We start from the raw sequence: 144,179 nt of genomic DNA, 5'->3' as shown, positions 1-144,179 counted from the left end.
GGCTGACAACCTACACAGACATTAGATTGCTAGGGAACCTTAAAGGGTAACTAAACTTTTTTAAAAACCTATCACATGTCATAGTATTATGTCAGAAGTTTTGATCAGTGGGGGTCTGAGCAATGAGACCTCCACCAATCGCTAAAACGAAGCAACAACTGCGCTCGTGTGAGCACTATGCCGCTTCGTTTCTGATCGGCTTTTCTCAGAAAGCTTAGTGAGCTATGTGCAATCTCAATAGAAATTCTATGAACTCATACACCACTTGCTCTTCTTTACGAGGAAAGCCAATCAGAAACAAAGCGGCACTTCGTTTTAGCGATCAATGGGGGGGTCTTAATGCTCGGACCCCCACCACCCTAAACTTCTAACATGTCACTATGACATGTCAAATGTTTTTCTGAAAGTTTAGATACCCTTTAACAAAATCTTCAGTATTCACTTCAAAATATTTAGACAGGGATACATTTCTATTAAGTATCTCTGTACAAGTTAACTTTGTTTGACACAAATGATAAAAGCAAGTATTCCAATTATTGCCTAGGTGTCTCAATGGAGCAATGTTTTTTAGTTTTTATCAACTTTATAACTCAAAACCACCACGCTAACAAGCAAACACTTCACGTCTTACATCTAGCAGGCATTTACAGCAAGTCGTTTCTTCCCAGTAGGTAATGCTGTGGTACCGTGATGGGGCATTGATTTATTCTACCAGGCGTGACTCATAGTCGCTGTACAGGAACATTTCTAAAATGTGTTTTTTCCATCACTAAAATAATAAAGTATATTGATTCGGAGTACATGGATATTTTTTGCAATGTACTGCAGGGGTTTATCAGTAGATTGCTTTAGTTTAGAGTTCCAGCGATTTGTGGCACAGAATGTGAGAAAATCAAAGCGGAGTGCACAAGGGGTATGCTCAAGAAAATGTACTTTTGCTACGCAGGTGTTTTTGAATTCCAGCTTGGTGCTTGTTTATTTTAAAGACTGTTTTTTTCCTGCCTCAACCTGAAATATTGTCTACACGATTCATGAATACACTAGATTGGAACTAGGCTGCCCTCTGGTGATGACATGTGTTGTTTTGTGCCAGTAAATGTAAACTGGGCATCAAAATAAAAATATATAAAAACAACATGCAGGCAAATCCCAACTTACTAAAAAAAAATAAAAAAAAATTCAATGGCAATAAATATTATTTCCTAAAAAAAATATAAAATATATGTGTGTCCTTTAGTTGTGCTTTTCTGTCAAGTTGATACAAATAATTTAGTTTATTGCATCTGTTTCAGGGAAATCTAGGCAATAATCATGATGCCCTAAATTATAGCTCCCACGGTGGGTTGTAAAATAGATCATGGGTATGCCAGACAAGACCACCTGGTGTATCACTGCATAACTTGCCAGGTTTGCCATTCCGGATTCTGGGAAGCTGAGGGAAAACTCCTATAAAACCGCAGCGTATCCGACCTGGAACCCGCAGCATATTCCGTCCGAAAAAATATTTCCGTGGTGAGCAGCGTAGAAATATGAAAATAACCACCCATACTTACCTAGGCCGTTTTCATGGTGACTATTTCAGTAGGTGGAACCAGCATTCATCTGCTATTTGTAACAAAGTAAAAGCATCAATACAAAAAACAATGAGCACCTACAAAGAATTAATACAATTGACGCTTTTCTGACTCCAACGTGTCCTTAGTCGTAACACCAGGAATACACTAGGCGGATACATTTTCCGCAACGGATTTGATTGCGGAAAATCCGCATCATAAGAGTATGTTGATGCAGGGAGGATACGCTGTGTAAAAGCACCAAATTGTGGTGCAGTTTTCCGGCAGTGACTGGCTGCAGCATTCACATGGGATGAAAAGTCATCCCAATGGGCCGGCCTGGAGGAAGAAACACAGACTTCTGGGTAAGTATCATTTTACATTTTTTCTGAGTTGCATTTTTTGCGGCGGAATCGCTGCAGTTCTGCCGCAAAAACGCAAAGGAGATCTATTTGTTGCAGGTTTTACTTCCCCATTGAATTCAATGGGGAAATCCCGCAAAAAATAAGCAGAATGTGCGCTCACCTATTATTACCCCTGCATTTTAGTATGTATAGGAAGCTGAATTATTGTATTTCTTTTTCCTTCTTTTTTTTTTAAAGTAATGCTCCTTTCTATTGTGCTTACTCAGACTTCTGTTGTATTTTGCGCTTCTCATGGGTTTGGATGTTCACCCTCCTGTTTGGGCTGTGTCCTTATTTGTCATGTTCTTTTTACTATGGGGACACCTCTTCTCCAACTGTGTTTGTACTTGTTTATATTGAAACCAATACAAATTTTGAATAAGAAAAATAATAATAAGCAGAATACAATTGACATGCTGCGGAATAAAACTCTGTACCGCATGTCAGTTTTGGAACGTTTTTTTCCACTCACTATTTACGCAGCGGGTGGATGAGATTTGTTCAAATCTCATCCACTCTGCTGCTGCTGTAATATGCTGCGGATTTTCCGTAACGAAGTCAGTTGCGGAAAATCCGCAGTGTATACGCTATGTGTGAACTGACCCTAATACAGTAGTAGCAGTGTAAGTGAGATTTGAACAAATCTCATCCACACAGCGGAAAAAAACAGTCGAAAAAAACGTACATACTTTCACCTGTGGTGTGGTTTTTTAAGCCACAGAATGTCAACTAAGGCCTTATTTACACGAACGTGTTTTACGTCTGTGATACTCGCGTGAAAATCACGCGTGTCGCACGGACCTATATAAGTCAATGGGGCCATTCAGACATTCCGTGTTTTTCATGCAGCGTTTATACGCTGGGTGAAACTCACTGCATGTCCTATACTTTAGCGTATTTTGCGCATCACGCACCCATTGAAGTCAATGGGTGCGTGAAAATCACGCGCAGCACACGGACGCACTTCCGTGTGCTGCACGTGATTCGCGCAACAGTTGTTCAAGAAATGAAGGGAAAAATAAAACCACCTCCTTCATTTCATTTTCTAAACATCAAAACCGCGTGTCATAAGGATGCCATATGCACGAAAATCACGCAGCCACGCACTAAACACTCATGACACATGAAACTGCAAAGCGCAAAAAACGCCACAGTTTTTCCCCATTGAATTCGATGGGGAGGTAAAACCCGCAACAAGTAGCTATGTCTTGCGGCTTTTGTGACGGAAACCCTGCAATTCCACTGCAAAAATGTGAAGAAGTAAAAAAAAGTGAAAACATTTTTTTTTTTCAATTTAAAATTCATATAAAAGCTCATACTTATCCCCTGCAATAGTCCTAGCAATGTGATCCTCTCTTCTGAATGCAGGCCGGTCTCCTGGGATGACGTTTCATCCCATGTGACTGCTGCAGCAAATGAAAGGAGGCCAGACTACGCTCAGAAAAGAGGGGCACTTCGCCAGTGGCGTAACTACCGCTGTAGCGAAAGCTACGGGGCCCGCAGCATGAGGAGACCCATGCCGTCTGCTAACACTCCCCCCATATGCCTGGTGGTGCCGCTAGCAGCCGTTATGGCTACTACAGTGGTATCGACTCTACTACGTGGCCAGCGCCGCCGAGCCTCTAACGGTACCATCCCTCTCATGCCCGGGGGTATCGCTTTCACTGGAGGGGGCCTCGATGCTAGCGACAGCCAACCCATCTTGCTGTAATTGTACATGCGTCTATAACACGCAGGTACAAATACATACATTAGCGCTGAATGGCCAGGCACGTTACGTGCCCAACCATTCAGCACCTTACAATGACGCTGATTGGCGGGGCAAAATGACTTGCCCCGCCAATCAGCACCTTTCAACGACGCTAGCGCACCGCCATCGTGCCGCTTCCGCGGTTCAAATGCGCTGATTGGCGGGGCAAGTCATTCTGCCCTGCCAGTCAGCGCCTTTCAATGACGTGCCGCTTGCGTCGTTCAACTCCAGCTGACCTGCTGAGATGAGGGCAGATCTGCATTGCCACTGGACGGCGCGGGAACGGGATCAGGGTGAGTAAGAAAAGTTTTGGTTTTTTTTCTACTAAAATTGAGTGGCATTATCTACATTTGGGTCTCTATCTACAGGGGGGTCTATATGTGGGGATGTGGAGCACTATATACAGGGGGAGCTACACAATGTTCCAAATTATTATGCACATTGGATTTAATTGTCATAAACATTGAATTATTAGTTTTCCAATTGAACTCATGGATGGTATTGTGTCTTAGGGCTCTTTGGATCATTGTAATCAATCTCAGACCCCTGTGATAATTAGTTTGCCAGGTGTGCCCAATCAAAGAAAAACTACTTAAAGAGGCTCTGTCACCAGATTTTGCAACCCCTATCTGCTATTGCAGCAGATCGGCGCTGCAATGTAGATTACAGTAACGTTTTTATTTTTAAAAAACGAGCATTTTTGGGCAAGTTATGACCATTTTTGTATTTATGCAAATGAGGCTTGCAAAAGTACAACTGGGCGTGTTGAAAAGTAAAAGTACAACTGGGCGTGTATTATGTGCGTACATCGGGGCGTTTTTACTTCTTTTACTAGCTGGGCGTTCTGACGAGAAGTATCATCCACTTCTCTTCAGAACGCCCAGCTTCTTGCAGTGCAGACAGCGTGTTCTCGAGAGATCACGCTGTGACGTCACTCACAGGTCCTGCATCGTGTCGGACGAGCGAGGACACATCGGCACCAGAGGCTACAGATGATTCGGCAGCAGCATCGGCGTTTGCAGGTAAGTCGATGTAGCTACTTACCTGCAAACGCTGATGCTGCTGCAGAATCAACTGTAGCCTCTGGTGCCGATGTGTCCTCGCTCGTCTGACACGATGCAGGACCTGGGGAAGTGATGTCACAGCGTGATCTGCCAGAAGCTGGGCGTTCTGAAGAGAAGTGGATGATACTTCTCGTCAGAACGCCCAGCTAGTAAAAGAAGTAAAAACGCCCCGATGTACGCACATAATACACGCCCAGTTGTACTTTTACTTTTCAACACGCCCAGTTGTACTTTTGCAAGCCTCATTTGCATAAATACAAAAATGGTCATAACTTGGCCAAAAATGCTCGTTTTTTAAAAATAAAAACGTTACTGTAATCTACATTGCAGCGCCGATCTGCTGCAATAGCAGATAGGGGTTGCAAAATTTGGTGACAGAGCCTCTTTAAGAAGGATGTTCCACATTATTAAGCAGGCCACAGGTTTCAAGCAATATGGGAAAGAAAAAGGATCTCTGCTGCCGAAAAGCGTGAAATAGTGCAATACCTTGGACAAGGTATGAAAACATTGGATATTTCAAGAAAACTTAGGCGTGATCATTGTACTGTCAAAAGATTTGTGGCTGATTCCAAGCACAGACGGGTTCGATCAGATAAAGGCATAATGAGGAAGGTTTCTGCCAGACAAATTATTAGGATTAGGAGAGCAGCTGCTAAAATGCCATTGCAAAGCAGCAAACAGGTATTTGAAGCCGCTGGTGCCTCTGGAGTCCCGCGAACCTCAAGGTGTAGGATCCTCCAGACGTTTGCAAGTGTGCATAAAGCTATTATTCGGACACGCCCTAAACAATGCTCACAAGCAGAAACGGTTGCAGTGGGCTCAGAAATACATAAAGGCTAATTTTAAAACCGTGTTGTTTACTAATGAGTGCTGTGCAACCCTGGATGGTCCAGATGGATGGAGTAGTGGATGGTTGGTGAATGGCCACCATGTCCCAACAAGGCTGCGACGTCAGCAAGGAGGTGGTGGAGTCATGTTTTGGGCTGGAATCATGGGGAAAGAGCTGGTAGGCCCCTTTAGGGTCCCTGACGGTGGGAAAATGACCTCTGCAAAGTACATAGAGTTTATGACTGACCACTTTCTTCCGTGGTACAAAAAGAAGAACCGTGCCTTCCGTAGCAAAATTGTCTTCATGCATGACAATGCACCATCTCATTCTGCAAAGAATACCTCTGTGTCATTGGCTGCTATGGGCATAAAAGGCGAGAAACTCATGGTGTGGCCCCCATGTTCCCCTGACCTCAACCCTATTGAGAACCTTTGCAGCATCCTCAAGCAAAATATCTGAGGGTGGGAGGCAGTTCACATAAAAACAGAAGCTCTGGGAGGCTATTCTGACATCCTGCAAAGATATTCAAGCAGAGACTGTCCAAATACTCACAAATTCAATGGATGCAAGAATTGTGAAGGTGATATCAAAGAAGGGGTCCTATGTTAACATGTAACTTGGCCTGCTAAGTTTTTTTTTTTGATTGAAAGAGCTTTTGATTTCTGTAAATATGACCTCCTGATGCTGCCAATTCAACAAATTACCATTTTAGTTCTCTTTACAACCTTTAAAATGTTTTGATATCTGTTGTGCATAATAATTTGAAACAGTGCATTTTGAGTTTTTTACTTCTAAAAAAAAATCTGTTATCATTAGGAAATTTGTTCATTAAAATTCGCATGATACTCCAACGGTTGATGGCATCAAGATTATACTGACTGTCATTTGCATCGACTATCTAGGAAAATCAGCGAAAAATAACATTTGCATAATAATTTGGAATGCGGTGTATATGTAGGGCACTATCTACAGGGGTGGGCTATATGTGGGACACTATTTACATGGGTGGGTTACTTGTGGGGCATTATCTACAGGGGGGCTATATGTAGGACACTGTCTACAGTGGTGGGCTATGTGTGAGGCCAGGGGCGTAGCTAAAGGCTCATGGGCCCCGATGCAAAAGTTCTTATTGGGCCCCCCCCCGCAAACTCCTCATGGCTGACGGTCCGCAGCTTTCAGCTGCATTGCTGGGTCTCCTAAGTGACCCAACAATGCAGCACTAGCAGCCGGGGGCGTCACTAAGGCTGGGTTCACACACCCTATTTACGGACGTAATTCGGGCGTTTTAGCATTGAATTACGTCCGAAAATGCGGCTCAAAAGCGTTGGCAAACATCTGCCCATTCATTAGAATGGGTCTTACGATGTTCTGTGCCGACGATCATTTTTCTTACGCGCCGCTGTCAAAAGGCGGCGCGTAAAAAAAAAAGTGCCTGTCAGTTCTTCAGACGTAAATGGAGCCGTTTTCCATGGACTCCATGGAAAAACAACTCCAATTACGTCCGTAATGGACGCAGCGAAAAACGCCTGCACATGCCATTTCGTCTGAAATTACCGAGCTGTTTTCTCCTGAAAACAGCACCGTAATTTCAGCCGTAATGGACGCTGCCGTGTGAACATACCCTCAGGGCTTAAAATGTCTGGGGAAATAGCCCCAATACATATGTGTCCGCCCCAAAAAAAATGTGTGTATAGGAGACAGCATAGCATATCTATAGCACTACGACCCTATAAACTATGGATATGATTAGATACATTGGCTCAGCAGACAGTATCACACATGATAGGATTAGATACAGTGGCTGAGCAGACAGTATCACACATGATAAGATTAGATACAGTGGCTGAGCAGACAGTATCACACATGATAGGATTAGATGCAGTGGCCCAGCAGACAGTATCACACATGATAGGATTAGATACAATGACTCAGCAGACAGTATCACACATGATAGGATTAGATACAGTGGCTCAGCAGACAGTATCACACATGATAGGATTAGATACAGTGGCTCAGCAGACAGTATCACACATGATAGGATTAGATACAGTGGCTGAGCAGACGGTATCACACATGATCGGATTAGATACAGTGGCTCGGAAGGCAGTATCACACATGATAGGATTAGAGATAGGGCCCAGCAGACAGTATCACACATGATTGGATTAGATATAGGGCCCAGCAGACAGTATCACACATGATAGGATTAGATATAGGGCCCAGCAGACAGTATCACACATGATACGATTAGATACAGGGCCCAGCAGACAGTATCACACATGATTGTATTAGATATAGGGCCCAGCTCGCTGACATTGCGGCTCCAGCGCTGGACCCAGGAAAGGTAAGAATAATAATTTTGCTTCTTTATGTGTTACTAATTATTTTTGTGTGTTTGTGTTTTTTTTACAGGTTCGGTTGTTGGACTTCGGATTCGAGGACTTCAATGACGGCGTTTTTTTTATTCTCAATAAAATTTTCTATGTGCTTGTATCTTTTTAAACTTTATTATCACCGCCTTAGTAATGGCCGCTGGCTGATTGACAACCTCCATTACTAAGGCGAGGCTTAATGTTAGCCGGTGCAAAGGCCAACACTAACCCCCATTATTACCCCGGTACCCACCGCCACCAGGGGTGCTGGGAAGAGCCGGGTACGAACCAGTACCCGTCCATCTGTAGTGACGGCCAGGCACCGGGGTGTCCGCAGGCTGGTAGTATTAGGCTTGGGAAGGCCAAAAACAGTGGCCCCTACCACCCTGGTAATGCTGCCTGCTGCTGCTGTGTTGTATCTGGCTGGTTATGAAAATGGGGGGGGGGGACCCGACATCGTTCTTTCCAATTATTATTATTATTTTTTTTTTAAATGACGTGGGGTCCCCCCATTTTTCATAACCAGCCAGATACAATAAAGCAGCAGCAGCCTAGCATTACCAGGGTGGGAAGGGCCACTGTATCTGGCCTTTCCCCTCCTGATAATACCAGCCTGCGGCCACCCCAGTGGCTGACCATCACTACAGATGGTCAAGTACTGGATGGTACCCGGCTCTTCCCAGCACCCCTGGTGGTGGTGGGTACCGGGGTAATAAAGGGGGTTAGTGTTCGCCTCTGCACCGGCTAACACTAAGCCCCGCCTTAGCAATGGATGCTGTCAATCAGCCGGCGGCCATTAATAAGGCGGTAGTAATATAGTTAAAAAAAAAAACACAAAGACATAGAAAAAATATTTTATTGAAATAAAAAAAAAAACACACAACCCTCATTAACCATTTTATTGATAATAAAAAAAAAGCTTTCATCAAAGTAGTCCTGGAATCCGACGTAGTCCAACGACCGAACCTGTAAGAAAACACAAAAAAAAACGATTAGTAACACATGTGTTAGGCTTAGATACAGGGCCCATGTGTGATACTGTCTGTGGGACCCTGTATCTAAGCCTACCACAAGGTAGGCTTAGACACAGGGTCCAGCAGACAGTAATCTTATACAGTATAAGATTACTGTGTGCTGGGGCCCTGTATCTAAACCTACAGTGTGGTAGGCTGAGATACAGGGCCCACCAGACAGGATCACACATGGGCCATGTATCTAAGCCTACCATGTGATTGGCTTAGATACAGGGCCCAGCAGACAGCATCATACAATCTGTGATCCTGTCTGTTGGGCCCTCTAAGCCTGCTACATCGTAGGCTTAGGGGTTGTGCAGTCCCTAAACATTGATGGCCTATCCACAGGATAGGCCATCAATAGCTGATGTGTGTCCTGGGACCCGCAAATCAGCTGTTTTGAAGGGGCCGCAGCACTCGTACGAGAGCTGCTTCCCCCTTCATTTCACTACTCGCTCACACTGTGAATCGCCGACACCGATTCACAGTGTGACTGGAATGAAGTGACCGGAATGAAGGTGAAGCAGCTCTCGTATGAGTGCTGCGGCCCCTTCAAAACAGCTGATTGGTGGGTCCCGGGAGTCGGACCCCGCCAGTCAGGGCTAATCTTACCTTCCTCTTCAGCCGCGGCGGTAGTTCTCTTGTCTCGATGCTGTGCGCGGTGCATAGCGCTGTGATGTCATGCGCTGCGCACAGCGCTTGACATCAGGACCTCCGCTGCGATCCGGAACCAGGAAGGTAAGTAAAGTCTGTTACTATAGTAACAGGGGCCCGCGGCCCGAATTACTATAGTAACTTTTTATTGATGTGGTGCGGGGGGCTGTGGGCCCCCCTGGCTTCGGGGCCCGGTCGCAATTGCGACTGCTGCGACCCCTATAGCTACGCCAGTGTGTGAGGCACTATCTATAGAGGTGGGCTATATGTGGAGCACTACTTATAGGGGAAGCTATATGTAGGGCAGTACGGTGGCTCAGTGGTTAGCACTATTGCCTTGCAGCTCTGGAGTCCATATGTGGGCACTGTCTACAGAGTTCTGTATGTGGGGCACTAACTACAGGGGCTTCTATGTAGGGCACTATCTACAGAGGCTCTATGGGGGTCACTATCTACAGGGGGCTATGGGGGCACTATCTACAGGGGGCATGGTGTGTGTGTGTGTGGGGGGGGGGACACAGTGTATGGTACTATTATAATAAGGGATGGTGCTATTATATTTAGAGGTGTTCAGAATTTTATCTTTGATTATAGGTGCAGAAATGTTTTCAAAGTGAGAAGCTGAAGACATCTGAGCGGAAAACTGCAGAAATGGGCTGTGGCCGGGAGGAATCCATCATAGAAGTCTGGACTGGAGGGAGAAGAAAAGAGAAAAAGAACTAGAATCTGAGACGTCACCAGTGAGTCACTTAATGTAAATGTTTATTCTGCCTCTACTCAGTAATGTAGTTACTGTATGATCTGCAGCGAGATGATGGTGGTATGATTTTTTTTTGTGAAACAGCATCTCCCAGCATATCCTTACCATTGTTCGGGTCATGCTGAGAGCTGTAGTTTTACGCCGTACAAACCTATAAGACAGGGGTTGCACTAAATTGAGCTGTATTTGTTCTGGTGTTGTATTTATGTACTGAGCTTGGTTCTGGTGTTGTATTAATGTACTGAGCTTGGTTCTGGGGCTGTATATATGTACTGAGCTTTGTTAAGGTGCTGTATATATGTACTGATCTTGGTTCTGATGCTGTATTTAAGTACTGCGCTTTGTTCTGGTGCTGTATACATGTATGAGCTTGGTTCTGGGGCTGTATATATGTACTGAGCTTAGTTCTGAGGATGTATATATGTACTGAGCTTTGTTCTGGCTATGTATTTATGTACTGAGCTTCGTTCTGGGGATGTATATATGTACCGATCTTGGTTCTGGTAGTGTATATATGTACTGACCTTGGTTCTGGTATTGTATATATGAACTGAGCTTGGTTCTAGTGCTGTATTTATGCACTGAGGTTGGTTCTGGTGCTGTATGTATGTCAGGGCTTGGTTCTAGTGCTGTATTTATGCACTGAGGTTGGTTGTGGTACTGTATACATGTCAGAGCTTGGTTCTAGTGCTGTATTTATGTACTGAGCTTGGTTGTGGTACTGTATATATGTGTATGAGCTTGGTTTTGGGGCTGTAATTATATAGGATATATTTATAATAACCAAATTGCAGGGAAGATGGAATTGTTTTCAATGCATTGTATATTTAATGGGAACCTGTCTGGTAGTTTTAACCACGTGAACCACCACCATGTGGTAATACATGACCTGACAATATTTCCAAATGTATGTTTTTTTCAGATGCAGCAAAATCTATAAAATCAACTTTTAAAATGGCGCACACTATATGCTAATTATTTATTAAAGTGTCATGGGGCGGTGCCGCTATGCTGAAGAGTCACATAGTCCTGCCATCAAACCCACCTTTCCATGTTTGATTAACATCCCCCTGGCTGATACAACTTTCTCGAATGCGCCATTGCGTTGTACTACTTAGGGGCTGTGTGGCACTATTTTGGCTTGCTAAACAAGTGGTTTTTATATCAAGTGGAGTTACAAAACCGGATTGACTTGCTGTGTTCTTGTGTGACATACAGTGTGGGATATTGTGTGTGATATATGAATTGAGTGCTTGCGAAAAGAAGTTTGCAAAACTGACACAATTTAAAACCCTTTTTTCCTTCTTAGCTTCTGTCCTGCTGTGCAGCTGACTAGGGGGAGGAGTTAACTGCTCCCAGGTGGTACAAATTAGCCCTCAGTACTGTGTAGAGCCTGCTCTGTTTTGGCTTGCTAAACAAGTGGTTTGTATATCAAGTGGAGTTACAATACCGTTAAAAAGAGGAGTTAAAGCCCCTGTAAGTACTCTTCTTTTCTTTTACTTTAAAGGAACAGTGTCATCACAAATTATTTTTTTATATGTTAAAGATGTTAGTGCTTTATTAAAAACGTTTATATTCATTTGTGTGTTTGTGTTTTACTTTTTCTTATTTTTACACTTTTTCTTCCCTATGGGGGCTGCCATTTTTTGTTCCATTTCTGTATGTGTCGATTAACGACACATACAGACATGGAATACGGCAGCCACAGTCCCATAGGGACTGCGAACGGCTCCCGTCCCATTGACTTCAGTGTACGGCGTCTGTGTGGGAACTGCGCATGCGCCGCTCCCACACAGTCCAATTCGAAATTGGCGCCGTCCGGCGCCATTTTCCTGTGGACCGGAAGTCGCGGCCGGACAGTAATATTACTACTTCCGGTCGCGGCTTCCGGATTTGTGCACTTGGACCAGCGGCAGCAAACGGAGCGGACGGGCCGGAGGGAGCCGCGGCGGCAGGAGCAGGTAAGAGATTTCAATGTATGTTCGTGTTTGTGTGTGTTTACTACTGTATGTAAACCTACTACACTGTGTGTTAGCTCAAAAAATGGCGACACACAGTGTAGGAGGTTACACCGTTCAAACCCCTCGTTTATCCCGGCACTAGCCAGGATAAAGGAGGGGGGGAAGCTGAGAGCTCACTAGAGCGAGGGCTTTTTACCCAATTTTGCAAAGCTGCAATTTTGGGAATAGCTCTATCTAGTGACCAAAAATGGGTAGTATTATAAATTAGAATTAATTTATAATATTTCCTGACTCGTGAAAAAAATAAAAAAAATTTGAACAATGTTTAATCACCCACACACTAAATGTTTAATTTTAAAAAAAACAACATGTTTTTCTGGCAACACATTGCCTTTAACAATTGTTCCCTATTTTTTTGTAACTGGGATAATGGACAGCAAGATTGGAGGTTTTCTTCAGTGCACTGTCTGCCATATGTATGCACGACTGGAGCCGGAGTTCCAGGGTGAATACCTCTGTGGCAGATGTGAGCATGTTGTTTGCATGGAAGCTCGCATTAGAGATCTAGAGGAGCAAAATGCAACACTGACGGAGATAGACAATCTTGAGCAGAGCATGCTGCTGACTGAGCAAGCAGTTAGTGGGGTAGATCTGAAGGGTGAAGACATGGGTCAGCATGATCAGGCAAGTAACTGGGTTAATGTAGTTAGGGGAAGTAGGAAGGGGTCAAAGAAAAGGAAGGCCAATCCTGTTTCTGATATTCCAAGCAAAATTGCCAAGTTGGGGGATGATGCGAGGGTGTCGGTCTCAGAAATGGCAGCCCTAGTGCATACTGATCTCCCTAACAGCCGGGAGAATAGCCCAGCTAGTAGTCGGCGGGATGGAAATGCAGGTAAGGCAAGACAATTGGTAGTTGTAGGGGATTCTATAATGAGGAAGACTGATAGAATAATTTGTCGCCAAGACCGCCTAAACCGAATGGTTTGCTATCTTCCTGGTGCCAGGGTTCGGCATGTGGTGGAACAAGTGAATAAATTACTGGGAGGGGCTGGGGATGATCCAGATGTCGTGATCCATGTGTGTACCAACGAAAGAATAAATGGTAGGTGGAGGAGCCTTAAAGAGGCTCTGTCACCAGATTTTGCAACCCCTATATCCTATTGCAGCAGATCGGCGCTGCAATGTAGATAAGAGTAACGTCTTTTTTTTTTTTTTAAACGAGCATTTTTGGCCAAGTTATGACCATTTTTATATTTATGCAAATGAGGTTTTCTAAAGTACAACTGGGCGTGTTTAAAGTTAAAGTACAACTTGGCGTGTATTGTGTATGTACATCTGGGCGTTTTTACTTCTTTTACTAGCTGGGCGTTGTTAATAGAAGTTTATGATGCTGACGAATCAGCATCATCCACTTCTCTTCACAACGCCCAGCTTCTGGCAGTGCACAGACACACAGCGTGTTCTCCAGAGATCACGCTGTGACGTCACTCACTTCCTGCCCCAGGTCCTGCATCGTGTCGGACGAGCGAGGACACATCGGCACCAGAGGCTACATTTGATTCTGCAGCAGCATCGGCGTTTGCAGGTAAGTCGATGTAGCTACTTACCTGCAAACGCTGATGCTGCTGCAGAATCAACTGTAGCCTTTGGTGCCGATGTGTCCTCGCTCGTCCGACACGATGCAGGACCTGGGGCAGGAAGTGACGTCACAGCGTGATCTCTCGAGAACACGCTGTGTGTCTGTGCACTGCCAGAATCTGGGTGTTAACGAAGAGAAGTGGATGATGCTGATTCAGTTGTACTTTAGAAAGCCTCATTTGCATAAATATAAAAATGGTCATAACTTGGTCAAAAATGCTCGTTTAAAAAAAAACAAAACATTACTCTTATCTACATTGCAGCGCCGATCTGCTGCAATAGGAGATAGGGGTTGCAAAATCTGGTGACAGAGCCTCTTTAAGAATAATTTTAAAGAACTAGGCTACAAGCTGAAGGGAAGGACTTCCAAGGTTGTATTCTCAGGAATACTGCCTGTGCCATGCGCATCACAGGAAAGACAGCGGGAGCTCAGGGAGTTAAATGCATGGCTTAAGTCTTGGTGTAGAGGAGAAGGCTTTGGGTTCCTATAGCACTGGGCTGACTTTTCATTGGGGTGCAAACTGTGTTCTGCAGAGGATTTGCACCTAAATGGAAGGGGAACCGCTGTGCTGGGGGAGAGAATTCTAGCTGGGGTGGCGGAGTATTTAAACTAGGGCTGAGGAGGGAGGTCAATGTAGAAAAAAAAGGGGTAGTCAGGTTAGAGAGGGCTCAGACTATATTGGTGGGGGGAGAAACAGACTGTGGGTCGAGGACTAAACAACTGGATAAGGAGTTCCCTTTGTTACAAAACAGCAATGAAAATGAAAATAAAAATGCCCAAATAATGTCAAATAATGACATTTCTAATAATGAAAGTGAAAAACTGAAAGGCAAGTTAAAGTGTATGTTCACAAATGCCAGAAGACTAGCAAGCAAAATGGGGGAGCTGGAGGCCTTGGTACTGGAAGAAAATATAGATATATTCGGAAAGACAGAACAAATAGGAAAGGTGGTGGAGTATGTCTGTATGTGAGAAGTGATATGAAGGCGAGTGTGAAAGAGACAATAGTGGGTGAAGATTGTGAGGAGGTTGAAACCTTGTGGGTGGAATTAGAAAGGAAGGTAAACACTGAAAAAATTACTTTTGGTTTGGGTTAGACTCCCCCAATATAACTGAGGAGATGGATGATCAGCTATATAAACAGATGGAGCGGGCTGCACAGGCCGGTACTTTAGTGATAATGGGAGATTTTAATTACCGGGATATTAATTGGCGTCATGGTTCGGCTTTAACTGCAAAGGGGAGACATTTCCTCAACCTGTTGTAGGAAAATTTTATGTGCCAGTTTGTGGAAGACCCGACTAGAGGTGAAGCTCTATTGGATCTGGTAATTTCTAATAATGCAGAGCTTGTTGGGAATGTCATTGTTCGTGAAAACCTCGGTAACAATGATCACAATATAGTTATATTTTGCCTGTACTGTAAAAAACAAACACAGGCTGGGAGGACAAAAAACACTTAATTTTAAGAAGGCCAATTTCCCCAGGATGAGGGCTGCAATTCAGGATATAGACTGGGAAGAAATAATGTCAAATAACGGTACAAATGATAAATGGGAAATTTTCAAATCTACTTTGGGTAATTATAGTGCAAAATGTATTCCTATAGGTAACAAGGAAACAAGGTATAAACGACTAAAATTAAACCCCACATGGCTTTAACCTTCTGTAAAAAGGGCAATACATGACAAAAAAAGGGCATTTGAAAAATACAAATCTGAGGGTACATCTGTAGCCTTTTAAAATTATAAAGAGCGTAATAAAATCTGTAAAATGGTAATAAAATTAGCAAAAATACTAAATGAAAGGCAGGTGGCCAAGGATAGTAAAACAAATCCCCAAAAATTCTTCAAGTATATAAATGCAAAAAAGCCAAGGTCTGAACATGTAGGACCCTTAGATAGTGTTAATGGGGAGTTGGTCACAGGGGATCAAGAGAAGGCAGAGTTACTAAATGGGTTACTAAATTAGCTCCGTATATACAACATAACAAAGAGCAGCTGATGTAGCCGGTGCCAGTGCTGTTAATATATCAGTTGATATACTGAATTGGATGAATGTAGATATGGTCCAAGCTAAATTAAATAAAATAAATGTGCACAAGGCCCTGGGACCAGATGGGTTGCACACTAGAGTTATTTCTGTCCCCCTTTTCATAATATTCAGAAATTCTCTAGTGACTGGTATAATGCCAAGGGACTGGCGCAGGGCAAATGTGGTGCCTATTTTCAAAAAGGGCTCTAGGTCTTCCCCGGGTAATTATAGACCAGTAAGCTTAACATCCATCGTGGGGAAAATGTTTGAGGAGCTATTGAGGGACTATATACAGAATTATGTGACAATAAATAGTATTATAAGTGACAGCCAGCACGGTTTCACTAAGAACAGAAGTTGTCAAACCAACCTTATTTGTTTTTATGAAGAGGTGAGCAGAAGCCTAGACAGAGGGGCCGCTGTGGATATAGTGTTTTTGGACTTTGCAAAGGCATTTGACACTGTCCCTCATAGACGTCTAATGGGTAAATTAAGGACTATAGGTTTAGATAGTATAGTTTGTAATTGGATTGAGAATTGGCTCAAGGGCCGTATCCAGAGAGTTGTGGTCAATGATTCCTACTCTGAATGGTCCCCGGTTATAAGTGGTGTACCCCAGGATTCAGTGCTGGGGCCACTATTATTCAACCTATTTATTAATGATATAGAGGATGGGATTAATAGCACGATTTCTATTTTTGCAGATGACACCAAGCTATGTAGTAATGTTCAGTCTATGGAAGATGTTTGTGAATTGCAAGCGGATTTAAACAAACTAAGTGTTTGGGCATCCAGTTGGCAAATGAAGTTTAATGTAGATAAATGTAAAGTTATGCATCTGGGTACCAACAACCTGCATGCATCATATGTCCTAGGGGGAGCTACACTGGGGGAGTCACTTGTTGAGAAGGATTTGGGTGTACTTGTTAATCATAAACTAAATAACAGCATGCAATGTCAATCAGCTGCTTCAAAGGCCAGCAGGATATTGTCGTGTATTAAAAGAGGCATGGACTCGCGGGACAGGGATGTAATATTACCACTTTACAAAGCATTAGTGAGGTCTCATGTAGAATATGCAGTTCAGTTCTGGGCTCAAGTTCATAGAAAGGATGCCCTGGAGTTGGAAAAAATACAAAGAAGAGCAACAAAGCTAATAAGGGGCATGGGGAATCTAAGTTATGAGGAAAGATTAAAATAATTAAACCTATATAGCCTTGAAAAAAGATGACTAAGGGGGGGCATGATTAACTTATATAAATATATGAATGGCACATACAAAAAATATGGTGAAATCCTGTTCCATGTAAAACCCCCTCAAAAAACAAGGGGGCACTCCCTCCGTCTGGAAAAAAAAATGTTCAATCTCCAGAGCCTTCTTTACTGTGAGAACTGTGAATTTATGGAATAGCCTACCGCAGGAGCTGGTCACAGCAGGGACAGTAGACGGCTTTAAAAAAGGCTTCGATAATTTTCAAGAACAAAAAAATATTAGCTCCTATGTGTAGAAATGTTTCCCTTCCCTTTTCCCATCCCTTGGTTGAACTTGTTGGACATGTGTCTTTTTTCAACCGTACGAACTATGTAACTAAGTAACATATTATTTATACCGCACAGTGCATGGTGCAAAAAAAAAAATAACTGTGGCAGATTTTTCAGTAAATTGGATGCATTCCAAAATGGTGTACATAAAAACTATAATCCATCCCACAAAACCACAAGCCCACATAATGCTTCAACTATGGGGGGAAAAATGTTATGGCTCTCAGACTGCAGCAACATAAAACATTTATTTTTTCCATAAACACGCTTTTAGACTAAGTTCCCATTGTGCCGTTTTGTTGCGTTTTCAAACACAGCCTAAAGTGATGCCTCTAAAAAAAAATGTTTTAAAAATATGCGTCTTTTAACCTCTTTACGCCGCAGCCATTTTTCAGATTTTCATTTTTTCTTCACAACATTCTAAGGACTTATTCAGACGAGCATGTCCGTTTTGAGTCCGCAAAAAAACAGACTGTATTTCATGCATTTCTGTTCCATGTGGTATCACTGTGTGGCACCTTGCTCCTGATTTTTTTTTCCTCATCATTTCTTTAGCAATTGGTGCATGAAAAACACGGAGAGCACACAGATGTCATCCGTGTGCTGTCCTTGTTTTTCCACGCACCCATTGACTTTATTTGGTGATGTGGTCTGCAAAACCGGACCAAAATAGGACATGCAGTGAGTTTCACACAATGGACTTATGCTGCGTGAAAAACCATAGACGTGTGAATAGCCCCATTGAATTGCATAGGTTCGTATGCTGTCCGTTTTTTTAACACCATAACTTTTGTTTTTTTCTGTCGATATAGCCCTGTGAGGGATTGATTTTTGCTGGACAAGTTTTAGTTTTTTCTGGCACCATTTATTATACCATATAATCTACCAGGAATCGGGAAAAAAATTCTATGTGAGGTGGAAAATTAAAAAAACTGTGATTCCTCCATTATGTTTGGCGCTTTGTTTTTATGGCATTCACTGTGCTATTAAAATGATATGTTAACTTTATTCTGTGGGTCAATACGATTATAGCGATACCAAATTTATATAGTTTTTATATGTTACTACTTTTGCAAGGAAAAAAACTAACTGTAAAAATTTAATTTATTTTGTGTCGCCAAATTCTGACAGCCATACCTTTTTTATTTTTCCATCGATTGAGCTGTGAGAGGGCATATTTTTTGCAAGACGAGCTGTAGTTTATAATGGTAATTTTGGGGCACATGCAAGTTTTTGATCACTTTTTATTCTATTTTTTGTGGGAGATGAGGTGACCAAAAAACAGCGATTTTTGTCATTCGTCACGCGGGTTATATTGTAATAGTTTATACTTTTATGGATGCGGTGATACCAATTATGTTTATTTTATTTCCATTTCACAATTAGGGGGGAAACGTTTTTTTTTTTTTTTAACTTTTAGGGCATGCTCAGACGTGGCGTCTTTATGCAGACACTCTCCACATCAATGCCGCACATAATTTGCGTTGCAGATTCCGTTGCGCCTTTGCCTAAAATGTGAAGTAATTTGCTGCGGATTAGTCGTTGCGGATTCAGGTGAAGAGTACATCCTGCTCTCTTTTAAAACATTCCATCTCAGTCTGTCTATAGACCTCGAAACACATTGGTCCAGCCAGAATGATGAAATATCCTGTTCGTGAAAGCAATCCGCAACGCAACAATCATAACATCTGCGGATTTCATTGCATAATTTTGCAACTCCATTGAAGTCAATGGAGAAATTCCGCCACAAGTACGCACAAGTTCAGCCAGTGTATGCTGCGGACACCAAATTCCGCACCGCAGCCTATGGTCCGCAGCAGAGTTGTCCGCAACGTCTGCATGAAGATAACTAAAAAGGTGTGGAAACCAATCGACAAACTGTCTGCTTTATTTAACTGATTTTTACTTTTTTTTTTAATTAGTTCCCCTAGAGGACTTGAACCAGCAATCCTTGGATCGCTTGCATAATATACTGCAATACTAATGTATTGCAGTATATCGTTAGGCTGGGTTCTCACGTAGCGTAAACGATGCAGAATTTCCACAGCGGAATTCTGTGTGGAAATTCCGCACAATTTACAGTAGCAGCAAAGTGAATGAGATTTGGAAAATCTCATTCCCACGCTCCGGAGAAAAAATGCACAAAAGTCGTGCGGAAAGTGTTCTGTGGAAAGTGTTCTGCGGTGCGTTTTTCAATTCCGCAGCATGTCAATTTATACTGCGTGTTCTGTGCAGAGATACTGCATGTTTGGCCCATAGATTTCAATGGGGAGCAGAAATTCCGCAAGAGATTTATGTTGTTGCGGTTTTTACAGCAGAAACGCAGCAGAAACGCAGTAAAAACCGCTGGAAATCTGCAGGTGCACATATACTTTGCTATAGCCAATGTTTAACACTAAATTCGGAGGTAAAACCGCAGCAATATGAGCAGGAAAAACACTCTATTTGGTACGGATTTCTGTGAGAGATCCACGGGATAGATACACTGCGTAAAAAAACGCAGCGTGTCCGACCTCTATCCCGTAGGACATTCTGTCTGAAAAATCGCACCATATTGTGGTGCGTTTTTTTTTACGGAAATTCTGCTGCAGAAGAAAACCGTTCATACTTACCCCCTCCCTCCATTGACGTCCAGTCCGGCCTCCCTGGCCATGTGACGCTTTAGGCTGTGATTGGCTGCAGCGGTCACATGGGATGCAACGTCATCCCAGGAGGCCGGACAGCAGGAAGAACGAGGGTGATCTGGGTAAGCATGATGTTTTTTTTATTTTTCCGGCGTTGCGACTTTTGCAGCGTAAATGCTGTGATTATTCCGCAAAAGTCGCAACGCTTGGCTTTCTGTTGTGGGTTTTGCATCCCCATTGAATTCAACAAGAAAAATCTGCAATGGAAAATCAGCATAAATTGACATGCTGCAGAATTAAATTCCGCACCGCAGGTCTAGTTATTAACGTTTACGCTACGTTTTTTTTCCACAGTGTGGGCATGAGATTTTCTGAATCAGCAGCATTTACAGTAGCATCAAATTCGATGAGATTCAGAAAATCTTATGCCCACGCTGCGTTTTTGTAGATTTTCCGTTGCGGGTTTTCTCCATTGAATTCAATGGGGATGAAAAACCTGCAATAGAAAGGCCAGTGTTGCGACTTTTGCCGCATATTCGCAGCGTTTACGCTGCAAAAATTGCAACTACGGAAAATAAAAAAAATCATACTTACCCAGAACACTCTCCTTCTTCCTGCAGTCTGGCCTCCTGGGATGACGTTGCATCCCATGTGACCACTGCAGCCAATGACAGGCTGCAGCTGTCACATGGGCTGCAGCGTCATCCAGGGAGGCCGGACCGGACTGTGATGGAGGGATTCGTCGCCATAACAACGACCTACGTAAGTAATAGCGCTTTTTACCGCTGCTTTCTGCAGTGGAAATTCTATCCGAAAACTCGCACCGCAATATGGTGCGGTTTTCGGACGGAATGTACTGCGAGTTCCAGGTCGGATACGCTGCGTGGTTTTTACCGTATCGGTCCCGTAGGAACCCGGCCTTATACTGATAGATACTGCCGGGGGCAGGACTTCATAGGAGTACAAAGATGGCAGACCTGGGGGCCTTCATTAAAGAGGCTCTGTCACCAGATTTTGCAGCCCCTATCTGCTATTGCAGCAGATAGGCGCTGCAATGTAGATTACAGTAACGTTTTTATTTTTAAAAAACGATCATTTTTGGCCAAGTTATGACCATTTTTGTAGTTATGCAAATGAGGCTTGCAAAAGTCCAAGTGGGTGTGTTTAAAAGTAAAAGTCCAAGTGGGCGTGTATTATGTGCGTACATCGGGGCGTTTTTAATACTTTTACTAGCTGGCCGTTCTGATGAGAAGTATCATCCACTTCTCTTCAGAACGCCCAGCTTCTGGCAGTGCAGATCTGTGTCGTCACTCACAGGTCCTGCATCGTGTCAGACGAGCGGGGACACATCGGCACCAGAGGCTACAGATGATTCTGCAGCAGCATCGGCGTTTGCAGGTAAGTAGCTACATCGACTTACCTGCTAACGCCGATGCTGCTGCAGAATCAACTGAAGCCTCTGGTGCCGATGTGTCCGACACGATGCAGGACCTGTGAGTGACGTCACAGATCTGCACTGCCAGAAGCTGGGCGTTCTGAAGAGAAGTGGATGATACTTCTCATCAGAACGCCCAGCTAGTAAAAGTATTAAAAACGCCCCGATGTACGCACATAATACACGCCCACTTGGACTTTTACTTTTAAACACACCCACTTGGACTTTTGCAAGCCTCATTTGCATAACTACAAAAATGGCCATAACTTGGCCAAAAATGCTCGTTTTTTAAAAATAAAAACGTTACTGTAATCTACATTGCAGCGCCTATCTGCTGCAATAGCAGATAGGGGCTGCAAAATCTGGTGACAGAGCCTCTTTAAGACGCGAGTCTGCCATAACAACCATCAGCAGCTCGCATCGCGGGGGTGGCGATGGGCTGTCAGAGAGGGTCGTCACCCTCTTTCTAACACTTAAAATGCCGCGGTCGCTACCGACCACTGCATCTAAAGGGCTAAACGAGCATGTTACAGTGAAGTGTCAGCTGTATGATACCGCCCACACCCGCATTTGTATGGAGCAGGCTCAGCCTGTGAGCCCGCTACATACTTCACATAACCGGCTATGACTTAAGTATATGTCATACGTCGGTAATGGGTTAAATGTTTTAGCTATAATGTGGTTTTGAATTTAATTGTTATAGACTTACAGCTAAAACTAATGGATATCTAAAAAACTCATGCGTTTTTTAGATGCATTTCTTTAGCCTGCGTTTGAAGTCGCAACAAAAACCGACAATGTGAACCCAATTTTTTTTGTGCAGAAGTACTAAAACATAAAAATAACTAGACATATTTGGTATCCCCCATAATCGTAACAACCTGTAAAATAAAATTAATTCTTTTCATATATTAAAGAGGCTCTGTCACCAGATTTTGCAACCCCTATCTGCTATTGCAGCAGATAGGCGCTGCAATGTAGATTACAGTAATGTTTTTATTTTTTAAAAACGAGCATTTTTGGCCAAGTTATGACCATTTTTGTATTTATGCAAATGAGGCTTGCAAAAGTCCAAGTGGGCGTGTTTAAAGTAAAAGTCCAACTGGGCGTGTATTATGTGCGTACATCGGGGCGTTTTTACTACTTTTACTAGCTGGGCGTTCTGACGAGAAGTATCATCCACTTCTCTTCAGAACGCCCAGCTTCTGGCAGTGCAGACACAGCGTGTTCTCGAGAGATCACGCTGTGACGTCACTCACTTCCTGCCCCAGGTCCTGCATCGTGTCGGCCACATCGGCACCAGAGGCTACAGTTGATTCTGCAGCAGCATCAGCGTTTGCAGGTAAGTAGCTACATCGACTTACCTGCAAACGCCGATGCTGCTGCAGAATCAACTGTAGCCTCTGGTGCCGATGTGTCCTTGCTCGTCCGACACGATGCAGGACCTGTGAGCGACGACACAGCGTGATCTCTCGAGAACACACTGTGTGTCTGCACTGCCAGAAGCTGGGCGTTCTGAAGAGAAGTGGATGATACTTCTCGTCAGAACGCCCAGCAAGTAAAAGAAGTAAACACGCCCCGATGTAACACACATAATACACGCCCAGTTGGACTTTTACTTTAAACACGCCCACTTGGACTTTTGCAAGCCTCATTTGCATAAATACAAAAATTGTCATAACTTGGCCAAAAATGCTTGTTTTTTAAAAATAAAAACATTACTGTAATCTACATTGCAGCGCCGATCTGCTGCAATAGCAGATAGGGGTTGAAAAATCTGGTGACAGAGCCTCTTTAAGTTTGGTTTAATAGAACTGAGGGGTATCCAGAATGTTCCGGCTGCTAGACTTTATTCACACATAGAATTTTGCTGGGTTTTTCACGCCTTTTTTTTTAGGTAAAAAATGCTGTGGCCAGATGTTACTTTAAAGTCTAAAGTAAAATATGAGAAAGGCTACATACACATCATTTTGGTTTGTGGCGTTTTTGGGTTCAGTTGCATTTTTTTCAAAGCGCAGCAGTCTCTGGGTATGGCGTTTTCTCTGGCAATTTTCCTAAATGCTTTTTTCTGGTACTTGAAGAACATCAGGAAAAATGCATGCACAGAATGGCTGTGAATAAGAAAACGCCACCAAAAACTGTTTAATTTTTTATTTAATTATACAAAAAGTACACAGTAACCCTATTTATTTATTCATTTAATTGTATTCCTGCTTTACTTGTGCACCTGTTTTAGTTGTTTATATACACTATATGTTTCAAAAGTATTAGGACACCTATACATTATACCTACGTCAGCTTTTATGACATCCCATTCTAAATCCATAGCCATTAATATGGAGTTGGTCTCCCAAAACATCTTCCACTCTTCTGGGAAGGCTTTCTACAAGGTTTTGGAGTGTGTCTCTGGGAATTTTTGCCCATTCATCCAGAAGAGCATTTGTGAGGTTAGACACTGATGTTGGACGAGAGGGCCTGGCTCGTAATCGCCATTCTACTCCATCCCAAAGGTGTTTGATGGGGTTGAGGTCAGGGCTCTATGTGGACTGATCAAGTTCTTCCATACTAAACTCACCCTACCATGCTTTTATGGACCTTGCATTGTGCACAGGGACACAATCATCCTGGAACAGAAAATGGCCTTTCCCAAACTGTTCCCACAAAGTTGGAAACATACAATAGTCCAAAATGTCTTGGTATGCTGAAGCACTAAGATTTCGCTTCACTGGAACTAAGGGGCCTAGGCAGGGCCGATTCTCGCTATTTCTGCTGCCTGAGTCAAAAATGTAAATGGCGCCCCCCCAGATTTTGATTGACATCCCTTTGCCTGTTCTCCATCACTAGCAGCCTCCTCCAACTCTTGTGGATGCGCCTTGTACTGGCATGCTCGCTGTATGGTGCATGCCCAAGTAGTACAAAGCAATGGCACATCAGAGAAAGTTGAAGGAGACTGGTAGTGATATATAACAGCCAGGGGATGTCAATCAAGGATGGAAATGTGGGTGTGGAGGCAGGACTCTGTGACCCTTCAGGATAGTGCCACCACCCCATGAACCTTTAATGAGTAATTAGGATATAGTGTGCGCCGGTTTAATAGTTGATTTTATAGATTTTGCTGCATCTGAAAAAAAACATACAGGGGAATGTTTGGAAATATTGTCAGGTCATGGTGACATGTTGGTGGTTCAAGTAGTTAAAACTGCCAGACAGGTTCCCATTAAATATACAACAAATTGAAAACAATACCATCTGCCTTGCAATTTTGTTATTATAAATATATCCTACATAATTACAGCATCAGAAGAAATCTCTGACATATATACAGTACCAGAACAAAGCTAATACATATATACAGCACCAGAACCAAGCTCAGTACATAAATACTTCACCAGAACAAACCTCAGTGTCACAATCTGTGGGAATGTGGACCCACTGGGCCGTACCGCTGTAGCGGGATAGTAGCTGGCCAACAGGATACCAAGTCAATGTCTATAGTTCGAATAAGGTTACCTGTGATAATTCAGACAGTAACGATGGTAGGGTCGGATGGGACCTTGGCAGCAGGCAGACACCAGGTGCGTTGTAACACAGAAGGCATAGTACATGGCACAACACGACTCCAACTCTCTATGGCACAGGAACAATGTAGCACGGGATACAGCATACAGGTACGGGAATACTGGGAACAGAAAAACACTAAGGGACCATTTGCAAAGACTAACACGGGTAAACACAACAATGTTCAGGCAATGAGGGAAGGGGCAGGGCCCTTCTCATAGTCCAGAGTGAGTATTGGCTTATTATATATTTACTTCATGTGCGCACGATGGCCCTTTAAGGCCAGGCACGAGCGTGCGCGCGCACGCTACGGGACAAAGCAGAATGAAGCGGTAGTGAGCCCTGGCTTCTCCTGAAGAGGAGATGCGGGCCAGCGCTCAAAGATCCATGGCTGCGTCCGTCGGGAGGTGAGTAATCCAGACGGCCCGTGGCCATGAATGTTACACTCAGTACATATATACAGCACCAGAACAAAACTCAATACATATATAAACAACACCAGATCCAAGCTCAGTACATATATACAGCACTAGAACTAAGCTCATACATATATATAGCACCAGAATCAAGATCAGCACATAAATACAACACCAGAACCAAGCTCAGTACATATATACAGCTCCAGAACAAAGCTAAGTACATATATACAGCTCCATAACTGTCTCGTAGGGTTCGTGGACCCAATGGGCCGTACCGCCTTGACGGTATGGCAGCTGGCCAACAGGGCGCAGGTCAGAGTCTATAGTGGGTACCTGTGGCAGTTCGGACAGTAGCAAGGCAGGCTTGGCAGGAACTAGGCAGCAGGTAGACGTCAGGCGTGGAGAAGCAGGACAGGCGTGGTATACATCACAGCACGGCTACAGCTAAGCACGGCACTAGATCAGGATAAAGGTTACAGGAACAGGAAACACTGGGAGCAGGAAAAACTAGGGGGCCATTTGCAAGACAGACTAGGCATGGGAGGATGGGGCTGGAACATTCTTATAGCCAAGGGTACTCTGGACCAATTAGCTCAATCACAAACATGCTTGCTCTCTGGCTTCTCAAGTCTGGACTGAGCTCGTGATCGCACCCTGGTGGTCACTGTGGAGCAGGACGGCCGTATGTGCAAACATCTCTTGAGAGAAGGGCATCGACTGGATGGAAAAAATTTGTGGTCCGCGACCACAGATGTTACAATAACCGAGCTCTGTACATATATTAGGCAGCAGAACCAAGCTCAGTACATACATACAGCACCAGAACCAAGCTCAGCACATAAATACAATACCAGAACCAAGCTCAGCACATAAATACAGCACCAGCACAAATACAGCTCAATTTAGGGCAACCCCTGCCGTATATGTTTGTACGGCGTAAAACTACAGCTCCCAGCATGGCCCGATCAATGGTAAGGTGTAACGTCCGTGGTCGCTAACCACGAACTCCTTCCGTCCAGTCGACGCCCTTCTCTCCAGAGATGTCTGCACATACGGCCGTCCTGTTCCACAGTGACCACCAGGGTGCGCTCGCGAGCTCAGTCCAGACTTAAGAAGCCAAAGCGCACGCAGTTGGGAGATTGAGCTGATTGCTCCCAGAGCACCCTGGGCTATAAGAAGGGCTGTGCCCCTTCCTCCCATGCCTGAGCGTTGTTGTCGTACCCAAAGTTTGTCTATGCAAATGGTCTCCTAGTGTTTTCCAGTTCCCAGTGTTCCCTGTATCCTGTATCCCGTGCTATCCTCGTCAAGTGCCATGCTGAGCTGTAGTCGTGCTGTGCTGTATTCCATGCCTGTCCTGCTACTCCACGCTTGACGTCTACCAGCTGCCTAGTCCCAGCCGATCCTGCCTTGCTACTGTCCGAGCTGCCACAGATACAGTATACAAACTATAGACTGTGACTTGCGCCCTGTTGGCCAGCTGCCATACCGTCAAGGCGGTATGGTCCAGTGGGTCCATGAACCCAACGTGACATAAGGATATGCTGGGAGTTGCTGTTTCACAAAAAAAAAAATCATACCACCCATCATCTCGCTGCAGCCATATAGTGACTACAGTACTGATTAGAGGCAGAATAAACATTTACATTAAGTGACTCACCAGTAATGTCTTTTCAGATTCTAGTTGTTATTTTTCTCTTTTCTTCTCCATCCGGTCCAGACCTCTATGATGACTTCTCCCGGCCACAGCCCATTTCTGCAGTTTGCCGCTCAGATGTCTTCAGCTTCTCACTTTTCAAACATTTCTGCACCTATAAGCGAAGATAAAATTCTCATGGTGCCACACACTACGCCCCTAAATATAATAGTATCATACACTGTGCCCCTGATTATAATAGCACCCTACATAGTGCTTCCTGTAGATAGTGCCCCCATAGAGCCCACTGTAGATAGTGCCCCCCATAGAACCCGCTGTAGATATTGCCCTACATAGATCCCCCAGTAGATAGTGGCCACATATAGCCCCCTCTAGATAGTTTCCCACATATAGGCCCCCTGTAGATAGTGCCCCACATATAGTCCCACTGTAGATAGTGCGCCACATGTAGCCCCCCTATAGAAAGTACCCTACATATAGCCCCCTGTAGTTAGTACCCTAGATATAGCCACCCCTTTAGATAGTGCCCTAGATTTAGCTCCCCCTCTAGATAGCGCTCTACATATAGCTTCCCCCTGTAGATAGCACTCTACATATAGCCTCCCTGTAGATAGTGCTCACATATAGCCCTCTCCTGTAGATAGCTCCTCACATATAGCTGTAGATAGCACTCTTCATGTAGCCCCCCTGTAGCTAGCGCTTTACATATAGCTCCCCCTGTAGATAGCACTCTACAAATAGCCCCCCTGTATATAGTGCCCCACATATAGCCCCCCTGTAGATAGTGCCCAACATATAGTCCCCCGTGTAGATAGTGCCCCACCTATAGCGCCTTATGTAGATAGTGCCCCACATATAGCCCCCTGTATATAGTGCCCAACATATAGCCCACCCCTGTAGATAGATCCCCACGTATAGAACCCCCTGTATTTAGTGCCCCAGATATAGCCCCCCTTGTAGATAGTGCCTCACAAATAGCCCCCCCTGTAGATAGCTCCGCACATATAGCCCCCCCTGTATATAGTGCCCCACATATAGCCCCCCTGTAGATAGTGCCCAACATATAGTCCCTCGTGTAGATAGTGCCCCACCTATAGCGCCTTATGTAGATAGTGCCCCACATATAGCCCCCTGTATATAGTGCCCCACATATAGCCCACCCCTGTAGATAGATCCCCACGTATAGAACCCCCTGTATTTAGTGCCCCACATATAGCCCCCCTTGTAGATAGTGCCTCACAAATAGCCCCCCCTGTAGATAGCTCCTCACATATAGCACCCCCTGAATATAGTGCCTCACATATAGCCCCCTGTAGATTGTGCCCCACATATAGCCCCCCTGTAGATAGTGCCTCACATATAGCTCCCCCTGTAGGTAGTGCACTACATATAGCCTTCCCTGTAGATAGTGCACTACATATAGCCCCTGTAGATAGTTCAATACATATAGTCCCACCTGTAGATAGTGCACTACATAAAGCCCCCCTGTAGATAGAGCCACACTGTAGATAGGGCCCCGCATATAGCCCACCCTGTAGAGAGTGCACTACATATAGCCTCCACTGTAGATTGTGCCCCACATATAGCCCCCCTGTAGATTGTGCCCCACATATAGCTCCCCCTGTAGATAGTGTCCCACATATAGCCTCCCCTGTGGATTGTGCCCCACATATAGTGTAACAGCTGCCGCGCCATTCCCCGCCATCCCCGCGGCCTCTGCTCCGGTTCCGGCGTCCTCCATCTCCAGCTGCTCATCCCGAGCTCCACTTACCCGGTCCGGACGCTCTGCTGGCCCTGGACGGCGTCAGGTGAGTGCATCCCTTACCTCCCTCCGCAGTCGTCATTCTCGATGTGCGGCTGCAGTCACTAGGGGGCGCGAGCGCTGACTCGTCCTGTCTTAAAGGGCCAGCGCGCGCCTTAATTCCTAAGAACTTCCTATTCAAGGTTCCTCCTCCCTTGCATCCCTGCTTGTTCAACCAAGTTCCCCCTGAGTTCCATGTGCCCTGGTTCCCTGTTTTCCGTTATTTTTGCCTTTGTCTGGATTTCCCGTTACTGACTTCTGCTAGAACTTGACTATCCTTGTCTGACGCCTGCCTTGACCTATTGCTGCCATACCCGTTATGACGTCTGCCGCCTGCCTTGACCTATTGCTGCCATACCCGTTACGACGTCTGCCGCCTGTCCTGACTTCTGCCTATCCATCCAACTGCCTCTACCCGCTGTGCCAAGTGATGCCTGGGTTCCAAGCACCATCTCCCAGACGACACCGAAGATCCACGAACAAACAGGTGAGAACCGTTATAGGTTGAACAAGCCATGGATCCCCTTGACACAGCCCTGCCTGACACGGCTGATATGGCTCAGAAGCTCTCTAGACAACGAGTCCGCCAAGATCAGCTGTTTCAGCTACTGCAGAATGTGTCCACTCGTTTGAACGAACTAGCACCTCCGGCGCCACCGATACCACCACCACAGCAAGCTCCTGTCTACAGTCCAGGAATACATTTACCTACGCCTGCCCGCTATGAGGGAGACCCCAAGACCTGCAGGGGATTTGTTAACCAGTGCACCATCCACTTTGAAGTCATGGCGCATCATTTTTCTTCAGAATGGGCTAAGGTGGCCTACATCCAGTCCCTGCTGTCTAGTGAAGCGCTGGCTTGGGCATCACCCTTGTGGGAGAGAAACGACCCGATCATGTACAACATTCAGAACTTTCTCTCCACATTTAAAAGGGTGTTTGAAGAACCGGGCCGAGCCTCTTCTGCAGCTTCCTCTTTACTCAAGCTCCGACAAGGAACCTCCACTGTAGGCCAATACGCCATTCAATTGCGCACCCTGGCTACTGAACTCCAGTGGAATAATGGGGCTTTGATATCGACCTTCTGGGAGGGTCTGGCAGGCCGAATCAATGATGAAGTGGGGGCTGTATGGCGCTATCTACAAGGGGGGGTCTGTATGGCACTATCTACAAGAGGGAGGTGGGGGTGCTATCTACAAGTGGGTGTGACACTATCTACAAGGGGACTGTATAGCACAATCTATGGGGGCGGCTGTATGGCACTATCTACAGGAGGCACTATCTACAAGGGGGCGCTGTGTGGCAGATTCTACAGGAGGGCACTATCTACAAGGGGGGGGGGCTGTGTGTGGCACCCAGGGGAGGGGGGGGGCAGTCAAGAACTTGCTATGGGCCCCATTCTTTCCTAGTTATGCCCCTGCTCAGTACTTATATATAACAGCAGAACTAAGCTCACTACATGAATTCAGCACCAGAACCAAGCTCAGTACATATATACAACTCCAGAACCAAGCTCAGCATATAAATACAGCACCAGAACTAAGCTCAGTACATATATACAGCACCAGAACCAAGCTCAGTATATATATACAGCACCACAGCAAAGGTTAGTACATAAATACAACAGCAGAACCAAGCTCAGTACATGTATATATGTTTTGAGCTTGGTTTTAATGATGTATATTTGTAATGAGCTTGGTTTTGGTATTGTATTTATACACTGAGCTTGGTTTTGGTGCTGTATATATGTAATGAGCTTGTTTCTGGGGTTGTATATATGTACTGAGCTTGGTTCTGGTGTTGTACTTATGTACTGAGATTTGTTGTGTTACTGTATACATGTACTGTGCTTGGTTGTGTTGCTGTGTATATGTACTGTGCTTGGTTCTGATGCTGTATATTTATATATATATATATATATATATATATATATATATATATATATATATATATATTTATTAAGCTTTGTTGTGGTGCTTTATATATGTACTGAGCTTGGCTTTGGTGCTGTACATATATGCAGAGCTTGGTTCTGGGGTTGTATATATGCTCTGAGCTTCTATTTGGTGCTGTATATATGTATTGAGCTTGGTTGTTATGATGTATATTACTCCAGAACCAAGCTCAGTACATATATACTGCACATATAAAGCACAAATACAGCTCAGTACAGAGATAATTTGCAAATTCAGAATAACCCCTGCCATATAAGTTTATACGGCAGAAAACTACAGCTCCCAGTATAGCCAGAACGATGGTAAGGATATTGTGAGAGTTGCTGCTTCACGAACAAGAACAATACACCCATCATCTTGCTGCAGATCATACGGTGACTACTGTACTGATCAGTCACAGGGAGAATAAACATTTACACTTAGTCAATCACCGGTGACGTCTTCTCAGATTAAAGTCATTCTTTTTCTCTTTTCTTTTCCATCTAGTCCAGACCTCTATGATGATGCCTCCTGGCCATGACCCATTTCTGCAGAGTTTGCCACTCAGATGTCTGCGGAAGCTCACTTTTCCAACATTTCCGAACCTATAAACGAAGGTAAAATTCTCATGGTGCCACACTCTATGCCCCTAAATATAATAGTATCATACCCTGTGCCCCTGAATATAATATGGCTACACACTGTGCCCCTGAATATAATAGTATCATACACTGTGTCCCTGAATATAATAGTCCCATACACTGTGCCCATGAATAATATTGTGTCAAACACTGTAAAGTAATGCACCACACACACACAGTGCCCCCTGAAGATAGAGTCCCTGTAGATAGTGCCCCTCATAGAGTCCTCTGTAGATAACAGTGTTCCCTGTAGATAGTGGCTCCTGTAGGGTCCCCTTTAGATAGGGCCCCCGTGTACCATTCCCTGTAGATAGGGCCTCCTGTGGCATTCCCTGTAGTGCCCCCTGTAGAATTCCCTGTAGATAATGCCCCCTGTAGCGTTCCCTGTATAGGTGCCCTCTGTAGCGTTCCCTGTATAGTGCCCCCTGTAGCTTTCCCTGTAGATAGGGACCCCTGTAACATTCCTTGTAAATAGGGCTCCTTGTGGCCTTCCCTGTAGATAGGGCCCCCTGTGGCATTCCCTGTAAATAGGGCCACCTGTGGCATTCCCTGTATAGTGCCCCCTGTGGTGTTACCTGTAGATAAGGCCCCCTGTGGCCTTCCCTGTAGATAGGGCCCCCTGTAGTGTTCCCTGTAGATAGGGCCCCCTGTGGTGTCCCCTGTAGATAGTGTCCCCTGAGGCGTTCCCTATAGATAGTGCCCCTTGTGGTGCTCCCTGCAGATAGTCCCTGTAGATAGGGAGAGAGACAGCAGGGAAGAAGGTACAGCCCCTAAACACCCACCCCTTATCCTACTAGCCCTCCTACTATGTCCCTATCTTGTAATCCCATAGGCCAACCAACTCGCTACCCCTCCCATCTATTTTAGTCATGGAGTCCTCCCCTTATTTTATTTTTTGTCTGCAGTGCGGCCTCTTCTGACTTGTGACAATTGTGGCATTCTATTACAGTACCACGCTGGAATTCAGTGAGCTCTTTAGAACAACCCATTCTTTCACAAATGTTTGTAAAGACAGACTGCATAGCTAGGTGTCTGATTTTTTATATATGTGGCAATGGGACTGAATGAAACACCTGAATTCAATGATTAAGAGGTGTGTCCCAATACTTTTATCCATATATATATATATATATATATATATATATATATATATATATATATATATATATATATATACATATATGTATATATATATATATACTGTATATATATATATACTGTATATATATATATATATATCTATCAGGCTAGGCTTCTCAGCAATTTATTATGTTGTGTAGCTCTTGCTCGCATCATAGCCATCACTTTATGTGCAAAACCTTATGTATAATAACTTTCCTGTACGTTCATGCACAAATGATACATATTTGATCTATGGACTTCAGGTGCATTATCTTATAATCTTTATTGATCTCATAAAGTGAAGTTTTTCACTTAGGCTGGTTTTAGACACAGCGTATTGCTTCATATTTATGCATCTTTCATAGTGTTTTTATTTGCTTTTTTTTGCTGCCAGATCTTACATTAAAGTCTATAGTAAAGTACAGGGTGGGCCATTTATATGGATACACCTAAATAAAATTGGAATGGTTGGTAATATTAACTTCCTGTTTGTGGCACATTAGTATATGGGAGGGGGGAAACTTTTCAAGCTGGGTGTTGACCATGGTGCCCATTTTGTAGTCGGCCATTTTGTATCCAACTTTAGTTTTTTCAATGGGAAGAGGGTCATGTGACACATCAAACTTATCAAGAATTTCACAAGAAAAACAATGGTGTGCTTGATTTTAACGTTACTTTATTCTTTCATTAGTTATTTACAAGTTTCTGACCACTTATAAAATGTGTTCAAAGTGCTGCCCATTGTGTTGGATTGTCAATGCAACCCTCTTATCCCACTCTTCACACACTGATAGCAACACCGCAGAAGAAATGCCTCCCGATCTGACCCCCTTAGACTTTTATCTTTGGGGTCATCTGAAGGCAATTGTCTATGCTGTGAAGATACGAGATGTGCAGCAACTGAAACGACGGATACTGGAAGCCTGTGCTAGCATTTCTTCTGCGGTGTTGCTATCAGTGTGTTCTAAAATGCATCTTTTTGCAGTTTAAAACGGCAGAAAGAAATTATGTGTGAAAAGTCTTAGGGTATGTTCATACGCTGAGTCAAAAACGTCTGAAAATACAGAGCTGTTTTCAAGGGATAACAGCTCCTGATTTTCAGACATTTTTTAAGCCACTCGCGATTTTCGCTGCGTTTTTTACGGCCGTTTTTGGAGCTGTTTTCTATAGAGTCTATGAAAAACAGCCCCAAAAACGTCCCAAGAAGTGTCCTGCACTTCTTTTTCGCGGCCGTTTTTTTACGCAGCCGTTTTTCAATCGGCTGAAAATAGGCCATGTGAACATACCCTTAGACTTGATGTTCCATGGCATTTTCTATGGCATTTGTTTGAAAGTGTTGTGTTTTTTAGGTAAAGAATACTGTGGCCAAATGTTACCTTAGGGTATGTGCACACACACTAATTACGTCCGTAATTGACGGACGTATTTCGGCCGCAAGTCCCGGACCGAACACAGTGCAGGGATCCGGGCTCCTAGCATCATACTTATGTACGATGCTAGGAGTCCCTGCCTCGCTGCAGGACCACTGTCACGTACTGAAAACATGATTACAGTACGGGACAGTTGTCCTGCAGCGAGGCAGAGACTCCTAGCATCGTACATAAGTATGATGCTAGGAGCCCGGCTCCCTGCACTGTGTTCGGTCCGGTACTTGCGGCCGAAATACGTCCGTCAATTACGGACGTAATTAGTGTGTGTGCACATACCCTTAAAGACTACAGAGAAAAAAGTCTATATAAAAAAGCATTTTGGTTTGTGGCTTTTTTAGGGTCAGTGGCTTTTTTTTTCAAAACACAACATGCTCTGGGTATAGTGTTTTTTTCTGCCGTTTGTCACATAGGCTTCTGTATAGAACTTCAAAAACATAAAAAAAAAACATGTTAAAAATGTTACAAAATTAAAAAATGACACCAAAAACGCAGGTAAAGAACACAATTAGGATATGTTCACACAGGGCGGATACGCTGCGTAAAAGCACACAGCATATCCACCTTGGGCTCCGCAGGGAATTTCAGCCGAAAAACCACACCACAGTGTGGTGCAGTTTATCGGCCGGAATTTCCGCTGCGGAAAACTGCACATAAAAAAAAAGTTTCATGCTTACGTAGCCATGGCGACGAGTTCCTCTGCTGTCCTGCAGGCTGGCTTCCTGAGATGACGTTTCATCCCATGTGACCGCTGCAGCCAATTACAGGCTGCAGCAGTCATATGGAATGAGACGTCATCCCTGGATGCCGGCCTGGACGAAGAAGCACAGAATTATGAGTAAGTATAAGATTTTTTTTTCTGACTTGTTCTTTTTACAGCAGAATCGCAGCTTTTCCGCCACAAAAATTGCAACATCTGCTATTTGTTGCGGGTTTTACCTCCCTATTGAATTTAAAAAAGCAGCGATTATGCAAATACAATTGACATGCTGTGGACTAAAAATACGCAAAGCAGAACAATTTCGGATCGTTTTTGCCACTTATCATTTATGCAGCATGCGGATGAGATGTGTAATGCTGCGGATTTCCAGCCATGAAATCCGTCGCTGAAAATCTGCAATATTTACACTTCTTACCCTTAAAAAGAATGCTTAAAATTCATACCTGAATAGTGTGTGTGTGAAGGAGGCCTTAGAGACGTAAGAAGAGTGTACAAAGTACATTTGATATGTGTATACATGATATGTATAGATAAGTTAACTACCTATGGAAAGAGCACAAGAGCGCAAATATATAATTCATGGAGATCACATAACAAATGCAAAAATTACACAAAGAAAATATTAGACCCCACGGATATAAAGAAGAGGCCTGCAACCGGAGAAGGCAGATGGCTAATCTCAGAGCCAATGCCTCCAGGTATGTCCGGTGGAAGATGACCTAAATTTCCTCTCAATGCCTGTGGAATTCACTGAGACTTGAATTACTGCTTCTACAACTATGTATATGGCAGTACTCTCATTGCTATTTATCAACATTAACCCTTGCACACTCACATTAAAATTACACAGTTACAAAGTCTACCTAGATAGGATGAGTAATAGATTCATGTAAAACCTGTGAGGAATTTCTCCAGTTCTGATCACCTGTAAACAGCAATGTTCTGCCAGCAAATATGAGCTTTTTATCAGAAACAAAATGCAAAGGTGCCTTATTATGTGGATATTGGTATTGGCTTATTCATTTATCTCACTTTACATATGATAAGCCGTGAAATGGCAAATAGAAAATGTCTCCACTAGATAATGATCTGCTTCAGATGCTTACATTTCACCTTTACTTTGGAAAAGTTTTCATTAGAAGCTGTTCATGGTGATATAAGTCAAAGAATTACCCTATTTTGGATTAACATAGTGTATAGTCTATGTATGTGTTCCAGTTGAATACTAGCTGGCTATGAGGAGGACAACAATAACTAGCAATTCCATGAGATCTACAAACTCAGCCTGAGGAAGAACAGCCAGAGGTCAGGGGCAGGCAGCAAGTAAGGTGATCGCCTGGGGTAAGCACAAGTATGTTACATAATCAACAAGTTAAGACTGGGGTTGGTAACTTGAAGTCAAAGGTTAGGTGTTAGGTACATAACATCAGTTTATTACATTTTTATTCATTTTTATTTATTCTTGCATAGAAAATAATCACAGATACCCGCTTATAGTGCTCATAGAAAAGTAAAAGCATAAAAAAACGTAATTACTAAAACAAGTATCCAGATCTAAACACCCTCATTCAGGCAGCTGTAGGAAATGTAAATCTTTAGAACATTAAAGGGGTTATCCGGGGACCGAAAATTGCTTTGCATTCATATTTTTATGTAAAAAGAAGTTACTTACTGATGTACTTTAATTAAAAATTCAGTACTAAATGGTGCCGTTCAAACCCGGTGAATTGTGCCCGGAAGTCCTGGAGCTTTTCTAATATTGATGACGCACCTACATGGCCCACGTGACTGAGGGCTTGCTTCCTGTGCTGTTCGTGTCGGTGTGTTATCAATGGCATGACCACAAGAGGCTGTCACATTGCCTATTGCTGGAGTCCCCGAGCAGAGCATCAGCTAACGCTTTGCTCAGGACTCCAGCACTGCTCCCGACATTTGGTCAGTGACTTCAGGGGTTCCCTATAACTGGAGTTCCCGAGCAGAGCATCAGCTGATGCTCTGCCCGGGGACTCCAGCACTGCCGCTAACGTCACTGTCCATATATGGGCAGTGACGTCGGTAACAGTACTGGAGTCCCCGAGCAGAGCATCAGCTCATGCTCTGCCTGGGGACTCCCGTACTGTGCCGACGTCACTGTCCATATATGGACAGTGACAGTGACGTCGGCAGCAATACAGGAGTCCCCAGGCAAAGCATAAGCTGATGCTCTGCTCGGGTACTCCGGTGATAGGAAACCCCTGAAGTCACTGTCCATATATGGACAGTGACGTTGGCAGCAGTAGTGGAGTCCCCGAGCAGAGCATCAGCTGATGCTCTGCCTGGGGACTCCTGCGATAGGAAACCCCTGAAGTCACTGACCATATATGGGCAGTGACGTCAGCAGCAGTAGAGGAGTCCCTGAGCAGAGAATCAGCTGATGCTCCGCCTGGGGACTCCCATACTGCTGCAGAGGTCACTGTCCATATATGAGTAGCACAGGAAGCAAGCCCTCAGTCACGTGGGGCCATGACGGCATGTCATCAATATTAGAAAAGCTCCAGGACTTCCGGCAACAGTTCACTGGGTTTGAACAGCATCATTTAGTACCAAATTTTTAATTAAAGTACAATACTAGGTGACTTCTTTTTATAAAAAATATGAATGCTAAAAATTTTTGGTCCCTGGATAACCCCTTTAAACCTATATGTTTATATGAGACTAGAGTTTCCATTCAATGCCGTACTATATCTTTGAATAAATTCATAAGGTCTCTTCTTTCCTCACCATTATATATTATTTTAATGAAATGCCATTTATGCTTACAATTTTTTGTATGCATTTCTTTAAAAGGTTTATTGTTGGCATTTGGGGGGGGGGGGGTGGGTTAGGATTCATGGTTTTTCTTGCGTTTCTCCCCCCCCCTCCCTGATGGATCCAAACCTATTTCCCATACAATTGGATTCATCTGCCATTAGCTTTCATTATAAAAAAAAGTATGCATTAACATGCATTCTTTGTGGTTTTCCATTTCTTTCAAGAAGCATAGCAGTTGTCTCATACCTACCTCATCCCGCTCCTGCTGCAATTAATTATAAATAAAATCATGGTTTTAAAACCGGTTATATGGTTATTACTCTTGATTCCCTTTTTCCCTTTATTGCTGCCCTGTGTTTTGATTTCTACCCTCTAAAGTGTTATTCCCATCTGAGACATTTATGGCACATCCACGGGATATGCCATAAATTCCCTAGATGATAGACTATCAGGACTGTAACTCCAGAACTAAATTAAAGGGCATTTCTAGTCCCTAAAAATTGATGGCCTATCTTCAGGATAGGCCATCAATAGCTGATGGGTCGGGGTCCGACTTCCTGGACCCCCGACGATCAGCTGTTTTGAAGGGGGAGCGCTGCTTCCCTTTCAATTCTACTTCCTCACTGTGAATCGTCGACACAGATGTAGTGGCGATTCACAGTATTTCAGCCTTCTCCCATTCGCTTCAAAAGGGAGAAAAGGCTGCAATACATGTGAATCACCGCTACAAGTCTGTCGACGATTCACAGGGAGTAAGTAGAAATGAAGGGGAAGCAGCATTCGTACGAGCGCTTTAGCCCCTTCAAAACAGCTGATTAGCGGGGTTCCCAGGAGTCGGACACCGACTGATCAGCTATTGATGGCCTATCCTGAGGACATACATTTTTAGTGACTGGAAAACCCCTCTAAAGGGCAATACCTAATAAAATACCTTTTACCTAAGGCAATAAAAAACAGGTGTAGGAACACTAGCAATAGGGGCTTTATATATATACATAGATGTCTTGAAACATGTATAACGTCTTTCTCAGGGCCAACATTCTGAAGGAAAGTATGCAGAAGTATGAGTTACTGGATTACATGGTGGGTATGAAGCACTAGAGATAATAGTATGAGCCTCTTTCGAGCTAACCTTGTACTATTTAGGCAGCATGCCTAAACAATGTGGCCATCACCACATTCTCTTAAACAGACAGACATTGTATCTACTCTAGAACAATAGAAACAAAACTGTCTATAGTATACTTGGATAAGCAGCATCAACTTCGTCTAGGTTTATAGGTTGGGCTTGATGGACCTGTGTCTTTTTTCAACCTTATCAATTATGTAACTATATTTAATCTCTGTTAGGCCCCATGCACACTAACGTAAAAACGCCCGTAATCACGGCCCGTAATTATGGCCCGTAATTACGGGCCCATAGACTTCTATTAGCCACGGGTACCTCCCCGTATGCTTACGGGAAGGTGCCCGTGCCGTTGAAAAATATAGAACATGTCCTATTTTAGGCTGTAATTAAGGCACGGGCAGGCCCATAGAAGTCTATGGGGCTCCCGTAATTACGGGTGACTACGTGTGTGCACCCGTAATTACGGGAGCGTTGCTAGGCGACGTCAGTGTATAGTCACTGTCCAGGGTGCTGAAAGAGTTAAACGATCGGCAGTAACTCTTTCAGCACCCTGGACAGTGGCTACCGCTCACAATATAGATAAAGCTGAAAAAAAAAAAAACGACGTTCATACTTACCCAGAACTCCCTGCTTCTTCCTCCAGTCCGGCCTCCTGGGATGACGTTACAGCCCATGTGACCGCTGCAGCCAATCACAGGCCAATCACTGGCTACAGCGGTCACATGGACTGCCGCTTCATCCTGGGAGGTCGGACTGGATGTCAAGAGAGGGACGCGTCACCAAGACAATGGCCGGGTAAGTATGAATTTCTTTTACTTTTATTACGGAAAGGGCTGTCCCTTCTCTCTATCCTGCAATGATAGAGAGAGGGCAGCCGATTACTGCAGTGCAATTTTTCAGCGAAAACGTGCCCGTAAATACGAGTGGAATACTGGTGACACCGGACCCGTATTTACGGGCATGGGTCCGTAAATACTGGTGCAATACGGGTCGAATACGTGTGACCAAGGACCCGTATTTACGCGAGTATTTACGGGAGGACAAAAATACGTTTGTGTGCATGAGGCCTTAGTCCATCAATAAACATGTATAGGACAGCCTGTACACAACATGTATATAAAAGATTGTAGTTCTTGTCACTTTTATAATAGAACTGTCTTTAGATGGATTTGCAAAGCTATAAAGGGAAAATTTAATTCCCTGCAATCTTGCACATTTATTATTGAAATATTACTGTAGAATTCCGATACTAAAAACATATTACGGAGGTGTTATCTATGTAATTTTGTAAATAAAATATTACAAGTTTCAGCAAAGGTGAACCTATACGTTTAAAGGTGTAACTGTTATCAATCTGGCCCACCCAGCACGTGCATCTCTTCACTTCTCATCACTCTCTTTAATCAAGAAATGTGTTTGGCTCTGGCAGCATATGGAAACATCAGTGAAAAGGCGTCAAAATCAAAGGGTCTTTTCATTTTAGCAGGAGACAGTTCATTAGATGAAGCATTCCAATCCCTTTTAAAATTCTGCTCTGTTTGAAGTTTTTTATCATGGTATGAAGCTCTAGAAATGAAAAGTGTAAAGTGCATTCTGTTCAAATAAAAGGTAAATCAAGTGAAGGTACAAGATATATCTTTCAGCAAGGTAGAACCTCATTATTCTGTGCATCCCATGGTTTGCTTTAGTTGGAACTTTGTTGCGGACCATAGACTTGGATATTTGTTTTTGTACTTTTGACAAAGTCTCAGGCATCAGATTTTCATATGTACATGCATATCTATTGTTTGTTTTCATCCAAAGGTTTTTTCCCAGATTTGCTCTGTTAGAAACACTACAATACGCTAAGCTACATGCAGCTATACGATATAACTCATATGCGGAAAACAACATTTATAATATCATTTTCTACTAACACAATTGATTTGTAATATTAGCAGAGTTATCTATGTGTTATTGGATGGCTTATAAAAAAAATTGTAGTTACAATCATGACAAAGCAATAATAATGTATACATTATGAAAATCCTTATCTGTTCTACATCAAAATTTACTCAATATTATTATCGTTATTCTGGAAAAAAAATATTCATAACCAGAGCAAATAAAGCAGAGGACTCAAGGTGGATAAGATTGACAGGTCCAACTCTACCAATAAAGCCCAGACCATCATCGGTGCTGAGAGATATAACATGGTGTAACAACCTATAACATGGGAAGACATACCGTAGGTTGACCATCATCATTTCCAAAAAGATTAGCTTCTCCACAAGCTCTTTCTCATGATCATAAGACACATCTCACACCTCAACCCACTTGCCGCTTTGCTCAGCATTGGACGTTTTTGCTGATAGTGTTATTATATCCTGCAGCTATACTGTTCTGCAGAAAGCAAAAAGCGAATCGAGCAGCAAAACCATACGGCAGGTGCAAAGCGTCGAAAGTCAAACATTGCTGTGAACATTTAGTGAAATAAGTCCACTTTATTTTTGACTGCTGCTTCCTCGCTTTTTGATGTACTATACTGTTCTGTATATACTGCCATCATTTTTCATTGCTTATATAACGCCAATGTATTGCTTGCTATAAGCCCAATGTATTGTATCGGATGCCATTCGGCACCATGAATGTCTAACATCTCTGTATTTGCATTTCTCACATTATGTCATAAACGGAGTACTCCTTACTCGAATTCCACTGTATTCATGTAAACGTGAAAAAACCTGCCGACGTGTTCTTGTCATTTTGCCAGACAAAATAGAGTTGCATTCTGTGCTATTTTGGCAGTCAAAACGTATGGAATCTGCGACAGAGGTTCCTAACGGAGACTCTGATGCAGATGTGCACAGAGCCTAAATAAATAATGGGCAAGTAAACACAATAGATTAGGGCCTGTTCACATCAGTGTTGGCTTTTCGTTCAGGGGTTCCATCTGAGCTTTCCGTCGGAGGAACCCCTCAACGGAAAGGTAAAAGGAAACCATAGCTTCTGTTTGCATCACCATTGATCTCAATGGTGACGGATACTTTGCTAATGGTTTCCGTTTGTCACCGTTGTGAAAGGGTTCCGTCTTTTTGATGGACTCAATAGCACAGTCGAAAAACTCAGCGGCCTTTCCGTTGAGGGGTTCCCCCGACGGAGTGCTCAGATGGAACCCCTCAACGGAAAGTCAACGCTGATGTGAACAGGTAAATAAACATTAAAAAAAAAAAACATACCCAGTGCTGCAATACATCACTAGTGTCAGGGGAAAAAAAAAGAGAAGATTTGCCGTACCCAGGGGCGGATTGGCCATTGTAATTACCAGGAAGGCTGCTTGCTTATAATACATAGTGGGCTGCCTGGCCGCTCATCCCTCCTCCTCTGCAGTTACATTTATTTTAAAGGGAAGGTGTCCCGAAAATATATTTTTTTATATATAATATTGCTTTTAGTATGATATTAAAATACATTTTGTTTATTTGTGTTCTTGTATTGTACTTTTTACTTTATTGTTACTTTTACTTCTCTATGGGGGCTGCCATTTTTTTTTCATCTCTGTATGTGTCGATTAACGACACATACAGAGATGGAATACGGCACATACATCCCCATAGAGAATGAGAACGGGAGCCATTCCATTCACTATAGCATACGCCATCTGTGTATATTTAATGGGAACCTGTCTCGTAGTTTGAACCCCTTGAACCGCCACCATGCGGTAACACATGACCTGACAATATTTCCAAATGTATGTTTTTTTCAGATGCAGCAAAATCTATTAAATCTATTTTTAAAACGGCGCACACTATATGCTAATTACTGATTAAAGGTTCATGCCGCGGTGCCGCTATCCTGAAGAGTCACAGAGTCATAGGGCTGCGTGTGGCACCTGGGGGACCCCAGTCAAGAGTTTTATATGGGGCCCAGTCTTTCCTAGTTACGCCCCTGCTAGTAACTATTTTCTGTGGTATTACTATCTGTCTTACAAGCAATTTTTCCACATTTTCTCTAAATGTAGGTGTTTTTCAAATACAAACACTAAGGCTGGGTTCCCACGGGTCGGATACTCTGCGTAAAAACTGCGCACGACCTGGAACCTGCAGAACCTTCCATCCGAAGAGTTTTTCAAACTGAAATTCTGCTGTGGAAAAACAAAACTATCATACTTACCCCCTCCCTTTTCTCTGCGTGTAGTCCGGCCTCCTCGGATGTGACACTGCAGCCTATGATTGGCTGCAGCGGTCACATGGGATGCAACATCATCCAAGGAGGCTGGACTGCAGGAAGAAGGCAAGACTTCTGGGTAAGTATGATATTTTTTCTTTTTCCCGAGGTGTGATTATTGCACCGGATTCACTGCGACTCCGCCGCAAAAGTCGCAACACTTGGCTATCTGTTGCAACAGAAAATCAACTAAAACGCAGCATAAATTGACATGCTGCGGATTTAAATTTCGCACTGCACGTCAATTTATTAACGATTACTCTACATTTTTTTTTTGCAGCGTGGTCATGAGATTTTAAAAATCTCATCCACTTTGCAGAATTTCCGCACAGAATTGTGTTGCGTAAATTTTGCAGCATTTACGCTATGTGGGAACCCGGCCTAAAGGTATCGACCAAATTTTACCACTAACATGAAGTACAGTGTGTCACGAGAAAACATTCTCAGAATCGCTTGGATAAATAAAAGCATTCCAAAGTTATTACCAGTTAAAGTGACACGTCAGATTTGAAAAATGGGGTCTGAGCAGTAAAGCCCAAACTAGGCTGCGTTATTAAGGGGTTAAACATAACGTGGAAAACTGTGCAAAACTGCTCCTGCCGTTATGTTGCAGCTAACAACTGTTGTAGATACTCATATACAGAATTGCTACCTGATATCACCATATCACCAGGGGATTCTTTTGTTTAGACTGGCTCTTTATAGCACTGCACAGATAAAAAGCAAAGACAATTATTTTTCATCAAACATTCAATAGACGTTAATAATTTATCAAAAATAAATTAACAAGGAAGAAATTCCAGTTACTAAAATAATATTGTGAAGAACTGTCACATGATATTCCATCACTAATGCCCTAAGTTTCAAGCAGTGGCATAGATATAGGGGCTGCAGCGGTCGCAATTGCGACCGGGCCCCATAGCCAGGGGGCCCCCCGCACCACATCTATTAAAAGTTAGTATAGTAACTGGGGCTTATGTAATAAACTACACATTCCCCTGTTACTATAGTAACAGTATACTTACACTCCTCGTTCTCAGCGCAGCGGAGCTCCCGATGTCTTTCACGTCAGGACGCTGTGTGCGGGCACAACGTTGCGATATCGGATGGCGTCAGGAGCTCCACAGTGCCCCGAGCCAAAGAGGAGGGTAAGTATAATGTTACTGTCTGCTGAGGTCTAACCCTACCATGAAGTAGGCTTAGATACAGGGTCCAACAGACATTATCACACATGGGCCCCTTTATCTAAGCCTACCACATGGTAGGCTTAGATACAGGGCCCCAGCAGACAATAATCTTATACTGTATAAGATTACTGTCTTCTGGTGCCCTGTATCTAAGCCTACCATGTAGTAGGCTTAGATACAGGGCCCAGTAGACAGGATCACACATGGTGAAATCTCATGAAAGTTGCAAGTACATACTACAAAATGTATTCCTATGGACTGCAACTGTTGTGTGACAGTTGCAATTGGGCCAGGAATGCTACAAAAGTATGTGAGTAGCCCCAGCCTTATTTCTATCCCAAGTACCTGGAAACTCCATCAACTGCAAGTTTTTCAGTTCTAGAGAGATTATGTCGGCGACATAGTAGATTAGATATACATATTCTGTTTTTGAATATTTAATCATTATATCACTGGGGTTGCTTTGGACCCTGATGTCCGGAGCAATGTTCCACTTTTTGTGGCACTCCAAGGGTCTATTCAAACGTTGCGGTTGAGGTTTGGTTAAAGCTGAATCGAAGATCCATATCCGAAAACTGCATGCATTTTTACCGCGATTTAGTGCATATTTCTATGAGGTTGCATTTTTTTACCACAACTGCATCGAAAAACGCACCAAATCGCGGTAAAACGCATGTTTTTGTACAGGTGGTTTTTTGTGTGTTTTTGAAATTGAATTGAAAAGCCCAGGGAAAAAAACAGCAGAAAACTAAATGCCAAAAACCTACATGCTGTGTGTGTCCACATTTTCATAGTTTTTAACAGATTTTCTGCAAATATCTTGTTGCAGCGTTTTAGCTTCCCTCCTCCAGAAAATGCAAAAAAAAAATATGCAGATTTAGGCCTCATTTACACGAGCGTGTGCGTTTTGCGCACGCAAAAAAACGCAGCGTTTTGCGTGCGCAAAAGGCACTTGACAGCTCTGTGTGTCATCAGTGTATGATGCGCGGCTGCGTGATTTTCACGCAGCCGCCATCATAGAGATGAGGCTAGTCGACGTCAGTCACTGTCCAGGGTGCTGAAAGAGTTAACTGATCGGCAGTAACTCTTACAGCACCCTCGACAGTGAATTCCGATCACCATATCGAGTAACCTGTTTAAAAAAAAAGAGGTTCGTACTTACCGAGAACTTCCCGGCCGTTGCCTTGGTGACGCGTCCTTGGTGACGCGCCTCTCTTGACATCTGGCCCCACCTCCCTGGATGACGCGGCAGTCCATGTGACCGCTGCAGCCTGTGCTTGGCTTGTGATTGGCTGCAGCTGTCACTTGGACTGAATTGTCATCCCGGGAGGTCAGACTGGAGGAAGAAGCCGGGAGTTATCGGTAAGGGTATGTTCACACGGCGGGGGTCCGTAACGGCTGAAATTACGGGGATGTTTCAGCCTGAAAACATCCCCGTAATTTCAGCCGTACCGGCATGTGCAGGCGCTTGAACGCCGCGTCGATTACGGCCGTAATTAGCGCTGCTATTCATTGGAGTCAATGAATAACGGCTCCAATTACGGCCAAAGAAGTGACAGGTCACTTCTTCTACGCGGGCGTCTATTTACGCGCCGTCATTTGACAGCGGCGCGTAAATATACGCCTCGTGTGAACAGACAAACGTCTGCCCATTGCTTTCAATGGGCAGATGTTTGTCAGCGCTATTGAGGCGCTATTTTCAGACGTAATTCGGGGCAAAAACGCCCGAATTACGTCCGTAAATAGGCCGTGTGAACATACCCTAAGTCAGAACTTTTTTTTTTTACACGTTCACGTATATTGGGATCGGAAGTCACTGTCCAGGGTGCTGAACCAGTTTAACTCTTTCAGCACCCTGGACAGTGACTGTCTCCTGCCGGGTTCGGTCAAAACGAGTTCGGCCGAACCCGGTGAAGTTCGGTTCGCTCATCTCTAAGACACTCCGTTCGGATGTTTGTAAACAGAAAAGCACGTGGTGCTTTTCTGTTTACATTCAGTTTGACATCTCTTGCGCGAATCACGCAGTTCGCACGGAAGTGCTTCCGTGCGGCATGCGTGGTTTTCACGCACCCATTGACTTCAATGGGTGCGTGATGCGCGAAAAACGCACGATTATAGAACATGTCGTGAGTTTTACGCAACGCACTCGCGCTGCGCAAAATTCACGCATTGTCTGCACTGCCCCATAGAGTAATATAGGTGCGTACGACACGCGTGAAAAGCACGCGCGTCACACGCGCGTATATTACGCTCGTGTAAATGAGGCCTTAATCTGAGGCATCCAGAGCCCTCATGCAGCTGTATGGCAGCCCTTTTACTATACGTGTGAATCCAGCCTATAGGCTCTTGCACATAGGTGCCGTACATACTTAGACACCTGCCCCTAGAAGCATAATACGTCTGTACATAGAGAGTCTGATGCCAAAATCCTTTTAGTCAGATTCATAAAGAAATTTGCAGGTTTTATGAAGGGTAAAAATTTTAAGAAACAGGAAAAAAATATATGTTTTTCTAAGATAGTTGGCTCAATCAATCATATTTACACAAAGTATTTACGTATGAATACAAATCTTGCTATTTGTGCTACAAAAAGTCTGTGCACACTTTAGCCATAACATCAAAACCACCTGCCTAATCTTGTGTAGGTCCCCCTCGTGCTGTCTATCCAGCTCTAAACCTTTGAGGCATGGACTCCACAAGACTTCTGTAGGTGTCCTGTGGTATGTGGCACCAAGAAATTAGTAGCAGATCCTTTAAGTCCTGTAAGTTGCAAGGTGGGGTCTTCATAGAGCGAACTTGTTTTCCAGCACATCCCACAGATGCTCGATCGGATAAAGATCTGGGAAATTTGGAGGCCAAGTCAACACTTTGAACTCTTTATCATGTTCCTCAAACCATTCCTGAACAACTTCTGCAGTGTGGCAGGGCACATTATCCTGCTGAAAGAGGCCACTGCCATTTTGGAATACTGTTGCCTTGAAGGGGTTTACTTGATCTGCAATAATGTTTAGGTAGGTGGTACGTGTTATCATCCACATGAACGCCAGGCCCCAAGTTTTCCCAGCAGAACATTGCCCAGAGCATCACAATGCCGACTTGTATTCTTCCTATAGTGCATCCTGGTGCCATCTTTTCCCCAGGTAAGTGACACACATGGCCATCCGCATGATGTAAAAAAGAATGTGATTTATCACACCAGACCACCTACTTCCATTGCTCCATGGTCCAGGTATGATGCTCAGGAGCCCATTGTAGGTACTATTTCGCTGGGCAGGGGTCAGTATGGGCAAGCAGCGATGCACTGTGTGTTCTGACACTTTTCTATCATTGCTAGCATTAACTTTTTTAGCAATTTGTGCTCCAGCAGCTCTTCTGTGGGATCGTACAAGATGGGCTTCGGGCCCAAAGCACATCAGTGAGCTTTGGGCACCAATGACCCTGTTGCCGGTTTATTGGATGTCTTTCCTTGGACCACTTTGGTAGGTACTAACCTCTGCATGCCGTGAACATCCCGCAAGACCTGCAATTTTAGAGATGCTCTGAACCAGTCATTTAGTCATAACAATTTGGCCCTTGACTTTTCAGTGATTTTAATGTTATGGCTAAATGGTGTATAGCCCGAATGTTAGGCCTCACGCATATGACTGTATTATAGATCCATGTGGTCTTCTCTTGGCCTATATTGTACCTCTTTTTGACAATTTTACATGGAGAATATGAGAGAAAAATTTTGGAGATATTCTCCCTAGGTGCATCATGAAGACATCATAGGGCCACACACAAAGCCCCTACAGGTCCATAGTATAGGCTTCGTGCATACAACATTTTGATGACCTAAAACTTACTAGAGCTGTTTTACAATTATTGCTGAGGTCACCAAGTAACAATTGTTTGTAAAGACATCTTATGTTTGTATGTTAAGTTTGTGATCAATTATTCTGAAAACTGCAGTACTTTAGAAATGTATGGGAGCTGACACTAGCTACAAATTGTTATAGGACAGTATAGTGGCTCAGTGCTTAGCATTACTGCCTTATAGCGCTGGGGTCCTGGGTTTATTTAATTTTTATAGGAGTGTCCGCACTGTATGTTCTCCTTCTTGCATGGGTTTCTACAAAGTTCTAAGGTTTTCCCACTCCTTAAAAAACATTCCGATTAATTAGCTTCCTATGAAATTTTCCCTGGTGTGTGAGAAGTAGCTGATTGAAGACAAGTAGCTTTTAATATACTGAAGTTTCAATCAGTGCAAAGGGGGTATAGCCGGTAGTTTGCGGCTACTGCCGGTATGCACATTCAGTAAAGCAATACTACTACATACTTATGATAATGATCCACATCCAGACATATAGGGACACATTTATTAAGTCTGGCGTTTCATACACCAGTCTTAATATAAAGATTGCTGGAGTAAGATGCGCCTAATTAATTCTGTGGCGCACGCCTTTTAATAAATTAGACGCATCCCTGGCCGTCTGTGTGCCTGAAAGGCAAATCTATGCCTGCTACGAGCTGGCGAAGATTTCTGCTATAATTTAGACCAGTAAATGATAGTAAATTTATCAGGCCACACCCCCATTAACTAAGCCCTACCGACTTTTCGGAAAAGCAGTGTAAAAAGACAAAAGTCGCTAAATTTTTGCGCAAAAACTCCACTACACCATGATTTATAGATGAGCCCCATTCAGATTATATTGAAATAGCAGGGGTTAATGGTTTTGTCTGTTCTTACCCAGTAAACATAATACTATAGTTGTTCCCAAAACAGAAATAATAACAGTATTGTTAACTTGCTTGGTATTTTTTTATTACCTTGGTATCTTAAACCATTTTAATGCATTGCAAATCATCCAGACTCTTAGGATTTTTCTTGCAATTTAAAGGGAATGCATAATCAGAAAAATACAGATTATATCAATCAGGTTTTTATTACACCCTTTTTTTTTTTTAACATAGTTTGTGTTTCTTTTCATGACTATCCATCTGAAAAAAAAATCTTGAAATATTGTTCACACTGGCCACTGGAGCAGTCACAATAGGTTGTCAATTCCTGTTTTCTGCAGCTCACTTGCTAGCTTTGCTGTGTAGACTGGGATAGAATGCTGAATGCTTGGGTAAAGCCATAGTAACACTATACAAACAGATAAGGCTCAGTTTGTAGCTCCCCTGGTCTCTGAGGGGAGGGGCTGTACTCTAGTACTTCCTGAAGCCTGTGATAATCTATGACATTTCTCTGTCATTTAACCTCCATTCTTTTCATCTGCCATAAAGTACACACACACTATTGCACTGTCTATACACCTATAGGAGGGAAGTGTGCGCTTCCAAGATGGCCACCCCCAGGAAAATGTTTAAAACTACAAAATAGCTACATAATTGAAAAAACAAAAACTAACAACCTTTATCTAAAGTAAAAAAAAAATAAGTAGTGTAAGTGTCCTTTTACACAGCCCCATATGGGCCATATTAACGAGTGCTGATCAACGAGACAGCAATGATCAGTAATGTATGGGGACGAGCGATAATTCCTACGATCGCTTGTCCCCATACATTTCCACCATGTCGGCAGCACTTCTCCCTGTTTACACAGGGAGATGTTATGCCGACAACAATAATATTTATTGCTGCATAAATGACATGATCAGCCGGGGAACGAGGGCAATGGTCCGGAATGAGCGTTCATATGACTGCTCGTTTGCCCGATAATTGGCCCGTGTAAAAAGGCCTTTGATATCTTTTTATTTTTTATTAAAAGTGTCTATCAGTGTGTTTGGTGTTTGGTGCAAGTATTTCTAAATACTTTTTATTAAAAATTCAGTGACAGCGGGTCCTGCATGCCTCTGACATGCAGGTTCGATCACTTAGTGTATGTTGACACGCTTAGCAAAAAACGTCTGAAAATACAGAGCTGTTTTCAAGGCGTTTTTTGCAACATTTTTTACGGACGTTTTTGGAGCTGCTTTTCTATGGAGTCAATGAAAAACGGCTCCAAAAACGTCTCAAGAGGGGACATGCACGTCTTTTTCGCAGGTGTCTTTTTATGCCTCGTTTTCTTAAAACGAGGTGTAAAAAAACGCCCCATCGGAACAGAACGCCGTATTTCCCATTGAAATCAATGGGAAGATGTTTGTAGGCGTTCTGCTTCCGAAAATAGCCCGTGTGAACATACACTTACGATCACATCTAAGTTCATACCTTAGATCTGATCGATAACAGGTGGATCCAGCTTGTCAGAGACACGCAGGACCCACTTTCACTGGACCCGCCAGTGCCACTGACATGACACATTCAGGTCTCAGCGCTAGATACAGCTGCTCTGTATACAGGATACAAAGCAGCTGTATCTCAAAAAGATATGTATCTTAAAAATAATTTTTAATAAAAGTATTTAGAAAGTTGCACCAAACACACTGTCAAAGATATCTTTTAATATTGCTTCATTGAACGTAAATTGCTGTCAAGAATATTTATTGTTGACAGGTGGAACTGTAAAATAGCTTAGAGGAGAATGGGTATTCTATTTCAAAGGTATGTTAACACGACTTATTTTCAGACATTTTTGGGCCGTAAATGCCCCAAAAAATGGCTGACAAAACGGAAGCTGAACGCCTCCAAACATGTGCTCAGTGATTTCAATGGGAAAAACGCAGTTTCGTTCCAACAGGGCGTTTTTTTACACGGCCATTTGTAAAAATGGTCTGTGAAAAAACGCCCCATAAGAAAGAAGTGTATGTCACTTCTTGAGCCGTTTTTGGAGCCGTTTTTCATTGTCACAATAGAAAAACAGCTCCAAAAACGGCCATAAAAAAAAGCATCAAAAAACGCTTGATGCTTTAAAAGCGATTGAAAATCAGGGGCTGTTTTCTCTTGAAAACAGCTCCGCATTTTACAGCCGTTTTTTGCTTAGCGTGTGAACATACCCTAAGGCCCTATTTACACGACAGGGATTCTCGGCCTGGGGTAGGAACAATAGACTCCTAATGGGTCTATTCACACGACCGACTTTTTGACGGCCTGGTAAACCGGACCGTCAAAAAATGGGACATGCCCTATTTTCGTCCTTTCTCCCGGCCGCACGGCTCCCATAGAAGTCTCTGGGGCCATAGTAAAGCACGGCTGCCACTTGGATGTGATCCGAGTGACGGCTATGCATTCTGCCACTCGCTCACTCTTTTCTCCTCCTCACAGTGCAAAATGCATGTAAGGAGGAGGAGATGTTTTTGCTCTCTGTAGGTATCCCTATTCCCCGGCCACAGCGTTGACGAAGCTGTGGCCGGGAATTCTGCTACAGGAGAAGTCCCTGACTTCACTGTCCATATATGTCCATTCCTGAAGCGGAATCCGTCGCCGGGGATTCTGCTTCAGGAGCAGGCGACTGATCCAGGAGAAGTCCATGACGTCACTGTCCATATATGGACAGTGAAGTCAGGGACTTCCACTGGAGCAGTCCACCAACAGTGGTGCTATCTACAGGAGGGGAGGTGTGCCATTTACGGGGGGGGGGGGGGGGATCTACGGGGGTGATATGTACAAGGGGGCTGTTTGGTACCTACAGGGGGGCTGTGTGGCACTACCTCCAGGGGGCTGTGTGGCATTATCTGCAGCGTGCAGTGTGTGGCATTATCTACAGGGGGGCTGTGGTAGTATCTACAGGGGCTATGTGGCATTATCTACAGTGTGCAGTGTGTGGCATTATCTACAGGGGCTGTGTGGCATTATCTACAGAGGGAAGTGTGTGGCAAAAAAATGACAAATGAAATTCATCTGTTTTTAAAACGGACAGGGAAAAAAACCTGATGCAAAACGGGTCAAAATCGGCCGTTAAAAACGGAAACACGGCCGGGAACGCAAACAGAACGGATGCAAAACAAGTGCAAAACGGCCTAGAAAAACGGACCAAAATGGTCGTTTTTATCGGCCAACACTCGGACCCTGTCGTGTGAATAGAGCTTAACCCCTTAATGACCGCCGATACGTGTTTTTACGGCGGTCATTAGTGGGCTTTATTCTAGAGCGCCGCCAAACTACGTCGCTGCTGTAGAATAAAGTAAACAGAGCAGGGAGCCGTGAAATCTCCCTGCTCTCAGCTGCCAGAGGCAGCTGAGGGCTGGGGGCGTCCCTGCTCTGCCGGGTGAGATCGATATTAGTATCGATCTCACCCGTTTAACCCTTCAGATGCGGTGCACAATAGCGAGCACCGCATCTGAATGGTTTTGGAGAGAGGGAGGGAGCTCCCTCTCATCTCACTGACACCCGGCGATAAAATCGCCGAGTGTCTGTGTCTTCTATGGCAGCCGGGGGTCTAATAAAGACCCCCAGGTCTGCCTGGAGCGAATGCCTGCTAGATCATGCCGCAGGCATGACCTAGCAGATGCCTGTCCGTTTTAAACGGACAGGCAGTAATACACTGCAATACAAAAGTATTGCAGTGTATTATAATAGCGATCGGAGGATAGTGAAGTCCCCTAGTGGGACTAGTAAAAAAGTAAAAAAGTTTAATAAAGTTAATAAAAAAAAAAAGTGAAAAAAAAAAAATGAAAAACCCAGCTTTTCCCCTTACAAAATGCTTTACTATTAAAAAAAACTACAATAAAGCAAAAAAGTTACACATATTTGGTATCGCCGCGTCCGTAACGACCCCGACTATAAAGCTGTTACATTATTTTACCCGCACGGTGAACGTCGTAAAAAATAAAATAAAAAACAATGGAAAAATTGCTGTTTTCTGTTAATCCTGACTTTAAAAAAATGTGATAAAAAGTGATCAAAAAGTCGCATCTACTCTCAAATGGTACCAATAAAAACTACAAGTCGTCCCGCAAAAAACAAGACCTTATACAGCTATGCTGACGCAAAAATAAAAAAGTTACAGCTCTTTGAATGTGACAATGTAAAAATGTAAAAAATGGCTTGGACATTAGGGCCCAGAATGCAAGCAGGGGGAAGGGGTTAAAGGGATTATCTGGGGACCAAAAATTGCATTGCAATAATATATTTTTGTGAAACTAAGTAACTTACTAATATACTTTAATTAAAAATTATGTACTAAATGGTGCAGTTCAAACCTCATGAATTGTTCAGTAAGTGCTGGAGCTTTTCTATCAGGGGTTTCCTATCGCTGGAGTCCCCGAGCAGAGCATCAGCTGATTCTCTACTTCGGGACTCCAGTACTTCTCTACCGACGTCATTGTCTGTATATGGACAGTGACGTCGGCAGAAGTTGTGGAGTCCCCAGGCAGCTGATGCTCTGCTCGGGGACTCCGGCGATAGGAAACCCCGGAATTGACCAAATATGGACGTCGGGAGCAGTGCTGGAGTCCCGAGCAAAGCGCTAGCTGATGCTCTGCTCGGGACTCAAGCAATAGGCAATGTGACAACCCCTTGCAGTCATGCTCACGAACAGCACATGAAGCAAGAGCTCAGTCACGTGGGGCCGTTTCGGAGCGTCATCACTATCAGAAAAGCTCCAGCACTTCCTGAATAATTCATGAGGTTTGAACTGCACCATTTAGTACAGAATTTTTAATGAAATTATATTAGTAAGTTACTTAGTTTCACATAACTATATATTATTGCAATGCAATTTTTGGTCCCCGGATAACCCCTTTAAGGGCGGATTTACACGAGCGTGTGCATTTTGCGCACGCAAAAAATGCGGCATTTTGCGTGCGCAAAAGGCACTTAACCGCTCCGTGTGTCATCACATAGGATGTGCGGCTGCGTGGTTTTCGTGCAGCCGCCATCATTATGACACTCCGTTTGGATATTTGTAAACAGAAAAGCACGTGGTGCTTCCGTGTGGTGCGCGTGATTTTCACGCACCCATTGACTTCAATGGGTGCGTGATGCGCGAACAACGCAGAAAGATAGGACATGTCGTGAGTTTTACGCAACGGACTCACGCTGCGCAAAAATCACGGACTGTCTGCACGGCCCCATAGACTAACATAGCTCCGTACGACACGCGTGAAAATCACGCGCGTTGCACGGACGTATATCACGTTCGTGTAAATAAGCCCTAAAACTTATGGTATTTGACCCAATGACCTTTGTATTCTGCTGTTTAATTACAAAGGCCGACATAAATAAAAACCTAATGACGTTTATTTTCCATTGGGCTAAAGATTCATAATAAGACAGGCTTGGACGATTCTGTATTCTACCATATGTGGAATGTATATGTGTACGTATGAGGGTAACGCCTACTCTCTTATTATGTTAAATAAAGTGACGTCCTGCCACTCATGGCAGAGGCTCATTTGAATACCAACGCTGCGTGTCGTATGGTCTCTCCGGCCGGCCTTTCTCAATCCTCCAGTGAGAGAGTATTAATCGATTTGAAACTCATAGACAACTGCAGAAAGTCCTAATCTATTTTTAAAGGGACAAAGTAAATTCTGCAGCGACAACACGACTGACATTATGTTAAAAAAAAAAAACAATTTCAAAGGTGCACATAGCCTTTAAGAAATCAATGTCCTGGATTCTTTTTTGTGGAACTTTCTGTGTTGGACATGCTGCCTGGAGTTAGTATTTGTTTGTTGCTTGCATTATTGGAGTTTCCCTCTGGTGCAGTTCTTCCCGGACGGATGTGGGCTTGTTCATCACTTTTAGCCACAATCTTCTGTATCCGAGGCTGATCAGAAGAAGCTTCTCTTGCTGGCATGTTGTAGTATCCTTGAGTAGTCTGTTTTGGTTGTGGGCTCATCAGTGTAGGATAGCGATATCTCATGTTGTGGACTGGTTGTCTGTAGCACATGTTTTGGTATGAACCAGGATGTGGATTGTCTGTCACAGTCATGGTGGTATTATCCCCAATTTGAAAGTTTTTACTACCGGAAATATTTATTATAGTAGCTGAAATGAGATGAAATGATATTAGTTCTTGTGTTCAGAATGTAAAATGCTTGTTAGAAAATAACTAAAATAGCAGAGCATTTTCTAATGTCTGTGGCAGGGCAGTAGAACTGCTTACTTGAAGCATTCTAGCACATTAATGTTTCGAATGGATGGGTTAGAGAATACTAAGGTGAACTAGTAATGCCAGTCTTGATATACTGTATGTAATATATGTAATATACATGATACTGTGTATACTGTGTACAAGGTGCCCCAATGGAGGAATCTATATCATGGAGACAAAGCAAAAACTTATATTTAGTACAATTCTACACAGACACTTAATCAAGAAGACGCTCGATACCCCTGTGGTTAAACACTTCTTTGGACTGGGACACAGTATGACAGATTTAAAAATGTTAAAGGGGTTTTCCAGCCAGTAAAAATTGATAGCCCTTCTTCAGGATAGGCCATCAATAGCTGATCGGTCGGGGTCCGACTCCCGGGTTACCCGCCGATCAGCTGTTTTGAAGGGGGTGCAGTGCTTTTATGAGCGCTGATTCCCCTTCATTTCTACTTGCTCACTGTGTATTATCGACACACATTTAGTGGCGATTCACAGTTATTGAAGCCTTCTTCTCGCATTAAAGTGAATGGTAGAAGGCTGCAATACCTGTGAATCCCCGCTAAATGCATGTCGATAATTCACAGCGAGCAAGTAGAAATGAAGGGGAATCAGCGCTCGTACGAGCACTGCACCCCCTTCAAAACAGCTGATCGGCGGGGGTCCCTGGAGACGGACCCCGACCAGTCAGCTATTAATAGCCTATCCTGTGGATAGGCTATCAATTTTTACTGGCTGGAAAACCCCTTTAATACTTAAAGGTCATTTTAAGAATGAGACAGGGGAAAATCTGGGGATTCAAACTTTTAAGAACATTACATTCATTGACACAAGGACTCCATCGAACACCTGGATTTATGACGCATTACATGGACACACTTCACATTCCTGTACCACAGCTGACTGACTTCAAATCTCTGAACTCCTAAGTCATCACCTCTACTGCCCTTCCTGCTCTTCCAACAAAACCCTCAGTTTCTTTGCTTTGGCTTTTCATAACCCACAATACGTTCAGTCTGCAGTGGCATTGCCGAAAATGGACATACAGTTCCCTTTTGTGTGTGGCACGAGCACTGGTGTTATGGCAGCTCCTCCTTCTCCAGTGTCCACGTTTGGCGGCCTCCTGTGCCGGCATTCTACCCTGGGTCCTAGTGTGCTCTCATTCTCTTAAAGTGCCAGTGCACGCCAAATTATTTCAATCACATCATCAGGGATGTGATGACGTCAAGACACACAGACGTTTAAGCGCTGGCCTCTTCCTCCCCGCCCTCTAACCTCCGACAATGCTCAATGTGGCAGAGAAGCCACAATTATACATTCCTCCCTGTTGCTACTCCTAGTGACATCCGGTAAGGGGACTGTCAGCCAAAGTGGCAGTAGATGTGTCAACCTCATGGCCTCGGTCGCAGCAGTAATTCTGTTCTAAAGAGTGAAGACTGTTGAGATGGTCGTCAGGTGTGCCTGTAGCAGCTTCATAGTTTTTTGTTTTTTTTGCTTCACCAGCCAAATGTTAGAAACATCATGGAAACACCGCAATATTATTATATTACTGCACACTGTCGACTGCTCTGGTAAGGGGCCTAAGCCTGTGAATTACGGGTAGCATGATTTGTAAAGTTCATATGGAGAACATCTTTCTGTGCATCGGTGGTGGTGGCTGAACAGGACGAAGGACAGCAGGATGCTTGGCTACTTTGCATATTTGAAAGTAAAGCTACAGTCAGCTAACTCAATGCTATAATGCCTCAATAGGAGATATTGTCCTAGGTATTACAGTATATTAATGGGGTTAAAATATTATGTAATCCGAATGTCGTCTTTATGCTTCTCCCCACTTTTTCTTTTTTATTTCCTAACTTCACAAAAGTAGCTTTGAAGTATTGCCTCCTTGGAATTACATCAGACTTGTCTGAATCTCTGTGGTGGACTACTGTTATAAATCAAGTACTGGAATAGAGCGTATGGGCCTTAGCATTAGGCTATGTTCACACGCTTAACAAAAAACGGCTGTTTAAACAGGGTAAACAGCTCCTGATTTTCAGACGTTTTTTAAGCAACTTGCGTTTTTTACGGCCGTTTTGGAGCTGTTTTTTTTTTATTGAGTTAATCAAAAACGGCTCCAAAAATGGCTCAAGAAGTGACATGCACTTCTTTTTACGAGGGAACGGAACGTTGTTTTTCCCATTAAAATCAATGGGCAGATGTTTGGAAACGTTCAGCCCCCGCATTTTTAGCCGTTTTTCGTGGCATTTACGGCTCGAAAAACGGCTGAAAATAGGTCGTGTGAACATACCCTTGTCCTGAATGACGATATTGGCAGCAGTAGCTGACAGTGTAAAATCAAGACAAAAGCAGGAAAAAAAATATTCCCTCCCAGCATGAGGCTTTGGATTTTAGTACCACCTCTATTTCTCCATCTTCAATTTCAAGTGAAAACCCACCATCATTTATAGAAATTAAGGAAGGTCAAGTTACCAATAATTTGCTATTACATTAAATTTATATGAAATAGTGGCTCTGGTGAATTAAACAAATAGCTCGATAGAGAAATTGGCTGGTCAGATCAGGGAAATTAAGACAGACATTGTTCTAATGAGGGAGGACATGAACAAAGTCAGAAATAGACTACACGAGGCGGAGACCAGAAATAGTCAAATGGAAGATACAGTCCACCCATTCCAAAGTGATGTACAGGATTTAAACTCCATAGTTAAAGAATTATCATCTACAGGGTGGGCCATTTATATGGATACACCTAAATAAAATGGGAATGGTTGGTGATATTAACTTCCTGTTTGTGGCTCATTAGTATATAGGAGGGGGGAAACTTTTCAAGCTGGGTGTTGATCATGGCGGCCATTTTGAAGTCGGCCATTTTGTATCCAACTTTAGTTTTTTCAATGGGAAGAGGGTCATGTGACACATCAAACTTATCGAGAATTTCACAAGAAAAACAATGGTGTGCTTGGTTTTAACGTTACTTTATTCTTTCATGAGTTATTTACAAGTTTCTGACCACTTATAAAATGTGTTCAAAGTGCTGCCCATTGTGTTGGATTATCAATGCAACCCTCTTCTCCCACTCTTCACACACTGATAGCAACACCACAGAAGAAATGCTAGCACAGGCTTCCAGTATCCGTAGTTTCAGTTGCTGCACATCTCGTATCTTCAAAGCATAGACAATTGCCTTCAGATGACCCCAAAGATAAAAGTCTAAGGGGGTCAGATCGGGAGACCTAGGGGGCCATTCAACTGGCCCACGACGACCAATCCACTTTCCAGGAAACTGTTCATCTAGGAATGCTTGGACCTGACACCCATAATGTGTTGGTGCACCATCTTGCTGGAAAAACTCAGGGAACGTGCCAGCTTCTGGAAAGTGGATTGGTCGTCATGGGCCAGTTGAATGGCCCCCTAGGTCTCCCGATCTGCATTTACGCAACGTATCGGCCCTGTGTGATTATACCCTAATAATTCGTTTATACACAAAAGTATTTAACCCCTTAATGACCGTTGATACGCCTTTTCACGACGGTCATTATTGGGCTTTATTCTAGGCCGTCGCCTTTTTATGGCGGCCTAATCAACTGCCAGCCCACGTGTCCCGTGCAGGCTGGAGCCGGGGCTTGGGTGTCTGATAACAGCCGGGTTCCTGCTCCAATGGTAGTGATCGAAGTTTACTTCAATCACGACCGTTTAACCCCTCAAATGCTGCGGTCGTTATCCATTGGTGGCCTGCAAATGCAATTGCGGGCACCCGATGGGGTGCCATGGCAGCCGGGGGCCTAATAAAGGCCTCCAGGTCTGCCCAGGCAAAATGCCTATTAGGACGTGCCAAAGGCACGTCTTAATAGATGCCTGTCAGTTTTACTGTATGTGCACACCCAAACTCAAAAACTTCTGAAAATACAGCTGTTTTTCAATGGAGTCAATGAAGAACGCCTCCAAAAACGTCCCAAGAAGTGACATGCACTTCTTTTTTTTCGCGGGCGTCTTTTTACGCGCCGTATTTTGACAGTGACTCATAAAATTAAGGCTCGTGGGAACAGAACACCGTAAAACCCATTGAAAGCAATGGGCAGATGTTTGTAGGCGTATTAGCGTATTAGAGGCGTCTTTTCAGGCGTAATTCGAAGCGTAAAACGCCCGAATTACGTCTGAAAACACTGCGTGTGAACATACCCTAACAGGCAATAATGCTTTGGTATACGATGTATACCAAAGCATTATATCTGCGATCTAAAGATCGCATAGTGAAGTCCCCTAGTGGGACTGAATTTTTTTTTTATGTGAAATAAAAATTAATAAAAGGGTACACATAAAAAAAGCAAACCATTTTTTTCCCATAGAAAAATATTTTTATTTAGTAAAAGTGTAAAAAATAAAATAAAAACGACACATATATGGTATGCCCGCAATCGTAATAACCCAAAGAATAAAGTTAGCATATCATTTAAACCACAAGGTGAACGCCGTAAAAAAAAACGCAAAAAAACAACAGCAGAATTGATCGTTTTTTCCATTCCCCACAAAAAATAATAATAACAGGTTAATCAATAAGTCCCATGTACCCCAAAATGGTAGCAATGATGTTCCGCAAAAAACAAGCCCTCACATGGCGACATTGATGGAAAAATAAAAAAGTTATGGCTCTTGGAAAGTGGCAATGCAAAATAAAATAATTTTAGTTCTAAAGTGTTTTTATTCTGCAAAAGTAGTAAAACATAAAAAAAAGTGTGGTCTCATTGTAATCGTATGGACCCATAGAATAAGGGTAACATTATATTTACGCCGCACGGTAAACGGCGTAAATGTAAAATGCATAGAACGATGGCAGAATATATTTTTTTTTTATATCCCCCCCAAAAAAAGTTAATAAAAAAATTCTATATACCCCAAAACGGTACCATTGAAAAATACAACTCATCCCGCAAAAAACAAGTCCTCATACAGCCATGTCCACGTGAAAATAAAAAAGTTATAGCTCTTTGAATTTGGTGATGGAAAAACTAAAAAAATGTCTTGGTCATTATGGCCCAGAATGCAAGCAGGGGGTAGGGGTTAAGATCACATTGATTACTGCAAGGGCACGTTCAGACGTGGCGGAATTGCTGTGGAATTCCGCTGCGGACAGTCCGCAGTGGAATTCTCCAGCGGCCGTTTTTTACATTTGTTTCAATACATTTTTAGGCAAGTTAGTTCAGACATTGCGGAAAACTCCGCTGCGGCCCATAGGCTGCGGTGTGGAATTTTCCCTCCGCAGCATGCACTGTCTGTTGTGGAGAAGAAGCTGAATTTCACTGCGGATTTCAGCCTTTGCAATGCAAAAACTGAAATCTGTGGCAAGTCCGCTGTGTTTTCTGCAACGTCTGAATTACCTGTCAAATATGCACATTTTGGTGCAGATTAGTTTTGTAATTGCCCCAAATCTGCACCAACATTTTCAGAGGAAAAACTCTGCCACGTCTGAACGTGCCCTAAGGGTATGTTCACACGGTTATTTTCGTCCGTTTTTCTAATGGAATACTAATGTATTGCTGTATATTGTTATTCTTACAGGCTTCTGTAACAGAGCGATCGCTGTACCTGTCCGTTAGTCCCGGGTGTCAGCTGTAATACACAGCTGACACCCGCAGCGTATGGAACGGGCTCAGCACGTGAGCCGGCTCCGTACATCAACCTCCGCACCATGACGGGCAATTAAGTCATAGTGCGCAAAGGGGTTAGTGCACAGCGGATGGTTCAAAGTGAAAATTGCAATTTTCCACTGGTATGCCATTTTAGTGCATAATATGTTGTGCCCAGTTTGTGCCACAGAAGACAATTACCTCATAAAACGTTAAGCGGGTTCTGCCGGGTATGGCGATGCCATATATGTGGGCGCAAACTGCTGCTTGGGCACGCTGCAGGGCTCAGAAGGGAGGGAGCGCCATTTTACTTTTGAAGCACAGATTTTGCTTGGTTATAGTTTTGTTAGGGGTTTTGCTGGTATTTCAGTTTATAATGTGGGGGCATATGTAAGCTGTGCGGAGGACATCAGGGCATAATAAGAGGGTATAATAATGGGGTAAATAAATAATAATTCATAGATATGTGGCCGGTGTCGCACTGATAAATGGCGCCCGATCTTATCCGCTTTTGGAACACTCTGCACATTTTGCATCGCCATATTCTGAAAGCCAGAACTTTTTTCTTTTTTCACCACTGGAGCTGCGTGAGGGCTTATTTGTTTTGCGGGACAATCTGTAGCTTTCATTGGTACCATTTTGGGGTACATGCGATTTTTTGATCACTTTTCATTCCATTTTTTTTGCAATCCTGATTAAAAACCAGGAATTCTGACAAAGTTTTTTATTTTTTATTTTTTTTTGCGGCGTTCACCGTACACTATAAATTACATTTTTACTTTATTCTGCGAGTTGGTACGATTACGGCGATACCATATGTATATAGGTTTTTTTTCCTTTTTTTTGCGTTTGCACAATAAAATCACTTATATATAAAAAAATAATTTTCTGTGTCACCATATTCTGAGAGCCATAATTTTTTTATTTTTTAGTCAAAATAGCTGTGTAAGGGCTTGTTTTTTGCGGGACAGATTGAAGTTTTTATTGGTACTATTTTTGGGTACATGCGACTTTTTGATCACTTTTTATTCTTTATTTCGTCAGAGGTGGTGACCAAAAAATTGGGGTGTTCATCGTGCGGGAAAAATAACATTATCGTTTTATAGTTGGGGTCGTTACGAACGCGGTGATACCAAATATGTGTACTTTTTTAACGTGTTCATTTTTTTCTATAATAGAAGTCTTATTATAGGGAAAAAAAGTATTTTTTGTTTATATAACTTATAAACTCATTTTTACACTTTTTTTAAAAAACATTTATTACTTATTTTTACTTTTTATACTTGTCCCACTAGGGGACATTGAGACTTGCAGCTTTGATCGCTGCTAAAGTATATTACACTACACACGTAGTGTAATGTACTCTAACTGTCATTGTGACGTAATTGTCACTCTGACAGGAAGCCGAGGAGGACCGGCCGGAGCCTGCTCCTCCGAGGCTTCCGTACATGGCAAACCGGAGGCTATTGTCTAGCCTCCGATTGCCACAACAAGCATCGGCAGCCCCCACAATCACTTAGTGGGGGCTGCCGATGTGCTTCAAACCACTTAAATGCGGCGACGGCAATCCGTCACCGCATTTAAGGGGTTAATTGCCAAAAGCAGCGGCGATGGTCCACTGACCGGCGAGACTGATGTGTCAGCTGTCGGGGACAGCTGTCAGCGCGGGATTGTCACTATGTGTTTACACAGAGTGACAGTTTGAAATACTGACGGAAATGAACGTCATGATGCGCGATCTAGCAGCCGACCAAGATGTTCATTTTCGTCATATGTCGGGAAAGGGTTAAACAGCGATCTTAACCCCTTTAGGACGCAGCCTGTTTTGGCCTTGTGGCACAGCCGATTTGTTCAAATCTGACATGTGTCAATTTATGTGGTAATAACTCTGGAATGCTTTTACCTATCCAAGTGATTCTGAGATTGTTTTCTCGTGACATATTGTACTTTATGATAGTGGAAAAATTTGGTCGATAAATTCAATATTTATTCGTGAAAAACACCAAAATTTTGAGAAAATGTGCAAAAATTTGAATTTTTCTAAATTTAAATGTATCTGCTTGTAAAACGGATAGTAATACCACACAAAATAGTCACTAGTTATCATTTCCCATATGTGTACTTTATATTTGCATCGTTTTTTGAACATCCTTTTATTTTTTTTAGGACGTTACAAGGCTTAGAACTTTAGCAGCAATTTCTCACATTTTCAAGAAAATTTCAAAAGGCTATTTTTACAGCGGCCTGTTCAGTTCTGAAGTGGTTATGAGGGCCTTATATATTAGAATCCCCTAATAAATCACCCCATTTTAAAAACTGCACTCCTCAAAGTATTTAAAACAGCATTCAGAAAGTATTTGAACCCTTTAGGCGTTTCACAGAAAATAAAGCAAAGTAGAGGGGAAATTTACAAATTTCTCTTTTTTTTATCGAAATTCAAATAAATTGTAGTAAAAAAAATTGTGAAACACAGAAGATTTTACCAGAGAAATACAACTCAATATTTATTGCGGTTTTTAGGAATATCCCACATGTGGCCCTAGTGCCCTAATGGACCGAAACATCGGCCTCAGAAGCAAAGGAGCACCTAGTGGATTTTGGGGCCTGCTTATTTTTAGATTATATTTTAGGCACCAATTCGAGTTTGAAGAGGTCTTGTGGTGCCAAAACAGTGGAAACTAGACCCCTCAAGGAATTTATCTAGGGGTAAAGTTAGCACTTTGACCCCACAGGTATTTTGCTATATTTATTGGAGTTTGTCTGTGAAAATGAAAATCTACTTTTTTTCTGAAATAACATTGACATTTTTAATATTTACAAGGAATAAAGAAGAAAATGCACCCCAACATTTGTAAAGCATCTTCTCCCGATTACGGAAATACCCCATATGTGGTAATAAACTGCTGTTTGGACCCACGGCAGCGCTCAGAAGCGAGGGAGCGCCATTTGGATTTTGGAGCACGGATTTTGCTGGATTAGTTTTTAGTGCCATGTCGCGATTGCAATGCCATGGAGGGAACAAAATAGTGGAAACACCCCAAAAGTGACCCCACTTGGGAAACTACACCCCTCAAGGAATTTTTCTAGGGGTATAGTAAGCATTTATACCACACAGAATTTAGTAGAATTAGGCCATGAAAATGAATATAAACATTTTTGTCCACTAAAATGTTGCATTTTTTCATTTTCACAAGGGATAAAGGAGAAAAAGTCGCCCTAAATTTGTAACGCAATCTCTCCTGAGTATGACAATACACCACATGTGGTAATAATTTATTTTTTTAATAGAAATTAATTAACCTTTGCAGGACTGATCCTTTCTTGCTTTTCCATTTTAGTTTTTCACTCCCCGCCTTCCAAACGCCATAACTTTTTTATTTTTCCATGAATTGAGCGGTGTGAGGGCTTATTTTTGTCAGGACGAGCTGTAGTTTTTATTGGTAAAATTTTTTGGTACATGCAACTTTTTGATCACTTTTTATTACATTTTATTTAGAGCTTTGGTGGCCAAAAACAGTGATTTTGGCGTCTTAAATACTTTATTTCTTACGGCGTTCATAATGCGCTATAAATGACAATTGTACTTTATTCTGCGGGTCCATACAATTACAATGATACCATATGTATATAGTTTTTTTATGTTTTGCAGCGTTGCACAATAAAATTACTTCTTTATAAAATAATTTATTTTATGTGTCACCATATTCTGAGAGCCGTAACTTTTTTATTTTTATGTCAAAAAAGCGGTGTAAGGGCTTGTTTTTTGTAGGATGGGTTTTAGTTTTTATTGGTACTATTTTCGGGTACATGCGACTTTTTGATCACTTTTTATTCTATATTTTGGAAGGGGTGGTGACCAAAAAATTGTGATTCTGGCATTGTTTTTAGTTTGTTTTTTTGCGGCGTTCACCGTGCGGTAAAAATAACATTATAGTTTTATAGATTGGGTCGTTATGAACGCGGGGATACCAAATATGTGTACTGTTTTTTAACGGTTTTATTTTTTCCCTATAATAAGAGAATTATTAAAGGAAAAAAAAATCTTTTATTTTGACACTTTTGTAAAACATTTTTATTAACTTTTTTTTAAAAATTTTCTTTACTTTTGACACTTTCTTTTTTTACCTGCAGCTTTGATCGCTGCTACAATACATTACACTGCCTAGGTAGTGTAACGTATTCCAACTATCAGTGTGACGTCACAGTCACTCTGACAGTTAGTCTACGAGGACCAGCCAGAGGCAGATCCTCATAGGCTTGCATACATGGAAGACCCGGAGGCCGTTGTCTGGCCCCCGGGTGCCATCACAAGCATCAGCAGCCCCCACAATTGCATGGGGGCTGCTGATGTGCTACAAACCCCCTACATGCGGAGATCGCAATCGAGCCCCGCATGTAACGGGTTAATTGCCGAAATCAGCTGCAATGAGCCGCTGATCGGCAACAGTGGAGTGTCAGCTGTCAGCGACAGCTGACCTCCTGGTTCCCAATGCACACTGTCACAGACACTGTCACAGACACTGTCATTGACAGTGTCCATCGCGAACGGCAGTGACGTCCTGTCACTCTGACGGGAAGTCTATCAGGAGGCTGATCCTGATAGGCTGCCGTACAGGGCAGACACGGAGGCCATTACTTGGCCTCCGATCGCCATGCTAGTCATCTGCAAATCTCACGATTTCATTGTGAGGTCTGCCGATGAGCTAGAAACCCCTGAATGCGGTGATTGCAATCGATCACCGCAATCAAGGGGTTCATTGCCGAAATCACTGTAAATAAGCCGCTGATCGACATACAGTGGAGTATCAGTTGTCAGGGACAGCTGGCCTCCCGGTTCCCGCTGCACACTGTCGCCGACAGTGTGCACCGGGAACCACGCAGTAACTGTACGTCCCTGTGCGCTAAGACACTGGCCACATGGACGTACAGTTGCGTTGTGGTGCGCCTAGGGGTTAAAAAATTAAAAAATAAACTACACGTTCCAAAAAAAAAACCAAGAAAAATGGTCAGAAAAGATGTTCTTTTCACTACTTTTATTTCTGGCATGGTGGTGTCTTGACTGGTGTAATTTTGTTGTATGATGTTTTGTTTTCTGTCACAGCCGGCGGTATTAGAAGGTTATTTACCTACATGTCCTTGGAATAGGCAGGCATACAGGTTTTTCATTGATCTTTGCTTAAGGTCATTTAGCGTTTTGATAAGGTCAACAAAATATTATTTATTCAATTGAATAAAGCTGTGGCCGACCCCCGGGTCAACACCACATTTAAAAAAGTGTTGGTATTTAATTTATTAAGGTTTTTTTTTTAATTATGTAGACTACCAGTTGGTTATACCTTGTCATATGCATACAGTCTAAGGATATATTGACACTACAGTGAAAAACAGCCATGTTACAGACTTTTTTTTTAACGGCCGTCACATGGCCTATTTTCAGAATAATTAAGTTTTTTTTAGCGGCCCGTGAATACTGGCTGTCAAAAAATAGAACATGATCCATTTTTGGCCGTTTTAATGGCCCGACAGCACAAATAAAAGTCAATAGACCAGTTTTAACCGTTTCTGATAAATCAATGCGTGTGACAGCCGTTAAAAACTGATCGGTCACGAGGGAATTCAATTGTATCAATTGATAGTGCTGGTGAGGCAATGGAACCATCAGTTCCCTTCCTCGTCATTCGGCACTTTTTTGTGATGCAGGCGGTGCCATGACATCATCGTGCTGCCTGCATCACTCCACTGGAGCAGGCTTTGTCAGAAGAGACCAGACCTGCATTGCTAGAGAAGAGGACGGCGCAGGAACGGGGACAGATGAGTAAAGCTAACTACAGGGTGTGAGTGTCATAATCTACAGGGGGTGGGGAGTGCGGCACTATCTAAGGGGGTGTGGCTATCTTCAGTGGGCACTGGCACTTTCTATGTGTGCATCTACAGGGGCATTGTGGCACTATCTATGTGGGCACTGTGGCACTATGGGGGTACTGTGGCACTTTATGTGGGCACTGTATGTGGGAACTGTGGCCCTATGTGGGCACTATCTATGTGGGTGTTACGATTAGCAGGAGAACTGCTGCTAATCAATGATTTCTGTTATCTCTGTGTTTGGGCGTTGCTAGGCAATGCCTTTGGTCTGAGTCTGGATTTGGTCATCATTTAGCTTTGCCTGGTCAATCTTGGGCCTATATATACTTCAAGCCTGGATTACTCAGGTGCTGGTTATATTGGTCTCTTACCCCCCGACGGTCGCAACCGCAGACCCCTGTGTTCAGGCCGGCGCCTACCTCCCAGGCCTTAAAGGGCCAGCACTCGCACATGTATGTAATTGTAAAATCATCCCAGATCACCCTGAACTATAAAAAGGTATCTGCCCTTTCACTCCTTGCATGAGCATTGTTGTGTATTCCCATGTTAATCTTAGCAAATGGTCCCTTAGTTTTATCCTGTTCCCAGTGTTCCCATACCCTGCTACCTGTATCCTGTATCCATTATTGTGTTTGTTCCTAAGCCTTATCAAGTGTTGGAGTCGTGTTGTGCCACCTGTCATGCCTGCTGTCATAAACCAAGACTGGTGTCATCTGCCACGCCTGATATAATCCGCCTCGTGTGGCGTCATCTACCTTCAAGTTTCATCTGTGTCTAAGCCTCTGCTACTGCCTGGACTATTACAGGTACTGTTGTACTAGGACTTTGTATAGACTTTGTATAGACTGTTGTTTGGCCAGCTGCTACTTCGCTACGGTGGTGCGACCTACAGTAGTGTGTCCACATACCCACTTATCGTGACAGTACACTCAGGCCATGGACCCCGCGGGTCAACCCAAGACCATGACGACGTCACAAGTCATGCAGGCAGACATGCGAGACGCCATCGACTGGATGCACAAGTTGCAGTCGTCACGGCACCTGTTCCTGTTGCTGCTGCTGTTCCTCCTGCTACACCTCCTGTCAGTACTAGTGCCAACCCCCGATTTTCCCTGCCACTACAGCCTCGCTATGGCGGAGACGCAGTGACCTGCAGGGGAATTCTGAACCAATGCCAGATCCATTTCAGACTGCATGCAAAGGCCTTCCGTTCTGATGACGCAAGGATCGCCTTCATAATCTCTCTCCTTACTGGCAAGGCCCTGGCGTAGGCAAACCCCATTTAGGAATGTCAAGGACCAGAGACCCGTGATTTTCAGTGTTTCTTACAGACTTCAGTACAGTATTTGAGGAACCTGGGAGAGTCTCTTCTGCTGCTGCATCTCTGCTGACCCTTCGCTAGGGAGACATCTCAGTGGGCGAGTACGTCATTCAGTTCCGTACCCTGTCTGCAGAACTAACCTGGAACAACGAGGCCTTGGTGGCTACATTCTGGCAGGGACAGTCTTCTGAGATTAAAGATGAGCTTGCCGCTCGAGGTCTGCCACCTACCCTGGATGACCTCATTCTTCTAGCCACCCGAATAGACATGAGGATCCGGGAACGGTCCAGAGAGGTTCGCCGGGAGAGAAGATTCCCTAGGCTGGTTCCTACTTTCCAGCAACCCCTGCTGCCTTCATCAGTTATACCACCAGAGGAGCCTATGCAAGTGGATCGGCTCAAATTGTCAACGCAGACGCACTTCGGGGCTCTGTCTGTATTGCGGCCTCGGGGGCCATTTCGTGCGTTTGTGTCCCCAGAAGCCAAAAAACTCCAGTGCCTAGGATTGGTTGGAGAGACAACCATAGGCAGAACGGCGCTAAATAGAAAAATCTCTACCAAACTGTCCATTCCTGTGAAAATTGTGGCCGGCGAGAAGACGCACCGGGTCTCTGCCTATCTGGACTACAGGTCTGTGGCAAACTTTATCCAACAGGAAAAAGTGGATCAGCTCCAGTGGCCGATGGTTCCCTTGGAGACACCCCTGGCTATTGCCTCGGTGAATGGACTTCCTCTGCCCGATCTTATTGTGTCTGAGACCATGACGCTGAAGTTCCAAGTCGGAGCCCTTCATACTGAACAAATTGTATTCCTGGTCTTACCCAAAGCAGTCAATCCTGTGTTGCTGGGTCTGCCTTGGCTCTGGCTTCATACTCTAGTCCTTGACTGAAATTCCGGAGAGGTTCTCCAATGAGGCTCCAAATGTCTCCACCAGTGCCTGCTACAGATCCACCCTGTCCAGCCTCATCTCCCTCAGTCATTAGCAGGATTACCTCCTCATTTCTCTCAGTTTGAGAACGTCTTCAGCAAGAAGGAGACTGAGATGCTTCCTCCACACCGGTCTTACGATTGAACTAGTTCCAGATTCTTCTCCTCCCCGTGGACGGGTATATCCCCTCTCCTTGCCAGAGACTCAGTCCATGTCAGCCTATGTCAAGGAGAATCTGGAGAGGGGTTTCATACGAAAGTCCTCCTCCCTGACCGGGGCCAGGTTCTTCTTCGTAAAAAAACAAAAAACAGATCTCTTTGACCCTGCATTGAGTACCGTGGTCTCAATCAGATCATGGTCAAGAATAAATACGCTTTGCCACTGATCTCTGAAGTATTTGATCATATGCGAGGAGCCAGGATCTTCTCTAAGCTGGACTTGATCCGAATCTGTCAAGGTGACGAGTGGAGGACGGCATTTAATACCCGAGACAGGCACTATGAATATCTGGTGATGCCCTTCAGCCTGTGTAACGCTCCTGCGGTCTTCCAAGAATCCTTGATTGATATCTTCCGAGATCTCCTCTATGTTTGTGTGGTTGTCTATCTCGATGAGATTTTGATCTTCTCTCTAGATCCGACAACACATCGGAGACATGTCCATCAGTTCTGTTGCGATTAAGAGAGAATCGCCTGTATGCCAAGTTGGAGAGGTGTATTTTTGAATACAACTCCCTGCCCTTCCTGGGCTACATCATCTTGGACTAGGGCCTCAAGATGGATGCTGAGAAAGTCAAGTCCGTCCTGGAATGGCCGCATCCTCAGGGTTTGCGGTCCATACAGCGTTTTCTGGGATTCGCTAACTTCAACCGGCAGTTTATCCCAAATATCTCATCTCTGATGGCTTCCATCTCTACCCGTACCAAAAAAATTTATGAATGCCAAAGTGTGGACTCCAGAGGCAGAATCAGCGTTTAATAGCCTCAAAAATGCCTTCACTTCAGCCTCGATCCTCCATCATCCTGATGTGTCTCGACAGTTCTCATTAGAGGTGGATGATTCCTCTGTTGTTGCAGGTGGACTTCTGTTCCAGAGAAGCTTTAAAGGAAAGGCAGTAGTGTGTGGCTATTATTCCAGACTTTTCTCTCCTGCAGAGTGCAATTACTCTATTGGGGATCGGGAGTTACTGGGAATCAAGTTGTGTGAGTGGAGACATCTGCTAGAGGGCGCAGTGCATCCCATTCTGATATACACCGACCACAAGAATCTCACCTATCTCCAGTCGGCTCAACGGCTAAACCCCCATCAAGCCAGGTGGTCGCTGTTCTTCACCCGTTTCCAATTTGTGCTCCAGTACGATCCCGCTGACAAAAATGTGAGGGACAATGCCCTGTCCAGGTTATTTGAAACGGAGGACACTGTGGAGACCCCTCAATGTATCAAAGAACCATCCTGCATTGTTACTGATAATCCCTGCAGGTTACAGACATCACTCCGGGGAGGACTTTTGTACGTTTGACAGACAGGAGGAGAATCCTTTGCTGGGGAGACAGCTCCAAACTGGCTGGGCATACTCAGCTTCAGCCATGATTAAGGACGCTCGCAGCGTCTGAAACGCGTAGGCTTCCTATTTACCACTACCACTTTTTTTCCTTACACTATCAGGATGTCACGCCGTGCTCTTTATTCCTGATTTTAACTTGCCATTACATTGGCCCATTAAACTTGGAAATATTCCTTCCATTTTATCGAACCGTCTGTGCTGGATCCAAACCCAATTTCTTCATACTGGAGTTCGTAAGAATTAATATTTGATAGCTCATCATTTCCGGTGGCCCACGCTGCCCAAGGATATTGTGGACTTTGTCTCTAGCTGCACTGTCTGTGCTTCCAACAAGGTTGCTCACTCCAAGCCTGCTGGTCTGCTCCAACCTCTGACTGTGCATAACGCTCCCTGGCAGCACATTGCAATGGTCTTTGTCACAGACCTTCCCCCCTCAGCAGGATGCAATACTGTCTGGGTGGTGGTGGACCGGTTCTCTAAGATTGCACATTTTATTCCGCTGACCGGCCTACCTTCTGCTCCTCGACTGGCAAAATTCTTAATTTAGCACATCTGCCTCTTGCATGGCTTGCCTCTTCATATCGTGTCTGATCCGGGGGTTCAGTTCACCTCAAAATTCTGGAGAGCCCTTTGTAAACTCCTGGATGGAAGTGATTAATAGACCTTTTTATAGCGAAAGAAACGGGGAGTGGAGTCCAGCGCTGAGTAGAGTAAAATGGAATCGATTTCCAAGTTTAATGATCAAGAAAAAATAGATAAAATTCAATGCAATGAAGTCCTGGTGTGGAGAAAGTGAGGGGGAAGTGTCCTCAGAGCCTACGCGTTTCGGACGGCTTCGGCGTCCTTAGACTTGGCTGTGATAAACTTTTTTTACACTTTTGCACTATTGTCATAGAGTTTTTGTATACCACTAAATTTTTACAAAGAATACATATATTTTTTTACTTTGAGAAGTTTTACATGCCTTTAACTTTATACTTTGACTTTTCCTCAGCCTACCATCCTCAGTCTAATGGTCTGTTGAGAGGATTAACCAAATCAAGGAGAATTATCTTTGTCACTTCATCTCCCTGCAGCACGATGACTGGGCACAGCTTCTTCCATGGGCCGAGTTCTCATAAAACAACCACACGAGTGAGTGCACTACTTCCACACCGTTCTACATTGTCTACGGCCAACATCCATGAATCCCTCTTCCTGTTCCAGCAGCATCTCAGATACCCGCAGCTGACTCTGCATTTGGGAACTTTTTACAAATCTGGCAGCAGACCCGGTCCTCTATTCTGCAGGCAGACGATCGCATGACGAAGGCATCTGCGCCGAAACGCGTGTTGGGGTGGACTCTGGCTGTGTCTCTCCTGGCATTATGACTATGGGTATGGTATATCCCGTCTAAACATGCTATCTTCATTCTTTACATGATTGCCTCCTCCTTCCACCTGTATGTTCATTGTATTTGTAATATATACCATTATATTTATTAATCCATTAGATATTGACCATATATATGGTTTATTTACATTGCCCTGTGCTCATGTGGTTTACTAGCACTTTGCATAAATGGGTTGTTCGTATGCAGCCTAGTGCTACATTTATATGCGGTCATTAGACAAAAAATGTTCATTATGTTATGAGCTATATTTGCATGCAAATTTATATGACCCATATATGACCTACCAGTACCTTTCATATACATCTTTTTGTGTTTACGTAACATACTGATATATTCATATATGGTTTCTTTTTATATTTTTTCTGAAGGCTAATCATGAATACAAATCTGTAATTTATAATTATTCGGTTGATACACAGCTTAGTGTTCCTTTTTAACTGTTGGTCTGTGGATTTTTCCGCTTTTATGCATTGTCTACTGTCCTGTATCATTTATTGTAATAAAGTATTTTTCTATTTTTCATTAATCTTCTGTTTCTTAGCATCTTTTTTCTAGGTTATATTAGTGCACCTTATGTTTAACCCAACAACTTTATAGAAAATAACTGGCAAATGCCAAAATAGGGTGTTGAATACACATTCATCTTCATCCAGTAAATCTAACAAAATATATTATTTGGGCTTTTACCACACTAAAAAAATGTGCTTTGCAGAAGTAAGAAACTTCTGAAACGTATGCCACCATATCAACTTTATTTATATCTTATAACACGCTACTGGCAGTAGGCAGTAGCATGTAAAATGTAGTAGTATGTCAAATACTGCTTATAATGTTATGGCTGCATTAAAAGCTTTGTTTTTGTTTAAAAATAAATAAATTAATGATCCATTGTCAAGCCCTGGTACCTTCACCTAAAAAACATCTCTTGTATCCGTCCCTGCCTTACCGCTGACATTGCTAAAATACTAATATATGCCCTAATAATCTCTCACCTAGGGTATTGTAACTCACTACTGATTGTCAGTCCATCATGAATCCGGCGGCCAGGTTTATCTTTCTGTCTAGCAGTTAAACTAAGACATCTTTTCTCACTCACTCATTACACGGTTTACCTGTTTCTATTAGAATAAATTCAAAACTAGTCCACAATGCTGCACTGTCATACATTTTATTATTATGTCCTCTCACTTCAGTCTGCAGGACTATCCCTGAGCTGCACCCATTCTGTAGAACTCACTGACCCAGATCATTAGACATAGGCTTGAAAACGAATTTCCTCAAGGATGCCTATGTCATATAATTATAGTCCATGTGCCATACACAACCTGACCTAGTCTCATATATCTCCACTCCACTAGGTACCCTTGTCGCATCACTCTTCACTCCATTTCCAACACAAGAGGCTGGATTATAACCTTGTACCTATTGTGCCGCTCCTTCAATTCCATTTAGATTGCAAACTCTTATGAGCAGGGACCATTTATCTCTCCATTTGTCTTATTGTTTGTTCACTTGTTTTGATTATTTGTCATTTTACGTGTTTGTTATTTCCCCAATTGTAAAACGCTACAATATTATTATTCTAAGGCCTGCTATTAGACAAAATTCTATGCATGGGTGTAGTCAGTGAAATGTGCTTACGTTGAGACAGTCGAGGTTGAAAAATGTTCTGAAAAGAGAAAAAAATACTTCAGTTATTGCTTAAAATTATACTTATATGCACATAATGATTATTATACTTATAAAGTTGTATTACGAATTAAGTATCACATATTATGTGTTTTATTGGATTTAATTTGCTGACTTCTCAGCTGCACAATTCAAAAAGGACACTGTTGAGCCTGCAGTAATAGTGTTAGGCTCTGATCACATCTGTGTCCAAGGCTCCGTTAGGAGCCTACGTTGCAGATTCTGTTGTTTTTGCCAAATAAAATAGTGCAGTGCACCCGATGGAACCCTCTGAAGTCAATGGGATTCATTTTCTTTCCCTCCTACGACGGAGGCAGTGGCTCCTATGAGCAAGCAAAACAAAGAAAAGCTTTGAGGCAGATGTGAACAGAGCCTTACTTGACCAGGTAGTAGCAGATTTTATAGTAAAGTTTAATTTTCTCCAAGAATTCTGTTATATGAGAACAGAAAAAAAAAGTATATCTATCATCAGCACTCTATGGAGTTGCAATGACTGAAGGAAATAGTTTTTTTTAAGGAAGGAAGTAGAAAAAACAGGAGAAGGAAGACTAGTGATTAGTTTAGAGGGAGGGATGGGCTCAAGGAGCTCATAAATAGTTTGCAAAAGAGGAATTACAGCCTCTTCTACTGCTGTGTGAAGCCTTCGTTCTACCACCCTACCCGCACTCTACGTTCTGCCAATGATCTAAGATTAACATCCTCCATAATCCGAACCTCCCACTCCCGTCTCCAAGACTTTTCTCATGCTGCAACAGTTCTCTGGATTGCGCTACCCCAGACAATCATATTAATTCCCGACATCCACAGTATTAGGTGGGCCGATAAAAATACATCTCTTTTTAGGCAGGCCTATCACATTCCCCAAGCTGACTCCTTTCTTTTCTCACCCCTTCTATCCTATTCCTCATAACCTGATCCCCTCATTCAGCAGTACCCCCCACACTCCTTGCACCCTAATGCACTTCATGTCTGTCATACACGGATACTGGCTGGTGACCGGCTCATGCAGCTTTATGTGTACTAGACTATTTTTAGAAAAGGCAGGACCATTGTACAAATCAACCCCTTTTACATTTTATGTCACCCCTATTTCCCTTATAGATTGTAAGCTCTTGCCAGCCGGGTTCTCACTCCTCTTCTTTAAATTATTTATTTGTTTTGTCACTATGTAATGTCTGATTTTGTCTATACATGTATCCTCTGAATTGTAAAGTGCTGCGGAATATGTTGGCTCCATATAAGGATTATTACTACTATTACTTCTACAGCAGTGAGAAAAAAAAATTCAGCGTGGTGCCGGGTACGAACGGCGGCGGTGGTAGGCAAGCACAGAGGCGCCAGGACACCATAGGCAGGCTGTGCTCTGCTCATTACATCTGTAGAGGGTGCTTCAGGGCTGCTGTGTGAAGAGAGATCAGCTCTGGGCTAACTGGAAGGGGAACGGGGCATCCACCCAGCATAAGTTGCTAAGGAGGTGCAGCGGTGGGGTTGCCCCTCTCTTTTTCTGCTCAGGGACAGCCCTCAGGAGTCTGGTGAGAGGGGTGGTCCCTGTGTCCTGGCACTATCTGCAGTTCCTTGTGGCCCGATGCTCTATACTACTCCTTCACATCCAGGAATGTAGTTTTCTCCCCACACTTTCCCCCTGATCAGCAGGGATCGGCTGGAGCAGGGCTTGCACAGGCTATGAGGGGAGTGGTGTGGCAATGCTAGGGCACTTTCTTTCTCTCACCCTATCCTCTTTTAGGTGCTGCCCATGCTGGATCATCCAAGATCCAGTATGGTCAGTACCAACAGATGCCTCACCAGGCGGGTTGAGGGACCCATGTTTGTCTACATAGGTGCGGGTCCCACCTTGGATATGTCGTAAATGTATAAGATGGGAATAACCCTTTAAAGTAGTGGTTCTAAAAAGTAGGTTTACTTTTCATCTATAATGAAAATCATACATGTCACAGTGAAAAAATATGTTTAATGTTAAAATGTTCCTGAACAAAAAGATTACCGTACTTGAAAATTATTTATATTTTAGTGAAGACTTCTAACTTCCTTTGTGACATCATATTTCAGTGTACTGTATATAAGTTATCCTGCATATAACCGAAACACTAAATCCCAGAGATCAATGGTTCTTTAGCGACCCGCTGAACTGTGATTAATTGTATAGTAAAGCTGAATACAACTACACTGCAATATGTGCACAATTGATGTTAAAGCCTATGTAAACCTTTGAAAGGGATTTTATTTTCTTTAATAAAAAGGTAGGTCAGTGTGATTGGTGCAACTTTATAATTAGTTTTTATTAAAAATTATTTTAACTTTCTGAAATACAGCTGCTCTGTATCCTGCAGGACTGACGGATTCAGTGATAGATAACTCAGATGTGATAGATTACAGGTGGATCCTGTGTGTCAGAGACACGCAGCACCAGCTGACACTGAACCCGACAGATTCAGGTCTTAGCGAAAGATACAGCTGCTCTGTATAGAGAATACAGAGCAGCTGTATCTCAAAAAGTAAGAAGAATTTTTAATAAAAATGAATTATAAAGTTTCAAACAAACCAACTGACCTTTTTATTAAAAAAAAAAAAAAAAGTCCCTTTCAAAGGTGTACATAGCCTTTAACTCGAAATTGAAAGCAGTCTTGCATTATCAAATGTAGCGAGTTTCCCTTTCTCGTTGTAGACTTTAGGCACAGGCCGGATAATAGCCTTGACCGCACTCAGTTATATATGCCATCAATGTCTGATCGGTGAGGTTCTGACCTCTGATCTCCAATGATGCCTCCAACTAAGGGGTACTAAAGAACACTGGCCCCTTTAGCTTTTCTCCTATACAATGCCCCCCTGAAATTGCAGTGTAAAGGAACTGCAACAGAGCCCCATGCACTCAAAAAGATCTGTGTTGCAATGCCAGATACAACACCTGATCAGAAGCAGTTATGTGTCAGAGACAAACTAGAGGGTTTGTGGCCTCCGTTGTAGATCTTAATAAGGATCCCAATAGTCAGATCCCCACTGATAAAAAATTTATTGCATATTCTATCCATTGTGATCAGCGTTAGTTGTCAGAATACTTATTTAATAAATGTTGTGCAACAATTACCTTGATCTCTATTGGAATGAGAATTGGGTAAATAAAGTCAAATTAATTGAAAGTTGTCTTGAAAGTCAGGGCCCTATTAGACAATGCATTGCTTAGCAGTACTACTACTACTATTAGTATAGAAAAATGTGCATATTGCAACTGGTGGAGCATAGGATTTATGGTTATTGATCAGCCATAACATTATTTCCTACTGTGGTAACTTACTGATTGAGGTACATATGGAAAGGTCTGATGCCCCATTGGAGGAACACCTGCAATAAAGCACATAATAGCTATGATATTCCAGACCTATTCATATATTTCAAGTGAATCTTCATTTTTGACTAATAACGTCTGTATAGTCAGTGATGTAAAACCTAGCATCTTTATTATATCTTCATTGCCATTTTTTTTGTACTGTTTTCACTTACTTTAAGGTTGTTCCTGAAGGAATTTTGAGGCAGATTTTTTTTCTGCCTGACAAAAACCCCTGTGTGAACAAAGTCCATTTTGGAAACAAGTCACCATTATGCCTTCAAAGTATGTACACCTTTGAGGGCATTTTTTTTTAAATAAATAGATTAGTCAGTGTGATTAGTGTAACTTTTCGAGATACAGCTGTTCTGAGTTCTCTATACAGAACAACTGTATCGTTCGCTTTACACTGAATCCGTCAGTCCTGCAGACCTGACGGGTTCAGTGTTGGCGGGTCCTACGTGTCCCTGACACGCAGGTCCACATGTAATCTATCACATCTAAGTTATGAACTAAGATGTAATAGTTTACAGGTGAATCCTAAGTGTCAGAGACCTGCAGGACCCGCCGACACTGACAGATTCAGTGTAAAGTGAACGATACAGCTGTTCTGTATAGAGAATACAGAACAGCTGTATCTCCAAAAGTAACACAAATTTTTAATAAAAACTATTTCCAAAGTTAAACTAATCACACTGACTAATCTATTTATTTAAAAAAAAATGCCCTCAATGGTGTACATAGCCTTTAAAGAGAATCTGCAGCGTGTGGACACAGTTAAACAGTTTGTCCCAAGAAGTCAACCCCTGTCTATATCCCCTATCAGGGTAGATTTTAATAGCATCTCATAGATGGTTTACAAATTTCAGACTAGGAACTTTCCTGTGCTACAGAATAACTAGACTTTATACAAACCATTTAAAGGGTAACTAAACGTTCAACAAACTTCTAACATGTCATAGTGACATGTCAGAGGTTTTGATCGGTGGGGGTCTGAGCACTAAAACCCCCACCAATCGCTAAAACGAAGTGGCAGCAGTGCTTGGGTGAGTGCTGAGCCGCTTGGTTTCTGATCTGAGGTAACGGTGTACGGACCAAACAGAAAATCTATGAGCCCGTGCACCAACTGCTCGACTTTTTCTAAAAAAGACAGTCAGAAACAAAGTGGCTCAGCGTAAGTAAAAAAAACATCAAAAAGGGTGTTAGAGCTGTAATACAAAGATGTTTGGTATTCATATTAGCTGACTACATAACCAATATTAATCAATGGTGGATCATCATTTTAAGTACTGTATATTGCTTTCAATGCAACCTTGTAGAATGTGTATTAGAATAAAAAAATTTTCACACTGTGCCATATACCTTTTGTGGATATTGCACATGTACACCTTCGCTAAATAAAAATGATGCACCATTGATGAACTTAAAGTGGCTATTCCATATCCTCCTAAAATGGCAACACATTTAGTCCCCCCCCCCCCCAAATTATATGTTTTAATTAAGGCAGCCTTTTTTGAACCCCTTCACGATTGCCACACGGCAATATACGTTCCAACTGCCGATGCCCCATGCAATTAGCACGTATATAGACGTTGACAGCTTAGAACGGGTTTAATGTGTGCAGTGCTGCTTCAGTGTGAAGAGCACTACACTCTCATGTCGGTCGGGGCTTTGAGAGCCGTGGAATATACCCCCACTGTAGATAGCGCCACCCACAACCCCCTGTAGGTAGCGCAAAACCCTCTGTAGATAGCGCCACCTAAGCTCCCTCCAGCATCAGAATCCCCGGCCAGCGCTCTGGCCAAGGATCCCCTTCCTAGAGGGAGACCCCGCCATCTCTCCTTCCCCACTGTAGATAGTGCCACCCCCCTGCAGATAGAAACTCCCCACTGTAGATAGCATTGCAACCCCCACTGTAGATAGCGCCACCTGAACTGACTCTAGGAGCGGAATCCCTGGTGTCAGATCGCTCTGTGCTGGGGATTCTGCTACTGAAGAAGCCCCTGGTGTCACTATCCATATATGGACAGTGACGTCAGGGGCTACTCCTGGAGTAGAATCCCTGTAGGAGCGGAATCTTTGGCCAGAGGATCAACTGTAAACACTGCTATTCTGACATTCTACTTTTTTTTACTGCGTTCACTGCGAGGATCAAATAATGTTATATTGTAATAGTTTGGACTTTTACGGATGCAGCGATACCAGTTATGTTATCCTTTATTTTTTTTACATAGTTTTTATGGCAAAATGTGGGGTTTTAAACTAAGATATATATATACTTTATCTATATATATCTATGCATATCTATAGGTATATTTTTTATATATATATATATATATATATATATATATATATATATATATATATATATATATATTATACATATATACACACACACACAAACATATAAAAACTTTATTTGACTGTATTTTACTTTTTTTAATTTCTCCCCCTAGGGGATTTGAACCAGCGATGGTTTGCATGAGATGCTGCAATACTAATGTATTGCAGTATACCGTGATTTTTACGGAAGCACGAATATCGCAGACCTGGGGCCCTCTCTTTCTAACGGCATAAAAAGAAGTTGCATAGCCTAAGGGCTCATTCACATAGCTGTATTTCTGCTCTGAATTCCATCCATACTCTGGTTTAGAGTCAGCCTAACTTTAGCAGAAAAAAAAATACAGATGGAAATATGGACCATAAATTTGACTGTGTGAATGAACTCTAAGATGCTAGAAGCAAATTAGTAAAAGACTATAACACCACAATGCCATCATGTCTGTTCATTCATTTAATTGTCTTATTAATGCTTATTTAGGCGATATAGATATTTACCTCGGTAATATTGAGATTGAGTTCTGTAGTTAGATCCCTGGATGACAAAATGAATACATAAGAATTAATGAATGTTAATGCATATACATTCACAAACATCATTGCATATATGTATATTATTGTCATACCATAGCTCCTGGCGGGTGACCTTGTGGTAAAGCTATTGGATGAACCCCTGGAGGCTGACTTTGCCTGTATGAAGGGCTCATTACAGGCACAGATTCTGAATGACAAACAGAAATATAAGGAATCACTTAAGTCATATAAAATAATTATTTCTTAAACGAGATGCTTAAAATGGAACAAGTAAAATGTCAGAGGAGGAGTAATATTAGAGGTTTTTACCCTCTGACCATTTATCATCTATCCACAGGATAGGTGACAAATTTTAGATTGATGTGTGTGGGGTCCCAGCATTCAGTCCCTGATCATTCTAGGGAAATGGCTTAAAGGGAACCTGTCACCAGCATTTCACCTATTAAACTTTACTTATCCCTCACTGGCCGCTGTTATCAAAAGTTCATTGACGTTATCCCCTCTCCTAAACTCCTCCTCTGACTGTAAATAACGGTCTGCAAACATTTCCCGCCTTTTATCGTAATAATCTTGTGTCCCTTTGTGCGCGCACACCAGAAGAGGACGTCAATGCACAAGCAAGGATTTTGTGTGCTGGGGGAAGGCGAGGAGCTGTCAATCAAAAGTAAGGAGGCGGGGTAAACTCGGAAAGACTTGAGGAATGAAGATATAGTGATTCTTTTCAAATGAAGATTTGACTCTTTTATGCTCATTAGCATACTGTGTGGGAACACTAAAAAGCTGAATACTAAAGCTACAGAGCCGACTAAGGCCTCATGCACACGACCGTAGCCGTGTGCACGGCCGTGATTTTCGGGTCGGCCGGCTGCGGACTGTCAGCGGACTGTCAGCCGCAGGCCGCCCGCACATGCACATGGCCGCGGCCATTGTTTTCAATGAGCCCGGACCGCAGAACCGGGCCGTAATAAGACATTCCCGTTCTTTCTGCGGTCCGGGCTCCCGGGCCGTGCACGGACCGCGAAAACTACGGTCGTGTGCACGGCCCCATAGAAAAGAATGGGGCCGCAATTCTCCCGTGGATTTTCGGGGGAATTGCGGCCGCAAAAACACGGTCGTGTGCATGAGGCCTTAGAAGACAATTATAGGTTATATAGAAATGATTTTTCACCCACTACCACCAGGTATAGTCGGTTTAATAGGTGAAATGCTGGTGACAGGTTCCCTTTAAATGGTTTGTATGAAGTCTAGTTATTCTGTAGCAGAGGAAAGTTCCTAGTCTGAAATTTGTGAACCATTTATGTAAGATGCTATTAAAATCTGCCCTAATAGGGGATATCATATAGACAGGGCTTGACTTCTTGGGACAAACTGTATGACTGTGTCCCCATGATGCAGATTATTTTCATGATGGATTTCACAGCAAATCCGTGACATAATTTGCATGTGTACTTGCAAATTTTGATGCAGATTATAGTGCGAATTTCACCCTATGCATTAGAAATTGTAAAATCCACAACAGAATTGACATGCTGCGGATTTGAACCTCCGCAGCCTGCCCTCATTTCCGCGTGAATTTTTTCACAGCATGTGGAAGGGGTTTAAAAATTAATTTAGATTCTCAGAAGACTGGTTTAATGGCTTTTTAATATTATTGAATGTTTTTACTTTAATAGTTTTAAACACCACATGCATTATTATGGCTTATTATTGAATAGTTCATTAGGGCTCATTCACATAGCTGTATTTATGTTCCTAAATTCATCTATACATTTATTTGCCAAAAACAGGAGACTGAAGGAAAGCGTTTTCTTCTTGAGATTCAATCCTGACTTCAGCAAAAAAAAAAAAATACAGATGGGAATGTAGACACTAAATATGACTATTAGGGCACATTCAACCGTGGCGGAATTGCTGTTGAATTCCGCTGCGCACAGTCACTGGCGTAGCTATAGGCGTCGCAGCGGTCGCAATTGCGACCGGGCCCGAAGCCAGGGGGTCCCACGGCCCCCCGCACCACATCAATAAAAAGTTACTATAGTAACTCGGGCCGCGGGCCCCTGTTACTATAGTAACATACTTTACTTACCTTCCTGGTTCCGGATCGCAGCGGCGGTCCTGACGTCAAGCGCTGTGCGCAGCGCATGACGTCACAGTGCTATGCGCCGCGCACAGCATCGAGACGACAGAACTCCCGCCGCGGCCGAAGAGGAAGGTAAGGTTAGCCCTGACTGGCGGGGTCCGACTCCCAGGACTCGCCAATCAGCTTTTTTGAAGGGGCCGCAGCACTCGTACGAGAGCTGCTCCCCTTCATTCCTGTCACTTCATTCCGGTCACACTGTGAATCCGTGTCGGCGATTCACAGTGTGAGGAAGTAGTGAAATGAAGGGGAAGCAGCTCTCGTACGAGTGCTGCGGCCCCTTCAAAACAGCTGATTTGCGGGTCCCGGGCGACACATCAGCTATTGATGGCCTATCCTGTGGATAGGCCATCAATGTTTAGGGACTGCACAACCCCTAAGCCTACGATGTAGCAGGCTTAGGGGGCCCATGAGACAGGATCACAGATTGTGTGATTCTGTCTGATGGGCCCTGTATCTAAGCCAATCACATGGTAGGCTTAGATACATGGCCCATGCGTGATCCTGTCTGCTGGGCCCTGTATCTAAGCCAATCACATGGTAGGCTTAGATACATGGCCCATGCGTGATCCTGTCTGCTGGGCCCTGTATCTAAGCCAATCACATGGTAGGCTTAGATACATGCCCCATGTGTGATCCTGTTTGATGGGCCCTGTATATAAGCCTACCACACTGTAGGTTTAGATACAGGGCCCCAGCACACAGTAATCTTATACTGTATAAGATTACTGTCTGCTGGACCCTGTATCTAAGCCTACGTTGTGGTAGGCTTAGATACAGGGTCCCACAGACAGTATCACACATGGGCCCTGTATCTAAGCCTAACACATGTGTTACTAATCGTTTTTCTTGTGTGTTTTCTTACAGGTTCGGTCGTTGGACTACGGCGGATTCCAGGACTACTTCGATGACAGCTTTTTTTTTTATGATCAATAAAATGGTTAATGAGGGTTGTGTGTGTTTTTTTTTTATTTCAATAAAATATTTTTTCTATGTCTTTGTGTTTTTTTTTAAACTATATTACTACCGCCTTAGTAATGGCCGCCGGCTGATTGACAGTATCCATTGCTAAGGCGGGGCTTAGTGTTAGCCGGTGCAGAGGCGAACACTAACCCCCTTTATTACCCCGGTACCCACCGCCACCAGGGGTGCTGGGAAGAGCCGGGTACGATCCAGTACCTGACCATCTGTAGGGATGGTCGAGCACTGGGGTGGCCGCAGGCTGGTATTATCAGGAGGGGAAAGGCCAAAAACAGTGGCCCTTCCCACCCTGGTGATGCTAGGCTGCTGCTGCTTTATTGTATCTGGCTGGTTATGAAAAATGGGGGGGACCCCACGTCATTTAAAAAAAAAATAATAATAATAATTGGAAAGAACCATGTGGGGTCCCCCCCAATTTTCATAACCAGCCAGATACAACACAGCAGCAGCAGGCAGCATTACCAGGGTGGGAAGGGCCACTGTTTTTGGCCTTCCCCAGCCTAATCTACCAGCCTGCGGCCACCCTGGTGCCTGCCCGTCACTACAGATGGACGGGTACTGGTTCGTACCCGGCTCTTCCCAGTACTCCTGGTGGCGGTGGGTACAGGGGTAAGAATGGGGGTTAGTGTTGGCCTCTGCACCGGCTAACATTAAGCCCCGCCTTAGTAATGGAGGTTGTCAATCAGCCAGCGGCCATTACTAAGGCGGTGATAATAAAGTTTAAAAAGATACAAGCACATAGAAAAAATATTTTATTGAAATAAAAAAACACAACCCTCATTAACCATTTTATTGAGAATAAAAAAAACGCCGTCATTGAAGTCCTCGTATCCAAAGTCCAACAACCGAACCTGTAAAAAAAACACACACACACACAAAAATAATCAGTAACACATAAAGAAGTAAAATGATTATTCTTACCTTTCCTGGGTCCAGTGCTGGAGACGCAATGTCAGCGAGCTGGGCCCTGTATCTAATCCAATCATGCGTGATAATGTCTGCTGAGCTGTGTATCTAATCCAATCATGTGTGATACTGTCTGCTGAGCTGTGTATCTAATCCATTCATGTGTGATACTGTCTGCTGGGCCCTGTATCTAATCGTATCTTGTTTGATACTGCCTTCTGGGCCACTGTATCTAATCCTATCATGTGTGATACTGTCTGCTGAGCCACAGTATCTAATCCTATCCATAGTTTATAGGGTCGTAGTGCTATAGATATGCTATGCTGTCTCATATACACACTTTTTTTGGGGCGGACACATATGTATTGGGGCTATTTCCCTGACATTTAAGCCCTGAGGGTATGTTCACACGGCAGCATCTGTTACGGCTGAAATTACGGTGCTGTTTACAGGCGAAAACAGCACCGTAATTTCAGCCGTAATGGCATGTGCAGGCGTCTTTCGCTGCGTCCATTACGGACGTAATTGGAGCTGTTTTTCTATGGCGTCCATGGAAAACGGCTCCATTTACGTCTGAAGAAGTGACAGGCACTTCTTTGACGAGGGCGTCTTTTTTACGCGCCGCATTTTGACAGCGGCGCGTAAAAAAAAATGACCGTCGGCACAGAACATCGTAAGACCCATTCAAATGAATGGGCAGATGTTTGCCGACGCTTATGAGCAGCATTTTCGGACGTAATTCAATGCTAAAACGCCCGAATTACGTCCGTAAATAGGGTGTGTGAACCCAGCCATAGTGACGCCCCCGGCTGCTAGTGCTGCATTGTTGGGTCACTTAGGAGACCCAGCGATGCAGCTGAAAGCTGCGGACCGTCGGCCATGAGGAGTTTGCGGGGGGGGGGGGCCCAGTAAGAATTCTTGCATCGGGGCCCATGAGCCTTTAGCTACGCCCCTGCAGACAGTCTGCAGTTGAATTCTGCAGCAGCCGTTTTTTACATTTGTTTTTATAAATTTTTAGGAAAGTTAATTCAGATGTTGCAGAAAATTACTGTGCGGAAATCAGGCTGCGGTGCAGAATTTTCCCTCCACAGCATGCTCATGACGTTGCTGAGAAGAAGCGGAATTTCACTGCGGATTTCAGCATTTGCATTGCAAAAACTGAAATCTGTGGCAAGTCTGCTGTGATATCTGTAACGCCTGAATTACCTGTGAAATATGCAACTGTTGCTGCAGATTCGTGGCGTAATTGGCCCAAATCTGCACCAACATTTGCAGCTGGTTAGTAAAAGACTACAACACACTAGTACCATTATATGTTTTCATTCCATCCTTTTATTAACCCCTTATGATTAGAGATGAGCGAACCGGGACAACCGAACCCGGTTTCGGTCCGAACTTCCGGTAAAGTTCGGTTCGCAGCGAATCCGAACTTCACCGGGTTCGGCCGAACCCGTTTTGACCGAACCCGGTCAAAAACATTATACAAATCGGGAGCCACTTATCTCTATCAATCACTGATAGAGAAAAGAGGCTGCTGATTAAAAATAAAATAAAAAGCATTTCATACGTACCCGGTCGTTGTCTTGTTGACGAGTCCCTCTTCTTCCTCCAGTCCGACCTTTTCTGACGCGGCAGCCTGTGATTGGCTGCAGAGGCCTCTGCAGCCTGTGATTGGCTGCAGAGGCCGCGGCAGCCTGTGATTGGCTGCAGCGCTCACAAGGCTGCATCGTCATCAAGGAATGTCGGGCCGGATGTCGAGAGGGACGCGTCACCAAGGCAACGGCCAGGAGACCGGACTGGAGGAAGCAGAAAGTTCTCGGTAAGTATGAACGTCTTTTTTTTTACAGGTACTGTGATCGGTAGTCACTGTCCAGGGTACTGAAACAGTTACTGCCGATCAGTTAACTCTTTCAGCACCCTGAACAGTGACTATTTAGTGTATGTGCACACACACTAATTACGTCCGTAAATGACGGACGTATTTCGGCCGCAAGTACCGGACCGAACACAGTGCAGGGAGCCGGGCTCCTAGCATCATACTTATGTACGATGCTAGGAGTCCCTGCCTCTCTGCAGGACAACTGTCCCGTACTGTAATCATGTTTTCAGTACGGGACAGTAGTTCCACGGAGAGGCAGGGACTCCTAGCATCGTACATAAATATGATGCTAGGAGCCCGGCTCCCTGCAGGGTGTTCGGTCCGGTACTTGCGGCCGAAATACGTCCGTCAATTACGGACGTAATTAGTGTGTGTGCACATACCCTTACTGACGTCGCCTAGCAACGCTGCCGTAATGACGGGTGCACACCTGTAGCCACCCATCATTACGGGGCCTCATGCACACGACCATAAAAACACCCGTTATCACGGGTCGTAATTACGACCCGAAATAGCGGGCCCATAGACTTCTGTTAGCCACGGGTACCTTCCCGTTTTCTCACGGGAAGGTGCCCGTGCCGTTAAAAAGATAGAACATGTTCTATTTTTTTATTTTACGGGCCGTGCTCGTAATTACGACTCGTAAGTACGAGCACGGCCGGCCGGCCACGGGCAGCTGGCCGCTTTTGCGAACCGTGCTGTCATTATAATTATAGCAGCACGGCCCGTAAAATAGAACATGTTCTATTTTTTTAACGGCACGGGCACCTTCCCGTGAGAATACGGAAAGGTACCCGTGGGTAACAGAAGTCTATGAGCCCGTTATTGCGGGTCGTAATTACGACCCGCAATAACGGGTGTTTTTACGGTCGTGTGCATGATGGGAGCACGGCTCGGAAAAACGAACGGCTGCCCGTGCTCATCTCCTGAAATAATCTGTGCTGCCTTAAACTCTGTGGACAGGTCAGGATCCTGTTTCTTTTAAATGCTGCTAGGGAACCCGCTCGATCCACTATATAAGGCTACGCTACAGTGCAGCATTTAAAAGAAACAGGATCCTGACCTGTCCACAGAGTTTAAGGCAGCACAGAGTATTTCAGGAGATGAGCGTGCAGATTCAGTGCTGTTGTGAACTCTGCTCTTACCATTACGTAGCTCTCAGTCTGTTATCTCTCCTCCACTCCTGTCCTCAAGAACACCTTCACATGATTGGCAAGTCACCACGTAATGGTAAGAGCAGAGTTCACAGCAGCACAGAGTATTTCAGGAGATGAGCGTGCGGATCTTGTGCGTGGTGGTGACTTGCCAATCATGTGAACGTGTTATAGAGGACAGGAGTGGAGGAGATGTAACAGACTGAGCTACGTAATGGTAAGAACAGAGTTCACAGCAGCACAGAGTATTTCAGGAGAGGAGCGTGCAGATTCAGTGCTGCTGTGAACTCTGCTCTTACCATTACGTAGCTCAGTCTGTTACCTCTCCTCCACTCCTGTCCTCAATAACACCTTCACGTGATTGGCAAGTCACCACCCCGCACAAGATCCGCACGCTCATCTCCTGAAATACTCTGTGCTGCTGTGAACTCTGCTCTTACCATTACGTGGTGACTTGCCAATCATGTGAAGGTGTTCTGGAGGACAGGAGTGGAGGAGAGGTAACAGACTGAGAGCTACGTAATGGTAAGAGCAGAGTTCGCAGCAGCACTGAATCTGCACGCTCATCTCCTGAAATACTCTGTGCTGCCTTAAACTCTATGGACAGGTCAGGATCCTGTTTCTTTTAAATGCTGCACTGTAGCGCAGCCGTATATAGTGGATCGAGCGGGTTCCCCAGCAGCATTTAAAAGAAACCGTGTTTGTGTATGTGTGTGTTTGTGTATATATGTGTGTTTGGGTATGTGACTTTGTCTGTTTTTGTTTTTATATGTGTGTGTGTATATATGGGTGTGTTTGTGTATATGTGTTTTGTGTATATGTTTGTGTATATATGGGTGTATTTGTGTATATGTTTGTGTGTAGATGTTTGTGTGTGTTTTTGTATATGTGTATATGTGTGTATATGGGTGTGTGTTTGTGTGTATATATGGGTGTGTTTGTGTATATGTGTTTGTGTATATGGGTGTGTGTTTGTGTGTATATATGGGTGTGTTTGTGTATATGTGTTTGTGTATATGTGTGTTTGGGTATGTGTGTTTTTGTTTGTATATGTGTTCGTGTATGTGTGTATAACTGTGTGTGTGTGTGTTTGGATATGTGTGTTTTTGTTTGTATATGTGTGAGTTCGTGTATATGTGTGTGTTTGTCTGTTTATGTGTGTGTGTATATCTTGTTGTGTTTGTGTATATATGTGTGTGTCTGTGTATGGTTGTTTGTTTGTGTGTGCGTGTATATATGTGTGTAGGTGAGTAGAAGTATTGGTATTGTTCACATTGATAACTGTTTTTTTATGTTGTTGCAGATTTTGATGTACCGATTGGACTACATCTACGATTCGTTGGACTACTGCGTAGATCTGCGTTTTTTCAAATTTTAATAAAATGGTTAACGAGGGTTTTGTTGGGGATTTCTTATTTCAATAAAAAAGAATTGTCTTTGTGTTTTTTTTTTCAAACTTTATTAGTGCCTAGATAATGGCAGTTGGCTGATTGACAGCGTCCATTATTAAGGCGGTACTTAGTGTTAGCCGGTGCAGAGGCTAGCACTAACCACCCATTATTACCCCGGTACCCACCACCACCAGGGGTGCCGGGAAGAGCTTGGTACGATCCAGTACCCAACCATCTGTTGTGATGGTCGGGTACTGGGGCGGCCGTAGGCTGGTATTATGAGGCTGGGAAGGGCCAAAATCAGTGGACCTTCCCACCCTTGTAATGCTAGGCTGCTGCTGCTGTGTTGTATCGGGCTGGTTATAAAAATGGGGGGGACCCCCACGTCGTTTTTTTTTGGAATTTAACAAATTTAGCAATAGACGGGTCCCCCACATTTTTAATAACCAGCCATATACAAGGCCGCAGCAGTCTGGCATTACATGGGTGGGAAGGGCCACTGGTTTTGTCCATTCCCAGGCTAATAACACTGTGTTGTATGTGGCTGGTTATGATAAATTGGGTGGAACCCCATGTCTTTTTTAAAAAAAAAATGTAAATAAATAAATAATTTAAAAAAATGACGTGGGGTCCCCCCCCACTTTTATAACCAGCCAGATACAACACAGCAGCAGCAGCCTAGCATTACAAGGGTGGGAAGGTCCACTGTTTTTGGCCCTTCCCAGCCTCATAATACCAGCCTGCGGCCGCCCCAGGGCCCGACCATCACAACAGATGGTCGGGTACTGGATGGTACCTGGCTCTTCCCGGCACCCCTGGTGGTTTTGGGTACCGGGGTAATAATGGTGGTTAGTGTTAGCCTCTGCACCGGCTAACACTAAGCCTCGCATTAGTAATGGATGTTGTCACTCAGACAGCGGCCATTACTAAAGTGGTAATAATAAAATTTGAAAAGAAAAAGACAAAGATATAGATAAAATATTTTATTGAAATAAAGCACCCCCAACACAACCCTCATTAACCATTTTATTGTAGAAAAAAAACCGTCATCGAAGTAGTCCTCGAAACCGACGTAGTCCAAACACCAAACCTGTAAAAAAATAAAATAATGAAATAAAACATGTTGTAGGCTTAGATTCAGTTTAATGTGTGATACTGACTGTTATACCATGTATAGAAGCCTGCCGCGAAGTTGACTTAGATACAGGGCGCCAGCAGACAGTATCATACATGGCCATACAGACATATATACATGCAAACTATCATACATACATGCATACACACACACATGAAAACATACATACATACAAACAAACATGCAAAGATACATACATACATATATACAAGCATGCACAAATATACATGCAAACATAAATACATGCAAACATAATTACATACATGCACATATATAAACATACATGCAAACATACATGCAAAAATAAAAACATGCAAACATACATACATGCACATATATACATACATACATGACAACATACATACAAACATACATGACAACATACATACATGCAAACATACATACATGCAAACATACATACACACATGCAAACATATATACATGCAAATATACATACAAACATGCACATGTATACATACATGCCAACATACATGCAAACATACATGCACATATATACATACATACATGACAACATACATACATGCAAATATACATACATACACACATGCACATATATACATACCAACATACATGCACATATATACATACATGACAACATACATACATACATGACAACATACATACATATATATATATATATATATACACACATGCAAATATACATACATTCATGCAAACATACATGCAAACATACATACAAATATACATACACACATGCACATATATACATACATGACTACATACATACATACATACATGACAACATACATGCAAAAATACATACATGCAAATATATACATGCAAATATACATACAAACATGCACATATATACATACATGCCAACATACATGCAAACATACATGCACAGATATACATACATACATACATGCCAACATACATACATGCCAAAAAATAATAATAATACGTTCATACTTACTTTCCTCCTGTCCGGCCTCCAGCGATGACGTTTCATTCATGTCGCCGCTGCAGCCTGTGATTGGCTGCAGAGGCGGTCACGTGGGATGAAGCGTCATCCTGACGTGCGTGACCGCCACTACAGCCTGTGATTGGCTGCAGCGGCGAAAGGGATGAAACGTCATCGCTGGAGGCCGGACAGGAGGAAAGTAAGTACGAACGTATAATTTTTATTTTTTTATTACATTTAAATGGTATTTTCCGCGCGCCGAGCATGTACTGTGAAGGTTGCTGAAAGAGTTAGTGCAGCCCATTAACTCTATCAGCACCCTGGACAGTAGCATGCTCGGCGCACGTAAGTGACAGGTTCGGTCAGAACTAGTTCGGTCCGAACCGAACTTTTTTGTGAAATTCGGCGAACTAGCCGAACCGAACTTTTGATAAGTTCGCTCATCTCTACTTATGATTGTTATATCTGCAAGCTGCCATATTATCACAGTGCATTTTTATTAGTTATCGATATTTACCTTGGTAATATTGAGATTGAGTTCTGTAATTAGATCCCTGGATGACATAATAAATACATAAGAATTAACGAATGTTATCACTGATACATACACAAACATTATGGCATATACAGTATGTAAATAATGAAAATTATATTGTTTTCATACCACAGCTCCTCTTAGGTCACCTTGTGGTAAAGTTTCTCGACGAACCATTGTAGGCTGCGCTTGCATGTTTGGAGAGCTCGTTTCTGGCACAGATTCTAAATGTTAAACAGGTAAATATAAGGAATAACTTATATGAAGAATTCTCTCTTGAGACTTGAGTAGTATAAAAAGTGGTTCCCACACTATTAACTTTAACTTCCTATTCACAGGACAAGTGACAAATGTTAGATTGGTGTGCGTCCGACTGCTGGGATCCCCGTGATCGCTAGAACGGGGATCCTCTGACCTTCTCCTCCATTCCTCCTCCTATGCGTGGCCGCAGTGGGCAGTTGTATGGAGTTGAATGCTTACCCCATTCTAGCAATCAAACTTTAATCATCTATTATGGGGATAAGTGACAAATGTTAATAGTGGGAAACCCTTTAATGGTTTGTATAATGTCTATTTACCCACTAACACAGTTGGTCCTTCAGAAAAGTCCAAAGTCCTAAGTTTGTGTACCATTTCCGACATATCTTTAGTATTTACAGATGCTGTGTCTGTCGTATGTGATACAGTTGTTGTCTTACAAGAAGACGCAGAAGAATCCTTAGGGATAGGAAAATGAAAGATTATTTATTAGCCCATATCATGCACAGAAACATAATCATTAACAAACAAACAAACAAACAAACAAACAAACAAACAAACAAACAAACAAACAAACAAACAAACAGATAAAGCCTATAATATCATATGAATTAATATGTACCATCAGATGACATAGTCACCAATGATACACTGCAATGTGGCGCTAAAAAAATAGATAATTGGCATATGACAGTAATAATCTACTTATCCCCTCATAGATTTGCACATGACACTTATTAAGGCGGTATTACACAGCCCGCCAAGGGCCATGTAAATGAGTGCTGATCCACGAGACAGCTCATTGATCGGCGCTCGTTTGCACCTTTCACAAGGAGCTATGTATGGGGACGAGCGATTGTTAATCCGATCGCTCGTCCCCATACATTTCGATCATGTTGGCAGCACGTCTCCCTGTTTACACAGGGAGATGTGCTGCCGACAATAATAGTTTCGGCATTTAACCCTTTCAGGACTGAGCCTGTTTTGGCCTTAAAGACGAAGCCGATTTTTTCAAATCTGACATGTGTCATTTTATGTGGTAATAGCTTGGGAATGCTTTTACATATCCAAACGATTCTGAGATTGTTTTCTCATGACATATTGTACTTTATGTTAGTGAAAAAAGGCTGACAGAAGAGAGACAAAGGGAGGCCCCCACCCTTTATTTACACTTTTTAGATGCCACCATCAGCATTGATGGTGCCATTGAAAGAGTTAAATGTCTGGGATCAGAGGTTCCTCTGATCCTGGCCATTGCAGCAGGTGTGCTGCTGTCAATTACCGCCGCTCTCTTGCTGTTGCTCATGCAGGAACAGCTGCACCAGTGCAAATGACGTGGCTTTTTATTGTGGAGCTTTAGTAAAGGCCAAACGTGATGTACAATTACATCATGGTGCATCAAGGGGTTAATGAAGGAGAAATACCATCCATCCTTTAAAACCTGTATTTCTTTTAGTACATGTCTAAAAAGTGTCCCAGCAAATTAGTGATGTCCCAGCCAATGGTAAATATACCCAAACGCTTTTGAAAAAAAAACATATGTCTATCAAGTTCAACCAGGGAAGGGTAGAGGATGTGGATGGAAAGAAGGGTTAAATCGTTGTATGTTGTTTCCCTGTATTGATCAAAAGAAAGTCCCATAAAAAAACGACAATAAAACAAGTATCCTAGATATTTACCTACACCTTGATGTTGTTCTCTTCAAAGAATTCATCTCACCCTTTCTTAAAGCCATCTACTGTTTCTATGCAGATCATCTCCTGGGGTGACTGTTCATAGATTCACAGCTCTTATGGTAAAGAAGGCTTGTCATCTCTGGAGATTGAAATTCATTTTTTTTTTTTACCGAAGGGAGCGCCCCCTTATCTTTACATTGAACGGCTTTTCACTATATATTTTTTGTATGCGCTATTTATATACTTATATAAGTTAATCATGTCCCCCCTCTTCTCAAGACTAAATAAATGTCATTCTTTTAATCTTTCTTCATAACTAAGATTCTCCATGCCCCTTATTAGTTTAGTTGTTCTTCTTTTCACCTTTTCCAAATTCAGGGCATCCTTTCTATTAAACAGTGCCAAGAACAGGGGTTAAAACTATTTTAACCCTTTATGAGCATTTCAGAAAAACTCATTCTTACAAGAACATTACCTACCAATTGTGCTTGAAAATATATATCCTGTGAATTACACTCACCATCTCGTCCTGAATTTGTCTTACTGCTTTCCTTATCTCACATGTGTCATATGCATTGAAAAATTCATTCCATTCGTTACAGCATTCTGTTAGTGGTAGAAAACAACAAACATGTAAAATTCCTCTAAAGGTGGGTTCACTTGGTGTATGTGACTGAAAATCTTCTCCATGCATGTGAATGAGGTTGTTTCTGCATCATGTGCGTAGATTTTCTATTTAGATACAGAATTGCAAGTAGAACATATGCATTTATCAGATGCAACCAGTAAGATAGTACAGGAGTGTCTGTACAGTGGATATAAAAAGTCCACACACCCCTGTTATATGCCAGGTTTTTGTCATGTCAAAAAATCAGCACAAGATGAATCATTTCAGAACTTTATCCACCTTTAATGTGACCTATAATCTGTACAATTCCATTGAAAAACAAACTGAAATTATTTATAAGGGAAAAATAAAGATAACAAAAATACAATACTGTAGTTGCATAAGTGGGAACACCCTCTTATAATTAGGGATGTGGTTGTGCTCAGAATTAGCCAATCACATTTAAACTCATGTTAAATAGTAGTCAGTACACAGATATCATCATTTAAAGTGATTCTGAGTAACCCCATATAATGTTCAGCTGTTCTATTAGGATTTTCCTGACATTTTTTGTTGTTGCATGTGACAGCAAAAGCCATGGTCCGTAATGAGCTTACAACACGTCAAGGGGAACTAATTGTTGAAAGGCATCAGTCAGGAGAAGGGTAACAAAGAATTTCCAAGGCATTAGATATACCATGGAACACAGTGAAGATGGGTATCAAGAAGTGGCATTACCAAGAACTGGACGTCCCTCAAAGCTTCATGAAAAGACAAGACGAAAATTGGTTCGGGAGGCTACCAAGAGGCCTACAGCAACATTAAAGGAGCTGCAGGACTTTCCGGCAGGTACTGGTTGTGTAGTGCATGTGACAACAACCTCCCGTATTCTTCATATGTCTGGGCTGTGGGGTAGGGTGGCAAGACGGAAGCCTTTTCTAACAAAGCAAAACATCCAAGCCCGGATATGTTTTGCAAAGACCTACATTAAGTCTGCCAAAAGCATGTGGGAAAACGTGTTATGGTCTGATGAGACCAAGGTTAAACTTTTTGACCATAATTCCAAAAGGTAAGTTTGGCGCAAAGCCAAAACTACACATCACCGAAAGCACACCATACCCACAGTGAAGCATGATGGAGGCAGCATTATGCTTTGGGGCTGTTTTTTTTTGCATTTGGAACTGGGGCTTTAGTCAAGGTGGAGGGAACAAAAGTCAATATTGGAACAAAACCTGCAGGCCTCTGCTAAAAAGCTGGAGATGAAGGGGAATTTCCCCTTTCAGCAGGACAACAACCCAAATCATACCTCCAAATCAACAAAACAATGGCTATATAAAAAGTCTACACACCCGTGTTAAAATGCCAGGTTTTTGTCATGTCAAAACATCTGTCCAAGATGAGTCATTTCAGAACTTTTTCCACCTTTAATGTCACCTATAATCTGTACAATTGTATTGAAAAACAAACTCAAATCTTTTAGGGTTGAAAAATAAAAATAAAGAACAAAAATAATTTGGTTGCATAAATATGCACACCCTTAAACTAATACTTTGTTGAATTACCCTTTGACTTTATGACAGCAGTCAGTCTTTTTGGGTAGAAGTCTATCAGCATGGCACATTTTGACTTGGCAATTGTTCCCACTCTTCCTTGCAAAAGCGCTCCAAATCTGGCAGATTGCGAGGGCATCTCCTGTGTACAGCCCTCTTCAGGTCACCCCACAGATTTTCAATGGGATTAATGTCTGGGTTCTGGCTGGGCCATTCCAAAACTTTGATCTTCTTCTGGTGAAGCCATTCTTTTGTTGATTTGGAGGTATGTTTTGGGTCGTTGTCGTACTGAAAGGTGAAATTCCTCTTCAGTTTTTTAGCAGAAGCCTGCAGGTTTTGTGCCAATATTGACTGATATTTGGAACTGTTCATAATTCCCTCCACCTTGTCTAAGGCCCCAGTTCCAGCTGCAACAAAACAGCCCCAAAGCATAATGCCACCACCACCATGCTTCACTGTGGGTATGGTGTTATTTTGGTGATGTGCAGTTTTGGCTTTGCGCCAAACATACCTTTTGGAATTATGGCCAAAACGTTCAACCTTGGTCTCATAAGACCATAACACGTTTTCCCACATGCTTTTGGCAGACTTAATTTAGATCTTTGAAAAACATATCCGGGCTTGGATGTTTTTCTTTGCTAGAAAAGGCTTCCGTCTTGCCACCCTACCCCACAGCCCAGACATATGAAGAATACAGGAGATTGTTGTCACATGTACTACACAACCAGTAACTGCCAGAAATTCCTGCTGCTCCTTAAATGTTGCTGTAGGACTCTTGGTAGCCTCCCGGACCAATTTTCGTCTTGTCTTTTCATCAAATTTTGAGGGACGTCCAGTTCTTGGTAATGTCTTGGTAATGTCACTATTGTGCCAAATGTAATTCTAATTCTGTAATTCTTGATGACCGTCTTCACTGTGTTCCATGGCATATCTAATGCCTTGGAAATTCTTTGGTACCCTTCTCCTGACTGATGTCTTTCAACAATCAGATCCCTTTGACGTGTTGTAAGCTCATTACGGACCATGGCTTTTGCTGTCACATGCAACAAAAAAAATGTCAGGAAAATCCTAATAGAACAGCTGAACATTATATGGGGTTACTCAGAATCACTGTAAATGATGTGTACTGACTACTATTTAACATGAGTTTAAATGTGATTGGCTAATTCTAAACACAACCACATCCCCAATTATAAGAGGGTGTTCCCACTTATGCAACCGCATTATTGTAGTTTTGTTATTTTTGTTTTCCCCTCTAAATGATTTCAGTTTGTTTTTCAATGGACTTGTACAGATTATGGGTCACATTAAAGGTGGAAAAAGTTCTGAAATTATTCATCTTGTACTGATTTTTTGACATTTTTGACATTTTAACAGTGGTGTTTAAGCCATTATTATTATTTTACGGGCACAGAAGAGCATAAGCCGAAAGAGTAAGACCCTTGAACTATGCTTTCAATAAGAAGTAGACAGACCTACGGGAAGAGTATCCTGGGAAAATCAAAGTGCCCATGTAGGAATCAGATGTCAGCCTAACACTGGAAATATAGGTCAGAAGCTCCTACGTTTCAGTCTAGCAGGGGTATAGTATAAACTATTTAGACATTTTATCAGGAATTAAAAAATCCCTAGCACATACTACAGTCAAGAAAAAAGGTCCTTTCTTCCTCCATACAGTTTATCTGACAGATTAATGACTTAGTCAAGTCTGAGGTACCCTTTAGACTTTGTAGTTTGAAAAGGAAAAAATAAATAAAGAGAGTGCAAAATTGAGCCTGCAGAACATGTCAGAGCTGGAAACAATGAAAATGAGTGGTTTTTGGAATCCCATGTCTCTCCCGCTGAACCACGATCTCTCTACTCTATAAATCCAGGGGAGAGATCAGCTTGTGAGACAGCTATATACAAATAGAGAAGCCATAAATGATTATCTGTTGCCTTTCCTGGCATGAAGCCAGTTTGGTTGGTGTGAATTAAAGAAGATAACATTATTCAAACTTAATACAAAAATGTTTGCTAGAATTTTGACATCTGTACTTAAAAGAGAAATAGGACGTTAGGAGTCTGGAGTCAGAGGGTCCTTCCCTGGCATCAGCAAAACCACAATTGAAGCCTCTGTCATATAGGCAAGCAGTTTGTCTCTGTCGAAGGCTGCCTCATATACCTCCTGCAGCTTCGGTATCACCATCTCGGTATCATTCTACCACCATGCCTTCTAGGCCAGGCGTTTTCCCTTCGGTTGGGAGCGGATATTTCTTCCTCCACAATCGTGGAGTGTCTAATAGAGCGGCACGGGTGTCCGTTAGTCACCATAAAGGCAAGAGAGATAAAAATGAGTTAATAGTACTAACAGAGACATTGGAATTGGAACTGTAAAGGTTACTTTAAAGAGTAACTAAACTTTTGAAAAACTTCTGACATAGTGACATGTCAGAAGTTTTGATCGGGGGGGATATGAGCACTGAGACCCACACCAATCGCTAATACGAGCCGCTTGGTTTCTGATTGACTTTTCTCGGAGAGCCGAGCAGTTGGTGTACGGGCTCAATAGAAAGTCAATGAGCCCGTACAATTTATATCAGCTTTTCGAGAAAAGCCGACCAGAAACGAAGTGGCTCAGCGCTCACTTGAGCGCTTCTGTCGCTTTGTTTTATCGATTGGTGGGGGGTCTCAGTGCTCGGACCCCCACCAATCAAAACTTCTGACATGTCATTTTTTTGAAAGTTTAGTTACCCTTTAAAAAAGTCTTTAAATTCTCCTTTGATGTCCACAGGGTTTATACATCTAGCGCCGCAGTCATCGGACACCATCCAAGGTATTGTTCGGGGCCGAGAGGACACGCCCAACAGATAAACACTGCAATCAAACCTATTGAAAGGTTAGTTTACATAAAGAGCAAGGCAGAAGCGAAAAACGAAAATGAATTGATACGCCGAATCTGCCTTCTGTCTTAAAGAGAAGCCTATTTGGTGATCTGTTTCCTTTGAGAGGTGATGTTCTTGGTGGATGACATTACGGGCTATCAAAAGAAGTGGCTGCCATTTATCAATATGCTGTTTGATTTACTGTTATAGCCAATTTGCTCTTTATGTGTGATAGCCTGCATATCCTCCCGATGTATTGCTCAGTCTACATATACACTGATTACAGTATTATACATACATGTGATCTGTACATTACTTTTCCAAGGAGGGTGGGGGGTTGAAGTTGTACATCTTAGAAGTTGGCGAATCCCAAAAAACGCTATATGGACCGCAGGCCCTGAGGACGTGGCCACTCCAGAACGAACTTTACTTTCTCAGGATCCATCTTGAGACCCTGATCCGAGATGCTGTAGAGCCCAGAAAGAGCAGAAAATTATTTTCAAAAGTGCATTTCTCCAACTTGGCATACAAGCGATTCCCACTTAATCACAGCGGGACTTGACGGACATGCCTCAGATGTGTCATCGGATCTGGGGAGAAAATCAAAATGTCATCGATATAGACCACATCACAGACATAGAGAAGATCTCGGAAGATATCATTGACAAATTATTGGAAGACCGCGGGAGCATTACACAGGCCGAAGGGCATCACCAGGCATATGTAGTGCCCATCCCGGGTGTTAAATGCCGTCTTCATCTCATCACCTTTACGGATTTGGATTAAGTTGTAGGCCCCACGCAAGTCTAGTTTAGAGAAGATCTCGGCTCCTCGTATGCGATCAAATAGTTCCGAGATCAGTGGCAAAGTGTATTTGTTTTTGACCATGATCTGGTTGATATTGTGGTAGTCAATGCAGGGTTGAAGAGATCCGTCTTTCTTCTTTACAAAGAAGAACCCGGCACCGGCCGGAGAGGAGGATTTTCGTATAAAGCCCCTCTCCAGATTCTCCTTGATATAGGCCAACATGGACTGAGTCTCTGGCAAGGAGCGTGGGTATACCCGTCCATGGGGTGGTGAAGCATTAGAAACCAGTTCAATCGGGCAGTCGTACGCTCGGTGTGGGGGAAGCATCTCGGCCTCCTTCTTGCCCCATTGGAGAACTTCCCCTGGAATTCCAGTCCAGAACCGGGGCATGAAGCCGAAGCCAAGGCAGACCCAGCAACACCGGATTGACGGCTTTGGGCAAGATGAGGAAAGTAATCTGCTCGGTATGAAGAGCTCCCACTTGGAGCTTCAATGGCTTGGTCTCAGACACGATGGGGTCGGGCAGAGGAAGTCTATATTTACCGAGGCAACAGCCAGTGGTGTCTCCAAGGGAACAGTCAGCAACTGGAGCTGATCCACTAGGTCCTGTTGGATGAAGTTTGCCGCGGAACGGAGTCCAGGTAAGCAGAGACCCTGTGCGTCTTCTCACCGGACGCTATGGTCACGGGAATGGACAATTTATTATTCAGTCCTTTTCCACCTAGAGTTGTCTCTCCAACCAATCCTAGGTGCTGGAGTCTTTTTGGCTTTTGGGGACACAGACGCACAAAATGGCCTCCAAAGCCGCAATACAGACAGAGTCTTGAGGTGCGTCTGCTTTGTTTCTCTTGGACCGAAAGCTTGAGACGGTCTACTTGTATAGGCTCCTCCGGTGTAAGCGCTGATGAGGGCAGCAGGGGTTGCTGGAATGTAGCAGCCAGCCCAGGATGTCTTATGGCCCGGCGAACCTCTTGAGAACGTTCCTTGATCCTCATGTCTATCTGGATGGCTAGAACAATGAGGTCATCTAGTGTAGAAGGCAGATCTCGAGCGGCAAGCTAGAAGGTAGCCACCAAGGCTTCGTTGTTCCAGGTCAGCTCTGCCGCCCACAGAGTTGTCTCCTTGGCAAAGGGTCTGCAGGGATGCAGCTGCTGAAGAGACTCGTCCAGGTTCCTCAAATACAGTGCGGAAAGTCTGTAGAAAACACTGTAAGTCACGGATCTCTGGTTCCTGACGTTCCCAGATGGGGTTCGCCCATACCACAGCCTTGCCAGTAAGAATAGAGGCTATGAATGCCATCCTTGTGCCATCGGAAGGAAATGCTCTGGCATGTAGACTGAAGTGGATCTGACATTGGTTGAGAAATCCCCTGCAGGTCCTCGCATCTCCGTCGTAGCGAGGAGGTAGAAGCAGAGAAAATCGGGAATCGGTGCTGCCGGGAGGTGTAATAGGAGAAACAGCAGGAGCAATAGGAGCAGGTGCCATGTCTGCAGCTTGCATATCCAGCCGATGTGCAATTATGTTCACCACCTGGAGGAGTTGGTCCTATCATGACCGGAGGTCTAGCATATCCGCCCGCATGACTTGTGATGTCATCATGGTCTTGGTTTGACTAGTGAAGTCCATGGCCTGAGTGTACTGTCACGATCTGTGGGTATGTGGACCCACTGGGTCGTACTGCCGTAGCAGGATAGCAGATGGCCAAACAGTGTACCAAGTTAATGTCTATATAGAGACTACCAAGCACAAGGGTACCTGTAGCAGTTCAGACAGTAGTAACGGCTAGGCTCAGCGTGGTGTAATACAGCAGGCGTGACCGATGGCACAACACGACTCCAACTTTCTAAGGCAGAGGAACAACGGTAGCACAGGATACAAGATACAGGTAGCAGGTACGGGAACACTGGGAACAGGATAACACTAAGGGACCATTTGCAAGACTCACACGGGTAAACACAACAACGTTCAGGCAATGAGAAAAGGGCAGAGCCCTTTTTATAGTCCAGGGTGATCATGGGTTAATGATAATTATTTTCATGTGCACGCGCTGGCCCTTTAAGGCCGGGCATGAGTGTGCGCGCGCCCCCTACGGGACACAGCAGAATGGAGTGAAAGTGAGCGCTGGCATCTCCTGGCGAGAAAAGTTATCGTAGAGAAGCAGAGTTTCTTACGAACGCCCAAAAGGAGTACCTTCCCATGTTTACACTGTCTTCAGTGTTGAAACATCACGAAAGGGGACAAGTTTTATCATCCCTTATCGGGGAGAGGTTTTGACATTAAAGTTTTTTTACCTGCGATTCGTCATATGTCACTTATGCGATCAAGTGTCTGGTGCGGTGTCGTGTATGTTGTAGAGACTACCCAGCATATACGAGTTTGCATCTCACAATAAATTACAGCATTGAATGGTAGATTTATGTTATTACCCATTCTCTTTCATTTTGACCAAATAAAGCATACTATTTCACAGTTGAAATATCAGGTTTTGGAGGAAACTGCACCTCCACGTCGTGGTGGTGACCGTATCAAAATACTTAAATGTAGAGAATCCTATTGGATCCATACTTTACAATCTTTGGAAGCCCAAAGTCTTATTCGTATGTTGTATCTCTACATCACTTTATATGTTAATCTAATATAAAATGCTGAACCACTTGAATATGAGAGGATATTCCCTTTTCTAGGACACCACCGGATTCGTTGTAATTATTTACTTTTCATTGTTTTGGGGGTTTTTTAATACTTTTTTTTGCAATTTACTGTCTGGTCAATTAAAAATATATAATGAACATATGTTATATTATTTATACCAATCTTTAGTGAATACAATATTTCTTTATGGAGCAAAACGGAACAATATTCTGTTTTTTTGGTCATACATACTAATTTCATATGAGTATTACTAGTGTTAATCCATATTCATATGATATTGCTTCTATTTATATTCAGTTGTTCTCCGTAGTAAATAAACACTAGTTTCATTTATAAAATTGACAAGTGATAGGGTGAGTCATGTTTGACACGCCCCATGCAGGCTAACATAAGGGATTTTGAATTCAACATGGGATAGTTGTCTATGACGCTAGGAGTCCCTGCGGAAAACTGTCCTGTACTGAAAACATGATTACAGTACGGGACAGTTTTCCGGCAGCAAGGCAGGGACTCCTAGCGCCATAGATAACTATGCCCGGCTCCCTGCAGTGTGTTCGGTCCGGGACATATGGCCGACATATGGACTGTATATCAGGGACCGAACATGCTCGTGTGAATTAGGCCTCACACTGGCGACAGACGTTGCAGGACAACACGCTGAGATTAAACTATCTTCTATTGAATTTTCTATGCATGCAATCTGGTAAGGAGATACTGCTTCACTTAGTGGACTGCATTTCTAGTTTCAATTTCAAGTCCAGACAAAGAGGTGGTGAATGGGATTTATTGGGTTTAAAAACAATAAAGGCAGATATGAGGCTTATTCTCTTTATTGCATTATATCTGCCTTTATTGTTTTTAAACCATTTACCATTTGTCTGTGGATTGCCAATAAAACATATATTTTGTTCAGTTGCAATTTGTGCTGTTTTCTTCAGATAGTACCAGGCACAGCCACAACCACAACTTTAGGTAGGTGTAAACAATGAAGAAGACGCAATGACGGAATGATCAGTGACGGTGCTGGGAATTGGAACTCCTACTGATCAAAAATTGATGGCCTATTCCAGGGGTCACTCTATTATACTCATGAACACTGATCTTTTTTTTATTTTTATTAAAGATCTATCATACCTTTTAGTAGAATACATGTATGCATGTCTATAACAGAGTAATCACTGTTTTATTTAAGACTCATTTGGCCATGTAGCATATCGGGTACAGACAAAACACTAACCATAATCCAATTATTATTGCTTGACAGGTGTTACTTACCACTGAAGGGAGGCCTCTTGGACTTGTCATTATCCCAGCAGCGTTTAGTAAATTTAATTGCCTCATTTAGATATTTCACTGACATCTCATTTTCCAATGCCTGAAGACATGGACGTTGGCCACGGGAAACAAGTTCACGTATCAAGGCAGATATGTCAACTGACAGAGAAGAGATATAAATGTAGTCAGTTTTTTCATTTTAAAGAGTATATATCGTTACAAAAAGACTGTGCTGTTCTGTGTGCTCTAAGCCAATTAAATTTCTCCTCCCTGCTGCTCCCTCCTCTCTCACAAACAAGCTGAGGCAGACAGACTGCAGCTGCATCCCCCTCATACCCATCTAGCATTTACTGTGTTACACTAGACAGATTTAAAAAAAAGAAAAGGGTATGCTTTCAGTTTGCTGTGGCTCTGGCTACCAGCATCAACAAACAATTAATTTTGCTGAAGGAATCCTTGTTTGGCCACTGCCGGGAAAATGCAGTATTATGGAGATGAATTCTGATGAATGACCATCCATGTAATAAACTAATACATGAACAGCATAAAGAGGCTATGTACACCTTTTGAAATAGTTTTTTATTTTAAATAAAATGTCTATCAGTGTGTTTTGTACAACTTTGTAAACACTTTTTAAAAAAAAATATTTTTACTTTTTGAAATACAGCTGCTTTGTATCCTGTATACAGAGCAACTGTATCTTGCGCTAAGACCTGAATCCGTCAGGCCAGCGGGACTGACGGGTTCAGTGTCAGAGGTTCCTGCGTGTTTTTGACACGCAGGATCGAGCTGTTACCGATCAAATCCAGGTTCATGACTTAGATCTGATTGATATCAGGTGGATCCTGCGTGTCAAAAACATGCAGGACCCACTGACACTGAACCCGTCAGTGCCGCTGAAGTGAAGGATACAGGTATCAGCGGTAGATACAGCTGCTCTGTAAACAGTATACAAAGCAGCTGTATCTCAAAAAATTAAAATAATTTTTAATAAAAAGTATTTAGAAAGCTGCACAAATCACACTGATAGACATTTTTATTATTGAAAAAACAAAACAAAAACGATTTCAAAGGGATACATAGCCTTTAATTCCACCAGAGTGAGAGGTGCTTTTACACATGGTCTCTCTGCTCAGGCTGTTAGATGGGGGTCCTGAGTGGGAGACTCCTCTCAATGACATCTATATGCCCTAACAGGGTATACAGACTGGGGTTGTCTTTATGAGACAACCCCTTTAATTCTAACCTAATGGAAGCTAAGAAAGATTCCAGAGGTGCTTCAGGTTATTAAATTTAACTTTAAAATTTAGAAAATAAATTTCATAGAAAAAAAAATCTTTATAACATACTAACCTTTAAAGCCATTGCCCCCCATAGGTCATACATCCTGCCATGTCACAAGAATGGGGGACCCTTATTTTTAGGGGTAAGAAACCCCTTTTAAATTCAATGGTTGTAGGGAATATGTTACACTTGTTAATAGGGCTAAAAAAATCCATCATTAAGAAAGGCATTTATACAAGAAATTCAATATAGAAAATCCCCACACTGGAGTCAAGAATATATTGTACAAAGTACAAATACCAAGAGAAAGAAAAGAGGGAAGGGGAAAAAATTTAAATAAAAAAAAAAGAGGGTGCAGAGGAAGTAACATAATGGGAATAATATTCTTCCATATACAGGGTTGGCCATTTATATGGATACACCTAAATAAAATGGGAATGGTTGGTGATATTAACTTCCTGTTTGTGGCACATTAGTATATGGGAGGGGAGAAACTTTTCAAGCTGGGTGTTGACCATGGCGGCCATTTTGAAGTCGGCCATTTTGTATCCAACTTTAGTTTTTTCAATGGGAAGAGGGTCATGTGACACATCAAACTTATCGAGAATTTCACAAGAAAAACAATGGTGTGCTTGGTTTTAACGTTACTTTATTCTTTCATGAGTTATTTACAAGCTTCTCTTTGTTTACAGCCATTGACATGTCGCAGAGGTTAACACGTGAGGAGCGGATAGAAATTGTGTTGATGTCTGGTGAACGCAGTACCCGGGTCATTGCAGCAGATTTCAATGCAAGACACCCTACGAGACCACCCATCTCCCATGCTACAGTTTGCAAACTGCTTGCCAAGTTTCGTGAAACGGGTTCAGTGTTGGATTTGCCCAAATGTGGACGCATGAAAACTGTCACTAATGAAGAAAAATCAGTGGCTGTCTTAGCTTCATTCAGCAAGAACCCACATCGCAGCACTCGCCGCATGTCACTGTAGAGTGGCATCAGTCGAACATCCCTTCGGCGGATATTAGCTACTCACAAATGGCACCCTTACAAACTCCAGCTGCTGCAGCATCTCAACGAGAATGACCCAGATCGGCGCACTGAATTTGCAGAATGGGCAAAACAAAAATTGGAACAGGACCCTCAGTTTACACAGAACAGTTTACTCAGTTTGTTCAGTGATGAGGCAAACTTTTATGTGAATGGTGAAGTTAACAAACAAAACCAACGCTATTGGTCTGACACTAACCCACATTGGATAGATCCCTCCAAGACTGTTGGAACACAAAAATTGATGGTATGGTGTGGTATATGGGGTACAAAGATAGTGGGGCCATTCTTCATCAATGGAAACCTCAAGGCCACGGGATATCTGAAATTGCTACATGATGATGTGTTTCCCTCTTTATGCACTGAAGCTGCCACGTTCCCTGAGTTGTTCCAGCAAGATGGTGCACCACCACATTATGGGTGTCAGGTCCGAGCATTCCTAGATGAACAGTTTCCTGGAAAGTGGATTGGTCATCGTGGGCCAGTTGAATGGCCCCCTAGGTCTCCCGATCTGACCCCCTTAGACTTTTATCTTTGGGGTGATCTGAAGGCAATTGTCTATGCTGTGAAGATACGAGATGTGCAGCAACTGAAACTATGGATACTGGAAGCCTGTGCTAGCATTTCTTCTGCGGTGTTGCTATCAGTGTGTGAAGAGTGGGAGAAGAGGGTTGAATTAACAATCCAACACAATGGGCAGCACTTTGAACACATTTTATAAGTGGTCAGAAACGTGTAAAAAACTCATGAAAGAATAAATAAAGTAACGTTAAAACCAAGCACAACATTGTTTTTCTTGTGAAATGCTCGATAAGTTTGATGTGTCACATGACCCTCTTCCCATTGAAAAAACTAAAGTTGGATACAAAATGGCCGACTTCAAAATGGCCGCCATGGTCAACACCCAGCTTGAAAAGTTTCCCCCCTCCCATATACTAATGTGCCACTAACAGGAAGTTAATATCACCAACCATTCCCGTTTTATTTAGGTGTATCCATATAAATGGCCCACCCTGTAGTATAGACCCCAGTGTTACGACCAGCGGGTTGTGGACCCACGGAGCTACTCCACCGATAAGAGTAGCGGCTGGCAGCGGATAACAGGACACAGGCAGGAGCAGGTAGCTGGATACAGGCGGATAACTGGATACAGGCTGATAACAGAGAGCTGGACACAGGCTGGTAGCGCATAGCTGAATACAGGCTGATAACAGATAGCAATACCGGGCTAGAATCAGATGCACACAGGACCTTTTGCAGGATACAAACTAGGTTGTTCCAATGTAGCTCAGTCAGGGTGCTTCCAGTGAAACAGACTAATATACCTGGTGATTGACAGGGATAGGCTGGAGAAGGATTTGCGTGCGTGTGCTGGCCCTATAAGATGCAGGAAGTGAGCGTGCGCCCAACCTATGGGTAGACCCAGCAACACCAGCAGCAGAAAGAAGTGCTCGCGCATTGCAGTGTGGAGATCCAGAAGTCGTACAGCTTGTAACAAAGGTAACCTGCAGCTGGGCTTCTTTGTAGAGGTATTTAGTCGACCGACGAGCGCAGAGTGCCAACGTTACCCCCGGGAGGCATTCCCCAGCATGTAGTAAAAACACGTCTAATCTATTTCTGTTACCAGGAGTAATACAGTGTAATGGTATGTCTGTATATTTTTCTCACTCCCTATCCCAAGTCACATGGCTGGTATGGACAGCTGGAGTAGAGACTGCGCTTGCACATTACAAGTGTTCTCTACTCCAGCTGTCAGTGTAATAATAGAATTGCTGCGCATGCTTAGCTTTCTCGCTGACAAGCAGAGAGAAAGACGATTTTATAACCCAGTAGTATCAATGCGTTGTTCAATGTGGCCAAAAACAGCTTCTTTTGGTGGACGCGCACAAAGATATAAAATAACAACACCAGGAGGCGCTAATCGATGCCATTTAACGTTATTTCAGCTAAACAAATAATATTTTTTTTAATACTTTACAAAAGTGTTCGGGTTACCATTAGGATTTCACTTTTTTATATCTTTAATGATGGGATGACCTCTTTAACATTTAAAAATGCCTTTAAAAGAAATCTGTCGTAATTTGAGAAAGAACATCTATTAGAATGTATTATGTTTTATAGTGTACCCCCTGCTAGAAATATGTCTAAAGCCGCTTTTGTTTGGTCAGGGAACATCTTGATGACTTAAAATGAGTACCTGCGTCCCTGAAGTGGAGAAACTCAGGTAGCACGACGAGTAAACCGTACATCATTGGAGACTTGTGCACAGGTATAATTCTAATTACACCCATACACAATACTCTTCCGGTGTCCAGCGTGCTACCTGCGTATCTCAATGCATGATGGAAAAAGTAAAGTGACACTTGAGTTCACAGTAAGTGGTGAATGCTAATGTCTGTAACTACCAAACAATCTCTTCTGTAAGTATCAAACAATCTCTGTTTCTCACTGTATCCTATCAGAAAAGCCTGCAACGTTTTGTATTCCTACCAGAATAAGGATTTTCTCCTCTAAGCACAACAGCAGATAAGATGGCGAAACTAAGAGAGAAAAAAAATTATTATTAATATGTATATTTAAATGTGCCCAGAAAGGAAAGGTATAATCAAAAAATTACATCAAATTGAAATCAGGGTGTTTTTATAAACACATTTTAAAAATCATTTTGGTGGTTTTTTTTTTCTACTATCCACATCATTTAAAAAAAAAAATATTCCTGTTTTCATAATGGCCGCTAAAGCAGACACAATAGGCTGAAACTTCCTGTTTTTTGTAGTTCACTCGTCAGCTTTACTGTGTAGACTGGATTCGAATGAGCAGAATCATCTTATTATCAGAGGGTGGGAGGGGGGGTTAATGACCGCTTTTTTGTACCTCTGGAAGCCTAGTTAAGGGCCCTTTGAATGCTCATTCCCGATTGTTGCCCCGTATAAACAGGGCAACGATAAGCCAATGAACGAGCAAACGCTCTTTCATCGGCTGACCTGCTCATTTATGCAACAAGAAATATTATCGTTGTTGGCAGCACAACTCCCTGTGTAATCAGGGAGATGTGCTGCCGACATGATGGAAAGGAAACATATGGGGGCGAGTGATCGTAGTAACGAGCGCTCGTCCCCATACATAACCAATCATAGCTCCTTGTGAAAGAAGCAATCGAGCGCCGATTAACGAGATGTCACGCTATTAAATTAATATTTATCCCTTGGGCCTGCTGTATACTACTGTATAAAATATACCCCCTGACACTGCCCCTATAGCGGCCCCCCACACAGTAGAATGCCCCCATAGCTGCCCCCACACCGTATAATGCCCCACAGCTGCCCCCACACAGTATAATGCCCTGATAGCTTCCCCCACGCTGTTTAATGCCCCTAAAGCTGCCCCCACACAGCCATAATAGTGCCTAGCAAAAATAATAAAACACATACTTACCCATCCCGTTTTAACAATGAGAAGGAGGAGATCCCTCTGCTCCTCCGGTCTCTGACGGCTCCCTGCTCTACCATAGGATTTCACTGTCTCTGCATCCTGAGCACCCAGATACAGTTGAAACCAAGAAAAAAACAAACTGAAAAGCGATATGTGGAAGGTGAAGTTGGTTATCTGCACTGAATTTTAAAAAAAAATGAATTTCACAGCCCTACTTCAAGGTAATTAGTTTATTGAACAAGCTTATAATGTTGTTGTGCCCTGGTCATGCCAGGGTCCGAAAAATAATAATTTTTTTTGAGGGAGAGATTATTGTATTAAGATAAAGGGAGACGGTAAAATTTTTAGATGCTCCTGTGTCCGCAGGGTCAGATGCCAGCTTACCCTACTGACTTGAATTGCTTAATACCTATTTTTATAATATAACCTAGTTTAAACTTGGTTTGAATGTTGTTGAATAAGTGTAGCTGCGGGTGCTCATGTTTGTACTACTGTCATTTTGTGTTAGAAGTTCTTGCTTTGTTTGATTACATCTGCTATCTCTCCTTTTTGGCTTGGACCGCCCAAAAGTACCAAACAGACATGTTTTGTAAATGTATTCCAGTAAAAGATGGGGGCACATATTTCAAACTTGCCCTGGAATCTCATTTAGTGACCCTTTAAATGGATAATAACTTTTCAAACTTATACTAATCTAATAGTATACTGTAATGGCCACGGTCGCGGACCGCCGCTGTCTCTCACCTTCCAACGGCCGCGACCGCAGACCTCTGGTTTCTTGCCAGCGTCTCCCTCCTCAAAGCACATGCGACTGTCCTGCTCTGTAGTGTCCTCTAGGGTGTGCGCGCTCATTCCTGGCCTTAGAGGGCCATCGTGCGCAAATGCAAAGACTTACCCAATTATCCCCAGATCACCCTGGACTATAAAAAGGGCTCTGCCCTAGTACACTCCTTGCCTGTGCGTTGTTGTTGTCTACCCATGTTCGGATTGCAAACGGTCCCTTAGTTGTATCCTGCACCCAGTGTTCCCGTATCCAGCTTCCCGTATCCTGTATGCTGTTGCAGTAATTGTTCCTGAGCCTAAGCCTATTGTTGGAGTCGTGTATGTATCATCTGCCACATCTGTTTCATCGGCCACACCAAGAACCATCTGTGCCGAAATCTCTGCTACACCTCGTGTCTGTCTGAACTATTACAGGTACCCTTGTGCTAAAGACTTTTTGGATAGACTGCTACGACGGAGCGGCCTTGTGGGTCCACATACCCAAGGACCGTGACATATACCTGATATAGATCCACTTTGTAATTTACATACTGTTAAAGTTTAGTTGTTTTATCCATGCAAATTCTGTGTGAAGTTACTGCCACTAGGTGTCTCTCTTTCTGTAATCTGCTGTCCATCGCCTGTTGTCAGGCAAAGTCCGTAACTGGTTACAGACAGGCTGAAGAAGGTGAGGGTGTATCACTTCACTGCCTGGCTATGCAAGTCTTTCGAGAGGGGAGAGCTAAGCAGAGGGAGGAAGCAGGAGCATTGACAAAGATACAGGCTTCTGGTAAGATTTCTATGTCACCCTAGTGCTTGATTCTCTACTCAGTCCTGCTGTATAATCTTCTCCATGCTGTAGCTGCTTCTATATATGTGATATAGATAGGAGAGCAGGATTCTCCTCTTTTATGTGTGTTAGTGTACAGATGACATGATCGCTCAGAAACAACTGAGAATTAGAAAGATAGCCCACAGAGGGGAAAACTGCTAAATAAGAAATGCCATCTAAAAATCATATAATGGCAAGAAATAGTGTAATTCCTCATGTATATACATGACAGCTAATTCTGAAAAGTCACCTGAAAAGTTGGGTACACTTTAAATAAGACCTTCTATGTCTGAAGCTAGAATGAAATACTGTGTAAGACAAGATCAAATGTGAAGATGGCATTGACAGCCCTGATGGGGATTTTTATGTGATCATCTGACTATACACATAGACTAGAACATGGACTAAAAGTTCATGAGTCAATTTGCAGTAAGTTGTCAGTAATCCAGCCATCTTGGGAAGAGTTAGAATACTGAGGGCTGCATCTATAGAGTGTAATCAAAAGGATTAGCAATACCATGACTCAAATAAGTCGAGTCGCTTTTCCCCTTAGAAAACCTACCCATTACTCAAAGCAGACACTGAAACAGAGTTGGATTTTAATGGCCACAGCAGCCGTTTATTATTTAAATAACAAGGAATTTTAAATACCATAACTTTTTGAATCCCCAAAAAGGAATTCTTCATAGCATTAAATAACCAACTGCGACCCTATCAGGGTCATAACATTATTTAACAACCAGAATGACAGGGGCAAGTCCTTGAAGCTACCGATATTTAACTTTGGTCATCTGCCCACCAATACCTTACCCCCAGCCGTAACCCGGCCCGGGGGCACCAATTACCTTTTGCAGATGACCACCATATATAACACAGCCTTCAAAAAGGGTTAAAACCCTAAGAAGCCGACCAATTGGGGGTGCATCCCGTGATGCATTCTCCCCCACCACTTTTTACGACCTACTTCAAAGACTCCCCCCCCGCCAAAGCGAAATAGGCCTTGACCACCACAAGCCTGCGAGCTCCTCCACACATCCACCGCTCGTTCAATTCCATCAGTCAAAGCCAGACTCCACATATCCATTCCCACATCATTGAGGTGCACACCATCCTCCCTCCAGTACTTTCCTGTCCCGGACTCCAAATCCCAGTGGCGCACCGCAACCCCGCCATTACGTGCCATGAAGCCCGATATAGCCCTGTTAGCCTTAATGCGGGCCTTGTTTAACTCTCGCCACCGAGCGAGCCATGCGCCAACTCTTCCTTGGGACCATCTCCGACCACACAGTCACCAGATTAGGATATGTGGACAATAAGCAAAGCAAATCATGCTTGACGTCCCGCAACAACTCCCGAAAAGGGCGTAGGCCCAAATCGTTGCCCCCCACATGCAAAACCAGCACCTCCGGTGCCCTATCCAACAGTACAAAATTATGAAACTCAGGCAACACCCTGTTCCATGTCATTCCTCGAATACCCATCCACTGCTGGACCGCCACGTCCCGAGGGATCCTGAGCTGTCGACCATCCGGCCGTACATCTGCGCGAAGGGCACCCCAGTACACAAAGGAGTGTCCCATAATCCACACCATGCATGAGTCATGGCCTGCAAAACAAAGGAAAAAACATACACGCACCACCACTCACTGCCTCACACAAGTATTTCACAGGCGGAACGCACACACCCGGAACATGTTACACATTACCATATCATAACATGTGCAAGCGAACATAAGAACGGAAACGCGCAGACTCCCAACGCCCTATCCGCCGCACACCTGCATCATCCAAACCTTATCTCACCGCCTCTGTCGCCGCCCCAATACGAAAAGAGTGAGACGAGTATTGGTCCACCTGCACCTGACAAGCCACCAGACATTTTTTGAATACCGAGATGAACTGGAAACGCGACAAAAACTTGCCATGTGCATGTCGTAGCAACGGAGCATCCGAAAGGCCTGATCCCTCTAATTACTCCCTGAGGCACAAAACTGGGCAAACCGGATGTCCCGGGACTGCAAACAATACCACCCTTCTTCCCACACCTGTCTGATCAGTTTTTGTCCGTCGCAACACTATCTCCACCCTGTCCTCATATAAATCCACATTATCCTGCAGCAAGCCCCCCGGTCTAACCGAACTGGGCGAAACCAATTCCCCTACCCGAAACGCTCCAAAAAAGGCTAACGCAAAAGCCAACCGAAACAGCTTGCTCTCATACACTGAATGACACACCTGCCACACCACCACTTCTAGCGAACATAACAATTGAAAAGACACGTGGCGCCTCTGATCTCGTACCCGTACACCCCGTCTCAATCCCCTCAATGCCTGGCCCACCAAGAAACGCTTCGTGATGTCCACTAACCCCCGTAATTTAAAACCAAAAGCAATGGCCGCCACAAAGCGATTGACCTTGGCGACCGTGCAGCCCTTAGCAAACGCTTCCCCCAACCAAAACAACAAGGCCACCATCCTATCATCATCAGAACACACATCACCCAAAGATCTCACCTACTCTTCCCATTGCCTCCATCCAGCAGCATAAGCCGACCACGTGGAGCTGGCTAGTGAACGTTCAATCAAGGCACCTGCCGCCCGGATACCAGCTCCCACAGATGACTGGGACAGTCCACCCCAGTTAACTCCGCGTCCGGAACCAGATGACGAAAACGATCCCACTGCGAGCGAGAAAGCGCATCAGCAACACAATTCTCCACCCCAGGAACATGCACCGCCACCACCCACGCATTCAACCGTAAACAGGCAAGCACCAACTGACGCAACAAGCAAACCACTGGAGGGGATGACGCCGAAGTGTTATTTATAGCCATCACCACCCCCAGATTATTGCAATGGAAGCGCACTTTCTTATCCCGGAACCTGTCTCCCCAAATGGTGACTGCGACCACGATGGGAAACAGTTCGAGCAGGGCCAAGTTGCTCGTCAAGCCCGCCTCCACCCACGAAACCGGCCATTGTCCCGCGCACCATTGCCCTTTGAAGAACGCCCTGAACCTCACGGCACCTGACGCATCAGTAAACAACTCCAAATCAAAACTGTCTAGCGCCCACGACATCCAAAGAGAGCGACCATTATACTTCGCCAAGAAATTGAGCCAAACCTGCAAATCTTCCCTGTGATCCGCCACCAAACGAATGAAATGATGGGGCTCCTTAACTCCAGCGGTCGCCACTGCAAACCGGCGACAAAACACCCTGCCCATCGGCATGATACGGCAAGCAAAATTTAATTTCCCTAATAAAGACTGCAATTCACGTAGTGTAATCTTCTTAATCCGGCACGCTCTATCCACTTCCAACCGCAGATCCCCCAGCTTATCCTCCGGCAATCTACACTCCATCGCCACAGAATCAATTGTAATCCCCAAAAAACAAATGGTCGTCACCGGACCCTCCGTTTTTTCCACAGCCAAGGGGACCCCAAACTCCCGCGACACCCAGTCAACTGTTTCCAGCAAATTCGCGCACACCCCCGAACCCGCCGGACCAACACACAAGAAATCGTCGAGATAGTGAATAACAGACTCCACCCCGGCGACTTCCCTAACAACCCATTCCAAGAAAGAACTAAAAACCTCAAAATACGCACAGGACAGCGAACAACCCATAAGGAGGCAACGATCAACGTAATAACCCCCCTCCCAATAACAGCCCAACAACCGCTGGTTGTCCGGATAGACCGGCAATAAGCGAAACGCTGCTTGAATATCCGTCTTAGCCATCAATGCTCCTCTTCCGTAACCTCGCACCAATGCCACCGCCGCATCAGACGACGTATATACCACGGAACACAGATCCGGGTCAATGCCATCATTAACCGACGCCCCTTTTTGGAACGACAAATGCTGTATGAGCCGGAACTTGTTACATTACCATTTTGGGACCACCCCTAAAGGAGACACCACTAAACCCGGAACTGGGACCGTACCGAATGGACCCGCCATTCTGCCAAGATCAACCTCCTTCCTAAGTTTCTCTGAAACCACCCCAGCATGCTGATATGCCGACTTAAGGTTGCGCTGCGTGAAAGGGACCTCATGAGACGGAGGCGGAATAACAAAACCAGAACCAAAACCCGAACTAATCAACTGCGCCCCCTCCTTGTCAGGGTATCTACTTAGAAAGGGGGCCATCTTTATGAGCTTCACCGGAGTCTCCCCCATGACCAGACGCACCGCTGGCTCCCCCTTGTCGTCTACCTTTCTTAAAACATTTGGACGCTCCATGCGACTGCCCACTGCAGTGTGAACAAACATGTTTGAATCTACATGTTGTTCCAAATTTACACTGCCCCTCGTTGAACTGCCAACACGTCCCAAGTTTGGAACCCGAGGCCTGACTATTCCCGCCAGAAGTTCCTGCTGAATTCCCGCTCCCAGGAAAGGACTGCCCTTGTTTAAAAAGCGCCGTAACCTTCAACCATAAGGCTATGTCCTTGTGATCCCACCGTATATGTGGGTGCACCGCTTTCCTCTGCCGAAATTGCTCGTCATACCGAAGCCAAGCCTGGCCCCCATAAACCCAATGCGCCTCCCCCACCGTGTCTAGATAACAAAATAAAGCAGAACAATTGTCCGGCGCCTTTTCCCAAACAACACTCGCCAAAATAGCAAAAGCCTGCATCCAATTGACAAATGTTTTTGGAATCAACCTATACCGTCTCTTTTCCTCCTCGTCTTTCTTCGTTTCATCCCGCTTAACCTTATCTAAATTAAACTTCTCCAGCGGAAGATGGGAAAATATTTCCACGTACTCATCTTTCCAAATACGCTCTTTAACCTCCTGCTTCAAATGCGCCCCTAACGGGCCGTCATAACATACATACACCTCCCCGCGCGCACGATTATCCAGACGCACCCTATCCACTTCCTTTTGCGACTCCGTTTGCACTGACACCGCCACTGCATCTGCCGCCCCCACGGGTATCGCCGCCCCGGCATGAAGAACCGGAGCGCTAACTGTAGAGCCCGCCAAACCGCGGCCGGCGCCGCGATCGCCTGTTCTTGTGAATGAGTGCCACCTAGCTGCCCCGCCAGACTATCCCCCCCACACTCGCCTGTAACCCTGGGGCCCCTGACTCCGCCGCGACGCTACCCGACGCAACACAATCCGCACCGACACCCGACATCAATAAAGCTGGAAAAGGTAAAGTAGGCGTCAACTCACCAGGCTGCCCTGGGGCTGTGAACCCGTCAGCCGGACCCCCATGTTCACGTTAAGAGGCCCTCAGCTCACCGTCCTCCAATGCTCCGGTTCCCCTCTGGCGCTGTCCGCATTGGCAGTGTGTGCACGGGGAATTCCAACTTCCGTCCAGTAAACAGGAAACCGACCGCATCATCCTGTTGGCACCGCTCCAAATCCTGCATCCTCTGGCTTGTTGAACCAGCCCCACGCTGTTCAGTACCTGGCACTCCAATCACCGACCGCATCCTCTGTCCTCTGCTCCTACCATCCTCCACCGCCAGCTCGCTGTCATGATAAGCTGACCCTCTGGCTGGCTCATTGCCATGAAGGGTCGCCGCTGCCCCTCTGCCCCGCACAGAAGAAGGAGGGGGTGGCCGGAAGTGAAGGCCGCATCCTCCTCGTCGCTGCCACCGGGCGCTGCCGCGTTCTGGGATTCCTCCCAGGACCAGGTGGAAGAGCAGCAGCAGGCCGCCCTGGAGTCTGGCCTGAGGGGTCCACTGAGGGGCTCCTCTTGCGCCGCCGCGCCCGCGGGATCACTTCTGGACTCAGCCGGGCGGGCAGGCGCGAAAGCCTCGTGCTGCGCGTCGCGCCGGAAGTGACGGCCACCGCCTGAGTCACTGGGGAGACGGGCTCTCCTCGCCTCCTACCCGTACCCCTGGAACACCGGTCCCGTACCTCCGACTGCTCCAGCAGTGACGAGACCGGCGGTGTGATGGAGTGCTCCGAGCCCGCTCCCAGCGCCACAACCAACTTCTGGTCAGGAGCACCCGCGTGGCCGTGTAGCAGTGCCGCTACATGTGCCCCCAGCCATCCAGGACCCTGTGATGCTGCCGCGATCCGCAGCTGCTCCAGCACCTCCTCGTCAGACGCTGCGTGAATGCAAGACATGTTCTTGCTTCTGTGTCCTGGCGAAGAGAGGGAAGAAGACCACGAGGAAACAGGTACATCCCCCTAAATCTCCACCCCTAATCCCAATAACCCTCCTACCATCCCTATCCTTACATTCCCATAGGCCAACCAACTCTATGTCCCTCCCATCTATTTTAAGTCATAGAGGCCTCCCCTTATTTTATTTTTTCCTCTGCAGTACGGCCTCTTCTTTTCCAAAGTTCCCAATTTCTAAACCTTTGAAAACGTTTTTATTTTATTTATCTTTATTTTTTACTAAAACTGTATTTTAGTGTTTAGTGCAACTTTGTAATTTGTTTGTATTTTTTTTTTTACTTTTTCAGATACAGTGTCTATGTATCCTGGATACAAAGAAGCTGTATCTTGCGCTGAAACCTGAATCCACCATGTCAGCAGGACTGACGGCTTCGGTGACAGTGGGGGATCCACCTGTTATTGATCACATCTAATCATGGAATATAAAATATGGAGATAGTGCAATAACGGAATCACAGCAGGAAAATATTCAAATGGCGTTTATTATACTCAAAAACGTGCTTTAAAACAGGCGTATAAAAATACAAGTTCGGCGTGTCATCCACCATTGTAACAGTTTGTCTCAAGTTTTTCTCGGACTGGCTTCTTTAGGGGCAGACGAAACTCACGTCGGGTTGTTTCAATGGTGGATGCCACGCCAAAATTTTATTTTTATATGCCTGATTTAAAAGCTAGTTTGTGAGTATAATAAACCCCTTTTGAATATTTACCCACCGTGAATGCGTTATTGCACTATCCCCATATTTTATATTCCAAAGTTGTGTAGTTATATAAACTAAATATAAAACTCAGTGATCAGCTGGTGGGGATTGACCTCGTTTCTGGTAATTAGAGGCGAATGAATACTACTATATCCCTCTTCATGTCAAACAGGTAGAGCGCTAATGATGTTTTATAACATATATAATTTTGGAAGAATTTGGACAATTTTTCCTTTAAAATAAGTTGCTGCTCCTGGTTTTTAGATATTTTTGTGTTATCGGATTTATTCTACTTCTACATTTCTTCTACTATTACTATATAAATTTGGTATCGCCATAATCGTATTGACCCGCAAAATAAAGTTACATGTCATATTTCCTGCATGGCGACTGCCGTAATAACGAGATCCAAAGAACATAGAGGAATCACAGTTTTTTCACATTCTACCCCACAAAGAATTTTTTCTGTTTCCCAAAACATTACATGGTACATTAAATGGTACAATTAAATTCTACTACTCCTCTTAAGCGGTTATGTTGAAGGAAAAAGAAAAAAATGATGTCTCTAGGATTGCAACAATGGAAAAGCGAAAATTCAAAAACAAAAATTCTCCAAGGGGTTAGGTAAGGCCCCCTGGCCTGTGCTGTGAAAATGCCGTAACAAATTCTTTGTCTTTAAAAATTTTAATTACATAAACATGGCAAAAATACATTTAAAAAAAATATTTGGTATCTCCATGAACCATATCGTCAACAAATCCTTAACATAAAAGCAAACAAACAATGGTAGAATAGATAAAAATATTAATGATTGATAATTTACCTGTAAACGTCCGTTGATGTGCTTGGATGGTACCCTTTCTGAAATGCTTCAGGGGGCATATACTCCAAGGTACCCCCAACTCCTTCACAGTATTCAGGTTCACGGGTAGAGGAGCCACTTGTATACTTGGACAAACCAAAGTCTGTGATCTGAAATTGCAGCCAAGAACTGTCAATGAAATGAATGTTTAAACAGCAAACTTTCACAGAACATGACTGATCAATTATTGGTTCATTCAGAGATAACTAATGTATGTAAAAAATACTAGGGATAAACACACAAAATAGCGTATCTTATATCTCAGCATCTAGGAACCTGTGATCATTTATTCTAGTACATACATTCTCCTGTCTATTTGCATAGCCTCATTTATTTAGAACTTATTGGTGCAACATATACTTTGCATGGCACATTGAGTTAACAGCTAGAAACAACCGTAGACATAAAAGACTTTTAGTTATCTTCTGACAAGTTTAATGAGACATGTCCAAAAATAAGATCTGTTCTTGCCTCCATCTTGGGCTATGATGCACTGTACAGCACCATATCTTGAGATCTCTGACACAACAAATTTTCAGAAAGTAACATTACTTGCAAACAAGTGCTATGCTGGAGATTCTGTGTTACAGAAAACCCAGGACTGGGCCAAAGGGACTTTATTGCTTTTTGTTTATGCTTAGGCCCCATGCACACGACTGTATATTTCATCCGTAATTACGGACCGTAATTACAGTCCCGTTCATTTCTATTGGCCATGGACACCTTTCCGTATTTTTACGGATGGGTGTCCATGCTGAAAAAATGATAGAACCTGTCCTATTCTTGTCTGTAAATACGGCACAGACTCTCCCATAGAAGCCTATGGGTGCTTCTGTAAATACAGACGGATACGGATGTGCATCCGTAAACCGTACGTATTTACGGAAGCGTTGCTATGCAACATGTTGGTGACATCATTTGCAGCCTCACTCTTTTTTTTACAGATCCATATAAACTGATTAAATATGGATACATTACAGACCTTATTTGCGGATACAGTTCCGTACATAAGGATAAAATACGGATGACTTAGGATCCGTATTTACGGACAGTATTTACGGATAGAAGAAAATACGGTCGTGTTAAGAGTGTGTTTTTGTTTGATATATCTCTACAATGCACATTTTATTAGCTACTAATCCTCTTGAAGAGTCGGAAGATATTTGTCGGCTGAACTATCATTTGGCCAAGAGCTATATCTATGGCCCTTCGGTTGTAATGTCTGGCATTGTGCTGTACACAGGGCCGGCATTAGGGAGGGCAAATTTGGAAATTGCCCAGGGCCCCCATCCTCTTAGGGCCCTTTGCCCACTATAGCAGCCATAGCGGCTGCTACGGGGCCCGCGCAGCCCGACCTATAACATTTATGGGCCGGGTGGCACAGGTCCCCTCATGTCCGGTGATGTCGCTAGCACCGAAGGGGCCCCGGTGCTAGCAACAGCCACATAAATTGTGTCTGTGTCCTCAGGACGCAGAAACAATTGAATACCATAGGCTGCAGGCCGCGTTAGGCCTGCAGCCTATAAGGGGCAGAGAAGAATCCCTGCGCAGGCCGCTGTGATTACGTCACTGCATCACGCTGCCCCACCTGTAGACTGTGCAGCACTCCGTCTGTTGCGGGAACGGGGCAAGGTAAGTACAATTTTTATTTTTTGGGAGCTTTGTGGCAGTATATACAAGGGGAGGGGGAACTTTGTGGCACTGTATACAAGGGAAGGGGGGGTTATGTGGCACTATATACAAGGGGAGGGGGGAGCTGTGTGGCACTATATACGCTAGCACCGGAGGGAGCCCCGGTTCTAGCGACAGCCACATTAAATTGTGTCTGCATCCTCGGGACGCAGTTACAATTGAATAATATAGGCTGCAGGCCGCGTTAGGCCTGCAGCCTATAAGGGGCTGAGAAGAATCCCTGCGCAGGTCGCTGTCATTACGTCACTGCATCACGCTTTCCTTCGCAAGCATCCCACCTGTAGCACTACATCTGTTGTGGGAACAGGGCAAGGTAAGTACAATTTTTTTTTTTTGGGAGCTGTGTGGCACTATATACAACGGGACGGGGAGCTGTGTGGCACTATAAACAAGGGGAGAGGGGAGCTGCGTGACACTATATACAAGGGGGGCTGTGTGGCGCTATATACAAGGGGAGGGGGGAGCTGTGTGGCACTATATACAAGTGGGGCTGTGTCCCACTGTATACAAGGGAGGCGGCTTTGTGGCAATATATACAAGGGAGGTGGCTGTGTGGTACTATATACAGAGGAGAGGAGGCTGTGTGGCACTATAAACAAGGGACAGTGGCGTAACTACCGCTATAGCAGCCGTAGCGGCTGCTACGGGGCCCGCGGGCATGAGGGGGCCCGTGTCGCCCGCTGGCACGGGCCCCCACCATGGCCGGAGGCTACGCTAGCAGCCGCTATGGCTGCTACAGCGCGACGCCACTGAACACTATGGCAGAGCAGGGAGGTATCTCCCCGCTCTGCCATTAAACAAAAGACATGTATCCCCTATCCACAGGATAGGGGATACATGTGTGATCGCTGGCAGCGATAGGGAGAATGGGGGACTGAAAGTCCCCTGAAGTTCTCCATCACAAACCTCGGACTTCCGGGGCCCGTGTCGGCAGCTCCGTAGAAATGAATGGAGCGCCGGTCGCGCTTGTGCGCATGCGTGACCAGCGCTCCTTTCATTTTTATTGAGCTGCGCAGACGCCGGAAGTCAGAGGTTAGTCATGGAGAACTTGGGGGACTTTCGGTCCGCCGTTCTCCTTATCGCTGCCAGCGATCACACATGTATCCCCTATCCTGTGGATAGGGGATACATGTCTTTTCACACTGTAGGTCGCATAATTTTGGGGGGTTGGGGACGCTGTATGGCGTTCCCTACAGGGGGGCTGTATAGCGTTTCACTACAGGGGGGGACTGTATGGCGTTCCCTACAGGGGGGGGCTGTATGGCGTTCTCTACAGGGGGGGCTGTATAGTGTTCCCTACAGGGGGGGGCTGTATGGCGTTCTCTACAGGGGGGGCTGTATGGCGTTCCTTACAGGGGGGGGGCTGTAAGGCATTCCCTACAGGGGGTTGGGCTGTAAGGCGTTCCCTACAGGGGGGGCTGTAAGGCGTTCCCTACCGGGGGGGGGGGGGCTGTATGGCATTCCCTACAGGGGGGGCTGTACGGCGTTCCCTACAGGGGGGGGGCTGTATGGCGTTCCCTACAGGGGGGGGGGCTGTATGGCGTTCCCTACAGGGGGGGCTGTATGGCGTTCCCTACAGGGGGGGCTGTATGGCATTCCCTACAGGGGGGGGCTGTATGGCATTCCCTACAGGGGGGGCTGTATGGCGTTATCTACAGACCCCCCCTGTAGGGAACGCCATACAGACCCCCCCTGTAGGGAACGCCATACAGACCCCCCTGTAGGGAACGCCATACAGGCCCCCTGTAGATAACGCCATACAGACCCCCTGTAGATAACGCCATACAGTCCCCCTGTAGATAACGCCATACAGTCCCCCCTGTAGATAACGCCATACAGTCCCCCCTGTAGATAACGCCATACAGCCCCCTCTGTAGAGAACGCCATACAGCCCCCCTGTGGATAGCGCCATACAGTCCCCCTGTGGATAGCGCCATACAGCCCCCTGTAGATAGCGCCATACAGCCCCCTCTGTAGATAACGCCATACAGCCCCCTCTGTAGATAGCGCCATACAGCCCCCTCTGTAGATAGCGCCATACAGCCCCCTCTGTAGATAGCACCATACAGCCCCCTCTGTAGATAGCACCATACAGCCCCCTCTGTAGATAGCGCCATACAGCCCCCTCTGTAGATGGTGCCATACAGCCCCCCTGTAGATAACGCCATACAGCCCCCTTTGTAGATAACGCCATACAGCCCCCTTTGTAGATATCTACAGAGGGGGCTGTATGGCGTTATCTACAGGGGGACTGTATGGCGCTATCTACAGAGGGGGCTGTATGGTGTTATCTACAGAGGGGGCTGTAAAAAAGGCACTGTCTACAAGGGGGGGGGGGTTGTGTGACACCCAGTCCCCCCTGTAGATAACGCCATACAGTCCCCCCTGTAGATAACGCCATACAGTCCCCCCTGTAGATAACGCCATACAGCCCCCTCTGTAGAGAACGCCATACAGCCCCCCTGTGGATAGCGCCATACAGCCCCCTTGTAGATAACGCCATACAGCCCCCCTGTAGATAATGCCATACAGCCCCCTGTAGATAGCGCCACACAGCCCCCTCTATGGATAGCGCCATACAGTACCCCTGTGGATAGCGCCATACAGTCCCCCTGTGGATAGCGCCATACAGCCCCCCTGTAGATAGCGCCATACAGCCCCCTCTGTAGATAACGCCATACATCCCCCTCTGTAGATAGTGCCATACAGCCCCCTCTGTAGATATCGCCATACAGCCCCCTCTGTAGATAGCGCCATACAGCCCCCTCTGTAGATGGCGCCATACAGCCCCCTGTAGATAACGCCATACAGCCCCCTTTGTAGATAACGCCATACAGCCCCCTTTGTAGATATCTACAGAGGGGGCTGTATGGCGTTATCTACAGGGGGGACTGTATGGCGCTATCTACAGAGGGGGCTGTATGGCGTTATCTACAGGGGGGGCTGTAAAAAAGGCACTATCTACAAGGGGGGGGGGGGTTGTGTGACACCCAGGGGAGGGGGGGCCCCAGTCAAAAGTTTGCTATGGGGCCCAGTCTTTCCTAGTTACGCCCCTGACAAGGGATGTGGGGCTGTGCGGCACTACATACAAGGGGGGGGGGCTGTGTAACACTATATACAAGGGGAGGGTGGAGTAGTGTGCCACTATATACAAGGAGGGGCTGTGTGGTACTATATACAAGAGAGGGACTGTGTAGCACTATAAACAAGAGAGGGGCTGTGTGGCACTATCTACTAGGGGGGCTGTGTGGCACTATATACAAGAGAGGGTCTGTGTGCACTATCTACTAAGGGGGAGGTTGTGTGGCACTATCTACTAAGGGGATCTGTTTGTGGCACTACTTACTGGGGGGGCTGTATGGAACTATATACAAGAAGGAGGGCTGTGTGGCGCTATCTACAGGGAGCTGTGTGTGTCACTATCTACAGGGAGCTGTGTGTGGCGTTATCTACAGGGGGCTGTGATTGGTGCTATCTACAGGGGATGCTGTGGCGCTATATACAGGGCGCACAAAGGGGACATTATTACTCTGAGTGGACAAAGGGGATGGTTACTGATGGGGCACTTTTATTGTGTCGAGCACTGAGGGATAATTATTACCATCTGTGGCACTGTGGATTACGGGTTTGTTTCGAGGATGGGGTTATAGGTGCGGAGGGTGCTGGAAAAGCAAGAAACCAACATGTCTGTATGTCACATTCTGCAGAGATGAGTCGTGGTTGAAATAAGTCGTCACAGTGGTCTAGGTCAGATGGAGAAAAAAGGGAAAGTGAATGACTCTAATCGGAGAAAACATCACCTGTGAGTCACTAGATATAACTGTGCTGTAATCACTTATATCGTCTGCAGAGCTCCTGTGTATGACTGGCATCCCCCACTATATGGTCACAATATGGTGGTAATATTGGTCTTTGTATAGTGGTCTTTATTCAGTAACAGTATGAGGGTATTATTCTGTCACTATGTGGTTATGGTGTGGCGATATTATTCAGTAACAGTATGGGGTATTAATCAGTCACTATGTGGTTATGGTGTGGCGGTATTATTTAGTAAAAGTATGGTGGTATTATTCAGTCACTGTGAGGTCATGGTATGGCGATATTATTCAGTAACAGTATGGGGTATCATTCAGTCACTATGTGGTCATGGTGTGGCAGTATTATTCAGTAACAGTATGGGGGTATTATTTAGCCACTGTATGTGGGTATTATTCAGTAACAGTATGGGGTATTATTCGGTCGCTATGTGGTCATGGTGTGGCAGTATTATTCAGTAAGAGTATTGGGATATTCTTCAGTCACTATGTGCTTATGGTGTGGAGGTATAATTCAGTATCACTATGGGGGTATTATTCAGTCACGGTATGGGGGTATTATTCAGTAACAGTATGGGGTATTATTCAGTCACTATGTGGGTATGGTGTGGCGGTATTATTCAGTAACAGTATGGGGGTATTATTTAGTCACTATGTGGGTATGGTGTGCCGGTATTATTCAGTAACAGTATGGGGGTATTATTTAGTCACTATGTGGTTATGGTGTGGCGGTATTATTCAGCAACAGTATGGGGGTATTATTCAGTTACTATGTGGTATGGTGTGGCGGTATTATTCAGTATGAGTATGGGGTTATTATTCAGTCACTATGTGGATAGGGTGTAGACATATTATTCAGAAACAGTATGGGGGTATTATTCAGTCACTATGTGGTTATGGTGTGGTGGTATTATTCAGTAACAGTATGGGATATTATTCAGTCACTATGTGGCTATGGTGTGGCGGTATTATTCAGTAAATGTACGGGGGTATTATTCAATCACTATGTGGTTATGGTGTGGTGGTATTATTCAGTAACAGTATGGGGTATTATTCAGTCACTATGTGGCTATGGTGTGGCGGTATTATTCAGTAACTGTACGGGGGTATTATTTAGTCACTATGTGGTTATGGTGTGGCGGTATTATTGAGCAACAGTATGGGGGTATTATTCAGTTACTATGTGGTATGGTGTGGAGGTATTATTCAGTATCAGTATGGGGGTATTATTCAGTCACTATGTGGTTAGGGTGTAGACGTATTATTCAGTAACAGTATGGGGGTATTATTCCGTCACTGTGGTCATGGTGTGGCAGTATTATTCAGTCACTGTGGTCATGGTGTGGCAGTATTATTCAGTAACTGTATGGGGTTATTATTCAGTCACTATGTGGTTATGGTGTGTCGGTATTATTCAGTAACAGTATGGGGATATTATTCAGTCACTATGTGGTTATGGTGTGGAGGTATTATTCAGTAACAGTTTAGGGGTATTATTCAGTCACTATGTGGTTATGGTGTGGCGGTATTATTCAGTAACAGTATGGGGGTATTATTCAGTCACTATGTGGTTATGGTGTGGAGGTATTATTCAGTAACAGTGTGGGGGTATTATTCAGTCACTATGTGGTTATGGTGTGGAGGTATTATTCAGTAACAGTGTGGGGGTATTATTCAGTCACTATGTGTTTATGGTGTGTCGGTATTATCTGGATCTTATATTGTGTTATTATTGCTAATATTGGTCTTATAATAGCGAGTTGTGTTCAGTAACAGTATGCAGGTAATATTTAATCTGGTATAGTGATATGATTTAATAACTGTATATGTATATAGATAATTTTTTTGTGTGAGAGGGGGGACATATGCTTTGGGACTTGCAACACTCCTGGAGACGCTAGAAATCAGTGATGCAGTTCTCTACACACCGCGTTCTGAAGTAACTGCATTATTTATACAGTAATTCAGCATTTGGGGTCCCACTTTTAACTTTGCCCAGGGCCACACTTTGTCTAAAACCGGCCCTGGCTATAGATTGAGAAATTGAGAAACTGAGATCTGACTTGTTCCCAGGTTTAGATTATCTGTTATGTTTGTTCAAGTTTAACAACCTTTTGCCTAGCGTCAGCATTCAATCGCAGTTCATCACCACAGGCATAAGATTAGATTCTTGCTAGATCCTGATAGATCATGCTTTTTCTTTAATGAAATGGTTAATAATGGTAACTGTTTATCTATATATATATATATACATATATATAAGACATCTCACCTTTATATGCAGTTCCCCATTTAATAGAACGTTCTTTGTTTTGAGGTCCAGGTGTAGTAGAGGAGGGGACAAATTATGCAGCCAGTTCATACCCAATGTCACTTGATGAATGATACGAAATTTCAAGGCCCAAGGAATGTTAGAAACTCTCTCCATTAGGTTCCATAAGCTGCCATACTCCATATATTCCATCACAATACCCGGTCCAAATTTGTCTTCCTCCAGGATCCCAAAAAGGCGGATCACATAAGGAATGGCTGAGGCAGAAGCCATCTTCTCTGCCTCAGAAATGAGTTCTTTGAGGCCTTGTGGTACATTCCTGTAACAAAGCATAATGATAATACTAACTCTCCAGTAGTAAGAATATGAGCCCCTGTCAGTTACCCTTTTGTTCTTGTCCTGATTTGTTTGTCACCCTTCATCTATCTGTGTCCAGTACTTGTCCCCTTGATGTTGTTTGTCATTCCCCCTTGTGGCCCAAAGAATAGCGATGGCAACAGCATTCCACTCAAAAAAATGTTGTTTTTATTTGTGTGCCCACAACAGCGTACAGATAAGCAGTAACATTTCACCTGCAAAGAGTGGTGCCTTCTTGGTGTCGCTACATGTGATAAGGGGAGTGGAGCATCACATAGAGGGGAATTGATTTAAAGTGGATCTGTCACTAGTTTAGTAATGCCCTATCTCCTAGATAATCTAATAGGCGCTGTCACACTGATAATACTAGTGACAATTGTGTCCCAAAACTTTGGTTATTTTAAAAGTTAGGAGCTTTTTACTAAATATGCAAATGAGCCTCTACTTAACAAGTGGGTGTCAACACCATCGATTCTCCTGAGGTGGATGACCATGAAGCTGCTTCACACAGTGTGAGAGACTGAGGCTGGAGGGAAGGGGGATCACTTCAAACAGATATATCTCATGCTCTCTTGGCTCTGTCACCAGTTTACTAATTCCCTATCTCCTAACTAATCTAATAGCCACTTTGCGGCTGATAACTACAGTGTGATTTGTTTAAAAATATCCAAATAGGAGGTGAATCTTTCTTTTCACTTGGGGCAGTGTAATGTTTTCTGTATGACGCTGTCCAATCAGCATACAGCTTCTCCCCCTTCCCTGCCCAGCAACACAGTGTGATCATATAGTATACAGCTTCTCCCCCTTCCCTGCCTAGCAACACAGTGTGATCATATAGTATACAGCTTCTCCCCCCTCCCCTGCCCAGTAACACAGTGTGATCATATAGTATACAGCTTCTCCCCCTCCCCTGCCCAGTAACACAGTGTGATCATATAGTATACAGCTTCTCCCCCTCCCCTGCAACACAGTGTGATCATATAGTACACAGCTTCTCCCCCTCCCCTGCCCAGCAACATAGTGTGATCATATAGTATAGAGCTTCTCCCCCTCCGCTGCAACACAGTGTGATCATACAGTATACAGCTTCTCCCCCTCCGCTGCCCAGCAACACAGTGTGGTCATATAGTATACAGCTTCTCCCCCTCCGCTGCCCAGCAACACAGTGTGATCATACAGTATACCGCTTCTCCCCCTCCGCTGCCCAGCAACACAGTGTGATCATATAGTATACAGCTTCTCCCCCTCCCCTGAAACACTGTGTGATCATATAGTATACAGCTTCTCCCCCTCCCCTCCCCTGCAACACAGTGTGATCATATAGTGTACAGCTTCCTTTCCCGACTGTATTTTCAACTGGTGATATCTCCGGTTGTTTCACAGCTAGAACTGCGATCCTGGTGTCATATGAAAGACTAGAATCTCTTGATTTATATGCCACCAGAACCGCTTTATGAATCACAGCCGGAGATATGGCTGTTTGAAGTTATCCCCCTTCCCTCCAGCCTCAGTCTCTTACACTGTGTGAAGCAGCTTGATGCTGATAGGAGAGCGTCAGAGGCTGTGAGGTAGCTCCACCTCAGGAGAATCGCTGCTGTTATCTCCTACTTGTCTAATAAAGGCTCATTTGCATATTTAGAAAAAGCTCAAAACTTTTAAAATAAAACTTTTTTGGACACAATTTTCACTAGCATTATCAGTGTGACAATGCCTTTCAGATTAGCTCGGAGATAGGGCATTACTAAACTAGTGACAGATCCTCTTTAAGGGGGTGGGTGGTGGAGGCAGGGACAAGCAGAGTGTGGTGTGCACCTCATATAGAGACCGGAAGCCCTGCTGGGGGTTAGAGCCGTGACTGAATGCCTACAAAACAGGAGCCATAGGGTAGCACCTGCTAGTACGTAGAGGGAGCCATCCAGCCAGGAGAGAGGGGAGGCTTTCTACAAGAAATCCTTTCTGATGCCTTATAAGCCCGACCTGGGACCAGCGACTGTTAGGCTGGATTCACACGAGCATGTTCGGTCCGTAAAGGACGAAACGTATTTCGGCCGCAAGTCCTGGACCAAACACACTGCAGGGAGCCGGGCTCCTAGCGTCATAGTTATGTACGACGCTAGGAGTCCCTGCCTCGCTGCGGGACAACTGTCCCGTACTGTAATCACGTTTTCAGTATGGAACAGTAGTTCCACGTGGCAGGGACTCCTAGCGTCGTACATAACTATGATGCTAGGAGCCCGGCTCCCTGCAGTGTGTTCTGTCCGGGACTTGTGGCCGAAATACGTTCCGTCCTTTACGGACTGAACATGCTCGTGTGAATCCAGCCTTATCCTCCACCCTGTACACTAACCTGAACAAAGGAGGTTGAGTCCTTTAAAGCACTGTAGTTAATTAAAGCGGATAAATTGTCACGTCACCTGTTCCAGATCTTTGTTAAAGAAACATTGTCCTGAAACAGTTGGTCTTAAAGAGGCTCTGTCACCACATTATAAGTGGCCTATCTTGTACATGTGTAGTGTTTTTTATTTAGAAAAATTATAATTTTTGACTGAGTTATGACCTATATTAGCTTTATGCTAATGAGTTTCTCAATGAACAACTGGGCGTGTTTTACTATATGACCAAGTGGGCGTTGTACAGAGGAGTGTATGACGCTGACCAATCAGTGTCATACACTTCTCTCCATTCATTTACACTGCAGATAGCGATATAGCTATAAACACACTATAACGCTACTCATGTGTCATGACAATGAATATACATGACCTCCAGCCAGGATGTGATCTGTATTCATTCTCCTGACCACTTCTGTAGCGTCTCTGTGATTTACAGCACAGCAGGCGTAGTCTCGCGAGATTACGCTGTAAACTGTCATTCACAGCGAGATCTCGTTGTGCTGTGCTGTAAATCACACAGACGCTACAGAAGTGGTCAGGAGAATGAATACACATGGCGTCCTGGCTGGAGGTAATGTATATTCATTGTCATAACACATGAGTAGCGTTACAGTGTGTTTATGTGACTGCAAATAGCGATATAGCTATATCGCTATCTGCAGTGTAAATGAATGGAGAGAAGTGTATAATGCTGATTGGTCAGCGTCATACACTCCTCTTTTCAACGCCCTCTTGGTCATATAGTAAAACACTCCCAGTTGTCCATTGAGAAAGTCATTAGCATAAAGCTAGTATAGGTCATAACTCAGTCAAAAGTGATCATTTTTCTAAATAAAAAACACTGCTGTAATCTACATTACAGCGCCGATCACATCATGTACAATATAGGGCACTTATTATGTGGTGACAGAGCCTCTTTAAAGGGGAAGTAACAACGCTGGTATATTGAGAATGCGAAAGGTAGAGGCTAGCTGCCGCCATGAAGCGCAGAGGCGTTAGTATTCTCAATTAGTATTACTGAACTTAAGCCAAAGCCAAAGGCTGCGGGTATAGTCTCTACCATTTTTTATTCCGCGTGTTTGTAATTAGTTCCCACTGTGACCCCTGGAGGCAACAGCAATAACCTGCTATACTGGGTAATGTGAGTGTCAGAAGCATTTAGGGGGACTCCCATGTGGCCGATGTCCCCAATCTCGGTGTTGCTGCTTGGACAACTGAAATTGCATGCTGTATTATGGAGGTATTCTCGACTAGAAACACTTGCTTCTCAGGGAGATAACAGTGCCTCACGGACCTGAAACACAATGGACCGGAAGGGTCTGCTTGTGCTGCCGCATAGGGTCCGTGCATGTGCAATATTGTATTCATAGACCAGCGTTTCCAAAACGGGTTCCGCGAAGCCTCAGGTTCTGTGGGACCATGACAGGAGTTTTGTGGTGATCAGATTTGCGATTTTTTTCGGTGCAAAATTCGCAACATATGCTATTTCTTGCAGGTTTTACCTCCCCGTTGGATTCAAACCTGCAACAAAAGAGCAATGTTTCTGCAGCATAAATTTACATGCTGCGGATGTACAATCTGCACCGCAGGTAAATTTATGAACGTGTTCGCAGCAGATTTTTTTAAGCAGCCTGTTGGTGAAATTTATTCAAATCTCATCCACTTTGCTGCTACTGTAAATGCTGCTGATTTTCCACTTCCGTTGTGGTAATTCCGGAGCGTTTACACTACAAGGGAACCCAGTCTAATGCCTAGTTCACACAGAGTTTTTTGACAGGCAGAAAAAATCTGCCTCAGAATTCCTCCAGGCTTTTTGAGGCAGAGTTTAATTGGCAGCATTTTTTTACTTCTTTTTGCGTTTTTTGCGAAGTTTTTTGCCCGCGTTCGTGAAAAAATGGTCCAAATGAGCGCTGTTGTTTTCTTCTGCCTCCTATTGATTTCAATGGTAGGTCAGAGGAGGAAACCGCTAGAAGAAATTGCATGCTGCTTTTTTTTATGCGAGCGGGCAAGAGGAAAAAAAAACACCTCTGCCTCCCATTGAAATCAATGGGGGGTAAGTTTGGGCGTTTCTTGGCGCTGATTCTGACGCAGCTGGTCAATAGGGAATGTCTTAACCTTGTGTCTCCTGTTCCTTCCAGTTTGTTTCTAGTGTCAGTTTCACAGCCATGCCAATGTGAATTATTCATGAATCATAAATGCACCAAGATCAGACATTGGATAAAAGCGGTCTATCTGGATATGTCATAAGACACATTGGGTAGATTTACACCTTTAATAATTACTCTGAATTTTTAATTAAAAATCTTGTTCTTGTTTTGTCTACATTTACCACTGTATAATGCACCTATCCATTGTGAATAGCTCAGAACGAGCAAGTTAAACTTACCCTTTAAGTTTCTTGACTGCCACATGTACTTTATAACATGTATATTTTGCTTTGTATATAGATCCAAAGTGTCCCTGCTCAATTGGGATCCAATCAGTGAGCGATGCGACTGGTATAAATATATTCTTATCCATCCCTCGAGAGATTTATTCCATTTCATCTTAAAAAAGCAAATGTAAAACAAGAAGTAATGAGAGATATTTACCGTATTCTTTTGGCCATACATGTGAAATAAATGTTGGACTAATCAACCGGTTTCGGCCGAAGATCTACTGTGCCACCGACTGTCCTCTGACAATAGATGTCCGGGAGTAGATGGGGCATGTAGTATTTTAACCCGATCCACTGTACACGTAGGTGGTAAGTCACTGTCAGAGGTTTCTGGCAGTGGGTTATTTCCCTCTCCCCAATGAAATAAATATTCACTACCAAGGAAGCTAAGCGGGCATGTTTATTGTGAAGTCGGGAAGAATCGCTGTCGGCCGACAGTATCTCGTGTATGGCTAGATTAGGTCTTTTAACTGGACAGTAGCAGTGCTTACTTATGTTAAGAGAAAGGTGCAGGCTTTGTTTTCATGCTTATACATACAGATGCTTGGGTGGAAGACATGTTGTGGGAGACAAAAAAAAAATGACCATCAAAGGTCAGGTGTTATACAGAACGTAGGTTTTTATTGAACAATTTTACCCGGGGATCAGGGACTGTTTATTTATATCAATTTGCATTAGTTGTATCACTTTTATATGTGAGAAGTATGAAATTTCTTCTTGTGTGGAATTTTTTCTCGAAATCCTTCAAAAGTTGTATGATTTCCCGCTAAATGGCTACTGTCACTTAAAAAAACTTCTGATATGTTGTGTCAGAAAGACCCCACTGATTTCTAAAAGGAAGGGGCTACTCTGAGTACAAGCCATGGACAGTATATTGCCCATTCTATGAGGAAAGTCTTTCGGGCTCCACCGATCACTTTTGACATCTCTATGACAGTTATTCCCTACAACAGATCCCATATTTCTATGTATAAAGTTTATATGTATTCATGTCTATGTTCATTGATTTACAGTACACTGCCGTTCATACAAAGAGAGATAGAGCCCTAAAAATCCAGACAGGCAAATTTGTCTCAACGTCTAATATGCTTATTGCGCTTATTGTTTTGCAGATATGGCAGATATGTACAAGTACAAACTACACTGAGCAGTAACTTTATTAAGACACAGCATGTGTTGACTAAACAGGAAATGAAACGTCTCATACAGTTTCTTAGAAGCGGTGTTTGCTGACGCCCCTGTTTGAGTCTACATGGCTTGAAGTACATAGAGCAGATGCACCTCTTGCATAGACGCATTTCAGACATCACCCCTCTAAAATAAATTGCCTGGCATAGAGTACTCACCTAGCTGTCTGCTTGACACACACATACAGGGAAGTGACTGGTTAATGTGATGCAACGTCCTGCCCTCCCCAAGGGGTGTGACTGGACGGAGGGAATTTTTCAGATTGTGTTCTGCTAAATCACTGCATACGTTCAAAGAGGTTTTATTTTTTATTTTTATGTGACTATGTCTTTCCACCTCACCAATAAAAAGCGCTACATGCTACAAAAGCTGCTGTTAACCCCTTGATGACCCAGCCATTCTCAATTTTGGGACTAAAATTCGGTGCTGATTAATTTTTTAACCCCTTAAGGACACAGCCTGTTTTCACCTTGTGGACCAGGCCATTTTTTTTTTTTAAAACTGACATGTGTCCCTTTATGTGGTAATAACTTTGGAATGCTTTCACCTATCCAAGCGATTCTGAGATTGTTTCTCGTGACACATTGGACTTTAAGTTAGTGGTAAAATATGGTAGATACATTCAGTGTTTATTTGTGAAAAACACCAAAATTTTGAGAAAATGTTTTAAAATGTTTATTTTTCTACATTTTAATGTATCTGCTTGTAAGACAGACAGTAATACCACACAAAATAGTTACTAGTTAACATATCCCATATGTCTACTTTATGTTGCCATTGTTTTTTGAACATTCTTTTATTTTTCTAGGACGTTACAATTTCAAAAGGCTATTTTTTTTAGGCACCAGTTCAATTCTAAAGTAACTTTGAGGGCTTTATATATTAGAAACCCCCCATAAGTCACCCCATTTTAAAAACTGCACCCCTCAAAGTATTAAAAACAGCTTTTAGAAAGTTTATTAATCCTTTAGGTGCTTCACAGGAATTACAGCGAAGTGGAGTTGAAATTTACAAATGTCATTTTTTTTGTTGCAGAAAATCAGTTTTTAGCCATTTTTTTCTGTAACACAGAAGGTTTTACCAGATAAACACTACTCAATATTTATTGCCCAGGTTCTGCATTTTTTAGAAATATCCCACATGTGGCCCTAGTGTGGTAATGGATTGAAGCACCGGCCTTAGTAGCAAAGGCGCACTTAGTGGATTTTGGGGCCTTCTTTTATTAGAATATATTTTAGGCAGCATGTCAGGTTTGAAGAGGTCTTGGGGTGCCAAAACAATGGAAACCCCCAAAAGTGACCCCATTTTGGAAACTAAACCCCTCAGGGAACTTATCTAGGATTATAGTGAGCATTTTTACCGCACAAGTTTTTTGCAGAAATTATTGGAAGTAGGCCGTGAAAATGAAACTCTACATTTTTTTTCCCAATAAAATGTAGTTTTGGCTAATTGTTTTTCATTTTCACAAGAACTAAAGGAGAAAAAGCACCCCAACATTTGTATAGCAGTTTCTCCTGAGCAAAACAATACCCAAATGTGGTCATAAACGGTTGTTTGGACACACAGCAGGGCTCAGAAGGAAATGGGCGCCATTTGACTTTTGGAGCTCAAATTTAGCTGGAATGGTTTGTGGAGGCCATGTCGCATTTGCAAAGCCCCTGAGGGGACAAAACAATGGAAACCCCCCAAAAGTCACCCCATTTAGGAAACTACACCCCTCAAGGAAATTACCAGTCCCATATGTCATCGTTGCAGATGAGGTTTTTGGGTTGACAAGCCAAGTAATGTGTCCATTTGCAAGAAGGGGCTTGGATGAACGTAGGCGCATCTTCAATTACCGGCTACGCAGAGCTCGAAGATGTGTTGAATGTGCGTTTGGCATAATGTCAAACAAATGGAGGGTCTTTCTCACAACAATGCAAATGACGCCGCAGAATGTGACCCGTGTCATACAAGCCTCTGTAGTTCTTCATAACTTTACACGCATACATGATGCAAGTTTTGATGCAGAATATATTCTAAGAAATGCTACCACATCAACCATTGTGCGACAAATTCCACTAGGGAGGGCACAAGCATCTGGTATCCGAGTGCGTGAAATATTTACTGGATATTTTGACAGCCCTGCTGGAGCACTACCATGGCAGGACGATTCTATATGTAAACGGTGGCATAATTGAGAATATTCGCGATATAGATCATTAGTGTGGCCAATGTATTTTGTTTTGGGGGGGATTGTAGTATTAGGGACTCGCAAGACATGAGGACCCTTGACGTGCGTTGCGAGCTTATATCTTTTGGGGTTTCGCCGTAGTATTTAGCATGCAAACTCGTAATTGGATGTGAAGCACATTCCCAATTCCATTGTTCTCTAAAACAATCACAAATGTCCTTTGTGCGTCGAATATGCTAGCACTGCACGGCCGCATAGAAGTCGATATTGATTTGAGCAAAACCACAAAAGATACACTAATACCTCAATTAGGGCATACCACAAGTTGGGCCCTGTCCACCGTGTGGAAACGTAGCATAAAAGGACCTGATTGGCAAAGATTGTTACACAAAATAAATTGTGGAAAACACACACACTTTTTGGTAAAACAAAACAAGACTTTATGTTGATGCCACACAAAATCTGTACATATGTAAAACAGCAAAGAAAACATTGCACCAACATGATGCACATTTGCTAAGAATAAACCCAAACAGGCCTAACTGATAACATCAAAACTATGATGCAGCCACAGCACTACAATTCGTGATATCGATGAGGCGGTGAGGTGTAGCTGGCCATTTCAGCACCACTATGCTGTCCATGGGCCTGCAGAGGATGTTCCTCAACAGCATAGTGGTGCTGATGCTGCGTGTGATAGCCGTGAGGTGGGGCCTGTGGAAAGCTTTCCACCGGTCGGCTGTAGCCAGGGAAATTACGCTCATGCCCCGGCACAGGAACAGGAGACAGGCATGACGGCATTGGGCGGTAGTAATGTTGGCGTGGCAAGGGGGTGGCAGGCTGGAATGGGCCAGGTGCAGTGAAGGGCACCGACGGCTCCGGCAATCCACGCCAATGCTCAATTGCGTTGAAGCACTGGCGTGGATTGTTCGGAGGGGTGGCAGAGTCAATCAGGGTGATAATTGAGGTGGAAAAACATGGGGGAAATAGGGTGAGGAGGGATCCTCCAGCTCACCAGCTCAGCGTCCTGCCCTCAGAACTCGCCCGGATCTCCATGACGGCACACGGTAAACAACAAGGAGAAAGTAGAGAGATGATCCAGCGACGTACGGTGAGTAAAAGGAAATCCTAGTTTCCACTTTATTGAACAGTCAATATGACAGTAGACACACAGGAGGGTGAACGCAATGTAGGTGGTCTTCCAAGGCATATAATAGAAGCCTACGCGTTTCGAATACACACAGTATTCTTAATCATGGCTGATAACCATTATCAGCCATGATTTACATAACCTTAACAAGTGTTGCGTGAAAAACGCATGTCCCACGGAAGTGCTTCCGTGTGCCATGCGTGATTCTCACGCACCCATTGACTTCAATGGGTGCGTGATGCGTGAAATACGCACAAAGAACGGACATGTCGTGAGTTTTTCGCAGCAGACTCACGCTGCGCAAAAATTACGGACTGTCTGCATGGCCCCATAGACTAATATAGGTCCGTGCGAGACGCGTGAAAATAACGCGCGTTGCACGGACGTTTATCACGTTCGTCTGAATAAGCCCTAATGGTCAAACCAAGCGCTTTAATCAAACCTTGAAACAGTATCTTAGGTGCTATTTTGCGGATAACCAGGCTGAATGATTCGCGTATCTTCCATTAGCGGAATTTGCCATAAATAATCGTCACCATGTTTCTCTTGATACCTCGCAGTTCTTCTGTAATTATGGTTTCCATCCTCGTTTTGGTTCATTTACCGCCTCTTCTAGTGATAACCCAGAGGTGGAAGTTTAATCAAATAAATTGTGCACAGTTTGGGCTCAGGTTCAATTAAACCTGAAGAACTCCCAAGTTATTCAAAAGAAAAATGCTGACAAAAGATGTACGTTGGGCCCTGTGTTTAGTGTCGGTCAAAAGGTGGGGCTTTCTACTAAGAATCTGCGACCAAAAGTGCTGTCTCGTAAATTTGCTCCTAGGTTTATTGGTCCGTATGAAATTGTTGAAGTTATTAAAGAGGCTCTGTAACCAGATTCTCAAATCCCTATCTCCTATTGCATGTGATCGGCGCTGCAATGTAGATAACAGTAACGTTTTTTTTTTTAAAACGTTCATTTTTGGCCAAGTTATGAGCTATTTTATATATATGCAAAGGAGGTTTGAAATGGACAACTGGGCGGTTTTTTTTCGTTATGTCCAACTGGGCGTGTATTGTGTTTTTAACTGGGTGTGTTTATGTGTATGACGCTGCCCAATCAGTGACCAGTCAACATCATACACTCATCTCCATTGATTTACACAGCAGCGATGTGCAGCCACATCGAGCCTGGACGTAATTTGTATTCAGAATCCTGACACTTCTGACTCTTTTCTTTGAGATTTTTAGCAAGGGAAATGAAATCTCGCGAGATTACGGAGGTAAACGAGATTTCGTTTCCCTTGCTGGAAATCTCACGGAAAGGATTCAGAAGTGTCAGGATTCTGAGTACACATGACGTCCAGGCTGGATTTCATGTGTATTCATTATCAGGACACTTGATTAATGTTAACAGGTTCCCGACCGCTGGCCGTAAATATATGGCCAGCGGTCAGGGTCTCTAAAGTCCGGCGTATAGTATATATACGGCCGCACTTCAGAGACTGTGCACGCGCGATCGCGTGCACACAGCTCTATGCCCTGGCTGTTGCTAACAGCCATGGGCACTGGGCAGAATGTCAGGGGTCAATCTTTTGACCCCTGAACATGTGATCGCTGTGACAACCAATCACAGCGATCACATGCATTTCTGCATAGAAAACAGTGTGCACGCGATCGCGTGCACACAGCCCTGTGCCCTCGCTGTTACCAACAGCTCTGGGCACTGGGCAGAGTATCAGGGACCAATCTGATGGTCCCTGAACATGTGGTCGCTGTGACAACCAATCACAGCGATCACATGCATTCCTGCTTATAAAACAGTGTGCACGCGATCGCGTGCACACAGCCCTGTGCCCACGCTGTTACCAACAGCTCTGGGCACTGGGCAGAGTATCAGGGACCAATCTGATGGTCCCTGATCATGTGGTCGCTGTGAAAACCTATCACAGCGACCACATTTGTTTTATTTTGACTTTTCTGGCAGTAAATCTCCTGCCTCTTTTCTTCTCCTCAAACATTGTTTCAGTTTGAGGAGAAGAAGAGACTCGGGAGAATTGCTGCCAGAAGATTACAGTTACAGTTACAAAAAAATACAGTTACACTCTAAAACATTCTCTGTATAGATAGATTTCTATCTATCTATACAATCTATCTATCCATCTATCTTTTTTTCTATCTATCTATCTACCTTTCTTTCTTTTATTCTATTAGAATAGGCAGGTAGGGAGTATATAATTATATATATATCCACATATATATAATATATATAGCAATAGCGGTTTATTTTTTTGTTAGCGGTAGTGTAGATATATATAGCAGTTAGTTTGTGTGTTTTATAAAAAAAATAAAAAAATAAAAAATTTGTTCAGTTAGTGTTAGTGTTAGTTACGTTATGGCGAGGAAGTTGTTTAGCGCCGAGGAGGCATACGCCATGCTGTGGTCTGAGTCGGAGACCGCATCAGAGATGGCGTCCGAGATGGAACCTGTTTTAGGTAGTGACGATGACAGCGTCACTTCAGGTTCATCTTCAGGGGACGTTGTCCCTGATGCAGTCGAAACTGCAGAACATGAAAGCGCAGGGCCAAGTAGCGCTGTAGCACGGGACAGCCTGGTCCCTCCAGTCCAGGCTCTTGTATGGGCACCTGCCCCATCTTTTGGGCCTAGAATCCACGGATTTACGGCCACTCCTGGCATAACCGTGGACAATACAAATTTTGTCCAAATGGATTACTTCCATTTATTTATAACGGACGACATCCTAAATCAGATTGTCCACGAAACAAATTTATATGCCACGCAATATATAAGGCAGAAACCTTCATCCACCCATGCCAGAGATTGGACGCCCACCAATTTGCAGGAATTAAAAAATTTTTTGGGGCTCACCCTAAATATGGGTATTGTCAAAAAGCCCTCCATTAGGTCTTACTGGTCAACAAGACCCGCCCAAGCCACCCCAGTATATTCTGCAGTAATGCCCAGGTCTCGTTATGAGACAATAATGAGGTTCCTCCACTTCAATGACAACGCACAGGCCCCCCCAAGTACCGATGCAAACCGGGATCGGTTGTTCAAAATAAGACCGCTAATAAATTCCCTGAATAATTTATTTCTGCAACTCTACACCCCTGAGCAGAATGTAAGTGTGGACGAATCCCTCCTCAACTTTCATGGCAGACTTAGCTTTCGCCAATATCTACCTTCCAAAAGGGCAAGATATGGCGTTAAGCTCTACAAATTGTGTGAAAGCGGGTCAGGATATACCACCGCCTTCAGGATTTATGAAGGGCGGGACCGCACAATAAATGTTCCTGGATGCCCCCCTGATCTTTCCACCAGCAGTAAGATCGTGTGGGAGATAATGCAGCCTCTGCTTCACAAGGGGTACCACCTGTACTGTGATAATTTTTATTCCAGTGTGCCCCTGTTTAGGCATTTGCATGCTGCAAGGACTGGGGCATGTGGTACCATGCGCAAAAACCGAATTGGTTTTCCACAGCAATTAGTGGGGAAGCGCATGGTAAAGGGGGACTCCTGTGCTTATGCATCTGAAGAATTGCTGGCGGTCAAGTTCAGGGATCGCAAAGATGTGTATGTGCTAAGCACGATTCATACCGCAGGAACAGTGGCAGTGAGGGAAAGAGGGGCAACATCGGACAAGCACAAACCAGTGAGCGTGTCCGAATATAACAAGTACATGGGGGGGTGGATTTAAGCGACCAGGTTTTACAGCCCTATTTAGTAAAACGCAAAACTAAAACCTGGTACAAAAAGGTGGCCATTTATGTGTTACAGGTGGCCATCCACAACTCATTTGTGCTCTACAAAAAAAACAGAGGCAGAGACACATACCTGGATTTCCAGGAGAAAATTATTGAAGGCCTCATTTTTGATGTTCAGGACACCCGAGAATGCCCCCAGTCTGAGGATGTCACGCGACTGACTGAAAGACACTTCATCAGTCGGATTCCCCCAACAGCAACCAGAAGCAACCCCCAGAAAAAGTGCCGCGTCTGCAGAAAAGACGGGCACCGCAAAGATTCCCGATATTTCTGTCCCTCATGTCCCTCACAACCAGGCCTGTGCATTGAGCCATGTTTTAAAAAATACCACACTGTTCTGAATTATTAGATTTTAGTTAATTTGTTGAAAATATATTTGCCCTACATTACGTTTTTATTTTTCCCCTGATTTTACTCCAAGGGTGAGGGAGGGAATGGGTGGGGGGTGGATGTCATGTTTGATGTTTTCTAAAGTTCATCTGCTGGAGAGCTCCATTTGCATTAACCTGCAATTTCTTATTTTAGAAAACCCCAAAAAATAAATTCCCATTATACCCCTAGATGAATATTTTGAGATTTCTGCTTCAAGAGCAGATATTTTGGAAATGTTATAGAAACTCTGTTGAGTTTTGTAAAACCAGCTTTGAAAAAAAGCGATTTGTGAAATAAGCTTCTTCTATCCTCCGCCCTCCTACATCTCTATGTGATAAATAAGGCCACATATTTGGTATCCCCGTGCACGGGAGAAGTGGCAGAATGTGAACGGAGATTAATTTTGACCGTGGTCTATACCGTGTGTGAAAAATGCTGGTATAAACTGACGCATTTGCTAAAAAATTGCTAATTTTATTTTGATCCATCTTATTCAAGAAACTTTCAGAAGAAAACTGGACTGTCTAAAAATATGATAAAACCCTTGAAGGAAACCTTGTGGGGTCTACTTGTGTGAATGAAGTAATTTATGGGGTGATTCTAATGTTTCAGCAGCATTAGGCCCCCCAGAAAACAGTATGCTGCTATAAAATCAAATGCAGAATTCCTGGACCAAAAAGACTCCTTTTATGCCAAGCCCTGGCACATGCCCGCACAGTGAATAAGGCACACATATTTGGTATCCCCATGCACGGGAGTAGTGGAAGAACGTGAAAGGAGATGAATTTTGGCCGGGGTCTATACCGTGTGTGAAAAATACTAGCCTAAACTGACACATTTGCTAAAAAAGTGCTGATTTTATTTTGTTCCATCTTATTCAAGAAACTTTCAGAAGAAAACTGGACTTGCTAAAAATATGATAAACCCCTTGAAGGAAACCTTGTGGCGTCTACTTGTGTGAATGAAGTCATTTATGGGGTGTTTCTAATGTTTCAGCAGCATTAGGCCCCCCAGAAAACAGTATGCGGCTCTAAAATCAAATGCAAAATTCCTGGACCGAAAAGGCCAAAAAGCCTCCTTTTATGCCAAGCCCTGGCACATGCCCGCACAGCGAATAAGGCACACATATTTGGTATCCCCATGCACGGGAGAAGTGGAAGAACGTGAAAGGAGATGAATTTTGGCCGTGGTCTATATCGTGTGTGAAAAATACTAGCCTAAACTGACGCATTTGCTAAAAAAGTGCTGATTTTATTTTGTTCCATCTTATTCAAGAAACTTTCAGAAGAAAACTGGACTTGCTAAAAATATGATAAACCCCTTGAAGGAAACCTTGTGGGGTCTACTTGTGTGAATGAAGTCATTTATGGGGTGTTTCTAATGTTTCAGCAGCATTAGGCCCCCCAGAAAACAGTATGCGGCTCTAAAATCAAATGCAAAATTCCTGGACCGAAAAGGCCAAAAAGCCTCCTTTTATGCCAAGCCCTGGCACATGCCCGCACAGCGAATAAGGCACACATATTTGGTATCCCCATGCACGGGAGAAGTGGAAGAACGTGAAAGGAGATGAATTTTGGCCGTGGTCTATATCGTGTGTGAAAAATACTAGCCTAAACTGACGCATTTGCTAAAAAAGTGCTGATTTTATTTTGTTCCATCTTATTCAAGAAACTTTCAGAAGAAAACTGGACTTGCTAAAAATATGATAAACCCCTTGAAGGAAACCTTGTGGGGTCTACTTGTGTGAATGAAGTAATTTATGGGGTGTTTCTAATGTTTCAGCAGCATTAGGCCCCCCAGAAAACAGTATACGGCTATAAAATCAAATGCAAAATTCCTGGACCGAAAAGGCCAAAAAGCCTCCTTTTATGCCAAGCCCTGGCACATGCCCGCACAGCGAATAAGGCACACATATTTGGTATCCCCATGCACGGGAGAAGTGGAAGAACGTGAAAGGAGATGAATTTTGGCCGTGGTCCATACCGTGTGTGAAAAATGCTAGCATAAACCGACGCAATTGTTAAATTCTTGCATTTTTTTCCAATTTTGCCCACTTTAGAGAAAAAAAATAAAATGATATATACTGACAAATGCCACTAAAACAAAGCCCTATCTGTCCTTTAAAAAGAGTGTAAAATTCAAAGATGAACTTTATTCACCTGCAGAGTTATAGTCATCTAAAGAAGCGCATAGCAAAATTGTGAAATTTGCTCTGGTCATTTAGCTGTAAAACAGCCTAGTCCTTAACCGGTTAATCTCTGTTTATGTGGCTGCACATCGCTGCTGTGTAAATAAATGTAGAGGAGTGTATGATGCTGACTGGTCACTGATTGGTCAGCGTCATACACGTAAACACGCCCAGTTAAAAACACAATACACGCCCAGTTGGACATAACGAAAAAAAACACGCCCAGTTGTCCATTTCAAACCTCATTTGCATATATATATAAAATAGCTCATAACTTGGCCAAAAATGAACGTTTTTAAAAAAACAAAACGTTACTGTTATCTACATTGCAGCGCCGATCACATGCAATAGGAGATAGGGGTTTGAGAATCTGGTGACAGAGCCTCTTTAACCCTGTTTCTTTTCGCCTTGCTCTTCCTCCTTCTTTTAAAATTCATGATGTTTTTCACAAATTTCTCCTTAAAAAAATTGTACCACCATCTAATCCACTCAAGAAGCCTCCTCCTCCTACAGTTCATTTAGAAGGAGATATGCAATTTGAGGTTCAAAGGATTGTGGATTCCAGAAGGATCAGGGGTACTCTTTAGTACTTGGTGCACTAGAAGGGGTATGGGCCAAAAGAACCAACTTGGGTTCCTGCCTATTTAGTCTATGCGTTTAGTTAAAGTCTTTCATTTGAGGTTTCCTTTAAAACCTAGGCCGAGGTTTAAGGGTCTGGTGGCCCCTCGTAGAAAGGGGGGGTACTGTTAAGAAATGTCTGTTTCTTTAAAGTTGAAAAACTTGAGGACAGCATCCGTATGTAAAAGAGTTTTATTAAAACATCCCAAATATAAAGAGCTACATTTAGACTCTGCAGGAGTCTTTATCATGCTTGATAAAATCTCCTGCGGAGTCGAAACATAGCTTTTTATATTTGGGATGTGTTAATAAAACACTTTTACATCTTTGCCATACGGATGCTGTCCTCAAGTTTTTCATACTAATCGCCCGTCCGGAAGGGATCTCTGGACATGGAAATTGCATCCCTTTTAAATTAAGTGGAGATTTTCCGATCAAGTGAGTGCTGTGGATAATTTGTATACTACTGTTTCTTTAATGTTGTCATGACTTCTAGCCTAGCTTCTGGTCAGTTTTCGTTTCAGTTGCAGGGTCAATCTCATTTCTCTGTTTGCATCCTATCAGATTCTAGGGTGAAGTATTTAAGTCTGGTCAGTTCCTTTATTGGTGCTTGTGAATTTCTTGGTGTACGGTATGCAAGTATCAGGTCAAGCACCTGATTATACCCTGTATTACCTGACTATTTGCATTCTTGGAACTGGACCTCGGCTTTGTTTTTTGATTAACCCTTTTGCTCACTGATTTGGACGTTCTGCTCTCGATTAGTTTTGACCTCTGCAACTCCTGGTAATCTTCTGTTTTGTGATTCAGACTTTAAGGGTATGTGCACACGTAGTGACCAAAAACGTCTGAAAATACAGAGCTGTTTTCAAGGGAAAACAGCCTCTGATTTTCAGACGTTTTTGAGCAACTCGCATTTTTCGATGCGTTTTTCGCGCCGTTTTCGCAGCGTTTTTTACGTCCGTTTTTGGAGCTGTTTTCATTGGAGTCTATGAGAAAACAGCTCCAAAAACGTCCAAAGAAGTGTCCTGCACTTCTTTTGACGAGGCTGTAATTTTACGTGTTGTCTTTTGACAGCTGTAAATTACAGGTCGTTGGCACAGTACGTCGGCTAACCCATTCAAATGAATGGGCAGATGTTTGCCGACGTATTGGAGCCGTATTTTCAGGCGTAAATCGAGGCATAATACGCCTCGTTTACGCCTGAAAATAGGTCGTGTGAACCCAGCCTGAGGGTATGTTCACACGTAGTCAACAAAAATGTCTGAAAATCCAGAGCTGTTTTCAAGGGAAAACAGACCCTGCTTTTCAGACGTTTTTTTACCAAGTCGCATTTTTCGCGGCGTTTTTCGCGCCGTTTTCGCGGCGTTTTTTACGTCCGTTTTTGGAGCTGTTTTCATTGGAGTCTATGAGAAAACAGCTCCAAAAACGTCCAAAGAAGTGTCCTGCACTTCTTTTGACGAGGCTGTATTTTTACGCGTCGTCGTTTGACAGCTGTCAAACGACGACGCGTAAATAACAGGTCGTCTGCACAGTACGTCGGCAAACCCATTCAAATGAATGGGCAGATGTTTGCCGACGTATTGGAGCCGTATTTTCAGACGTAAAACGAGGCATAATACGCCTCGTATACGTCTGAAATTTGGCCGTGTGAACATACCCTGAGTCTCTCCTGCTTGTGAACTCTGCTTGCTGATTACCCCTCTGGCTTGTCTGCTTTTCTGTTCTGGTATTGCCTGCATTGCACCTCTTGTCCAACACCTTATTCTGTTAACTGGTTCCCGACCGCTGGCTGTCTTTTTACGGCCGGCGGTCAGGGTCCTTAAAACCCGCCCCATAGACTATTTACAGCGCGGGTTTTAACTTGCTGCCCGAGCGATCAGGCATCTGAATGTCAGGTCTCCGGCTGTCAGTGACTGCCGGGGACCCTGAGGAGAAGATAGAAGCAGCTTTCGCTGCTTCTGTCTTCTCCTATTCCTTTTACACAGCGCTCAATGAACGTTGTGTATAGGAATAGAGGCAGCGGCCACGCCGCTGTCTCTATTGGTCCCGGTGTTCATGTGACTTGTCACATGATCGCCGGGATGCCGTTAGTGGCAGACTGCTGCTGAGTCTAACTAAACCCAGCACAGCCCTATTAGTGACAATAGTTA

General features: G+C 43.6%; 1 protein-coding gene across 1 annotated transcript; it reads right to left on the bottom strand.

Annotated features, from left to right (window-relative positions):
• Positions 1–54,578: 54,578 nt before the first annotated feature.
• Positions 54,579–130,667, bottom strand: RIPK3 (receptor interacting serine/threonine kinase 3). The gene is made up of 14 exons (XM_075863403.1): positions 130,523–130,667; positions 125,387–125,705; positions 117,569–117,717; positions 107,356–107,405; positions 102,535–102,693; positions 93,300–93,385; positions 91,424–91,562; positions 90,975–91,069; positions 90,828–90,864; positions 79,874–79,968; positions 79,746–79,782; positions 76,878–76,924; positions 73,520–73,547; positions 54,579–55,076 (listed from the first exon to the last, which is right to left on the bottom strand). The coding sequence occupies exons 1-14, from the start codon at positions 130,654–130,656 to the stop codon at positions 54,691–54,693; spliced, it is 1,761 nt and encodes a 586-aa protein (XP_075719518.1). The 5' UTR covers positions 130,657–130,667; the 3' UTR covers positions 54,579–54,690.
• Between the last annotated feature and the right edge of the window lie 13,512 nt (positions 130,668–144,179).

The sequence above is a fragment of the Rhinoderma darwinii genome, chromosome 1 (assembly GCF_050947455.1).
Source record: "Rhinoderma darwinii isolate aRhiDar2 chromosome 1, aRhiDar2.hap1, whole genome shotgun sequence".
In the NCBI taxonomy this organism is placed as follows: Eukaryota; Metazoa; Chordata; class Amphibia; order Anura; family Rhinodermatidae; genus Rhinoderma; species Rhinoderma darwinii.
This window is presented reverse-complemented; position numbering and strand designations above follow the sequence as displayed.

What these genes read in the sequence shown, in the direction of transcription:
- RIPK3 (XM_075863403.1), bottom strand. Translation starts at nt 130,656, where the DNA reads ATGGATAAGAATATATTTATACCAGTCGCATCGCTCACTGATTGGATC. An exon ending in CAAGAGGCCTCCCTTCAGTG is followed by an intron (nt 93,386 to 102,534) that starts GTAAGTAACACC and finishes TACCACTAACAG; the next exon opens with AATGCTGTAACGAATGGAAT. An exon ending in GTGACCTAAGAGGAGCTGTG is followed by an intron (nt 90,865 to 90,974) that starts GTATGAAAACAA and finishes TATGTCATCCAG; the next exon opens with GGATCTAATTACAGAACTCA.